This window comes from Dipodomys merriami, unplaced genomic scaffold, assembly GCF_024711535.1.
Source record: "Dipodomys merriami isolate MVZ:Mamm:240054 unplaced genomic scaffold, mDipMer1.0.p SCAF_71, whole genome shotgun sequence".
Lineage (NCBI taxonomy): Eukaryota > Metazoa > Chordata > Mammalia > Rodentia > Heteromyidae > Dipodomys > Dipodomys merriami.
In genome coordinates, this window is record NW_027206302.1 from 684,084 (window position 1) to 824,924 (window position 140,841).

At 47.3% G+C, this 140,841-nt stretch overlaps 4 protein-coding genes and 1 long non-coding RNA gene across 7 annotated transcripts; 3 read left to right on the plus strand and 2 right to left on the minus strand.

Annotated features, from left to right (window-relative positions):
- Positions 1-18,166: 18,166 nt before the first annotated feature.
- Positions 18,167-39,572, minus strand: Snrnp40 (small nuclear ribonucleoprotein U5 subunit 40). The gene is made up of 10 exons (XM_070009010.1): positions 39,354-39,572; positions 37,139-37,268; positions 35,581-35,674; positions 32,443-32,608; positions 30,501-30,623; positions 28,877-28,997; positions 26,017-26,099; positions 24,145-24,206; positions 19,453-19,556; positions 18,167-18,547 (listed from the first exon to the last, which is right to left on the minus strand). The coding sequence occupies exons 1-10, from the start codon at positions 39,495-39,497 to the stop codon at positions 18,498-18,500; spliced, it is 1,077 nt and encodes a 358-aa protein (XP_069865111.1). The 5' UTR covers positions 39,498-39,572; the 3' UTR covers positions 18,167-18,497.
- Positions 39,573-39,730: 158 nt separating this feature from the next.
- On the plus strand, positions 39,731-77,785 carry Zcchc17 (zinc finger CCHC-type containing 17). Its single transcript, XM_070008786.1, has 8 exons — positions 39,731-39,823; positions 41,356-41,476; positions 49,278-49,335; positions 53,532-53,632; positions 57,935-58,026; positions 63,250-63,350; positions 65,131-65,276; positions 77,020-77,785. Exons 2-8 carry the CDS (start codon positions 41,411-41,413, stop codon positions 77,179-77,181), a joined length of 726 nt encoding a protein of 241 aa, XP_069864887.1. The 5' UTR covers positions 39,731-39,823; positions 41,356-41,410; the 3' UTR covers positions 77,182-77,785.
- A 696-nt stretch (positions 77,786-78,481) lies between these two features.
- Positions 78,482-86,890, minus strand: Fabp3 (fatty acid binding protein 3). Its single transcript, XM_070008787.1, has 4 exons — positions 86,736-86,890; positions 81,772-81,944; positions 79,973-80,074; positions 78,482-78,792 (listed from the first exon to the last, which is right to left on the minus strand). Exons 1-4 carry the CDS (start codon positions 86,806-86,808, stop codon positions 78,739-78,741), a joined length of 402 nt encoding a protein of 133 aa, XP_069864888.1. The 5' UTR covers positions 86,809-86,890; the 3' UTR covers positions 78,482-78,738.
- Positions 86,891-89,960: 3,070 nt separating this feature from the next.
- On the plus strand, positions 89,961-94,573 carry LOC138818002 (uncharacterized). Its single transcript, XR_011368950.1, has 3 exons — positions 89,961-90,265; positions 91,524-91,636; positions 93,562-94,573. It is a non-coding gene; the product is annotated as an uncharacterized lncRNA (long non-coding RNA).
- Positions 94,574-114,310: 19,737 nt separating this feature from the next.
- Serinc2 (serine incorporator 2) lies at positions 114,311-132,291 on the plus strand. 3 transcript variants are annotated; one of them, XM_070008716.1, is made up of 10 exons: positions 114,311-114,440; positions 121,345-121,506; positions 122,071-122,261; positions 122,944-123,023; positions 123,350-123,487; positions 124,503-124,672; positions 126,835-126,925; positions 127,147-127,288; positions 130,156-130,368; positions 131,531-132,291. In XM_070008716.1, the coding sequence occupies exons 1-10, from the start codon at positions 114,402-114,404 to the stop codon at positions 131,664-131,666; spliced, it is 1,362 nt and encodes a 453-aa protein (XP_069864817.1). In that variant the 5' UTR covers positions 114,311-114,401; the 3' UTR covers positions 131,667-132,291. The 3 variants fall into 3 exon arrangements, with proteins under 3 accessions (XP_069864817.1, XP_069864816.1, XP_069864818.1); XM_070008715.1 differs by lacking the exon at positions 114,311-114,440 and adding an exon at positions 117,944-118,011; XM_070008717.1 differs by lacking the exon at positions 114,311-114,440 and adding an exon at positions 118,483-118,597.
- Positions 132,292-140,841: the final 8,550 nt, after the last annotated feature.

Here is a 140,841-nt window from a genome sequence, read left to right on the forward strand (position 1 = left end):
CAGTCTTAAAAATCAACTGGGCCCCAGCCTGCCAAGCCTATGTAATGTATCCTTAACCAGCCTTTGTAGAAATTTGCAGCCCAGCACTAGGTGTGACAGTCCCTTGGAGCCACTGAGAGACCCTGCTGCTGCTGCTGCTGCACACCTTAATGGGTAAAGTTCGCTGACAGCCTGACAGTCACCTGGAGGAAATCTATATTGTCACACAGACGATATAGATATCTAGAAACCCTCTCTATTCCCACAGTGGATATTGGGGGCAAGGATATCACTGGCTTGCTCACCTTATGCACTTCAGTGCATAATGACTAGAAATCCACTCTATAGTCACAGCCTAGTTTGGCTCTGGTATGGTAATAGCCTGAGTGTGTTATCAATGCAGGTGGTAACTTTGGGCCTTGTTTTCCTAATAAAAACTAGATTGGGGCCATACTCATTGTACACAGTACTTACGAATACTCTTCCGTGCATGTTTCTGACTCAGGAGTATGATATTCCCAAGATTGAGAATATGATCAAAACAGAGGGGGGAATGAGAGAACAAGAGTAACTACCTTGCTCAGGCGATGTTTCATGATTAACTTTATGCCTTTGTTCTAAGCCCTGCTGCCCAAGATGTTTCTGAAAAGTGTCATTGTATTGAGAGGTATTATTATGTTGAAATTGACCAGAACCTGCACAGATTACGGAAAGAGATTGGTTATACTGAAACCATCAGGCCCTAACTACCTCCCCACTCAGATGACCCATCCAGCTCTGTAACCCCCTGCTGATGCTAATCCTCCTGGATTGTTACTCCTAGCCCCGAGCCAATTCACATGCAATTCTGTTTGAACACCTGGATAATGTATCTTTTTGTCACCTTGTGGTTTTGCCTTTATAAACCCTGCTGAAATGTCCCTCGGGGTCTCCTCTGTCCCTCTGCTGTGTCAGAGTGTATGGGACGGGACAGGGCCCGAGCCTAGGCTTGTTCTGAATAAACCTTGTGTTTTGCAGTTGAGTGTCTGTCTCTGGTGGTCCCCGGTGGTATTTGAGGAGTGGGCACTTCAGTATAGGATTAAGGCTGGTTTGTTTGCTTGCTTGCTTTTTTCTTTCTTTCTTTCTTCCCTCCCTCCCTCCTTTCTTCCCTCCCTTCCTCCCTCCCTCCCTTCTTTCTCTCTCTTTCTTTCTTTCTTCCTTCCTTCCTTCCTTTCTCTCTCTCTCTCTCTCTCTCTCTCTCTCTCTCTCTCTCTCTCTCTCTCTCTCTCTCTCTCTCTCTCTCTCTCTCTCTTCTTTCTTTTCTTGTAGGTTTTGGCGCTTGTCTGGACCTGGGCGCTGTCCCTCAGCTCTTCACCACTTAAGCCACAGTGCCACTTCCAGTTTTCTGGTGGTTTATTGGAGATAAGAGTCTCACAGGTGCTCCTGTCCAGGCTAGCTTTGAACCGCAATCCTCAGATCTCAGCCTCCTGAGTTCAGGCATGAACCACTAGTGTTTGGCTCTCTTTCTTTCTTTCTTTCTTTCTTTCTTTCTTTCTTTCTTTCTTTCTTTCTTTCTTTCTTTCTTTCTTTCTTTCTTTCTTTCTTTCTTTCTTTCTTTCTTTCTTTCTGTTGTGGGTCTTAAACTCTGGTCCTGGGCTCTGTCCCTCAGCTCTTCAGCTCAAGGCTAGCGCTCTACCACTTGAGCCACAAAAACACTTCCAGCTTTTTCTACTTATGCTGTGCTGAGGAATCGAACCCAGGGCCTCAGGCATGCAAGGCAAGCACTCTACCACTGAGCCACCTTCCCAGCCCTGGATGAAGGCTTTCTAAGCTTTAGAATGAGGGTTCTCAAACATTCATCACACTCACCAGGAAGACTTGTCAAACTATAATTGTCCAAGTACTAAACATTTTCTCCCAAATTTGTCCCCACACTTCTCCTTCCTCCCCACCCCCTCTCTCCTCCTTTTGTGGTACTGGAGATCAAACCCAATGCCTTGTACATTAGATAAGTCCTCTGGTGTTGAACTATGCCCCAGGCTTCACTCCCTGTGCCAAGTGTCTGATTTAGTAGGTCTCTGGGCTCTGGAACTTGTAATAACAAGTTCTCAGGTAATACTGCTGCTGTTGTGTGAGGGGTCACACTCTGAGAACCACTGCCCGAAGGACTGGGAGTATAGCTCAGCCGTTAAAGCACTTGACACTCATGCATGAGGTCTTGAGTCTTATTCTCTGCACCAGGGGTAGGAAACCACTGTTGTAAAGAACGTTAACTAGCCGGGCGCTAGGAGGCTGAGATCTGAGGATCGCGGTTCAAAGCCAGCCAGGGCAGGAGAGACCGTGAGACTCCTATCTCCAATAAACCACCAGAAAACTGGAAGTGGCGCTGTAGCTCAAGTGGTAGAGCGCTCGCCTTGAGCTGAAGAGCTGAGGGACAGCGCCCAGGCCCAGAGTTCAAGCCCCACGACCGACAAAAAAAAAAAAAAAAAAAAAAAAAAAAAAGAAAGAAAGTTAACTAAAGAAAGTTTGTTGTTGTGCTGGGAAGGTGGCTCAGTGGTAGAGCACTTGCCTTGCATGCATGAGGCCCTGGGTTCGATTCCTCAGTACCACATAAGCAGAAAAAGCCAGAAGTGACGCTGTGGCTCAAGTGGTAGAGCGCTAGCCTTGAGCTGAAGAGCTGAGGGACAGTGCCCAGGCCCAGAGTTCAAGCCCATGACTGGACCGCCCCCCCCCCCAAAAAAAAGAAAGTTTGTTGTTGGTGTGGTGGTGGTCGTGGTGCTTGAACTCTGGGCTTGAGCACTGTCCTTCAGCTCTTCAGCTCAAAGCAAGTGCTCTACCACTTGAGCCACAGTGCCACTTCCAGTTTTTTTGGTGATTTATTGGAGATAAGAGATTCTTGGACTTTCCTGCATGGGCTGGCTTTGAACCAATCCTCAAGTCTTAGTCTCCTGAGTAGTTATGATTACAGGCATGAGACACCGGTGCCCGGCCGTCCCTGAGCTTCTTTTGCTCGAGGCTAGCACTCTACTGCTTGAGCCACAGCGCCACTTCTGGCTTTTTCTGTTTATGTGACACTGAGGAATCAAACCCAGGGCTTCATGCATGGAGGCCAGCACTCTACCGCTAAGCCACATTCCCAGCCCCAGGGTTTCTTGTTTTGTTTTGTTTGTTTTTAACAGCATGACCTTGACTTTTTGGAGAGCTAATTCTTTGTTTTAGCTCTAACCTCTACCCATTAGAGAACCCTCCCCAGCTATCTCCAAATATTGTCAAATGATCCTTAGGGGACTGTCTCTAAATTAAATGCAGGACTCTAGGTGGGTTGTAGAGTTATGCAAAAGAGAAGCTTGAAGCTTAGGAGTCCCGTGTAGCACAGGGCTTAATGGAGAAGCTGGGACCTAGGATTCTTTCAGAGAAGTCTTGACAGGTATTAGGTAGACATGGCTGACTAGAGGAGGTGAGTGGAGCCCACCAGGCTTCACTGGGTCCCACAGGAACTGGGGCTACCATGTTAACCTGGAGTCCTCCCCTTTGCCGGAGATATTAGCTGTCAAGGTCAAAAGCTCTTGATTTGGTTTTGGTGTCAGAAATGGCATCCAGGGTCTAGTACATGTTAAGCACACTACCACCGAGTTACAGATCCAGTGCCCCATCCAAAATCTTCAAAGAAGCAATGAAAATGGCCAGACAACTAGGGCTCAACTGCCCACAGCCCCAAATCACTGTGTGTGTGTGTGTGTGTGTGTGTGTGTGTGTGTGTGTGTGTGTGTGTAACTGGGACTTGAACTCAGCACCTGCACTTGCTTGACTGCTCTAGCACTTGAGCCATGTCTCCAGTCAGCATTTTGCTGGTTATGTTGGAGATGTAGTCTCATAGACTTTTCTGCCTGGGCTGGCTTGTAACTGCAGTTCTCCAGGTCTCAGACACCTGAGTAGCTAGGATTACAGGCATCCAACTACTCACAGATATCTCCTACCTCAGTTTCCCTACTCTTACCTGGAGTAGATACTCATCAAGCAGGAAACTCTAAGTCCATCAGTGAGAAGCAAAAACTGACAAGTGCCCTGGCCTATTCTAGCTAGCCCAGGCCTCTGGGAACCAGTTCTGCCTGCTGTCTGCTCACTTGCAACAGTGGACAAGTGGCTTTTCCTCTACAGGACTCACCCTTGCCTTTTTCTATGAGGCCCACTGAGGTCTCTACAGGGTCTCTTCTCCTACCTGGAAAGGGGTCAGTTGTCCTTGTACAAGCATGAGTAGGTGAGCGAAGGCAGAATCAATCTTTGCTCTGAAGAGCCAGTTTGAAAATCAATTTTAGATTTAGGACTAGGAGTGGCACTACTGGTTGGAACAAAACAATTACACCAGATAAATAGAAAAAAATTGGGAAAAATGACCTGTAAGCTTGACAGTTTGACCCACAAAAAGCCATCTAGCAAATGAGAAATCTGGTTCTTTGTTCAGGTGTCAGTGACTCATGCCTATAATCTTAGTTACTCAGGAGACAGAGATTAGAAGCATCATGGTTTGAGGCTAGCTCAGGGAAGAAAGTTCTGGAGACCTAATCTCAACCAATAGCTACTTGATGATGCATATATGTTGCTCCATCTATGGTAGAAAGCATAACTAGAAGGATCTCAGTCCAGGCCAGAGATTTTGTCTCAAAATAATCTGAGTTACCAGCTACCACTGGTGGTTCATGCCTGTAATCCTAACTACTCAATTGGCTGAGATATGAGGATCATGGTTCAAAGCCAGCCTGAGGAGAAAAGTCTATGAGACTTCTGATGTCCAATTAACCACCAAAAAGCTGGAAATAGAGCTGTGGCTCAAGTGGCAGGGCACGCACCTTGAGCAAAAAACCTCAGTGACAATGTCCAGGCCCAGAGTTCAAGCCCCAGGACTGGCACACATGCACACAAAATAAACAGAAACCGGACTAGAAGGATGGCTCAAGTGGTAGAGTTCAAACTCCAGTATTGCCCTCCCTCCAAAAAGAAAGAGAGAAAGAAAATTTGCTCTTTCAGTGCCAACAATATTAATTGAGACTAGAAGTCATAAAGGGAAATTAACTGAAAACCAAGATGGCATTACTCATCCAGGAGCAATCTGTCTCTTCCAAAGGCAATGCATATCCTCAGGGGACATTTTATGCTCTTCTTCTTCTTCTTCTTCTTCTTCTTCTTCTTCTTCTTCTTCTTCTTCTTCTTCTTCTTCTTCCTCCTCCTCCTCCTCCTCCTCCTCCTCCTCCTCCTCCTCCTCCTCCTCCTCCCCTCCTTCCTCCTCCTCCTCCTCCTCCTCCCCTCCTTCCTCCTCCTCCTCCTCCTTCTCCTTCTTCTTCTTCCTCCTCCTCCTCCTCCTCCTCCTTCCTCCTCCTCCTCCTCCTCCTCCTCCTCCTCCTCCTCCTCCTCCTCCTTCTTCTTCTTCTTCTTCTTCTTCTTCTCCTTCTTCTCCTCCTTCTCCTCCTTCTCCTCCTTCTTCTGTCATAGGGCTTGAACTATGGGCCTGGGCACTCTACCCCTTGAGTCATAGCGCCACTTCTGGCTTTTTTTTCTACTTATGTGGTGCTGAGGAATCGAACTCAGGGCCTCGTGCATGCAAGGCAAGCACTCTACCACTGAGCCATCTTCCTAGTCCCTCCTAGCTTCTTCTTCTTTTTTATTGTAAAGATGCTGTACAGAGGGGTTACCGTTACATGAGTAAGGTAATGAGCACATTTCTTGTCCAGCATTGTTAGCCCCTCCTTTTTTTCCCTCCTACTATGTCTTCCCTACCCCACCTCCCTCACTCTTCCCCCCACCTCTGAAAGTTGTAAAGTTCATTTCTAACATAGTGTCTTGTGAGTATCATTGTTGCAATGGGTCATCCTGTGTCCTTGTTTCAGCATTTTGTTCTTTATTCCCCTTTCCCCTCCCCAAATTAGATAAATGTATATACAAGATTCAGGGTATCAAAATCAAATTAAAGAAGGCACCTGGGATGCCTGAAGAGGCTGAGGTTAGAGGAACGCCCTGACATCTGCAGGGTCTCTGGCCTTCCAGTCCTCATCTGCTTATCAAGGGATTGGTGATAAGGGTCCTTGATCAAAGGAATGAGACTGATACAAAGTGAAAGTCAAGCAAAGCTTTATTTCTGCCAAGCATGGAGAATCAAACTGACCGGTCAGGGTCAGGGCCGTCTCTATGGAGAGAGTGACTCCACCTAGTCTCACAGGCTAGCTTTTATAGGGCAAAAGCCCAAAGCACACACTAACTGTAAGCATGTAGCTAATTTTACTCTCATTGATTGAAACAGAAGGGTTACATATGTGCTTTTACTGATTGGACGCCTCCACACCTGTCCCAACCTTGTTTTTCAGGCTTTGTTTCTGGGAACTGGCCGTTTTGGAAATTGTTTTTCTTTCTTTCTTTTGGGTTCTCCTACAGACAGACAGGGTCACCTTGCCCTTACTGCACAAACTGGTGCGGGCAAGTTCAACTCTTAATAATACTTTACAAATCAAATGGCTGCCTGGACAAAATGGAGTTACTTTGGCTAAACTGGTCCCAACATTTCCCCCTTATCTTTGAAGCTGAGTCAGTTCCTTGACTCTTTAGCCAATTCTATGTCCTTCTGTTGTAAGGGGTTATGTTGAGCCTGTAGTACTAACATTTTTACCGCTCCAATTCTTTTTTGTACGAATGACATTAGGGCATTTATAATGTAAGGGCCAAAAAGCAACATTAGTAACAGTAGGACCAAGGGCCCTGCTATTTCTGCTATTAGGGGTGTCATCCATGGGAACCAACCGAATATGCTTTTATACCATCCTTGAGAGTTTTTGAGTTGTTTGCGTTTATCTAGTCTTTCTGACGGCTGCCAGACTGTTTTTGATGACTCCTGTATGATTTACTCAAAAACAACATTCCTCTCCCAATGCTACACAGAGCCCCCCCCCTTTTAAGATATAATATATCAAGCCCTCTTTTATTTTGTAGTACTACTTCAGCTAATAAGCTCAAAGAATCATTTAGCTTGTCTATATTTTTATGTATGTGGCGCAGGTTGGCATCTACCTGGGATCCAAGGGCCTCACAATCGCCCCTTTTCTTTTTTTTGGGGGGGGGTCCAGTTGTGGGGCCTGAACTCTGGGCCTGGGCACTGTCCCTCAGCTCTTCAGCTCAAGGCTAGTGCTCTACCACTTGAGCCACAGCGCCACTTCTGGCTTTTTTCGTTTTGCTTATGTGGTGCTGAGGAATCGAACCCAGGGCCTCATGCATGCAAGGCAAGTGCTCTACCACTGAGCCATCTTCCCAGCCTGACCCTTTTCTTTATTAAGGCTGCAGTTCCTACTGCTGTGGACCCTGCTATCCCTGACGCAGCTAATGCTGGAATTAGGATGGGAATCGCCTGTTCTGTCCATCCTATCCCTGCAGTAAGATGTTGGAATCCCTTGGGTCCTCCATAGTAATCTACTTGGGGAAGAATGTGGGTAGTTATACAGAGTTTATTTTAGTAAGAGTTTTTAAATAAAATAAGATTAAGGCATGGTGTAATTCCCAAGCTGCAAGCAAACCAAGTTCCTGTGGGGGCCTTAAGGAAGTTAGTAGAAACAGTAGGAACTATTATGGTGTGACACAGGTCTCGATATGGGGAAGCTCGTTTTCCGTCTGTGTTGTCAGGCAGAGTCCTTTTCCTTTCAGGTCCCCTAAGATTAGCCTGGGCACCTTTTTTTTATTTACATGACTCATAAGAACTCTCATTTTTAATTTGGCCTTTTAAAGTCCCTATGGTTAGGTTAGCTCCTATTTTAATATAATATGGAAGCTGAGGATTTAAGCATAGCCAACAGTCTCAAGTAATGCCATGGTCTGAAACATTTAAAAAGCTAAACATTGACTTTACCAGTGGAAGTAGAACTTTGGTGGCGTGATTATTATCGCCGATCCTGGACTTATCTGGGGCAAAGGTGGTGTGAGCCCATGTTGGTTCTGATGACCTTGGGGAACTTAGGACTGAATTTGGCCTTATAGGCTGGGGCGTTTTTTTTTTTTTTTTTTTTCTTTTGGGTCTGGTCGTGGGGCCTGAACTCTGGGCCTGGGCGCTGTCCCTCAGCTCTTCAGCTCAAGGCTAGCACTCTACCACTTGAGCCACAGCGTCACTTCCAGCTTTTTTCTTTTTGCTTATGTGCTGCTGAGGAATCGAACCCAGGGCCTCATGCATGCAAGGCAAGCACTCTACCACTGAGCCACTTTCTCAGCCCAATGGGCGTTTTTTTTAGTTTTGACTTTTGGATTGTGAACATCCCACCTCTGTTTCCACCATCTTGATAGTATCTGAGACCCCAGGTTCTGCCATATTCCCAAAGTGGATCCCTGAGATTTGTTATTACAATGTTAGTTTAGTACAGAGGTGTCCAGCCTCACCATCCAAGCAGAAGTTTGGCATGGCCCTTTGGTTATCCTAATATGGGGGTCAACGCAGGGGTCCAGCTAGTGGCTATTGTTTTACAACCCCAGTGAGCACAGTAAAATTGACCTGGAGTATTACAAGATGGGGCTGCAATGCTTGGACACATATAAAAGTGATGGGGCATGGTGACTTATAATTAACACAGGGGACTATGGAGACTAGCTGGCACAGAGACACATTAAACTGTACAGTTTGGTATTATTTTTCAGAATCAGCTTTCCTGATTCTGTTTGTCTAATCTCCCATCTGCATCTTTCTGTCCCATGAGGTGACTCAGAAGCTCCCATACCATTAGGCAAAGACAAAGGCAACAGTAACAACAGCAACACAGTCATCGTCTAGGGGTCTGTCCGCAGGGGCTTTCATCTCTGGGAGGCATCTTTGTCCTCAGCTTGTTTGACATGCATGGATCCAGGTCCTGATGTCTTTTACTTTTACTGCCGTGGGGGTGGTCAAGATGACATTGAAAGGTCCCTTCCAGTGAGGCTCCGGATTTCCTGCCTGGTGGTGGCGGTATATCCAGACCACGTCCCTGGGTCGATGGCGTGTGGCTTTCCCTCTGTCTCAGGGTAGCCCCTGTGTGGGCTTTTCTTAAGACAGATTGTAGCGCCTGTAGCGACTGGTCAGACATTTCTGCCAACACAACCTCCTGTAGTTGTGGGCAGAGTGGAGGGGGTCTCCCAAACATGATCTCAAATGGGGTAACCTTGTTTAAGTAGGATGAGCATTGGGCCCTAAGGAGGGCGAAGGGAAGATTTACCCATCCACCCCCAGTCTTCAGAATTCACTTTGTCAAGATCTCGTTAAGAGTCTGGTTTATTCTCTCTACTTGTCCAGAGCTCTGGGGACAGTAGGCACAGGTGTAGTTTCCAATTAGTGTCCACGATCTTGGTCAATTCCTGTGAGACTGAACTCACAAATGCAGGGCTGTTATCTGACCTGATCACAAGACGCAACCCAAACCTAGGAATTACCTCTTCTAGTAGCTTTTTGGCCACAATCCCTGCCATCTCATGCTTGGTGGGGAAAGCTTCTACCTAGCCTGAAAAGGTATCCACGAAAACTAACATATACTTGTGTCCATACTTTTCTTGTTTTACTTCTGTGGAACCTACTTCCCAATAAATTCCTGGTTCCCTACTCTCTCTCTCTTTCCTCTTCCCATTCTGGTTCCTCCTGCATTTACTGCCTGACATTGAGCACATCTGTCTACCATATCCTGAGCCATATGTCCTAGCTTAGGAACATGAAACTGTCTACCTACAAGTTTATTTTAAGCTTGTGTGTGTCTGGATGAGTGCTCTGATGTATCTGGCCCACAAACTTTTTTCCTAGCCTTCGGGGAAGGTCCAACTTTCCTGTCCTGATTTTGGTCCACTCCCCTTCCCACTCTAGTTTGCCCCACTTTTGTAAATACCTTAAATCCTCTTCTGAATAGTCTGGCCTTTTAGGTAGGGCTGGAGCCGGGAATGCAACTAGATCTTGGGCTGCTTGCTTCGTGGCTCAGTCTGCTAATTGGTTTCTTTTTGAAACCAGATCAATCTCCTGTTGGTATCCTGGGCAATGCATAATGGGCACCTCTTTTGGAGGTGATCCAATATTTCCTCTCTGTTTTTAATTCCTTTTCCTTTTGCTGTTAGCGGGTCCCTCTCCTTATAGATAGCCCCACGTATATGGAGGGTAGCAAAGGCATACCTGCTGTCCGTGTAGATGTTGACAGTCTTACCCTTGTAGCGCCTTGGTAAGTGCAATCAGCTCGACCTTTTGTGCTGAAGTTCCATGTGGCAGGGCCACCTTCCAGAGTTTCTGCTCAGGAGAAACCACTTCAGCCCCCATATAACTTTTTTTTTCTTTTTTGGGGGGGGGGTCCGGTTGTGGGGCCTGAACTCTGGGCCTGGGTGCTGTCCCTCAGCTCTTCAGCTCAAGGCTAACACTCTACCACTTGAGCCACAGCGCCACTTCCGGCTTTTTTCTTATGTGGTGCTGAGGAATCGAACCCAGGGCCTCAGGTATGCTAGGCAAGTGCTCTACCACTGAGCCACCTTCCCAGCCCTGTATACCTTTTTTTTAAAAAAATCAACCACGTAGCTACTCCCATCCATGAACAGTCATTTCTGCATCCCACAGAGGAGAGTCTCTGAGATCCGGCCTTACTCCTGTGATCTGAGTCAGGACCTCTCCGCAGTCATATGGGTCATTGGTCATTGGTCAAGTCCTCTGGCAGCAGAATGGCTGGATTTAGCACTGCTGGGGGTCCGAAAGTCACTTTGGGTTTGTTGAGGAGGAGGACTTGGTATCCTGTTACTCGGGTGTTTGTCATCCACCGGTCTGGTGGGGTCTGGAGGAGGCCCTCGATAGCATGAGTGGTGGTCAGGATGAGATTTTTTTTTTTTGGTGGGTCGTGGGGCTTGAACTCTAGGCTTGGCCACTGTCCTGGTGCTCTTTAGCTCAAGGCGAGCGCTCTACCACTTGAGCCACAGCACTACTTTTGGTTTTCTAGTGGTTTATTGGAGATAAGAGTCTCACAGACTTTCCTGCCAGGGCTGGTTTTGAACCGTGATCCTCAGATCTCAGCCTCCCAAGTAGCTAGGATTACAGGTGTGAGCTACCGGCACCCAGCAGGGATGAGATTTTGTCCCAGAATCAATTTACTTGTGTCCTTGACCAAGAGGGCTGTAGCAGCAATTATGCGGAGGCAAGGGGGAAACCCAGCTGCTACCGGATCTTTTGGCTGAGATAGGCCACTGGCCTTTGTCATGTCCCAGAGTCTGAGTTAAAACTCCTTTAGCCACCCCTGGCTTTTTATCCGTACAAGTGGAAGGGCTTAGTAACATCTGGCGAGGCTAATGCTGGAGCACTCAGTAAGGCTGTTTGTAATTCCCAATATGTCCCTTCTGCCTCATGGTCCACTCTATTGTAGTGAGTCCCCCTCTAGTCAGCTTGTAGAGGGGACAGGCAATCTCCGTGAACCGGGGTATCCACAACTGCAGTAGCCCATCATCCCAAAAAACTGCCTCACTTATTGGGGTGTGGCGGGGTGGGGGCATCGGGTGATCACCTGTTTTCTGGACTGAGCGCACTCCCTCGTGGAGGTCAAAACCTAAATATGTGGTGGCGTGGCTGGGACAAAGCTGTGCTTTCTTTGCTGACACCCCATACCCTTTTTTCTGTAGGGTCTGTAAAAGAGCTTTTATCCCCCCCTCCCCCAAGCATGACTTATAGTCTTTAGCAGCTATAAGCAAGTCATCAACATACTGTAACAGAGGCACTCCTGGGTTGGAGGTTCTGTACTCACACAAATCTTCATGTAGCCTCGTGGAAGATAAGATGAGGGGCTGAGACTCCTTTGTCAAAGGAATGAAGAAAAATGCATCCCTGAGATCTAGGAGGGTATACACAGTTCTTTTGGGGCCCAGGGAGGAGAGTAGGGTATAGGGGTTAGGCACCGATGGGTGGATGTCTTTAACTTGTTGGTTAACTTCCTGAAAGTCCTGAACTGTCAGTCATGGGGCCTGAACTCTGGGCTTGGGCGCTGTCCCTCAGCTTGTCAGCTCAAGGCTAGCGTTCTACCATTTGAGCCATAGTACCACTTCTGGCTTTTTCTGCTTATGTGGTGCTGAGGAATCAAACCCAGGGCCTCATGCCATGCATGCAAGGCAAGCACTCTACCACTGAGCCACTTTCCCAGCCCCCTAACATTCTTTTTTTTTTTTTTTTTTGTCTGTCTTGGGGCTTGAACTCTGGGCTTAGGCGCTGTCCCTCAGCAATTCAGCTCAAGGTAAGCGCTCTACCACTTCAGCCACAGCCACTCTTCCTCAGCCTTTTGGACAACAGCAAGGGTGTGTTCCTTGGGGACTTGCAAGGAACTAGGATCCCGTCTCCTTGGAGGTGGTTAATATGTTTTCTGATCCCTTCCTTTGCTTCCCAGGGGAGGGAGTACAGCCGAAACTGTTGCTTTTAGCTGTACCACTATGGAGGGCATCCCTTGGCCAGGCCCGGAGGCTTCCCTTCTACCCAGACTTGGGGAAACTTGTCCTGTAGGGTTTGGAGAAGCCTTCCCTCCCCTGTCTCCCGACAAGCACTTGTACAGTGGGTTGTCCCAAAGTTACAGTCATGTCTCCTTCTGAGAACTGAATGCCATCCCTCAGCTTGTGGAGATCTCTGCCCATCAGGTTATACAGAGCATTTGGGAGGACCAGGAATCAATGTTTGACTAATGTCTTTCTGTGTCATTTGCCCCTTGTACCCAGATTTTTTTCCAGATAGTTTTTTCATAGGCTTTAGTAACGATGAAAATTGGACTCCTGTGTCCACCAAAAAGTCATCTGACTTCCCCTCCACCTCAATTTTAACCCGAGGTTCAGGGAGGGGCTCCGAAGCACGGCCCCCTCAGTCTTTGGTGGCCAGCACTGTCGTTCTCTCTTTAGAACACTCTCTGGCCTAGTATCCTTTTTTCTTGCAGTAAGCACACTGATCTGAATCTAAGTCCTCCCACTTGTTTTCCTCACTCTTAGGCTTTTCTCTCCACTGACCATCTCCTTCTTGCCTTTTCCTTTTTAATTGGCCTCTTTTCCCGTCTCTTTCCTGCCTCATGTAATGCCAAAACCTTAACAATCCTTTTAGTCTGCCTCTCTTCCTCTTTTTTTTTTTTTTTGCGGTTGTGGGGCTTGAACTCTGGGCCTGGGCACTGTCCCTCAGCTCTTCAGCTCAAGGCGGGCGCTCTACTACTTGAGCTACAGCACCACTTCCAGTTTTCTAGTGGTTTATTGGAGATAGGAATCTCACGGTCTCTCCTGCCCGGGCTGGCTTTGAACCGTGATCCTCAGATCTCAGCCTCCTGAGTAGCTAGGATTACAGGCGTGAGCCACCAGTGCCCGGCTTGCCTCTCTGCCTCTTGTACATCCCTGTTGTGGAATACATTTTCTGCTATGCTCATTAACTCAATTAAGTTTTTCCCTTCAAGCCCTTCAATCTTCTGGAGTTTTTTTTTTTCTTATATCTGGGGCTGACTGGCTAGCAAAGGCAAGGTTAATTGTTCTTAGCTTTTCAGGTACCTCGGGTCCACTGGGCTATACATTTTATAGGCCTCCATGAGCCTTTTCAGAAAAGCCCCCAGGGACTTATTCTTACCTTGATCACCGCACTAATCTTAGTAAATTATGGGCCTCCAAGCAGCCTCACGAGTCCCTCCAACAGAGTCCGGCGGTAGACTTGGAGGCTCTCCTTACCTTCATTGGTGTTTGGGTCCCAGTCAGGGGGCTCTCTTGGGCAGTAGTCTTTCATTCGCTGGGGGACTCATCCCAACCTCTCAGTTATCACCTTATGTGTTTTTCTCATAATGCAATCCCTTTCCTCCACATTAAAGAGGGCCATAAGAAGCTGTTAGATGTCCACCCAGGTGGGCTGGTGGGTAAGGAAGACAGTTTCCAAGAGACTAATCACGTCCTGGGGGTGGGCAGAGAGCTTTCCAATTATAGATGTCAGAAGAGAAAGGAATATAGGTTAGGTGGGAGCGCCCTCTCCCGTCCGGTGGAGCAACATCTCCAAGAGGCAGCAACGGGAGAGGGTGGCAGAAGAGGGAGGGAGAAGGGGAAGGGCCTGGGTGTGGTGTAGGAAAAGGAGAGGATGAGGGGCTGGGGTGAGGGGAATTCTTGAGATCAGCCGCCAAATATGCAGATCCTGACTGAGTGTGGGTGGGCTAGTAAGAGGAGTGTGGGGTCTAGAGGAGGAATAAGTGTGTGTGGGGGGGTCTAGATCTTCCATGTCCACCGGGGCAGAACGGTCTTTTTAGATTTTTCCTCCTCTTCCTTTTCTGATTCTGGAGATCTGACCTGCCTCAGAGGGAGAGAAACGGTTCTACTAGCAGGGGGAAGGTGAGGCTTTAACCACGATGGCAGTTCTTCCACAAGGTATTGCCAGGCCACAATGTCTGGTGTCTGGTCCCGATGGAAGTAAAAAACTTTACTCTGGGTAGAGTAGATTTGGGCCAAGGCAAATGTTCCTTCCAGTGGCCATTCTGTAAAGTGGGCCACTCCAACTGGGAGAGTGTTTTTAGTTTTTCTGGATATACTCTGTCAACCAACTGGGTGGCTTTTCCTTGAAATGCTAGAGAACAAGATTTAGGGGTGTCACAGATTCCTCACTCCCTGCTTGTCCCATTTCTTCATACACAACAAACAGGACAGACAACAGAAAGACAAACAGAGACAAAGGACAAAGACAACGGCAGACCCAGCGGCTCCTCCTAGACAAGATGTTAAATCTAAAGACAGACAGGATGTAATCCCAACTCAAAAAAATGCAAGCTGAGGGCTGGGAAGGTGGCTCAGTGGTACAGCACTTGCCTTGCATGCATGAGGCCCTGGGTTCGATTCCTCAGCAGCACATAAGCAAAAAGAAAAAAGCCGGAAGTGGCGCTGTGGCTCAAGTGGTAGAGCGCTAGCCTTGAGCTGAAGAGCTGAGGGACAGTGCCCAGGCCGGGAGTTCAGGCCCCATGACCAGACACCCCAGCCCCCCCCCCAAAAAAAAAGCAAGCTGCCGCTGGTGGGGATCTCCCTGATCCCCTGACCGCCTTGGGGGACTCAAACCCCCTCCTAGCAATCTACACACTGAGGGAATGGGGTGTCCCCACATCCTCTCCTGCATCCAATTTCTCCCTCTGGTGGGGGAAGGGAGGGGGCTGGAGCTCCACAAACCCAGAAACAGCAGGATCTCGCAGAACAGAATCTCAAGATCTTACCTCCGGAGGCTTTTCCCAGAAATTCTGATGCTGGCTCAGTCCTCGTTTGAGGCCCCATCTGATAAGGGTGCTTGATTAAAGGAACTAGACTGATAAAAAGTGAAAGTCAAGCAAAGCTTTATTTCGAGCCAAGCATTGAGAATCAAACTGACTAGTGAGGGCTGTGTCTATGGAGAGTGACTCCACCAAGTCTCACAGGCTAGCTTTTATAGGGCAAAACCCCAAAGCACACACTAACTGTAAGCATGTAGCTAATTTACTCTCATTGGTTGAAATAGAAGGGTTACATATGTGCTTTTACTGATAGTACACCTCCACATGGCCTGTCCCGACCTTGTTCTTCAGGCTTTGTTTCTGGGAACTGGCCATTTGGGAAATTGTTTTTCTTTGTTTGCCTACAGACAGACAGGGTCACCTTGCCATTACTGCACAAACAACAGGTGCAGGCAAGATTAGCTCTTAATAATACTTTACAAACCAATTGGCTGCCTGGACAAAATGGAGTTACTTTGGCTAAACTGGTCCCAACAATTGGGAGCATCTTAAAAGTGTAGGGCCAGTCAGGTTGGGTGGCTCATGCCTATAATCCTCACTCTTCACAAGGGTGAGATTTAAGGATTGCTGTTTTGAAGCCAGCCATGGCAGGAAAACCCATGAGACTCTAATCTCCCAAGTGGAGCTGTGGTAGAGCACTAGCCTTAAGCAAAGGTGTGTGTTGGGGGGGAGGAGGGCAGGGGAGAGAAGAAAGCTCAGAGACAGTGCCCATGCCATGAGATCAAGGCCCAGGATCTAGGGCAAGACCCAGGACTCACACAAAAAGCAAAAGAAGAAAAAAGAACCCAAAGCTAAAGCTCTCCAGTCAAGCCCCACAACAATAAATAAATAAAGCCTACAACTTTGGTGTCTGCTGTTCCCTATTCTTTTTTTTTTTTTTTTTTTTTTTTTTGTTGGTCGTGGGGCTTGAACTCTGGGCCTGGGTGCTGTCCCTCAGCTCTTCAGCTCAAGGCTAGTGCTCTACCACGTGAGCCACAGCACTACTTGTTCTCTAATTCTAATCACATTCAAGCTGTTCAGCTCAGGCAGTTTGCCACACCTTAAAGCTTGTACCTGCTGTTTCTTAGAGTGCCCAAGTTTTTGTCCACCTGGAAAGCCCTATTCATTCTCCTTCTCCCCAGCAAAGCATTAACACATCATCAGTGACACTTTCTTCTCTCAGTACCATAAATCACTTCCTCCTGTTTGCAGTGTACTTTATTCAAACTTCACTCTATTAAAAGCAATTGGTTTGAGAGCTTTCTCATTCTGATGGTTCCTTTTTTTAAGGAGTTAAATCTCTGCTATGTATACACACAAAAGTAATTTAAACAATCTTTTCTACTGGTTTGTGCATTTCAAGATGGCAAAGACAGTATCTCTTGTTTTCAGCAATAGCTATCATGCCTGCCACATAACAGGAGTTAGTGTTTACTGAACAACTATGGCCCAAACTCTCTTTTAGTTCACACAGAGCTGGGTGTTGTGGTATACAACTGTCATCCCAGCTGTGAGTGAGCAGTGCAGAATTGCAGTCCAGGGGGGCTGGGAAGTTGGCTCAGTGGTAGAGGGCTTGCCTTGCATGCCTGAGGCCCTAGGTTTGATTCCTCAGCATCACATAAGTAAAAAGAAAAAAGCTGGAAGTGGCGCTGTGGCTCAAGTGGTAGAGTGCTAGCCTTGAGCTGAAGAGCTGAGGGACAGCGCCCAGGCCCAGAGTTCAGGCCCCATGACCGGACCCCCCAAAAAAAAAAAAAAAAGAATTGCAGTCCAGGCAGGGTAGGCTGAGCAAAAAGCAAGACCCTATCTGAAACTAATCAGAGCTAAGAGGCTGGAGGCGTGCTTCAAATGGTAGAATGTCTGTCTACCAAGTGTGAAGCCCTAAAATCAAAGTCAATTAGTACCCAGCCCCCCCCAAAAAACCCCGAAAAGATAAATATATATGATTCAAGTGTGAGATGCAAACAGCTCAGAATAGGCTAGAGATGTGATAATCTCTGAGATGATTCAGGAAAAGTATCCAGTGCCAGAGACATTCCTTAGGGCCTATCTTGTGTGGTGGGCACAGATACCCAAGATCCAGACTTTCACTACCTGCCTTAGTATATAGAAGGCTTGAACTCATGGCCTGGGCACTGTCCCTGAGCTTTTTCACTCAAGGTTAATGCTTTATCACTTTGAGCCACAGTGCCACTTCCAAATAACCATTTTCTTAACGTCCTTGTCTGCATAGGGAAGGGTGGACTAAAGCCTCAGAACATGTCACGGTCAAGTTCCACCAAATAGCCTCATACTCCGTTTGATTGTGGTGTGGAACTGAGCGTGTCATTTCTGCCAGCTGGGATGAGGGCAACTCTCTCCACCAGAGGAGCTCCTGGTAGAGTGACTGCTGCTCAGGAAAGTGCGGTGGGCAGAAGGCAGAGCTCACACAGGCCGGTCCATTAGAGACAAGTACATCACAGCCGATTCTTTTTTTTTCAGTCCTGGCACTTGAACTCAAGGGCTGAAGACTGTCCCTGAGCTAGCAGCACTCTACCACTTAAGGCACAGAACCACTTCTAGCTTTCGTTTATGTGGTATTAAGGAACTGAACCCAGGGCTTCATGATGTTAGGCAAGCACTCTACCACTAAGCCACATTGCTAGCCCAGACAGTCAGGTTCTTTCAGATCACCTTTATCTCCTCTTGGTGCTCTGCTTCTAGGAGAAAAATATTTACTACTACAAAACAATCCATTTTCATAGGAGCAAGGAAACATAAAAAAATCAAACCCAAACAAAACACCAGAGAATGTGTGTGTGGGAATCCCCAGAAAATAGCCTCTTGGGAGTTAAAGGGATTGTATCCCCTGGACATATCATGCCTACTCTGATTTGTAACTACCAATCCTCAAAGAAAAGATAGCAATAAATCTAATCCACAAGGCTCTTGTAAAAAGGCATCTATTTGGCTCTTAGTACAAAATGACTCAGAGAAACATAGAAAGAAAATATCATACAAGCCAGTTACTGAATTAAAAACAAACAAAAAGAAAAATGAACCCCCAAACCCAACAAATTGCATTTGTCCTTCTGAAAAAACTTATTATTATATATTTTTTTTTTAAAAAGGGAGAAAACAGTCCCTGAAAGCTGGCAGGTGGCACTGGAGGTCCCTGGGGCTTGTCTCAATCATCCTGCTCAAACAACTGCTGCAATACAGCCGCACTTCTGCTGCTTGCTGGTAACGACCACTGAAGGGAGGAGCTCAGTCAGGGTGCTACTGGACGCCCGTCGATTAAGCAGCTGGGGGCCTCCAGGTCAAGCAGTCTTCCATCCACCTTCACTGGATCTCTCCCATGTACAGTCTCTTGTCACTGGATGCTGAGAGAACTGAGGCGAAAGAGTAGAGAAGAGGATTGGAAATGATCGATAAAGGCTCTGAGAGCCCGGGCGCGCAAGGGCTCTTGTGTCAAGTGCCAATTTTGGTATTTGAGAACAAGTGGGCTGAGCTTGGATTTCCCCCTAAACACCATCCATAGGACACTAGCCTGGCTTTTTAATCTAAGTCCTCAATGTACATCATCAGGCTCTAATTCCTGATGTCCTTTGTTAGTCAAATTTCCAAGAGATCTTCCCAATCACTCCAGAAGAATCGATGTCAGTGCCGGTCACCTTTATAAATGTTATATGTTATATTTAGTGTGGAGAAAGTTATGTTTTCTTTTTAAATTTAAGGCCCATTATTTGGTTTCACTAGCTAATACAAGGTGAGCCATGATTTGTAAGAACATCGTTTTTATCTGTAGTCCCAGCTACTCTGGGGGCTGAGGCAGGCGGTTCACCTGAGCTCCAGAGTTCACGGCAAGCCTGGGACACATGGAAAGACCATGTTCAAAACCAGACAAGAAGCAAACAAAAAGCAACAACAACCCCTAAACAACCATGTATCTATTGAAGCATAAACTTGAGGCAAGGAAACACAAAAGGATGAGACATGGTCTAGCCAACCTTTATTCCTTTCCTTCCTGGTAAGGACACCAACAGCAAGGCTATCATAGCTACCTACGAAGATTATTTGCATAGAAATTCATAGAAACAGATGCCTGTTCCTATTTCAGTATTCACAAGGCCTCACTTTGTTTTGTTTTGTTTTGTTTTTTGGTACTGGGGATCGAACCCAGGACGTTGCACTTGCTAGGCAAGTGCTTTGCCACTGAGCTACATCCCAGCCCTCACAAGGCCTCACTTTGGAGATTGCCCCAGATCCTCTTTCCCAATAGACAGGACAGACTTACTGATGGGCTCGTCCGGGTGGAAGGCTACTTCATTGATAGAGCCAGCATGGCCAGGCAGCTTATACAGGATTCTCCTGCTGGTGGTGTCCCACACATACACAAACCTGCAAAGTACCATAAGAACACTGGTAAGGCCCCAAGGGTAGGGTTAGGGCAGAGGGATGGCTTGCTAACCGATATGAAAAGTAGCTGTTTATTCACCCCATATTTACTGAACTGCACACATATTTAGTGATTTTTTAGAAACCAGGAACAGAGTTTGAGTAAAAAACTAGGAATAGCTGCATATAGAAGCATTCCTGGCATTTTCAAACCCAGCTTCTGGATGGCAAAGACTGAAAAGATAAAAAATCAAGTTCCCCTGGAACCCCACACAACCACCACCTCAAAAACCACCGGGGGGGGGGGAAGTGGCGCTGTGGCTCAAGTGGTAGAGCACTCGCCTTGAGCTGAAGAGCTGAGGGACAGTGCCCAGGCCCAGAGTTCAAGCCCCACGACAGACAAAAAAAAAAAAAAAAAAAAAAAACCACCAGGGATAATTAAGCAACAATCAACATTATAACTAACTAGAAAGTCTTAAAGGTAACTGAACCATTGCAGAGGTGGAGAGGTTTAGATCTAACTGAGCTCCTACTGTATTCGAACCACTGTACTGAAGTGCAACTTTAAACCCCAGTGCCATCCTATGTCCCCCAACAAAAAACAACCCACAAAGTAAAACACTGCATGATAGTGCTCTACTTAATTTGTAGTATTGTATTCTAGCAAAGCCCAAGAAAGGTCAAGAAATTTGTTATAAAAACATAACCTAAGGCCAGGCACCAGTGGCTCAGGCCTGTAACCCTCACTACTCAGAAGGCTAAGATCTGAGGATCCCAGTTCAAAGCCAGCCCAGGCAGAAAAGTCCATGAGACTATTTTTGTTGTTGGTGGTGGTGGGGCTTTAACTCTGGGCCTACTGCCCCTCAGCTCTTTAGCTCAAAGCTAGTGCTCTACCACTTACGCCACAGTGCCACTTCCCATTTTCTGGTAGTTTATTGGAGATTAGAGTCTCACAGACTTTCTTGTCCGGGCTAGCTTTGAACCTTGATCCTCAGATCTCACTCAGCCTCCTGAGTAGCTAGGATTACAGGTTTGAGCCACTGGCACCTGGTGTCCATGAGACTCTTATCCCCAATTAACCATCAGAGAACTAGAAGTGGCACTGTGGCTCAAGTGGTAGAGTGCTTGCTTTGAGTTGAAGAGCTCAGGGACAGCGCCCAGGCCCAGAGTTCAAGCCACAGGACTGAAAACAAACAGACAAAATAACAAATATTCACTTAAACTAAACTTTACAAAGAATTCAGGGACAGAAAATACTGAAATTCAGGCTGGGAAGGTGGCTCAGTTGTGGAGTGCTTGCCTTGCATGCATGAGGCCCTGGGTTCGATTCCTCAGCACTACATAAGCAAAAAGAAAAAAGCCAGAAGTGGTGCTGTGGCTCAAGTGGTAGAGCTCTAGCCTTGAGCTGAAGAGCTGAGGGACAGCGCCCAGACACAGAGTTCAGGCCCCACGACCGGACGCCCCCCCCCCCCAAAAAAAATACTGAAATTCTAGAATGAAAGAGGCCAACAGAAACCAGTCTAAGCCCCTCATGTTTATAGATATAAAATTACAGTAAAGTGACTTTTCCAAGTTGACACAGTTTATTCGTGACAGAAAGAAAACTACTACTCTTAATATAATCTAGTGTTCTCCTCTCTTACTTTCTTTCTCTTGTGGAGAAAAACCAATGGCCCTTTGACCTTCAACCTGAGCTGAGGCCAAAATATGTATATATTCATAAAATTATGCAAAAGCAATCTGCTGGCAAATCAAAGGGGCTATTGTTTTTAAGTTAAGTATTAGTAGGACTTACAACATACTTGTTAAATCAAAATCACTAGTATTTGATTATCAGATACCTTTTCCTGGGGCTGGGAATGTGGCTTAGTGCAGAGCACATGTTTACCATGCATGATACCACGGGTGCTGATTAAAACAGTCCGCACCCCAGGTAACTCCATTACATAAAGCAGCAGCATGCTTTATTCTGAGTGCAGTGCTAAGGCAGAATAGCATGGTTACCTGTTTGAGCAAGAAGATAAGCACCCAGTGTTGGACACAGAACTTATAAACAGGCAGATGTACAACTATGAGGCATAGACAGAAAATTCTTTATCACCTACACACCTATCTAATTAAATCAGTAACAAAAGGACACATAGGCTTATGTATCAAAACTGCATCAGAGAAACCAGGCTCATGTGTCAAACACACCAGATCAGAATGATGCAACTCCCTCACCAGGACAATATAAAGGAAGGGCACACAAGTAGCTGTCCCCTCCAATCTAAGGGCAGTGTGGCACAGTGAAAAAATGTAAGCACAGAAGTCTGAAAGACCCATGCTCAAAAGTCTCAGTGTAACTATCTAGTACTTAAGTAAACACAACTAATTATGTAATTTCTCTGAGCACAGTGGATGGCACACAGAATGATGCTAGTAATTATGAACACATTTACTGAGGTTGGAGATGTGGCTCAGTTGATAGAGCACTAGCCAATTAGCAAAAGCATCAGATACCAAGTTTGAGTCCTGGTCTTAGGCAAAAAAAAAAAAAAAAAAAAAAAAAAAAAGCATATTTACTATGAACCCAGAATTGCATGTAGCTCAGACTGGCCAGTCTCCCTATATCCTAATAGAGCTGTTGAGGGTATTAAGTTTGAACACGACCAGGTGATCTGCAAGTAGAAAGGAGAGATTTGTCAAACCCAGGCTCAGCTGAAACACAATTTTCTGAGAAGGAAGGATAGATATTTCCCAGCAAGCAGAACCCAGACATCCAAGGGTTTCCTTCAAGGCCTCACTTCTGATGGCTGCCTGTTAGATGCTAAATTTAGGGGAATTCCTTGTCGTCCTCACTCTGGCATGGCAGCAGTCAGTAGAAACTAGGTTCCTTATGTAACAGCTGCTTGCTGACTGGGGGCTACTGGTAAAGGGACTGTGAAATCTAGCCCAGACCAGCAGGAACAGGGCAGGTTTTCCTTAGACCGCAACTATGCCTCCACATGTAAAGGAATAGTGGAGACAAAAAGAGGAAGAGAGGACAAGTCAAAAAGGGCCAATGTTAAGAGGAAGAGAAGACAAGTCAAAAAGGGCCAATGTTAGCTGGACGCCGGTGGCTCACGCCTGTAATCCTAGCTAATCAGGAAGCTGGCAGTTCAAAGCCAGCCCGGGCAGGAAAGACCGTGAGACTCCTATTTCCAATAAACCACCAGAAAACCAGAAGTGGCACTGTAGCTCAAGTGGTAGAGCAGTCGCCTTGAGCTGAAGAGCTGAGGGACAGTGCCCAGGCCCAGAGTTCAAACCCCATGACTGACCAAAAAAAAAAAAAGAAGAATAAAAAAGGGGCCAATGCAAAACACAAACTATTTATCTGGGAAAACTTTATGCAAAGATAAATTAAGGGCTTAATCATATAGGAAAGACACACCATCCCCGCTAAAAATTGTATAAACACATTTAGAATGGCTCTGGTCTGTTTCTTTTCTTTCTTTTTGCCAGTCCTGGGGCTTGAACTCAGGGCCTAGGAACTGTCCTTGAGCTTCTTTTGCTCAAGGCTAGCATTACTTCCGACTTTTTCTGTTTATGTGGTACTGAGGAATGGAATCCAAGGCTTCATGCATGCTAGGTAAGCACTCTACCACTGAGCCACATTCCCAGTCCCTCTGGTTTGTTTCTTCAGGTCTTCTTTAGTTACCTACTGAAAATCTCTTAAGATTCCCTTAAGCAGCTCTCTACCCCACCCAGACTCAAATTCAAATAATCACCATGGCACTGTTTCACCTAGACCCCATGCTTACACCACACAAAACAAAACCCACCAATGTCCATTTTTCCTGGCATTAAACCTGTTAGGAAGGTCAGAGAGGAAGAAAAAGCAGACTCGGATTTTCCCATGTACATGCACAACTAGGTGTTGACAAACCTCCAGATCACAGTGAAGCTTCTCCATCTGGTGCTGGCTCTCCAAAAGAAAACCCTAGAATCTACTGAATGCCTGGAAAGCTCGGGTAGGCTTCCCACTTATTGGACAGTGATTATTTCAGTAGGAGACAAGGACAGGATCAAACCAAAAAAGGCCGAGACATCTCTGATGGACACCGAAGCCAGAGCTTGCCATTAGAAGGTCTCCTTGTACATTTGTAACCCATCAGCCTTCGTATGTGGACATCTTGATTCAATCTCTAATTCCTGCCAAGTACAGATCGACATAGATACACCTAACACAGCAGCACGCGATGGACAAATTCTCTCCCTTAGGTTTCTTTCTTATCACATAATGTCTTTAACCAGTTTAAATTCACACTGAAGAAGCCTTGGTCTATATCACGGCATTCTTACTGAGCGCAGATCTGCCTCTGAATGACCCTCAGTACTGGTAGCTATTACCTAGTGCTGAGTTGATATGAAGGGCAGAAGTTGAAATGATATGCCTGGTCAACATGGTGTTTAAACCCTTTGTGCTGCACATGGCTTCAGCTCTGAATACAGCTATAACTCTAGGTCTGTTCTGGTCTGTATGGCTGTTTCATGTTGGATGTTTCAGGTATTAAACATGAGGAAACCTGCAGAGTGCCATCATCCTTTATCTCACATCAGTAATCCTTACCTGTCTGCTGAGCCAGCTGCTATTTTGCTTCCATCAGGTGACCAAGAACATCTCAGGAGATTCTATGATGAATAAGCAGGAACCCATTGAACAGTAATGAACCAAACTCCTCCCTGCTAGACTACAATATCACCAACTTTAAATTTCCTAATTAGACTTTTTATTATTCTCCCCAGAAAGATGATCAGCAATTTTGAAGCCCAAAACAGAACACTTTTGTTATTTTATACCACATAAAAACTGTAGAAAATGCTTAATGTAGCCAGGCGCTGGTGGCTCACGCCTATAATCCTACCTACTCAGAAGGCTGAGATCTGAGATCACAGTTCAAAGCCAGCCCAGGCCAGAAAGTTCATGAGACTCATCTCCAATTAACCACCAGAAAACCTGAAGTGGTGCTGTGGCTCAAGTGATAGATCACTCACTTTGAGCTGAAGAGCGCAGGGACAGTGCCCAAGCCCAGAATTCAAGCACTACAACCGACCAAAAAAAAAAAAAAAGAAAGAAAAGAAAAAAGAAAAAGAAAATGCTTAATTTATAGTTATTAAGATTAGACCTGGCAACAAAAATTTTTTCTACCTATAAATGGAGGCTTCTGTTTGCTCCATTTATTGTGATTCTCATTCAATTGTTTTTATTGTTGTGCTTAAATTTTTCCTGTTTAAGAAAAATAAAACCAAACCCATCAAAAAAAATTGATTTATGCCAGGCGCTGGTGGCTCACGCCTGTAATCCTAGCTACTCAGGAGGCTGAGATCTGAGGATCGCGGTTCAAAGCCAGCCCGGGCAGGAGAGACTGTGAGACTCCTATCTCCAATAAACCACCAGAAAACCGGAAGTGGTGCTGTAGCTCAAGTGGTAGAGCGCTCGCCTTGAGCTGAAGAGCTGAAGGACGGTGCCCAGGCCCAGAGTTCAAGCCCCAGGACTGACAAAAAAAAAAAAAAAAAAAAAAATTGATTTATAAAATAAAACAATCTCAATGAACTCTCAAAAGAAAAATATTCCTCTCTTAACACAGCTGACATAGGAACTTAAGGGTCTGAGACACATTTCTGTCTCTCAGAACTTAGGGTCCAGAGTGATTACTAAGGGGATGGAAGTATTCTCAGGGTTCTAACTGCTGATTATTGGGAGAAAGAGGGAGACCATTTGATTAACAACACTGTGAGTCTGGATCTCATACAGAATGTAGATCTAACATGGTTGAGGTTCACTAGGAATAAAAGGCTAAGAGTGTTCTGTGGAGTGTGGACTGTAGTCAGCAGGCCTCAGTCTGAGTGCTGGTCCACTTCTAGCTAGCTATGTGACTGCCTTTTAAAAATGTCTCTATTAGCTTTATTTTTGGCAAGAACAGTTCTGAACTATGCATGGTGGCACATACCTATAATCACAGCACATAAGAAACTGGATTAGATTAGACTAGATTAGATTAGATTGCCAGTTCCAGGCCATTTTTAGGCTACATAGGAGAAGTCTCAAAACAGAGAAAGAGTAGATTTGATGAAGAATTACTAGAATCTAGCCTATTCTTAGCAGAGCAATCACTATCTGTCATTAGCATTATCTTGTATGTTGCTCTGAATCAAATGGACAGTAAAACCTATGCTATGCAGCACAGTGCTGTAATCCTAGTGACTCAGGAAGCTAAGATTTGAAGATCACAGGTCAGTTAGCCTGGGCAGTAAAGGCTATGAGACTCTTAGCTCCAATTAACCACCAAAAAAGATGGCAATGAAGCTGTCGTTTAAATAGTACAATGATATCCTTGAGCAGAAAAGCTCAGAGACAGTGCCCAGACCCTGAGTTCAAGACTCATTATTGGTATAAAAAAAAACAAAAAACCCAAAACCCCCTTTGTCATGCAGCACTCACCTTTTCAAAGTTGTGTACATTTCCTTGAAATATCTTCACACACCTCTCTTTTGGGGCAAAGGGCCGCACATCCCAGACACGCACTGAAAAGCAAATCCATAACAATCAACTCACTGAAACATTTAGTAGGCAGAGGCCTCTTGAAAACTAAAAACAGTATCATGTCAATGACAAATGCTAATTTTTGTGTAGTGGAGGTCCAGCTTTACTTTTTCTAGTAGTAAAGACCTGTTAACTGGGGCTAAGAAAACAAAGGAAAGCTGAGGGAGTAGGAAGGAGAAATTAAAAATGTATCATTGTGGGCTGGGAAGGTGGCTCAGTGGTAGAGTGCTTGCCTTGCATGCATGAGGCCCTGAGTTCGATTCCTCAGCACCACATAAGCAAAAAGCAAAAAGCCGGAAGTGACGCTGTGGCTCAAGTGGTAGAGCGCTAGCCTTGAGCTGAGGAGCTGAGGGACAGCGCCCAGGCCCAGAGTTCAGGCCCCATTACCGGACCAAAAAAAAAAAAAAAAAAAAATGTATCATTGTGAGTTTCCAACACAATAAATATGGATGTAACACTGATTTTTTAAAAAGTGGCTAGGCACTTATGATAGGCTCACATCTGTAATCTGAGCTACTTAGGAGGCTGAGATCTGAGGACTGTGGTTTGAAGCAAGCCCAGGCAGGAAAGATTGTGAGATTCTTTTTTTTTTTTTTTTTGTCGGTCGTGGGGCTTGAACTCTGGGCCTGGGCGCTGTCTCTCAGCTCTTCAGCTCAAGGCAAGCGCTCTACCACTTGAGCTACAGCGCCACTTCCGGTTTTCTGGTGGTTTATTGGAGATAGGAGTCTCATGGTCTCTCCTGCCCGGGCTGGTTTTGAACCGCAATCCTCAGATCTCAGCCTCCTGAGTAGCTAGGATTACAGGCGTGAGCCACCAGCGCCCAGCTGTGAGATCCTTATCTCCAATTAACCACCAGAAAACTGGAAGTAGTACTGTGGCAGATTCTTATCTCCAATTAACCACCAGAAAACTGGAAGTAGTACTGTGGCTCAAAGTGGTGGAGAGCTATCCTTGAGCAAAAGAGTTCAGGGATAAGGCCTTGAGTTTGAGCCCCAGGATCAACACTCCACCTCCACCTCCCCTCTCTGCCCCCCCAAAAAAAAAAACAAACAAAAAAAGTGCCAGGCCTATACCTGTAATCCTACCTACTTGGGAGGCTGGGAATTGGAAGGATCATGGTTCTAGGTCAATCACAGATAAGAGGTAAGAGTTAACAAGATCCCAGTCCAACAAATAAAGCACTGGGCATGGTGGTGTGCACCCGATCCCACTTACTCTGGAAACAAATGGAGGATAGCAGTCCAGGCATAAAAGCAAGACTCTACTCAAAAATAATGAAAGCAAAAAGGACCAGGAGCACAATTCAAGTGGAAGAAAATATACCTAGAAAGCCCATGGTCCTGAGTTCCAGTGTCAGTACTGCCCAAAACAAAAAGAACAAACAAAACTCCTAAATCCAACTTCTCCCCAAAAGCATGATGTCTCTTGCCAACTCAGTCAAATCTAGCGAAGTTTCCACATCATAATCTAACTACCAGTGACTGATGAAATCTATTAAGTAATACTGACTATTCCTTATATGGACAGCGTAAACTTGAATGAGGTAAAACAGAGCAAAACACTATTATACCAAGAATCAGGAAACATAAACTTTGATGTCCTGACATCCTCATTATCACCTGTTGGGCACTTAGGGCCTTACCCATTTCTAGGCAAGTGCTCTTCTACTGAGCTACATCCTCAGTCTCAGAAAATATGAACTTGGAACCTAATTTTAGCTCTGTTGTATATAGATACAGGTAAACATTGAGATTTTATCTTGGTTTCTGGCTCTGTAAAATTAAGTTAAAAATCATATTTAATAAAATCTTATTTAAAGTATGACTATAGGAGCCGGGCGCTGGTGGCTCACGCCTGTAATCATAGGTACTCAGGAAGCTGAGATCTGAGGATCACGGTTCAAATCCAGCCCAGGCAGGAAAGTCTGTGAGACTCTTATCTCCAATAAAGCACTCAGAAAGCTGGAAGTGGTGCTGTGGCTCAAGTGGTAGAGCACTAGCCTTGAGCTGAAGAGCTGAGGGACATCACCCAGGCCCAGAGTTCAAGCCCCGCAACCAACAATAAAATAAAATAAAGTATGACTAGAGGATGCAAAGAAGTGACTCAAAATAGTAGAGCATCTACCTTGAGCAAAAAAGTTAAGCAACAGCATAAGGTCCTGAGTTTAAGCCCTAGCTTAAACTAGCCCTAGCACAGTACTGGCACCAAAAACAAACAAACAAAAAACCTTGATAATAAAGTATATAACTATAATAAGTTCTTATTATACTTTAATAGCTATTGAGGGTGTCTCATTGTTTCTCATTAAAGACTGCTAGAATTAGTCAATAGTAAATGCACTGAGCTGAAATGGACCTTAATGGTAAAGTCCAGTCTGCTATAATTTTATTCATGCAGAAACTGATGCCCAGAGAGAAATACTGTGTTCAGTTGTTCAAGGACTCCATACCAGTTTTCGGACTAGAGTCCTAGATTCTAGATCATCTTGTCCAGCCCTTTTACCATTACATGTCCTAATTGTCAGGTAGAAGCTATGAAGCTGTGAGCCATCTCTGGCCCTTTCCTTGACTTTCATTTATCCCAATATATTTCCCCCTCTTCTTTTTGTGGTTCTGGGGATGGAACCCAGTGCTACCTGCATGCTGGGCAAACTATCTAACACTGGGATACCTCCAGTCCCCAGCAGACATATTTAATAACAAATGCCCACTTTCCTCAGAGACTGGGCACCAGGACAGCTGTGTTCTCCACTGTTTACCTGTATTGTCCATGGCATTGGACAAGAGGTAAGAACCTTCAGAACTTAAACTCAGGCCAGTCACTGAATCTGCATGGCCTCTCATGGTATAGGTTAGCTTGTTCTGACGTAGGTCCCAGACCTGTAAAACAGAAGTATGCTTAGAAATTAAATTGAGAACAGAGAAAAAGAATTCTCCACTCTGTTGCCTGCAGAAACTGGAAGCCCCCCCACCCCTTTTTTGCTGGTCCTGGGGCTTGAACTCAGGGCCTGGGCACTGTTCCTGAGCTTCTTTTGCTTAAAGCTAGCACTTCTACCACTTGAGCTATAGTGCCACTTCCAGCCTTTTCAGTGTATATGGTACTGGGGAATTGAACCCAGGGCTTCATGCATGCTAGGCAAACATTCTATCACTAAGCCACAGTCCCAGTCCTGGATCAAATATTACCTTACCACAGAATACAGGATTTCTGTGAAAAGGACAAAGTTCTTTGCTTTCTGAAAAGGTTGTCAAAATGACCATATTTGATTAGACCAATAAATATCAAATACTAATTAAAGTATAACAAAAAAATTATAGAGTATTTCAAGTCAGAACAAAATGCATTAATTAGGCCACTTAAGATAAAATAATTAACATTTAAAGGGTTTAAACTGTGATTCTTGGTCTCAGTGGTAGAGTGCTTGCCTTGCATGCATGAGGCCCTGGGTTCAATTCCTCAGCACCCCATATGCAGAAAATGCCAGAAGTGGCGCTGTAGCTCAAGTGGTAGGGCGCTAGCCTTGAGCTGGAGAGCTGAGGGACAGCACCCAGGCCCAGAGTTCAGGCCCCATGATGGGCAAAAACAAATAAGTGGGCTGGGAAGGTGGCTCAGTGGTAGAGCACTTGCCTTGCATGCCTGAGGCCCTGGGTTCAATTCCTCAGCACCACATAAGCAAAAAGAAAAAAAAAAAGCCAGAAGTGGCGCTGTGGCCCAAGTGGTAGAATGCTAGCCTTGAGTTGAAGAGCTGAGGGACAGCGCCCAGGCCCAGATTTCAGGCCCCACATCCGGACCCAAAAAATAAAAAATACTAACTGGTTAGCCCTTGATGGCATTTATATGGGCTGCAATGTAACCTTGGATGAGGAAGTCAATTGGAACAGGAGTAAAAGAAAGTTAAGTTTCAAGTTACTATAATCTACTACAATGTCACACGTTAAAGATTAATTTTTTTTTTTTGTAGGTCTTGGGGCCTGAACTCTAGGCCTGGGTGCTGTCCCTGAGCTCTTCAGCTCAAGGCTAGAGGTCTACCACTTGAGCCACAGTGCCACTTCTTGCCTTTCCTGTTTATGTGGTGCTGAGGAATTGAATCCAGGGCCTCATGCATGCAAGGGCAGCACTGTACTGCTGAGCCACCTTCCCAGCCCCAACATTGTAACTTTTTTTTTTGTCAGTCATAAGGCTTGAACTCAGGGTCTGGGCACTGTCCCTGATCTTCTTTTGCTCAAGGCTAGCACTCTACCACTTGAGCCACAGTGCCACTTCCTCATTTTTTTTTTGTAGTGGTGGCCCTGTCTCCTCCCTGCATCTCTCATCTCACCTAAAGATTCACTTTTGTGAACATACACAGGTGAAAGGGAATACAATATAAATGCCAACTGTACCTTAATATCATTGTCTATTCCTCCAGAGATAATCTGATCACTTGTGTCATTGAAGGTCACTGCTAACACCTGGTATGTGTTCTGAAATGTCTGGATAGCTGCTTTCTTCCGGATGTCCCAAAGCTGAAACAGAAGAACAGGTAATCTATCAGTAACATCACTTTAAGAATATATCCCTACATTTATGGACTTTGTGGACACATCCAAAACTTTTTGGATATCCCAGTAAAACATGGTAGGAGGTGACTACAACTCAATCAATGTATTTGCAGCTTGGTGAAAAAAATAATTTTAGCACTTTTTTTTTTTTTTTTAAGTACTGGGATTTGACTAAGGGTTCTGTGCTTGCTAGGCAGGTGCTCTTCTGAGTTGCTTATCTTTTTTTTTTTTTAAAGTTTGTCAGTCATGGGGCTTAAACTCAAGGCCTGGGTGCTGTCCCTGAGCTCTTTCACTCAAGGCTACTGCTTTACCACTTTGAGCCACAGCACCACTTCTGGTTTTCGAGTGGTTAACTGAGAGCTAAGAGTCTCATGGAAACTTTTCTGCCCCAGTTGGCTTTGAATCCTGATCCTTAAATCTCAGCCTCCTGAGTAGCTAGGACTACAGGCATAAGCCAGAGGCATCTGGCTTCATTTCTTTATTTTTATGCATACATATTAAGCAATCTGACCATATCCATCCTCATTCACCCACTTAATGCTTTCTTCTAAGAGTCAATTTTATTCTCCAGTCTTTTTTTTTTTTTTTTTGCCAGTCCTGGGACTTGAACTCAGGGCCTGAGCACTGTCCCTGGGCTTCTTTTGCTCAAGGCTAACACTCTACCACCTGAGCCACAGTGCCATTTCCAGCTGTTTATGTGGTAATGAGGAATCAAACCCAGGGCTTCATGCATACTAGGCAAGCACTCTACAACTAAGCCATATTCCCATCCCTCCCACCCCCATTTTTAAACCATAATGCTATGCAGACCAGCTGCCCTTGAACTCAGTAGTAGGATGTTACTACTTCAGTTTCTTAAGTTTGAGGGCTGGTATAGGCATTTGTCACTACAATCTGTACTTCAGTATTCTCAATAGGTTTTTCAGGTGGGTCTCTATATAGACAGGTTGGAAAATGCGGGACTAAATGCTCTTTTATGTTCCCATCTTGGGTTACTGAACCCATTTACTGAGTATTTTTCTATCTTGTGAGACATTTATATCAGTTCTAAGATTAAGAAATGAAAGGTCAGAAAAGTTAACTGCCAGGCGCTGGTAGCTCATGTCTGTAATCCTAGCTACTAAGCAGGGTGAGATCTGAGGATCACAGTTCAAAGCCAGCCCGAGCAGGAAAGTCTGTGAGACTCTTATCTCCAATTAACCACAGAAAACCAAAAGTGGCACTGTGGCTCAAGTGGTAGAGCACTAGCCTTGAGATGAAAGAGCTGAGGGACAGTGTCCAGGTGCAGAGTTCAAGCCCCATGACAGACCAAAAAAAAAAAAAAAATTAACTGCTCAAGCCCATACGCTAAAAGCTAAGCCAAGAATTAAGCCTATTTATCCCAAGCAGCAATTTATTCTACAGTGGTAGTATTATTTTATTTTATTTTTTGGGTCCAGTTGTGGGGCCTGAACTCTGGGCCTGGGCGCTGTCCCTCAGCTCTTCAGCTCAAGGCTAGCGCTCTACCACTTGAGCCACAGCACCACTTCCAGCTTTTTTCTTTTTGTTTATGTGGTGCTGAGGAATCGAACCCAGGGCCTCTGGCATGCATGGCAAGCACTCTACCACTGAGCCACCTTCCCAGCCCCAACAGTGGTGGTATTATTTTAAGTGGGGAAAAATCTTCAAGTTTTGGAAACAACTACTGAAACTAAGCTGTAAGAAGAGGAGGTACCAGCAGAGGTGGAAGAGCAAGGCCAGGGTCCCATCCTGTCACCTCCACTGCAACCCAGGTGACACCTACCTTCACTGTACCATCGTCACTGCCAGTGCAGACAAGCTGGGGGCCCCTCCTGGCTGGGTAACAGGAATTCACAAAGGAAGTGTGTCCCTTCAGCCTTTTGACCCTCTCGCCTGTTTCACTGTCCCACACTGCCACAGTTTTATCTGTGGATGCTGAGAAGAGCATACTGGAAGGTAAGAGGAACAACACAAAAGACGTAAGTGAATATCAACTGAAACAATCTATCTTTTCCACTTGCCACACTGTGCCAAGTTCTTCCAGATCACTCAATACTATGCTCTGCCAGTTTAGCACCTGGCGCTGGAATGTCTCAGCCTACCTATGGAAATCCTACCCACATTCTAGATCGGGGGGTACGGTTGAGTGACCCATTTCCATGACATCACATATGTAAGTACATCCTCTCACTTGGTAATGTTTAAACACCCCCTGCTGTGGTAGAAGTGAGACAAGACTGGGACCATTATGGATCAATAAACTAACTCCAGTACTAATAAACTAATATACAATACACTAATCTAGTACACTAATTCCAATCCTTTGTCTAAACACAAAAGTTTTGCTTCATGTCAAAGAATGGTTTTTCTTTTTTTTTTTGAGGTATAGAGGTCTGAACTCAGGGCTTTACACTTGCTAGCCAGGTATTCTACCACTTGAACCAAGTTCCCAGGTAGGATCTCTTGGTTTTGCTTAAGCCAGTTTGGAACTCCATCCTCTATCATGCTTACCCCCCCCCCCCCCCCCCCCCCGGGGCTTGATTTCAGGGACTGGGCACTGTCCCTGAGCTTCAAGGCTAGCACTCTACCACTTGAGCTACAGAGCCACTTGCAGCTTTTTCTGAGTAATTTATTGGTGATAAGAGTCTCACAACTTTTCTGCCCCATCTGGCTTCAAATTGCGATTCTCAGATCACAGCCTCCTGAGTAGCTAGAATTAGAGGTGTGAGCCACTGGCACCTGGTTCCATCTTTTTTGAGATGGGGATCTTGTCAACTTTTGGTCTGGGCTGACCTCAAACAGATTCTTCCAATCTTTTCCTTCCAAGAAGCTGAGATTACAGGAGTGAGCCACTGTTCCTAGCCTCTGAGAATAACTTCTAAGTTACAACTTATTTTATAATGCTTTTTTTCCCCTTGACACAGGGTCTCACTATGTAATTAGGGATAGCCTCAAACTTCTCACCTTACTCCATCATCCTCCCATGAGCTAGATTATACAGGCGTGTATGACCATGCCAGCTATACATGCTTTCTTTTTTTGTGTGACAGTCCTGGGGCTTGAACTCAGGGTGTGAGCTTCTACCACTTGAACCACAGCGCCACTCCTAGCCTTTTCTGAGTAGTTTTATGGGAGGTCAGAATCTTACGAACTTTCCTGCCTGGGCTGGCTTAGAACTGTGATCCTCAGATCTCAGCCTCTTGAATAGTTAGGATTACAGGCATGAGCCACTAGCACCCAGCTTTCCTTTTCCTTTTCCTTTCCTTCCTTTCTTCCTTCTTTCCTTCTTTCTTCCTCATCCTTTTTTTTCCAGCTCGGGGCTTCAACTCAAGGCCTGGGCACTGTTCCTGACTTCTTTTGCTCAAGACTAGCACTCTACCACTGGAGCCACAGAGCCACTTCTGACCTTTTCTGTGTATGTGGTACTGATGAATCAAACCCAGGGCTTCATGCATGCTAGGTAAGCACTCTACACTAAGCCACATTCCCAGCCCTAAATGCTTTCTTTACTTAAAATGTAAATAATGCTATCTTCTTTTGATGGAGCACCATAAGATTTTAGAGGTCAGAAATATAAATCTGAAACCAGACATGATATGCATACCTGTGATCCCAGCACTCCAGGAGCTGAGGCAGTAGGACTGAAAAGTCAAGGATAGTTTGGGCAATTTAGCCAGCCCCTGTTTCAAAAAAAATCAAAAAATGTCAGGCATTTGTGGCTTATGCCTATAATCTTAGCTACTCAGGAGGCTGAGATCTAGAGAATCAAGGTTTAAAGCCAATCTGAGCAGAAAAGTCCATAAGACTCCATCTTCAAGATAACTAGCAAAAAACCAGGCGGGAGGTGTGGCTCAAATGGTAGAGCACCGGCAGAGCAAGTAAACAGGTCAAGATTCTAAGTTCAAAAGCCATTTCAGGGGGGAAAAAAAAAGGATTGGCTCAATGATAGATTACGTACCTGGTATTTCCAAGGCCTTAGGGTTTAATCTCCAGTATTCAAAGTAAAACAAAACAGGTGAGGTGGCTCATACTTGTAATCCTAGCTACTTGGGAGATGGTAATAGAAAATCTTGACTCAAGGCCAGCTCAGGTAGAAGATTATCAAGACCCCATCGAATCAACATCAGACATAGTCATAATATATGCATGTGATTTCAGCTATGAGGGAGGTTATAGGTAGAAAGATCATGGTCTAAGACTGACCCAGGGCAAAGCTGTAACCCCTCCACCAGAAAAACAAAGCATATAAAAGCTGGGGGAGGGCTGGGAAGGTGGCTGAGTGGTAGAGCGCTTGCCTTGCATGCCTGAGGCCCTGGGTTCGATTCCTTAGCACCACATAAGCAAAAAGAAAAAAGCCGTAAGTGGCACTGTGGCTCAAGTGGTAGAGCGCTAGCCTTGAGCTGAAGAGCTGAGGGACAGTGCCCAGGCCCAGAGTTCAGGCCCCCTAACCAGACCCTCCCCCCCCCCCCAAAAAAAAGAGCTGGGGGAATGGCTTATTTGGTGGAGTAGCTGCCTAACAAGAACATGATTCTGAAAAAAAAAAAAAAGAACATGATTCTGAGTTCAAATCTCAGTGCCAAAAAGAATACAACAACCAAAAAGAATAACAACACAGAAAGATGAAATGAAATAATGCTGAGTCTGGGCACTGGTGGCTTACACCTGTAATCCTAGCTACCCAGGAGGCTGAGATCTGAGGATCAAAGCCAGCCCAGGCAGGAAAGGCTGTGAGACTCTTTATATCCAATTAACCAGAAAACCAGAAGTGGTGCTGTGGCTCAAGTCATATAGTGCTCACCTTGAGCTGAAGAGCTGAGGGAGTGGCCAGGCCCAGAGTTCAAGCCTCATGACCGACCAAAAAAAAAAAAGAGAAAGAATGCAAAGAATTAGCATGGTAAATATTGTCATGTACAATGCTCACCTGCCATCCGTGTTATAATGTAGCTCCATCACAGCTCCACTGTGGCCCTTTAATGTGGCATAGTTATCACAGTCACCATAGACATTCCACAACACTGTTAAGGAGACAGGATTGAGCATTATTAGAAAAGCACAGCGCTGGCCATGGAAAGGTTACCTATAAATTACCAGAATAGTAGGGTCATAGGGGAGATCTATCTTTAGGTTTTTTTTTTTTGTTTGTTTGTTTTTTGGGTCTGGGCCTGGGCGCTGTCCCTCAGCTCTTCAGCTCAAGGCTAGTGCTCTACCACTTGAGCCACAGTGCCACTTCTGGCTTTTTCTGCTTATGTGGTGCTGAGGAATTGAACCCAGGGCCTCAGGCATGCAAGGCAAGTGTTCTACCACTGAGCTATCTTCCCAGCCCCCTTTTTTTTTCTTTTTTGGGTCGGGTCGTGGGGCCTAAACTCTGGGCCTGGGCGCTGTCCCTTGACTCTTTAGCTCAAGGATAGCGCTCTATCATTTGAGCCACAGTGCCACTTCTGGTTTTTTTTTTTTGCTTATGTGGTGCTGAGGAATCAAACCCAGGGCCTCAGGCATGCAAGGCAAGCACTCTACCACTGAGCCACCTTCCCAGCCCTGTATCTTTAGTTTTTTGAGGAAACATCAGACTACATTCCAGAGTGTACGTTGTACTAGGTCCTTTTTCCTTACACTAGGTTCCTTTTTCCTTACCCTATATCCCTGCCAACATTTATTGTTGCTTGAATTCTTTTTTTTTTTTTTTGCCGGTCATGGGGCCTGAACTCTGGGCCTGAGCACTGTTCCTCAGCTCTTCAGCTCAAGGCTACCACTTGAGCCACAGTGCCACTTCTAGCTTTTTCTGCTTATGTGGTGCTGAGGAACCGAACCCAGGGCCTCATGCATGCAAGGGAAGCGCTCTACCACTGAGCCACCTTCCCAGCCCCTAATTCGTAATTTTTTAAAAGGTGGATATAATCTGATATTTAAATTTTTACCTTGTAATTTAAAAAATGCTGGTGTTTACTACTATATATGTTCTTTCCTGAGTTCCTAAGCAGACTGCAAAATGATAGATTTATGGAAAACCTAGGTCACACCTTAAAGGTCACATGGTAGTCATTTTGTTCTTATTCTGTAAGTACCTTCGACATGTGAAGTACTGGAGTAAATGAGTGAACATAGCTATTGGCCTCACTGAGTTTATTTTCCAAATATCAGTATTCCTAATTAGCTGAGAATCTGGTAATGATGTTCAGGTAGGTTATCAAAGTGAGTTGCTGATTTAGGATTCTCCTCCCTTCTCTTGTGCTAGGTGGTGTGGATCAAGAAGAGTGCCTCATATCTTTGGAAATGTAAACGTTCTCTTTGTTCTCATTATTCCCATTAATCTGTTAAACTTACTGCTTGTTATAAATCAGCTCAACATTTGCTTCCATGAAGAACACATACATAGCAATTTCCAAGTAGCAAAATAATTCTGTATTTACCATATCAAGTTCTATATCCAAGTGATTATTTAGGCAGATAACAATTATGCAGATTCAAAAACTGTGTCTTACATATAAGACGGTCAAATCCTGCAGAAGCTAAGGTGGATCCATTGGGGTGAAACTTGCAACAGTAAACTTCTCCTTCATGTCCTGAGAGCAGCATGATAGGGGCTTGAAGGGAGGAACACCTTGGAGGGCCCTAAACAGAAGAGAAATACGAAGTAGACTATAGGTAAAGGAGACTGAAAAGATAGGGTGGGGAGTACAGTGAGAAGATGTGGCAAATGATGACAGAGTGAATGTCCTGTGAGTTACAGAAGGACAGTTCTGCTCATATACCCTAGTCCTTCATATGACCATCTCCTGGATGTTCCATTATCTGCAAGTTGTGCTAACTTCTCCTTCCTCTCAGTCAGCTCTTGTTCCACAGCCAACTTTTCACTGCTCATTTCTACTTCTGGATCTTTCTTCTTCAGAGAGTCTTAAGCACTCAATTTCATGTAATATGAAACTTCTTACTATTACCTCCACTGGATTTCTTCACAGAACTTAGCATTATCTGAAATTATCTTCCTGTGTAATTGTTCACATATTTTTTCTGCTCCTCCAGAGAAATGAAGGTCTCTGAATGCAGGGACCTTGCTGTGCCATTCCTTACTCTCACTTTTCTTAGTCTTTGGTTCATTTAATGAATGAATTGGGCTTCCCAACAACTATGTAGAATACTGATCATTTGGCAAAGCAGTTTACTTTTTCAAGACAGGATCTCATCTTGGTAACTCTGGTTTTTTGTTTGTTTGTTTTGGTTAGTTGTGGGGCTTGAACTCTGGCCCTAGGCCCTGTCCCTGAGCAATTCAGCTCAAGGCTAGTGCTCTACCACTTGAGCTACAGTGCCACTTTCATCATCTTTTTTTTTTTTTTTTTTTTTTTTTTGTCGGTCGTGGGGCTTGAACTCTGGGCCTGGGCGCTGTCCCTCAGCTCTTCAGCTCAAGGCGAGCGCTCTACCACTTGAGCTACAGCGCCACTTCCGGTTTTCTGGTGGTTTATTGGAGATAGGAGTCTTACGGTCTCTCCTGCCCGGGCTGGCTTTGAACCGCGATCCTCAGATCTCAGCCTCCTGAGTAGCTAGGATTACAGGCGTGAGCCACCAGCGCCCGGCTCACTTTCATCATCTTGGTAACTATGGTTGGCCTCAAACTTGTGATCCTCCTGCCTCAGCATCTTAAGTACTGGTATTACAGGCAGGAACCACTCTGCTCATTTTAGCATATAGTTTTGAATACTAAACCCAGGCTTGGTAATTCACCTAAACCTGGACTGATATTCTTACTTTCCTCATCAAACAGAGTCTTACTTCAGGCTGACCTAAAAAAATGTTCTGTACTCACCCTCTTGATAACTGGAAATTTAAGCGTCAGTAGAGTCTCCCTATGTTAACCAGGATGGCCTCAAACTCAAGTCTACCTTCTGCGTTAAGACTGTAAAGTAGCAAGGCCTAGAGGTAACTGAGGAAGATGCCAGTAAGACTCACTGATAGGCAGATTAAGGAGTTGAGACAGAGAGCACACATATTTCCTTCTTTGAGTCTTAACAGCCTTAGAAGAAGATGTGTGATTGCTTAGGCTGTTAGGGACATGCATGGAGATTTCACATATACAAGAGTCAATGAAGGTTAGTTGCTGTTAAGATAAATGTAGGGAGAAATAACAGGAAAAGCAACTTGTCCACATGCCCAAGGTAAGCCAGTATCATTAATTTCCGGTCTTGCTTCGCCACCTCTCTCCCTCATTCATTCAAATTGTTAATATTTGTTTTACGCTGGATCCCATGAAAATTTAGGATTTTTTTTTCATTACTAGCTGTAAGTAGTGGTACAAAAAGTTACCATTCGCCATGTCAGTTTTTAAGTACAAGGCCTCTCGATCAATGTCAGCTCTTTCATCATTCTGCAACATCCCTCCTATGCCCACCCCTCCCTTCAATTCTCTTGGTTTCACAGGCTATGTATTGAACCTTATGACTGCATTCTCCCCGAGGTCCTGATACTGAACCCAAGATTTTAAAATAATTCTAATGCTACCTCACAGGGCAATCGAAGACTGAAAATGGGCGTTAAACAAGGACACGTAAGAAACAATAGACACTGGAGACTTTCACAGTGCACCTGTTTTAATTTTAGGTACACTTCCGTTCTGTCTCCGCAGTGCAGGATCGGGACCACTCCGACCAGCGCTCAGAACAGACCCACGAGCGGAGGGCGAGGGCCACAGGCCTCTTTACTCACCGCTTGCAGCAAAGCCCCAGGCGTCGCCTGCTGCTGTCCGGCTCCGGGGCCCGACCCCGCCGCTCCCAAAAGCAACTCATGCCGTGGCCGCTTGATCGGGACCAGCGGCAACTCCGGGCCTTTACGCTTCTGCTGTTCTATCATGGCGGTAACCAGGTCTCCTCGACGCCGCCAGTGACCGCGCCGACGGCCACCGGCTCCACGCGATTGGCTACAACTCAATCCTTCCAAGAGAATTTCCGGCTCAAACCAACCAATGGGCTATTTAAAATCCCCCTGCAACGCCCATCTGGATAATCTCGTAGTATTGGTCAGTTATTTCTGACGTCACGAGAGAGCGGTTCCGCGATTGGTGGCTGGAGTTGGCGTCCCTCCTAGGCGCGCTGTGTCTTGTGGGTGGGAAAGAGCCGAGTGGGCTTGGCGTTCCGAGCTGCTTCACGACTCCAGGGCTTGGAGCGGTCGCTGAGTCAGTGAGTGAGGGGGAAAGCGCGGCGGGGAGGTGGGTGCTCGGACGTGGCTGCGACGGCTCCGTGGTGTAGCCCGAGCCTGTCGTTCTCAGGCCCTGTAGTTCTTCTCAGGCACTGTTCTGAAGGCCGGGACAGCAAGGAGCGGGAGACCGGCCCCTTCGCTTCCAGCTCGGCCCGCGGGCCGGAAGAGAGTTTCGGGGGTCTCCGACCCCGCGGCTGCTGGCCCTTGCGGGACCGGTGCCTCTCTTCAGCAGCCGCCCTCCATACCCAGTCCGGTGCCTGGCGTTCGCAGGGAGACAAGCCTGCCCCCTCCCCCCAGCCCCCCCGCCAGCCCCTTTAGGTGCTGCGTTTAGTTGAAGAGGCCCGCCGGATTCTGTCCCCTAATTCTGCTTTCTGCTATCTTTTATTAGGGCCTCATCTGTCCTCCCCCACCGTCCCAGAGAAACAGTGATAGAGCAGAATGATTGGCTGATCCAGGGCATAGTTTGGCTGAGAAATTGGAGGCTTATACTTGTGTACCAAGCCTTCACTCTTCCAGTCTTCCACCTACTATTTATTGTGCAGAGTGAAGAGGGGACCTGTTGGGAACCCCTACCTCCATCTCAGCGGATTCGTGGTTGGTCATGGGCCTGGGGGCTGTCCCTCAGCTCTTCAGCTCAAGGCTAGCACTCTACCACTTGAGCCACAAGGCCACTCCTGGCTTTTTCTGCTTATGTGGTGCTGAGGAATCGAACCCAGGGCCTCATGCATGCAAGGCAAGCACTCTACCACTGAGCCACCTTCCCAGCCCATCGTGACAATTTTGATAATTAAATGAGTTATTGAATGTCTGTTGTTTAGCATAGTAGCTACACATAGTAAGTGTAAATGTTAATTCTTAGTATATTGTTTGAGATCCAGGCACACATACTCCCCACACTTCCAGAAGTGTATCCCTGGTAAAAGAGTAGCAACAGCAGCAATATAAAGAACCAAAAACTAGCCAGGAGTGGTAGCACATGCTTGTAGTACCAGCTATTTACCCAGGAAGCTGAGGCAGAAGGATTGTTTGAGCCCATTAATTAGTGGAAGAGCAGGGCCAGCGAGGGCAGTGTAGTTAGATCCATCTCAAAAAACAAAACATAACAAAACAACAACAAAAAACCCCAATAGTCTAATAGCTTTGAATCAGTAACAAATTGAAAAGAAATGAGATCAAGGTATCTAAAACTGGGTTGGGAGTATGTTCAAGTGGTAACAGCATCCTGAGTTCATACTCCAGTAACAACAAAGGTTTCCAAAAGTCCCTAGGATTAGAATGACAAAAGGGATTTTGATGAAAGTAAGAGATAGTCAATCTAATGGTATAATTTTGTAGAACTTAACTGTAGACTGTTTTCCTTTTGTGTGTGTGTGTGTGTGGTTATGGGGCTTACCTTAGGGCTTTAGGCAGCATGCTAGGCTAGGGCTCAGTCTCTGAGCTACTTCCAAAATCCCATTCATTTCTTCTCTAGTACAGATGTCTCTCTAATTGTTGCTTATGTTTTTTGTGGCAGGACACTAATATTAGCTTTTGCAGAAGAGAAATGGAGGAGCCATAGAACCTTAAGGATGAATTCAGGGAGACCTGAGACCATGGAAAACTTGCCTGCACTCTACACGATTTTCCAAGGAGAGGTATATTATTTTGGTCTTTGAAAACATCTTATTTATAGGCTATTAAGAATAGGTAGAAGGTAAAGGAAAAGAAAAAGGGAAGAAAAGAAAAAAGAATAGATTGAGAGTACAAAGCATCTGGGTTTAATCCTGCTGTCCAATCTGAGACTTGAGCATTATAGTGTAAATTGCATGGACCAGCAGAGCCTCTATCTGATGATGCACTAAGCTGTAGACATCTAACTGCATACTTGTCATCTTCATTTGTCTGTTTCATAGCATCTCTAACTTAACTTTGAAACTGATTTCTTAAATGTTTTCACTAGTCATTTCTACTTTAGCAATTGGAACTTTTGTCCTTGATTCAAGTACCCAAGCTAGAAATCTGTGCCTTTTTTTTTTTTTTTTTGCCAGTCCTGAGTCTTGACCTCAGGCTGGGCATTTTCCTTGAGCTTTGTGCTGAAAGCTAGTGCTTTTATTTCAACCTCCTGAATAGCTAGGATGACAGGTGTGAGCCACTAGGATGACAGGTGTGAGCCACTGGTGCTCTGATGGTTTTGATTCTTAATACTATTGTTCATCCATCCATCCATAAAATTGATTGGCACCCTCTTTGTCTCAGCTCTTCATACTCTCATTTTACTTGAATACAAACTCTTTTTTTTTTTTCTTTTGGTCGGTCATGGGGCCTTGAGCTCTGGGCCTGAACGCTGTCCCTCAGCTCTTCAGCTCAAGGTTAGTGTTCTACCACTTGAGCCACTGTACCACTTCTGGTTTTCTGAGTGGTTTATTGGGGATAAGAGTCTGATGGACTTTCCTGCCCGGGCTGGCTTTGAACCACAATCCTCAGATCTCAGCCTCCTGAATAGCTAGGATTACAGGCATGAGCCATTGGCCCCTGGCTTACAAACTCATTTTCATGACCCTTCCCTTATTTTACCTCTACTTACTTTTACAGTTCTTTTTCTACCTTGCTCATGCTCCAGACATGCTAGCTTCTTTAGAACTCTACACATTCCAGGTTGGCTTTTTTTTTTTCCCCCTAGGACCTTTGGATATTCTGTTTGGCTTAGTCCATTTATGCTATATAACAAAATTTCTAGATTGGGTAGATTATAAGAACAAAACCTTATGTCTCATACTTTGGAGGCTGGGAAGTCCAGAACCAAGATGCTAACAGATTTGGTATGTGGTAGGGGCTGCTCTCTGCTTCCCTGACTTGCCTATTGCTACATCTTCTAGATAAACGCTGGGTCCTCACTTGGCAGAGGGATGAATTTGCCTCCCCAAGCCCTTAATAAGGCACTGATTAATTCACATGGGCAGAGTCTCATGATCCTGTGGCCTCCTATTGTGGTTGATAGCTGAAATGTCCCCTAAAAGCTTCTGTGTTGAGGCTTGATTCCCAGGGCATCAATATTCAAGGCAGGGCTTTAGGAAGTGATGGGTTCATAATTTGATGAGTTAGAAACTTAGGAGGTGGGACCCAGCTGAAAGGAATGGTTCCTTTGGGGGATGCCCTTGAGAACTATATATTGCCCCTGGCCCCTTTCTTTCTGTCTTTGCTTCCCAGCTCTATGAGGTAAACAGCTATGTATTACCACATGCTCCTGCCAAGATGCTGGCCCTGCCAAATGTTCAAAGTGAACTGGCCAAATAACCATGGAAACAGGAAAAAGAATTTTTTTTTCTTCCTTTAAGTTGCTTATCTCAGGTGTTTTGTTCAGGCAGTGGGAAGCTAACTGAATACATCTCCTAAAGGCCCTTCCTCTTAAATCTGTTGATTAAGGACTAAGTTTCAGTGGAAATTTGGGAGTACAGCCATCCTACCTACCTTGTAAATGAGATCACTGTCTTAAAAAGGGAGTCAGGGAGTTGCCTGGCCCATCTCTCCCTTTTACCTAGTGAGGATATGACATTCCTTCATTCTGAAAGATGCAGCAACAAGGAGCCATTTTGGAAGCAGAATGTGGGTACCCTTATCAGACTTGATCGGAAATTTCCTAGCCTCCAAAAATGGGAGAAAAATATTTCTCTCTCTTTTTTTGTCCCTTTCTGTCTCTGTCTCTTTTTGGTTAGTACTTGGATTTGAACTCATGTTTTTATGTTTGCTAGGTAGGTCACTTTTGTTTTTCTAGTACTGTGTCACATTTATTTGTGGGGTAGCCTGGACCACAATTCTCCTGTTTATTTTTTTCCCACATAGTTGGTAAAATAGGCACACACCACTGTACTAGACTTTGATTGGTTGAGATGAGGTCTTTTGAACTTTTTGCCTGGACTGGCCTTGGACCACAATCCTCGTGATCCTTGCCTTGTTTGTAGCTACGATTTCAGAGTAAGCAACCATATCCAGTGAGAAATAAATTTCTATGATAAATTATCTAGATTTTTTAAAATAGGGATAGGAATCAACTAAGGCACTTGTTCCCTCTAGTCACCAGAAAGTGAGGACCAGAAACATGAAAAAGTGAGGATCAAAGAAGTTGATTGTGTCAGGTGCCAGGTGCCAGTGGCTCATGCCTATACTCCTAGCTGCTCAGGAGGCTGAGATCTGAGGATTGCTGTTCAAAGCCAGCCTGGGCAGGAAAGTCTGTGAGACTCTTATCTCCAATAAACCACTAGAAAACCGGAAGTGGTGCTGTGGCTCAAGCGGTAGAGTGCTCGCCTTGAGCTGAAGAGCACAGGGACAGCACCCAAGCCCAGAGTTCAGGTGCCATGACTGACCAAAAAAAAAAAAAAAAAGTTGATTGCATTCAGATATGAGTGAATATATGAACTTACAGTTGGTGCTCTAGTGGCTGATGCATATAATCCAAGCTATTCTGGAGGCTTGAGATCTGAAAATCTTGGTCTGGAGCCAATCTGGGCAGATAAATCCAAGAGTCTCTTCTCTCTGATTGACCCAGCAAAAAGTGGTAGTGTGTCAACCATGAGTGAAAAAAGCAAGCAAGAATATAAGATACTGAGTTCAGGCCCCAGTACCATCAGGAAAAAAGAAAGTTTCTGCCCTATGCCTGGCTATACCGCTTTCTTTTTTATTCTCTCTCTCTGTCTGTCTACCTATCTACTTATCTATCTCATGAGGTAGGGTCCCACTATGTAGTCCTGTCTGGCCTTAAGTTTAGGATCCTTCTGTCTCAGCCTCCTGAGTACTGAGATTATGGATGTGTACTATCATGTCTAGTCTCTGGCTGTGCTACTTTCTAACTTTGTGACAGATAACTCTCAGCCTCAAATTCATCATTTATATTATGGAGAGAACAAGTTTCAAGGCCAGTGCCAACTCTAATCTGTAGATAAGAAATTAATTTTACCTGAGGCCTGAATTCAGTTGACATAATTACTAAATTTCCCCTCCCTGAGCCATTTGAGTAATTACCCTTGGGACACCAGACAGACTGTGTGAGCACCTAAGGTAGATGCCATCCTTTTAGTTTTACTCTGACTGCACCCTGGGAGACATAGCAATAGAAACACTTGGTACTGGGAGAAGCAATGGAGCCCATCTCTTCTGAAGCACCTTAACCTTTCCTTTTGGGAGAGACCAAATTAAGGTCTGTTATTACCCCTGAAGACTGAGATGTGACTCTGGAGCTTCAAGATTGAAAAGTGAGGTTGTCTTAATTTACAGCAGCAAGGTGATTTGGGCTCTTTAACTTCCAGCTGCTACTGTTAAGTGTGGTAGATAATTACACTTCTTAATAATGTTATACAACATGAGACTTCTTAGCCCTTTTTCTAGAATCATGAAGCAAAACCAGTTAGAGTGCCTTTGGCATGTGCCAAAGACTTTTAAGTTCTTCACCTTGGGCCCATTTTCATACAGAATAGATTGTTCAGTAAACTTGTGTAAGCACTTTGTGTTTGTATACTCCTCATTTGAAAAATGATAGGATTGGAGGAGCTAATCTCTAAAGTCCTTCCTCCGGCTCTCCCTTGCCTACATAGTAACTATCAGCATAATTGTGCTGTGTTGTGTCCTCTGCACTATCTGGTCCTTACATCAGCACAGCTTGTTTCTTGTGGGAAACAGGAGTTTAGAGCTTTTTGGGTTATAACTTGTTCTTTATACTGTGTCTTGGAATCAGTTTGTATTCTCTAACCCAGTATCTCCATTAAAATAGGGATTAGGGAATAGCTCAAATAGTAGAGTACCAGCTATGAGCAAAAAAGCTGAATAAGCACTAGGTCTTTTTCTTTTCTTTTCATTTCGTTTTGTTTTTTTGTCGGTCATGGGGCTTGAACTCTGGACCTGGGCGCTGTCCCTCAGCTCTGCAGTTCAAGGTGAGCACTCTACCACTTGAGCCACAGCACCACTTCTGGTTTTCTAGTGGTTTATTGGAGATTAGAGTCGCACGGACTTTCCTGCCTGGGCTGGCTTTGAACCACAATCCTCAGATCTCAGCCTCCTGAGTAGCTAGGATTACAGGCATGAGCCACTGGCACCTGGCTAAAAAATCTGAATAAGCATTAGGTCTTGAGTTCAAGTCCTAATACTGGCAAAAACAAGCAAACAAAATAAAAATGAGGAAAATGAAAGTGCTTTCTTTGTGTTTTGGAGCTGGAGTTGGAACTCAGGGCCATGCATTTGGCAGAGAGCCATTTGAGACATACTTCCAATCCAGAGAATGAAAGTTTTTTTTTGTTTTTTTAAAAAATTTGTTTTCCTGGTCCTGGGGCTTGAACTCAGGAGCTGTCTCTGAGCTTTTTTGCTCAAGGCTAGGGCTCCACCCCTTGAGCCACAACTCCACTCTAGCTGGTGATTAATTAGAAATAAAAGAGTCTGTAGAGAGCTGGATGCTAGTGGCTCACACCTGTAATCCTAGCTACTCAGGAGGGTGAGATCTGAGGATCCTGGGTTGAAGCCAGCCCAGGCAGAAAAGTCTGAGATTCTTTTTTTTTGTTGTTGTTAATTTGTCTTTATTGGGGTTTAGGACATGGGATGAGAAAGGTCACCTTGGGGCATGCCCTTCCCCAGTCTGCAATTCTTACCTACAATTAACCACCCCAAAACTGTGTCCCAGAGTGGTAGAGCACAAAAGCTCAAGACACAGCACCTAAGTTCAAGCCCCATGACTGACAAAAAAAAGTCTCAAGGACTTTCTTGCCTGGGTGGCTTCAAACTGATCCTCAGATCTCAGGCTCCTGAATAGCTAGGAATACAGGTGTGAGCCACTGATACCCCACTGAAAGGTTTTGTTTTTGTTTTTGTTGTTGTTTTTTAATTTAGTTTCCATCTTTTCCTGAAATGAATATTATTGGTATTTGGTGAAATGAGAACTTTGAGGACCCAGGTTGTGTCCCTAACTTTTATCTAAAGTTGTGTCCTTTTCTACCACTTGCTAATCTTTTTGTGATTTAGTATTTTAGACTGTAAGTTATTATGTGGATATAAATAAATGTATGTATATCATGTGCCATATATCAGTTTGTATGTATCTTTTGTTATCTGTGGCAGCAAAATAAACATAAATGGGACCTTGGGCCTTGAAAGGCAAGTTGTGTCCAATATCTCACAGGTAGGAAATGGCATAGCAAGGAGCCACATCTTTCACTCCAAAGCCTGTGCTCTTCCTACACATAAACTATTCGCCTCATCTGCAACACACACGGTCCTGTCATGTATTTTTGTGATCTCATTCTAGATTGTTGTCAGGAGGAGACCAGTTATCAAATGCTACATTGCTTCAGCCATTAGAATTTTGTCTTTAAAGAGAATCTAAAGCCAGGTGCCAGTGGCTCATGCCTGTAATCATGGCTACTCAGGAGGTTGAGATCTTAGGGTCATGGTTCGAAGCCAGACTGGGCAAGAAAGTCCGTGAGATTCTTAGCTCAAAAAAAAATAAGAAAACCGGAAGTGGTGCTATGGCTCAAGTGGTAGAATGCTAGCCTTGAGCAGAAGCTCAGGGACAGCCCCATGACCACCACCACCACCAACAAAAAAGGAACCCAAAGAGCGGCTCTAATATAGGACTTGTAATTCAAATTCTAGTTCTGTTACCTACTAGCTTTGGCTTTCAGTAAAATTATTTCATTTCTCCACCCATCAGTTATTATCTGTTGAGTACAATTCATAGTTCCAACTTATACAATCATAAGGATTTAAATAGTGTTTTTTATATAGTGACTATGATTCATGTTAGCTGTACAGCAGGGATTATCTTAGTTTTAGTTATGTGTTATTGTATACAGTTATTGTTTTAGTTATGTGAAGCTAACACAATAATTGCTCAAGATCAAGCAACTAAAAGCACTGAAAGGAATGAAGGGGTTTTTTGTTGTTGTTGTTGTTGGTCATGAGGCTTGAACTCAGGGACTAAGTGCTGTCCCTGAGCTCTTTTGCTCAAGGCTAGCACTCTACCACTTTGAGCCATAGCTCCACTTATTTTTTTTTTTTTGGTGCTTAAATTGAAGATGAGTCTCACCAAGACTTTCCTGCCCAGGCTGGCTTTGAACCATGGTCCTCAGATCTCAGCCCCTCCTGAGTAGCTAGGATTACAAGCATGAGCCACCAGCACCCAGCAGGAATAAAGTTTTTTTTTTTTTTTTTTTTTTTGGTTGGCTGTGGGGCTTGAACTCTGGGCCTGGGTGCTGTTCCTCAGCTCTTCAGCTCAGGGCGAGCGCTCTACCGCTTGAGCCACAGTGCCACTTTCGTTTTCTAGTGGTTTATTGGAGATAAGAGTCTCATGGAGTTTCCTGCCCAGGCTGGCTTTGAACCTCGATTCTCAGATCTCAGCCTCCTGAGTAGCTAAGATTACAGGCGTGAGCCACCGGCACCCGCAGGAATAAAGTTTTAATGCATAGGTTGTATTGACTATTTTTTACTTTATTTATTTTTTTTGCGGGGGGGGGGGGGGTCTGGTCGTGGGGCCTTAACTCTGGGCCTGGGCGCTGTCCCTCAGCTCTTCAGCTCAAGGCTAGTGCTCTACCACGAGCCACAGTGCCACTTTTGGCTTTTTCTTTTTTCTTATGTGGTGCTGAGGAATGGAACCCAGGGCCTCAGGCATGCAAGGCAAGCACTCTCCCTCTGAGCCACCTTCCCAGCCCCTGTATTGAATATTTTTATAAGTAATAATGAATTTAGTGATAAATACAGTATGGAATGATAAAATGAATCCAGTCCACATGGTGGTGGACTAGAAGATTGAGAGGAGAAAAAAAATCTGGGATAATCATTTGTCTTGCAGTGGTTCTGGGCCTTTCCTTACAAACATTTATTGGTTGTTCATTACACAAATCCACTCAGTCAGCTCCACAAAGGACCTAAGGACAACTCCTTTTCTTTCTCATTACATCTCTTTAAGTTCTGCCAGATTGTCTGTGTATTGACTTCTTCTCTAATTATACTGATAAACCCCACAGCTCAGATTTGGGTTGAAGTACAACAGTTGTGAAGTTTAAGAAAAATGGCTAATCTTCTTGGTCCATCCCAGGCTGTTAGAGTTCTCTGTATTGAGGTTTGAGGCTTCAGTCTCAGTAGATATAAAGTCAATTTATCTAAACCTGTTGTTTGTTGTTTGCTCCTTTTGTTTATGAGACTCTTGGTGATTTCAGTACACATAAGATTTGGGCAACCCTAGGTTCCTATTATACCTATACTGTGATAACTTTCCTAATTCCTCCAGTGTTTTTAATGTGTATGCACATATACTTATCAGTCTAAAATTTAACAAGAACAGAAAGAATGTTTAACAGATAACTTTCAGGCAGTTTTGTAGCAGTGGTCAGAACCAAATAGAAATTCAGAGAAACTAGCTTAAATGGTTTAGAAGAAAAATATTAACTTGTATGACATAGATTTTTTTTTCAATCTTTGTAGGTTGCTATGGTGACAGACTATGGAGCCTTTATCAAAATCCCAGGATGTCGGAAGCAAGGTAGAAATTCAGCCCTCCCATTTTACTCTCCATACTCTTCATACAGTTTTGTCTTATTTTCTAGTTGCTGTTTTGTTTTTTAGTGTAGTGGTTTAAATACAAAAAAAGTGTCAACAGTTCATTTTTTTAAAATTATTTTTAATTGTTATTATAAAGGTGATATATGGGAGGGCTACAGCTACGTAAGTCAGGTAATGAGTACATTTCTTTTTGGACAATGTCATCCCTTCCCTTGTACTCTCCCAGTTTTTCCAAATTGTTTAATTCATTTTCAGCATAGTGTCTAGTGAGTACCACTGCTGCATTTGTTCACTGTGTGTCCCTCTATTTCTGTGTCCCTGCTTACCCTCCCAAAGACAGATAAGACACACAAACAAGACAAAAAGAAAACAAAAACAGCAACCAGACAGTTCATTTTTAGTAGGCCCTTTATGTGTGTATGCTGGGGTAGATCCCAGGGCTTTTGCATACTCAGCCCATGCTCTGTGGCTGAGCTACATCCCTATCCCATTTAGCAGGTCTTATCTCAGAAGAATGACACTCTTATTTTGTTGGTTTGTTTTGTTTTGTTGGCAGTGCTAAGTATTAAATCCCAAGGCCTTGCACATGCTAGGCAAGTACTCTACTACTGAGCTACATTCCCGGAGAGGATGGTGCTTTCTGGCTTGGAGAGTTCAAGCCCCATGACCGACAAAAAAAAAAAAAAAACTAACTAAAAAACTCATCTGATAATGCCTCTGATTGTGGCTGACAGCTTATAGGTAAATCTGTCAGCCTGACAGCTATGCCGAGACAAGCCTTAAAGGGAGAGAGTTGAGCTTAGGGATGCAGGTAGTTAGGTAGGACATGTGAATTCTAATCATGGCATCTTTCATAGGTTTTTTTTGGACAATAATTTGAACTTCCTTACAGTGTATCTTAGCTTTTCTGAATGGAAAGATCATATTTTTACCTAGGAAGGATTGAGCAATAAAATAACTGTCCTCTGATCAGAACATAACATCTTTGATTCAGGACGGTAGATTTGAATTTGAATTAGTTTCCCAAACCTCTTTTCCTTTAAAAATTTATTTTTATTGTAAAGGTGATGTATAGAGTGGTTATAGTTACATAAGTCAGGTAATGAGTACATTTCTTTTTGAAGTGTCACCTCTTCCCTCATTCCACATACTTCCTTATCTCAAATTTTATTTTAGTGCTGTATAAACTAATAGTCGACATACCATTTCTTTTCCTGGGTTCTAGTAGCAAAGCCAGACTGGTTTTTCCCTTCCAACCTCCTTCCCCCACAAATTGTATAGCTCACTTTCAACATAGTGTCTAGTGAGTATCACTGCTGCATTAGTTCACTCTTCATTCCACCACTTCTGTATTCCCCTCACCCTTCCCAACCAAACTTCTATTATCATAATTTTTTAACCACTACTGAGCTGAAGACTCCTTACTAGTATTCAAATCTAAATTAGGTTTTCTTTCCTTTCTCATAGTGTTTCCTTCCACATTTATTAGCCTCGGTTGTACAGGGGATTTCATTTGGACATATCCATAGGTGCATATAAATTATTTTTCATACCTTGGTACTGGTGACTCATGCATATAATCCCAGCTACTAGGGAGGCTGAGATCAGAGCATTGTACTTCAAAGCCAGACCAGGCAGGAAAAGTCCATAAAACTCTATAATCTCCAATTAACCAACCCCAAATTGGAAGTGGAGCTCAAAGTAGTAAAGTGCTAGCCTTGAAAAAAAAAGGCTCAGGGACAGGCCTAGGCCCTGTGTCAAGCCCCATGACTGACCAAAAAAAAAAAAAAAAAAAAAAAAATTAAATACTTCTCATGCAGAATTTTCTGTGATGATCTACATGTTCTATATCTCTTCTGATTTATTTTCTGACATTAGCTAATCCTCCCCCCCTCCCTCCCTCCCTTACTTTCTGCCAGTACTAGGATTTGAACTTAGCACCTTGCTAGGCAGGTACTCTACAGCTTCAGCCACATCTCCAGCCCTTTTCTCTTTAGTTATGTTTGAGATAAGGTATTGAGTTTTGCATTGGCTGGCCACTGGTACTGGTGCCTAGCCCTCTTCCTTTATGATTTTCTTCACATAGTTGTATAAAGTGTTTTGGTTTAACATGTTCATTTATGTGTGCAGGCATCTTGATCAGTGTCACCACTCCAGTATATCCCACCCTTTACCCGTCTTCTCATTTCCTAGTTTCATTTTCATGTATGTATAAATATGAATTTTTTTTTTTGTCAGTTATGGGGCTTGAATTCTGGGCCTGGGAGCTGTCCCTCAGCTCTTCAGCTCAACCACTTGAGCCACAGTGCCACTTTGTGGTTTTCTAGTGTTTTTTTTTGGAGATAAGAGTTTCACAGGCTTTGCTGCCCAGGCTGCCTTTGAACCATGATCCTCAGATCTCAGCCTCCTGAGTAGCTTGGATTACGGGCATGCGCCACCAGCGCCAGGCTAAATACGAAGTTTTAATAGCAGATATTATTCATTGTAGCATTTAGCCTTCCTTGCTTATGATGGAAGATCGGATTTAGTAGTGAATTCAGTTTAGTAAAAAATTACTGAGCTCCTTCTTCTGGTTTCCTTTTCAAATTGGAATTGAAATTTCAAATTGAAATTCAGAAATAAAAAGTCAAGCAAGGAGCTGGTGACTCCTGCCTGTGATCCTAGCTACTCAGGGGGCTGAGATCTGAGGATCAAGGTTTAATGCCAGCCTGGGCAGGAAAGTCTGTGAGACTCTAATCTCCAGTAAACCAAAAGTGGCACAATGGCTCAAATTGGTAGAGCACTAGCCTTGAGCAAAAATGCTTAGGATAGTGCCCAGGCCCTGAATTCAAGCCCCAACACTGACAAATAAGTAACTTGTCCAAGTCAAGATATTAAATGTCAAGTCTGAGACTAGATTCATTTATTTGCTAAGCATGATTTATTTTATTTTTCTGGTGGTGGAAATTCACACAAATGCTTGAAAGTGCTCTGTTGCTAAGCTATAGTTCTGAATCTAGCCTTTTCTTTTTCTTTTTCTTTTTCACAGTATGGGGTTGGAACTTGCTAAGCACTTTCTCTACTTCTGAATCATGCCTCCAAACCTTTTTTGCACTGATTATTTTGTAGAGTCTTGCTTTCTGTGTAGGTGTATGTCCGAACTATAGACTGTGAACCACCATGCTTAGCTACTTCGATTGAGACAGTCTTGCCCAGGATGGCCTGAAACTATTCTTAGCCTCTCTTGGCCTCTAGAGTGACAGACACATACTTCTGTGCCCAGCAATGGATTGAGAAGGGATCTTATGGACTTTTCTGCACAAGCTGGCCTTAAACTATGATGTTCTTGTTCTCAGCCTCCTAAGTAGCTAAAATTATTGATGTGAACCACCAACACCTAATTAGACGTGTCATTCTTGATAGTCATTGCTAAGTGATTTCCAAAAGTTTAATATTAGAAGTATTTATTATGTTACTGTGCTTTTGCAGCATTAATTAGTTATTTTTACACATTTTACTAATTTAGCATATTTTAAATAGTACATCATGCAGGATGCTGGTGGTTCATGCCTATAATCATAGCTATTCAGGATGTTGAGATATGAGGATTGAAGTTTGGAGCCAAGCTAAGCAGGACAAGTCTGTGAGATTTTTATCTCCAGTTAACCAGCAAAAAGCTAGAAGTGGAACTATAGCTCAGGTGGTAGAGTGCCAGCCATAAGCAAAAATGTTAAGGAGCAGTATCTAGGCCCTGAGTTCAAGCCTCAGTACCAGCACCAAAAGAAAACAAAAATTGCTGGGCACCAGTGGCTCATGCCTGTAATCCTAGCTACTCAGGAGGCTGAGATCTGCAGATTGTGGTTCAAAGCCAACCTGTGCAGGAAAGTCTGTGAGATTTATCTCCAATAAACCATCTGAAAACTGGAAGTGGTGCTGTGGCTCAAGTGGTAGAGTGCTTGCCTTGAGCTGAAGAGCTGAGGGACAGCACCCAGGCCCAGAGTTTAAGCCCCACAGCTGACCAAAAAAACAAAAAACAAAAACAAAAAAAACCACCAAAACTTCTGTTTGTAGTTTTAAATTAATTATATTTTTAAGTGAAAATTTTCCTTTTGTCTTGCATGTCTTTTCCTAGCCCAATCATTTAGTGTACGTGTACCAGAAATGACCTCTGTTTTATTGTTTTTTTTCTGTGCTCAGGTCTGGTTCATCGAACTCACATGTCATCCTGTCGGGTTGATAAGCCCTCTGAGATAGTAGATGTTGGAGATAAAGTGTGGGTGAAGCTTATTGGCCGAGAGGTAAAATTCTATACAATTTCATAGGGTTAGAAAAGATTAGGAGGCTAGGAATGTGGATTAGTGGTAGAGTGCTGCCTAGCATGCATGAAGCCCCAGGTTTGATTCCTCAGTACCACATAAACAGAAAAGGCTGGGAGTGGAGCTGTAGCTTAAGTGGTAGAATGCTAGCCTTGAGCAAAAGTAGCTCATGGACAGTACCCAGGCCCTGAGTTCAAGCCCCAGGACTGGCTGGGGGCAGGAAAAAAGATAGGGAAAGATGAGCCTTTCTTGGAATTTTATGATATGTTGTTAATTCTAGCTGATTATTTTTAAATCCGTCACAATCATCTGTCTTAAATTTAAATCTTCTAGTCAGGTGCAATGGCTCACACTGTGATCCTACATAGTAAAGAAGTGGAGATCAGAAGGATCATGGTCCAAGAGAAGTTCAGACAAAAAAATTGTGTCACCCAGTCTCAGCCAATTAAAAAGTTGGGTATACAAAGCAATTTTAGGCACACATACAAAGAAAGCAGTGCTGGTAGTATCACAATCCTAGACCTCAGGCTTTACTACAGAGCTATAGTAACAAAAACAATTTGGTACTTGCACAAAAACAGGCCTGCAGATCAATGGAATAGACTAAAACCCAGAAATAAAGCCGTATACATATAATTATCTGATACTTGACAAGGGAGCCAAAAATGTACAGTAGAAAAAAGATAGCTTCTTCAATAATCGGTGTTGGGCAAACTGGATATCCATATGTAGAAAACTAAAAGTGGATCCCTGTTTGTCACCATGCACCAATATTACCTCAAAGTGGATTAGAGACCTCAATGTCAGACCTGAACTTTTGAAACTATTGTTAAAATGGAGTAGGAGGAACATGAGAACTTATAGGCATAGACAGGAATTTTTTGAAGAGTCCCAGGGCACAACACAGTAAAGGACATAGTTACTAAACTAGAAAGATGGCCAACAGACTGGGAGAAGATCTTTACCAGCAATACATCTAATAAAGGCCTAATAGTCAAAATATACAAGGAGCTCAAGAAACTAACCCCCGCCTCAAAACTAATAAACCAATCAAGAAAGGTGCTAAAGAGAGACTTCTCAGAAGAAGTAAGAATGGCAAACACATGAGGAAATGTTCAACATCCCTAGCCATAAAGGAAATGCAAATCAAAACAACTTTAAGATTCCATCTTACCCCAGTTAGACTGGCCAGCATTAAGAATTCAAACAACAATAAATGTTGCAGGGATGTAGGGAAAAAGGAACCTAGTACAACCACTCTCGAAGGTGGTCTGGTGGTTCCTCAAAAAACTAAAGATAGCTGGGCGCTGGTGGCTCACGCCTGTAATCCTAGCTACTCAGGAGGCTGAGATCTGAGGATCACGGTTCAAAGCCAGCCCGGGCAGGAGAGAGACCGTGAGACTCCTATCTTCAATAAACCACGAGAAAACTGGAAGTGGTGCTGTAGCTCAAGTGGTAGAGCGCTGGCCTTGAGCTGAAGAGCTGAGGGACAACGCCCAGGCCCAGAGTTCAAGCCCCACGACCGACAAAAAAAAAAAAAAAAACCTAAAGATAAATCTCCCCTGTGACCCTACTCTACTCCCCTATGACCCACTCTTGGGATTCTACCCAGAACATTACAAGTCAGGATACAGTAAAGACACTTATGCATCCATGTTTTTTGCTGCACTATTCACAATAACTCAACAATAGATGAGTAGGTTAAAAAAAAAGTGACACCTAAGCACAATGGAATTACACACACACACACACCAGAATCAAAAATAGCTGAAGGTATGGCTCAAATGGTATCTGCCTAGCAAGTACAATTCCCTGAGTTCAAAGCGCAGTACCACCAAAAATAAAAAAATAGTAATAAAAAATATCTGGCCATCTGGCTGATGGCTTATTTTGTAATCCTCGCTAGTCTAGGGCTCAGAGTGTGGTAGAGTACTTGCTTAGCATGCATGAAGCCCTCAGTATCACATACACAGAAAAAGCCAGAAGTAGTGCTTTGGCTCAAGTGGTAGATGCTAGCCTTGACCGAAAGAAGCTCAGGGACAGTGCCCAGGCTCTGAGTTCAAGCCCCAGGACTGGCAAAAAAAAACGAAGATCAGTCTGAGTAAAAAGGCCAAATGAGAGTGTGAGGCCATGAATTTAAGCCTAAGGACCAGCATGAATGAGTGAATAAATGAGCAACTGAATGAGTGAAAAACAAGAAAAACATCTCTGGTTGTCATGCAGTCAGAAGGAATGACATGAACTGTGAAAGTGGTGCAGTAAGTGCTTGTTTGTAAAGCTCTCTTCCATGCAGCTTATCTCATGAGTTGAATAAGAAGAGTAGAAAAAAAACAACCAAAAGGAGTTATAACCAAGAAGATTATAGGGCTCATACCTATACTCCTAGCTCTTCAGAAATCTGAGACATGAGTTCAAATCCCACAGTTGTGCGCGCGCCCGCGCATGCGCGCGCACACACACACACACACACACACACACACACACACACACACACACACACACACACACACACACACACACACACACACACACACACACACACACACACACACACACACACACACACACACACACACACACACACACACACACAGAAGAAAAGAGAAAGAAAGAAAGGATGAAAGAAAGAGAGAAAGGAAAAAGGCAAAAAATAACCAGAATGAGAGAAGGATAATCTGTAGGATAAGTCTTTTTATCATAAACTTTATGTATGTATGTATGTATGTATGTATGTATGTGTGTATGTATTTATTTATTTATTGGGTCTAGTCATGGGCCTGAACTCTGGGCCTGGGCGCTGTCCCTCAGCTCTTCAGCTCAAGGCTAGTGCTCTACCACTTGAGCCACAGTGCCACTTCAGCTTTTTTTTTTCTGCTTATGCGGTGCTGAGGAATTGAACCTAGGGCCTCATGCATGCAAGGCAAGAGCTCTACCATTGAGCCACCTTCCCAGCCTCATAAACTTTAAAGGGTACCTGTCAGGTATATTTCATTTTTGGCCAGAACAAAAAAAAAGCACAGAGAATCTGTAGTGGTTTCTCCTAATATCTATCATGTACTTCTACCATGGTAGAAGTGAGAACAATATGAATTGCAACTCAGATGAAGGTTATAGGGCTGTGAGTGTACAGACCACAGGAGGCATGCAAGCCTGCATTCATCCTGTTCTTCCACCTGGAAGGTCTGGGAGGGACCTGAAAGCTATTCAATGGAGAATGAGTATGTAGTATATGCTTGGTTTGGGGGAGCCAAGAAAGGACCAGGTGCCGAGCACACACCTGTAATCCTAACACGTGGGAGATCAAGGTATGATCTTGAGTGCTAGACTAGCCTAGTTACATAGTAAGATGTCTCACAAAACAAAAAATGTAGCTGGGTGCCGGTGGCTCATGCCTGTAATCCTAGCTACTCAGAAGGCTGAGATCTGAGGATCGAGGTTCAAAGCCAGCCCAGGCAGGAAACTCTATGAGACTCTTATCTCCAATAAAGCACTAGAAAACCGGAAGTGGTGCTGTGGCTCAATCGGTAGAGTTCTCGCCTTGAGCTGAAGAGCACAAGGACAGTGCCCAAGCCCAGAGTTCAAGCCCCACGACCTACAAAAAAAAAAAAAAATATGAGCTAGGTATGTATGTCCCAGCCACTATGGAGCGTAGATATAAGTGGAGGAGACACACTATTTTTGAAAGTAAACGTGTGTATGTGTGTGTAAAACAATTGCAGTCTGTTCAAACTTTATTGTCGATTTAGATAGTCATCAGGGGGCTCTCAGAGGAGATGAGACCCAAAGGAAAAGTACTTAGTCATATGAAGAGTTGGGATAAGAATGTTTTAGGTCAAGAGAACAGCTGATGCAGACTCTGAAGTGAAGAAGGGCTTCCTATGTCCCAGGAAGCAGAAGAAGACCAAGGTGAGTAGCAAGTGTCATCTTGTTTAAAGATGTTCTAGACCAAGTCAAGAAGGAGATCTACTCTTCAGGATATTTGAAGATCTATTCAGGGTTTATGATCTCTGAAGTTTTTATTTTCTGCCTGATTCTCCTGGTGGGCCTTGGATTTCTGAGCAGAGGACAAGGATGAGATACAGATCATTTCCTACATTTCTGCCATTAGGTCTGCCTGTTAGGTTTCTTTGTACTCCCATGGTTCCTAGCGTAGCACTTTGTCCAGTACAAGAGCCCAGCGTTGTAGGATGATGAGAACTCCGATCCCTAGTTAGAAAATTGTATGTTAGCAGTCTCAATTATATACTTATAATATTTGATGACTCTGCTTTTTTTCCCCCCCAGATGAAAAATGATAGGATAAAAGTATCCCTCTCCATGAAAGTTGTCAACCAAGGAACTGGGAAAGACCTTGATCCCAACAACGTTATCATTGAGTAGGTAAAGGGTTTGGAAAGGCTTCAGTCCCACTCAGGCTGACCTGGAACTTCCACCATTTGTTGATTTAGTTGTTGATGAGTTACGCAACTTTTGTGATCTTTAGTTTTTATGGATATGAAGTATATATAACATGACTATGGAATTATTTCTTTTTTTGTGTGTGTGCCAGTCCTGGGGCTTGAACTCAGGGCCTAGGTGCTGTTTCTGAGCTTTTTTGCTCAAGGCTAATACTTTGCCACTTGAGCTACAATTCTACTTCTGGCTTTTTGATGGTTACTTTGGAGACAAGAATCTCTCAGACTATCCTGATCGGGCTGGCTTTGATCCTTGATCCTCAAATCTCAGCCTCCTGAGTAGCTATGATTACAGACATGAGCTACTGGTCTCTGGCTTAGAGTTTTTTCTTTTCTTTCTTTCTTTTTTTTTTTTTTTTTTTTTAGGTCCGGCCGTGGGGCCTGAACTCTGGGCCTGGGCGCTGTCCCTCAGCTCTTCAGCTCAAGGCTAGCGCTCTACCACTTGAGCCACAGCACCACTTCTGGCTTTTTTCTTTTTGCTTATGTGGTGCTGAGGAATCGAACCCAGGACATCAGGTGTGCAAGGCAAGCCCTCTACCACTGAGCCACCTTCCCGGCTCAGTTTTTTCTTTTTGGCTCTTTTCTTTTATCAGTTGTGGGGCTTGAACTCACATCCTGGGTGCTGTCCTTGAGCCACATCTCAACTTCTGGTTTTCTGGTGGTAATTGGAGGTAAGAGTCTCATGGACTTTCCTACCCAGGCTAGCTTCAAACCAACTATGATCCTCATCTCAGCCTCCTGAGTCACTGGGTTTATAGGAAGCATGAGCCACTGGCTCCTGATTAGTTGTTTCTTGATGTTGAATTTTTTGTTTTATTTTGTTTTGCCAGGCCTGGGGCTTGAACTCAGGGCCTAGGCACTGTCCCTGAGCTTCTTTTTGCTCAAGGCTAGCCCTCTGCCCTTTGAGCCACAGCACCACTGCCAGCTTTTTTCTGTGTATATGGTACTGAGGATTCGAACCCAGGGCTTCATGCATGCTAGGCAAGCATTCTACCACTAAGCCACACTCCCAGCCCCTGAATTTTTTTTTTTTTTTGGTAGTGTCTCCCTATACAGTCCACATCTTCCTGCCTCAGTCTCTGAGTGCTGTGGGCATGTGCCACCAGGCCTGACTTAGCAGGTTCTAAGATGAAATACTAAGATGAAAATCTCTTTGCATAGTAGGGCTCTATTACTGTTTTATTTCCTTCTCTGTCTTTTTCTGCTTTTATTCTTTAATCTGTTAACCAGCAAGCATTCATGAAATACTACTGCTTGCCCTATCCTAGTGTTCTCTGAAGCCACATAGAGAGCGTGTGGGAGAATGGGGTAGTCTTGGAGCAATTCCAGTGGTGTTTAGATTCTCACATCTTCTGAATACACCACCTTTCTTTCATTGGCTTTTTTGAAAAGGGTTGAAGGTTTTTCTTTGAACTATGATAATGGCACAGAAAATGTTCTGTTTCAAATACTTCCTAAAATTTTAATCAGTGGTTCTTGAATCCCTGAGATCCTTTGAGAAATCTTTAGCAGTATAGGACTTTATGCTTACTAGGTAGGAGTTCTCCTACTGAGCCTGCATGCAGCCATTGAGGAAACTTGAGGGGCTTAATAATTGTTTTCTGTTATTTCAATAAGCCAAGTTGCTCTTTGGCTAAGTGGTACAGGACTAGCCTTGATCACAAAGAGATTCAGGGATAGTGCCCAGGACCAGCAAAAAAAAGAATCCCAGAAAGCCAATAAAAAAAATCATACACTAATTCTTAGGTTAATTGTGATATTATTTGTTGCCTTAAATAGTGAAATATATTATTCTTTTATGCTAATTGATGCTCTCTGTGGAAGTTAGGTCATTAATTTTTTTTATTTATTTTTATTTTTTTTTTGGTTGGCTGTGGGGCTTGAACTCTGGGCCTGGGCACTGTCCCTCAGCTCTTCAGCTCAAGGTAACCACTCTACCACTTGAGCCACAGTGCCACTTCTGGTTTTCTGGTGGTTAATTTTTTTTTTTTTTTTTTTTTGGGTCCGGTTGTGGGGCCTGAGCTCTGGGCCTAAGCGCTGTCCCTCAGCTCTTCAGCTCAAGGCCAGGGCTCTACCACTTGAGCCACAGTGCCACTTCTGGCTTTTTTTCTTTTTTGCTTATGTGGTGCTGGGGAATCGAACCCAGGGCCTCAGGCATGCAAGGCAAGTGCTCTACCACTGAGCCACCTTCCCAGCCATCTGGTGGTTAATTTTGGAGATAAGAGTCTTGTAGACTTTCCTGCCTGGGCTGGCTTTGAACTTTGATCCTCAGACCTCAGCCACTTGAGTAGCTAGGATTACAGGCACAAGTTACCAGTGCCCGGCAATTAATAAAAAATTTTGAAAAGCTGGATCTGGCGACATATGCCTGTAATCCCAGGATTTAGGAGGCTGAAGTAGTAGGTGAGTTTGAGTCTATATTGTGCTACATAGTAAGACCCAGACTCATAAACAAGCAACAACCATGAAAACAAAAAAGTAATAAATGACATTTGAGTGAGATCATGTTTGAAGAAGTTTTTTTGGGGGGTGGGTCATGTGGCTTGAACTCAGGGCATGGGTACTGTCTTGAGCTTTTTTGCAAGGCTAGCTCTCTACCACTTTGGGTTGCAATGCCACTTCTGGTTTTCTGGTGGTTGTATGGAGGTAAGAGTCTCATGGACTTAACCGGCCTAGGCTGGTTTTGAACTGCGATACTCAGATGTCAGCCTCCCGAGTTGCTAGAATTACAGGTGTGAGCCACTGGTACCCAGCTCAAAAAGTGTCAGATCTTTTATATTCCTGAGCAAAATCACTTTGGATATGAAGGATTTTTTTTCTGAAAGAAAAAGATGTGTTATTTATCAAAAAAATGTACAGTGCCTGGCATTATTCAAGGTAATTCACATACCTTAATAAATGCAGTTCTCATGGGTGGGTGTGATTTCCATTTTACTTTGTATTTCTATTTTCTAGCATTGCTTGATGATAAGTAACTAGCCTGTGTTTACGTAGGGAATCTAGTGTTAAAGTTAAGCCCTTATTGTCACTAAATGCTTCTAACTATTGCATGTGACTTAAAGTTTTTCATATTCTGTAGTACCTTAGTCTCTAAATATTGACATTTGTAGGGCCGATTGTTATCAAAACACTTTCAGTGATAGTGGAAATCTTTTACAACTCATAATTCAGAGAGGTTATTTAGGTCTGACACTAAACTGATGACATTATAATAAATTGCTTTTGTTCCAAAGAATTCTGTTTGCTTTAGACTAATTCAAAAAGCAGTGAAATTTCCCAGAACCATGCTTAACAATGATAAAATATGAAACAAGATAATGAACTAATTGGTTTTCAGAAATAGGGTAGGGAGAGGGAAAGGCTTCTGGTTTGAGAAGTGACCAGGTGTGTGGGCTGCTTCTAGTTACAGCAATGTGACTGAAGCAGTGACTTTTGTCATAAACTGTGGCAGTAGGTGCATTCAGGAAAGCATTACAACATAATGAAATGAATGCAGGTTTTAGAGTAAGACTTAATTACAAAGAATCCTAGTTCTGTTCCAAGTTAGTACATGACCCCCAGCTTCTGCAGAAAAATCACAAGTTTGATACTAGTCTGGGCTATATAGTGAGACCCTGTTCATAAGCAAGCAAGGAAGGAAGGAGAAAGGGGAGGAGGAAGAAGAAATGGAGAATAAAAAAGAGGAAAAAGAGGAGGTAGAAAAGAAGGAGAAGAGGAAGACCTAGAAGAGGTGTTAGAGGTGAACTTTAAAGAAGTTCCAAGATCAGTGGTTGGGGCAGAATGTGGAAGATCTTTGTCCTCTCCATTTGAGCCCACAGCACATGAAACTGTTGCCCAAAATATGTGAACTAATTACCTATGATCTCCTTTGATATAGCTGTCTTGCATTTCTCTGGGTAATATTTCTCTATTTTTACTGAATTATAAAGACCTAGTAAGGCCAAGCATGGTGGCTTACGCCTATAATCCTAGCAACTCAGGAGGCTGAAATTTGAGGATCACAGTTCGAAGCCAGCCTGGGCAGGAAAGTCTGTGAGACTCTTATCTCCAGTAAACCACCAGAAGACGAGAAGTGGTGCTGTGGCTCAAGTGGTAGAGCGCTGGCCTTGAGCTGAAGAGCTGAGGGACAGTGCCCAGACCCAGAGTTCAAGCCCCATGACCGACCAAAAAAAAAAAAAAAAAAAAGACCTAGTAAGTAAAGGGTTTGAAAATCTTAGGTGAAGCTAGAGTCCAACATTAGATATTCATGTGAAAAAAGATATCTGGAGGATAGCAGAGTGGCTCAAGTGGAAGGGTACCTGCCTAGGAAGTAGGAAAGGCCTGAGTTAAATCCTAGTCATGCACACAAACACACAGACACACACACAAGAATATTTTTTGACTATGGATATAAATTATAGATATAGAACATGATGTTCGACCATGTTTGGGTTTGATTCTTAGCACCAGAGAGAGAGAAAGAGAGAGAGAGAGAGAGAGAGAGAGAGAGAGAGAGAGAGAGAGAGAGAGAGAGAGAGAGAAGGGAAGGGAATGGAATGCAATGGAACGGAATGGAATGAGGGAGAAAAAAATGTTTTGAACCTTGGGTTAAGGTGGGGAATGAACAGTTAAGATATTGTAACCCAAACAGCTCACCATTCAGATCTAGGCATAATAACACTTGAAAAGCTGAGGCTGGCAGATGACAAGTTCAAAGCCAGCCTAGGCTATACATTGAGACTGTGTCTTAAAAACATAAGTAAAAACATCATCCAAAGAAGAAACATAAATATATGAACCAGTAAATAAAAACTACAAAGTGTGCCAGGATTAAGGTATGTGTAAGTTAGAGTTTAGAAAAAGGAAGTAATCTAGGATGATGTTCTTCATATTAACTACTTGAGTACCTTAGTTGCAGGTACTATGTGTTTTTTTATGTTTTATTACAATAGTAAATGTAAAAAAAATAAAATCTCTTGACATGGGGAACATTTAGACTCAATTGATTTTTCAGCCTCGCTCATTTTACCCAATACATTGAACAGAGCAGGAAGAAAAATGAACAGAGCAGGACAGAAAACCTAAAAAACCCAGCATACAGCATTACCTTGTAGTATCTGGCCACATCCCTTAAGAGGGTCAGCAGTCATGTTTTCTTCATTACAGGCAAGAAGAGAGGCGGAGGCGGTCCTTCCAGGATTACACAGGGCAGAAGATCACCCTCGAGGCTGTCCTGAACACTACCTGCAAGAAGTGTGGCTGTAAAGGTAAGGACAGGCCTGCCATTTCTGTATTTCCCTCCCCATAGATGGACCCTGCCTCATAGAAGAGATAGCTCAGGGTTAGGCTGTCTCACTCTTTAGTCAATTGACAGTGGCGCCTGCTGGTGCTGTTATATATCAGAGAGTGATATGAAGCTGTTTTCTGTTTTCTTTCCTTAACGCTGGCCCTGCAAGATTCCTGAGCGACGTCATTGTCTCCCCCACATGCCTGCACCCTGCTTTCTGTACTTACCCTGACTGGGTAAGGTTCCTGTGTCCTATGCCACAGAGGGAAGAGTGTTAGATTATGATTTACACTCTAATTTTATTTTTATGTTTGGTCAGTAGTGGGGCTGGAACTCATGGCCTGGACACCATCCCTGAGCTTTTTCACTTCAGTCACACCTCCACTTCCTATACTCTAAATTTTATCGCAAGGGACAATTATTGTTCTGTAAAAATTAAGTGACTTGGACTTATATTCCTTGAGGATCCAAGTTGAGCTCTGTCTTCCATATCTTTTTCTAACTTCAAACCTCTGGGTACACAAAAGCCTGTTACTAACAACAATACAGGCTAGTGACTTCCTTATAGCTTGATTTCCTCAGGTTTCTTCTAGTCTTTCAAATATTAAAAAGCTCTGTCAGCCTGACTTCCCTTGTTGGAGCCATAAGAGGAGTTGACAGCTTCTCATTTTCAGAGTGACCTTAATTTGTCACCTCTTTCCCCCTAGCCTTCCATCTGTCCTGCTCTGTTCATTTTTCTGCAGTGACTTGTGGCAGATTTGTGGCCCTGGCTGACGTTATGGGATTTTAAGAACCTATTTATTATTAACATAGAGGGAGAAGGGAAAAGTAAAACTGAAAGAAAGAATATCTCCTGGGAAGGTTGGGTGCATACCAGGTATTTGGAGAACTCTGAGGTGTCCTCCTGGAGCCATTCAGCTTCTAGACTCAGGTGCAAAGTAGCTTGCACATAGCTCTCTAGTTATGTAGTTATATCTGCTCTTGAGATGGGATCTGTGGGAAGCTGTGTAGGGGATGCCATCTGTTAAAGGGGCCTCCCATGGCACTATATGAGATGGAGAGGAATATAGAAAATAATAAAGAGGAAAGTAATCATTTGTTCCAGTCAACAAAGGTTGAGCCAAAGGTAGTTGGTTTTGGTGCAGCTAAAAAGCCCAGAACAGGGAGGCATGAAATCTGCCATGAGTAGCTCTGTTTCTGTATATGACTTTGAGGTATTTCCTTTGAATCCTCTGCAATTGCATGATATTGGATCTCATGATTCCTCAGGCTCTTGCCAAACCTGACAATCTGTGAATGTTCATTGCCCCTCGGTGACTGTGCCTGTCTCTCTATGTTGGCTTGGCTGTGAGTGCCCACTTCCTGCCAGCTATCTTCCTTTAGGATTTGACCTGCCACTCAGTTCCCCTTGCCTAAGTATTCTGCTCTCTGGAGCAGCTTTTCACTGTCAGGAATGAGTTCCAGAATAGACCTCGAAAAATTAATAAATCCCATTGCTAATGGAGGACAACACAGTCTGCATTCTCCTTCTCTGCCATTTCTAAAGCAATACCAGTATCTCCACCAGCTCTAAGACCATCTGCTCCCCGGCCTCTGCTGAGTGAGTAGTGCCATCTTGAGGTGGCAGAAAATCTGTTCTGAATAGACTTAGTAATATTTTCTGAGCCACTTGGCCATGTCAGGAGCCTCTGAGGAAGACCCGCCTGCTGAAAGGAGGGACTGCTTACTCCTTTCCTACCCTTTCTGCCTCTCTTCTGCAGGCCACTTTGCAAAGGATTGTTTCATGCAGCCAGGTGGGACCAAATATGCTCTCATCCCCGATGAAGAAGAGGAGAAAGAAGAAGCAAAGTCAGCAGAATTTGAGAAGCCTGATCCCACAAAGAATTCCTCCAGAAAAAGAAAGAAGGTAAGTTCCATTATAAAAATAATTTTTTTTTGTTTTAAAATGAAAATGTGCATTTTGCAGAAATGCTGTCATTGAGCAAAAAAAATCTCACATATAGTGCCCAGGCCTACATTCAAGCCCCAGGACTAGCTCACCAAAATAATAATAATAATAATAATAATATTCAGTAATAGGAAAGTAAGTTAATGATCCTTTAGCCATAGATATTTCATTGAAGAACATAAAAGGGTATAAGAAAAATTAATATATCATACCTAGAATGACCATAATCTTATATAGAGAGCTGTAGATGTCTGTTTATTATTACCTAGGAAAAAGATTAGAATATGAATACTGATTTAAAAAAATCTCTCTTAGTGAAAAGATTATAAGGGATCTTGATTTTCTTCTTTGTTTTTCAATGTCTGGACCCTGGCTCAACCTACATTTTTGGGCATTTCATTACTATTTTCTTTAGATAAATAAGACTGTGTTTGTAATCCTAGCTACTCAGAAGACTCAGATATGAGGACTGTGGTTTGAAACCAGTCTGAGCATAATAGTTCATGAGACTCTTATCTCCAACTAACCAATAAAAAGACAGAAGTGGAGATGTGGCTTAAGTGATAGAATGCTAATCTTGAGCATAAAAGCTCAAGGACAGTGCCCAGGCCCTGAGTTCAAGCCCCAGGCCAAAAAAAAAAAAAAAAAAAAGACTACTACATTAATCCTTTAAGGCTGCTAGCCAGGTATGATGTGCACATTTGTAATCCCAGCCACCTGCAAGGTAGAGGCAGGAGGATCATAGGATCCTAGCTGAAGGCTAGTCTGGGCTACGTAGATTGTCTCTTTTTGTTGTTGTTGTTGTTGGTTGTGGGGCCTGAACTCTGGGCCTGAGTGCTGTCCCCCAGCTCTTCAGCTGTAGACCAGTTCTCTACCAGCCTCAGCCCCACTTCCAGCTTTTTCTGCTTATGTGGTGCTAAGGAATTGAACCGAGGGCCTCATGCATGCAAGGCAAGCACTCTACCACTGAGCCACCTTCCCAGCACCCATAGATTGTCTCTAAAGAAGGAAAAAGAAAACCTTTGATTTATTTTGTCAGTTGTAGGGGCCTGGGCTCAGTCCCTGAGCTCTTCTGCTCAAGGCTAGTACCTTGAGCACATCACCACTTCCGGTTTTCTGGTGGTTATGCATATGTCTCAAGGACTTTTCTGCCCAGTCTGGCTTTGAACTTCGATCCTCAGATCTCAGCTTCCTGGGTGGCAAGGATTACGGGTGTGAGCCCAACTTCGTTTTATTTTTAAATATTTGGCAAACTTTCATTGACTGGTCATTTGTGCCAGGTACTACAAACTCTAGGGATACAAGGCTGAGATCCTTTCCCCATAAATGAAGAATTCATTTTGTAGGAAAGGGAAAGAGCCATTATGCCATTATAAAAATTAGCCAAGTATTTAGATGACTTTTTTTGGGGGGGGCTCTGGTCGAGGGGCCTGAACTCTGGGCCTGGGCACTGTCCCTCAGCTCTTCAGCTCAAGGCTAGCACTCTACCACTTGAGCCACAGCATCACTTCCGGCTTTTTTCTTTTTGCTTATGTGGTGCTGAGGAATCAAACCCAGGACCTCATGCATGCAAGGCAAAGCGCTCTACCACTGAGCCACCTTCCCAGCCCCTTGGATGATTTTTTTTATGTGTGTATTCTCTTCCTGGGTAGTCATGTCACTCCTAGGACTTTACCTGCCTGATAACTTCCACTCCCTAACTAGTGCCTCCTAGTTCCCATAGAGTTGATTCAAGTCTGCAGACCTAGAATTGAGGCTCTTGTGTGTGAATTCAAGCTAACTTCAGTTTGTTAGTTTGCTAAGTAGGATTGGGTTTTTTATTTGTTTGTTTTGTTGTTCTTGTTTTTGTAGGTTGTAAGGCTTGAATTCAGGGCCTGGGTGCTGTCTCTGAGCTTTTTCACTCAAGACTAGCAATCTACCATTTTGAGCCACAGCTCAACTTCCAGATTTCTGGTGGTTATTTGGAGATAAGAGTCTCGTGAACTTTCTTACCCAAGCTGGCTTTGAACCAGGATTGTCACATCTCCGCCTCCTGAGTAGCTAGGGTTACAGACATGAGCCACTGTTGCCTTGCCTTGTTCTTTGATGACAGTGACTTGCAGACGGATGCTCAGCTCCTCAAAATAAGTAGAGAACACTTGATAAGTAAGTTCCTAATTAAATACTGTCATGATCACCACAATCTTTTTTTCTCCCAAATATACACATACCACATCATATCATCATCACCACAACCACAACTCTTGTTTCTACCCTTCTGTTTTATATTATATGTTTTAGTGGCAACTATATCTTTGATTGCCCAAGAAAGCAGTTGATACATTATTTACTTTTCTCTGCTTTACATTTCACATTCACTAAACCACCAGGTCCTGTGTGTGTATACTACACAGGCTTGAAACTCACAGAGTGTCTGAGGGCGGCCTCAAACTCTCGATGCTCCCACATCAGTATCCTGAGTGCTGGAGAATTACCTGCATGTTCCACCAGGTCCAGAAAGGAGCATATTTCTAAATTTTGTTACTCTCACTACATTTGTACAGTTTGTCTTCTCACATCTCTTAAATTCAGACTATTGAATTAACCTTAGGAGTTTTTGGTTTTGTTTGGTGTTGGTATTTTTTTTTCTTTGTGTGTGTGTGCCAGTCCTGGGGCTTGAACTCAGCCTGAGCATTGTCCCTGAGCTTCTTTTGCTCAAGGCTAGCACTTCTACCACTTGAGCCACAGCACCACTTCTGGCTTTTTGTGTTTATGTGGTACTGAGGAATCAAACCCAGGGCTTCATGCATGCTAGGCAAGCACTCTACCACTAAGCTACATTCCCAGCCCTGTTTTTTTGTTTGTTTGTTTTTTAGTCAATCATGGGGCCTGAACTCTGGGGCTGGTTACTGTCCCTCAGCTCTTCAGCTCAAGGCGAGTGCTCTACCACTTAAGCCACAGCGCCACTTCTGGCTTTTTCTGCTTATGTGATTCTGAAGACTGAAACCCAGGACCTCATGCGTGCAAGGCAAGCACTCTATCACTGAGCCACCTTCCCAGCCCTGGGGCTTGAACTCAGGGCCTGGGCGCTGTCCCTGAGTCTCTGTGCTCAAGGCTATCAATCTATCACTTGAGCCACAGCACTACTTCTGGCCTTTTCTGAGTAGTTCATTGGAGATAAGGGTCTCATGGAGTTTCCTGCCTGGGCTGGCTTTGAACTGCAATCCTCAGAGCTCAGCTTCCTGACTAGCTAGGATTACAGGTGTGAGCTACCAGCACTTGGCTAGCCTTAGGAGCTATTTTTTGTTTCATTGTTTGTTTTTTGTCATGGTGGGGCTTGAACTCTGGGCCTGGGTGCTGTCCCTCAGCTCTTTCAGCTCAAGGCTAGTGCTCTGTCACTTGAACCACAGTGCCACTTCCAGTTTTCTGGTGGTTACTTGGAGATAAGAGTCTCACGGACTTTTCTTTTTCTTTTCCTTTTTTTTGTCGGCCATGGGGCTTGGGCACTATCCTTCAGCTCTTCAGCTCAGGGCAAGCACTCTACCACTTGAGCCACAGCACCACTTTCGGTTTTCTAGTGGTTTATTAGAGATAAGAGTCTCATGGACTTTCCTGCCTGGACTGGCTTTGAACTGTGATCCTCAGATCTCAGCCTCCTGAATATCTAGGATTACAGGTGTGAGCCATGGCGCCCGGCTTAGCCTTAGAAGTTTAAAAAAATACATATTTGCTTATAGAATCTAAGTCTGGACATCAGATATTTTTTCTTTTTTCTCTTTTTTTCTTTTTTTAGGTCTATAGGACTAGAAATTAGTACCTGCCACTAGTGCTCTTTCAAACTGAGCCACACCTCTAACCCCTACAGTTGGTTCTTTTTTTTTTTTTCAGATATTTTTAAAATCATCATTTATTTATTTACTTTCAGATGAGGTTTCACTATATAGCCCAGCTAACTCTCCTTCTGACCCTCCTGGGGCCTCAGCTTCCCTGCCAAAATATATGCTGGCTTTGAACTTTGACTCTCCTAGAGGTAGTAGCTCCTAGATAGGGGCTCTTACAGCCTCCACTTTCTGAGTACTGGGATTATGCATTCCACACTATGTCTTTTCAGATTTTTCCTTCCCTCCCTCCTTCCTTCCCTCCCTCCCTTCCTTCCTCCCTCTTTCCCTCCCTCCTTCTCTCCCACCCTCTCTCTTTCCCTCCCTCCCTCCCTTCCATCTGTCTTGCTACTAGGATTTTGAACTCAGGCCCAGTGCTTGCTAGGCAGTTACTGTACCATTTGAGTTATACCTTCAGTCCACCTGTTTTGCTGGTTAACTGGAGCCACTTTGAACCTGTATTTCATTTCACCAAACAGTTGTTAAGGATCTGCTAGGTATGAGGCTTTTAATAGTCTGCTTAGTCAACCCATATCCAAATCTCCATTGCCCTTTGTTAGTATATGAATGGTTTTATGCCTTTTTATTTTCCTCAACCATTGTTTTTATTAATTGGCTTTATAGGCTAAAGTGCATACTAAAGGCAAAAAATAAAATGCAGGGGCTGGGAAGGTGGCTCAGTGGTAGAGCGCTTAACTTGCATGCATGAGGCCCTGGGTTTGATTCCTCAGCACCACATAAGCAAAAAGAAAAAAGCCGGAAGTGGCGCTGTGATTCAAGTGGTAGAGTGCTAGCCTTGAGCTGAAGAGCTGAGGGACAGCGCCCAGGCCCAGAGTTCAGGCCCCACGACCGGATCCAAAAAATAAAAAAATAAAATGCATACATAGGGAAGGGCTTGTTTGTGCCCAACATTACAAAGGACCTAAGTTGCCTAAGTGTCTGTTCTAGCAAACCCTGGGAAAGGGATGCACTGGCCTGCTACTGGCTTTTGGTTGGGGCCTACAGAAGCATATGCCTTATTTTTAAAGTATCTTTGTGTTAGCTGGGTGCTGGTGGCTCACACCTATAATCCTAACTACTCAGGAGGCTGAGATCTGAGGATCATGGTTCAAAGCCAGCCCGGGCAGGAAACTCCATGAGACTCTTATCTCCAATAAACCTCTAGAAAACCGGAAGTGGCACTGTGGCTCAAGTGGTAGAGCACTTACCTTGAGCTGAAGAGCACAGGGAAAACGTCCAAGCCCAGAGTTCAAGCCCCACAACCAACCAAAAAAAAAAAAAATCTTTGTGTGTATCAACTTGTAACTTACTAGTTGGATTACAATTGTTGTAGGCTTCAAGATGAAGCTCATTGGAAACATGGTTAGCATACATGTTGTTACTAGCTACTCAGGCAGCTGAGATCTGAGAATTGAGGTTCACAGCCTGCCTAAGCAGAAAAGTCCATGAGACGCTTATCTACAATTAACCAGCAAAATACCAGAAGTATAGGCGTGGTTCAAGTGATAGAGCACCATCTTGAGAAGAAAAATCCAAGAGAAAGCTCAGGGCCCTATGTTAAAGCCCCAGTACTGGCACAAAAAGAAATTTGTTTTCCTGATGGCCTAAGCAACACTATATATAACTGTGGCTCTCTAATGTGCTTCCTAGGTTCTAAATCGTTGATTGATAGACCTTTTTCTTCTGCTTTTTCCTTTCCAAGGAAATAAACTGGTACCTTATAGGCAATTTCTAGCCAGGATTTGTCTTCTTTACTACTTCCCAAAAGTTTATTCTATAAAATCAGTTTAAGAATCAAATCATCTCTTGACAGTCATTTCCTAAGAACCAGCATTTGCTTGACTTCTCTCTAAATCAGTTCCAAAGGATTTAGGTGTTAACATGGCATTGTCAGGCTAAAAGAACATCTGCTTTGGGTCCTAGCCAGAGTTGAACTAGGTCCTACCACATGGGCAAGTCACTTCATCTTAGTCACCCTCTTTGAAATCAACTTTCTTTACTAAAAAGTTTGTCCATTTATTGATGAAAGTTAGGTGAGATACATGTGCACAGCCCCAGCCCCACATCTGGATTACTAAACACTGAATTAGTTGCATATCGCTGTAATTCTCTCTTCTCAAGTTTTGCTTTTACTTTTGTTTTTCCCTTGCATTTGGCTATTGAGAATCTGTTTCAGAGCCCTGGAAAGCATGCTCTAGCAAAGGATATCTGCTTTTTCTAGAGTCTTAGAAACATTCAAGCTTCTTTTCAGTGCCTCCCTTCATTTATCTTAGGTTCACACCCTGGGTCTTTTTTTTTTTTTTTTGCCCTTTATCTTTTTCCTTTTCCTACTTGAATGTAGTCTAGGGATCAGAAACTAATGACTCTGCCTTCCCTACACAACTCCCAACTTTCCTGTTGACTTTCTGAAGTAACTGTTCTTATGTGTTCTAACTCAGAGCTAGACCCAGCACACATGCTGCCACCTGCTTGAGTGTGAGTTGTGTTCCTTCAGATTGCATGAGGACTTTTGCGTCCAAACTGAGTGTTAGTTAGAAGGCCTCTTTTCAGTCCTCAGTTGCCAGAGTCCACGCCCTAGTGCACCAGGATTCTCTAGCATTTTGTTCTTCTCCTGAGCCAGCATGTTTGAGAGCAAAGTTGAAAAAGTGCCAAACTCAGGAAACATGGCATTCTTAGCCTTTCTCAACTTGCTTTTTTTCTCTGAGTTACAGGCTTCCATCTGAAATCTGGGAATAATAATCAGCGAATTTTAGCTGGTACAGGGGTACATATCTATAATCTCAGGTACTTGGGAATGTGAGACAGGAGAATTGCCAGTTTTAGGGTCACTCTGGGCTATCTAGTGAGAATCCATCTCAGCAAAAATAATGAATTTTGGTTTTGACAGATTGTCTTTTTAAATTAGTATTCATTAGTTGTACAAAGGGGTTTCATTGTGATATTTCCATACATGTATACAATGTATCCTAATCAACCTCACTCCCTCCATCACTCTTCCAATCTCATTTCCCCTCTTACTGACCATATTCATCCTCATTCACACACTCCCTCTGTACCCCGCAATCCCCATCCAAGCCTGTTACTTTCCCCAACAAATTATTGAGAAACTGTGATGTGTTTCTTAGATGTAAGGCAGCATTATTCTTCCTATTTCTTACTCAGGCTAGGCTAGGCTTGGAGGGAATCGGTACCTGGCTATCCATTTGCTTATTTACTTTCCTAGGACCCTGCCCTATGTAAAAGAGCAGAGCCTAGTAAAGCTCCCAAGCCCAAAATATCCCCTGATGGGGGATATATCCCATAGCCTTGCCATAGAGAGATGTACTATGCCTCAGGCTGGGCCATGTGTTTCCCTGCTCTCAGCTCCTGGCCATAGTTACTTTGTTCCCACTCAATCTCTGTCCCATTGGAGATGCCAAGAAAGGATTTTGGTTTAAACTTAAAATTTAAAATTTAGGTTCATCTGCTGTAGCTATTTAGCCACACTTGTAAGAGCATCCTGGGAGTTCTCTGAAATAAGAGAAAAATACTTCTTGTGGGCTGAGGGTGTAGCTTCATGGTAGAGTGCTTGCTGAGCATGCTCAGAGCCCTGGGCTCAATCCCTGGCACCAGGAAAAACACACAAAACCTACCATAGCTATCTCCCACTGAGTGTCTGTAAAATATCAGCCACTACAGTTAGGACCCACTGAATTCCCACAATACCCTCTGAAGTATGTTCTTGTAAAAATTTCCCTTTTACTGAAAAGTGAGCTTCAAAAATGTTAAATCCCTAGCCAAGTGCCAATGGCTCACACCTATAATCCTAGCTACTCAGGAGGCTGAGATCTGAGGATTACAGTTCAAAGCCAGCTCAGGCAAGAAAGACTCTGTGAGACTCTTATTGCCACCCCTTCCCCCTTCCCAACCCCCCCTCCCCCGCAAAAAAAAAAAAGCCAGAAGTAGACCTTTGGCTCAAGGGGTAGAGTGCTAGCCTTGTGTGAAATATCCAAGCCCCGAAATTCAAACCCTAGTACCAGCAAAAAAAAGTGAAATATTTTCTTCCAAGTCACATAGAAAGTTAAGTAGCAGAGCTTGAATTTGAGTTTAATTTTATCTTATTGCAAGATTATTGTTCTGACCACCTTACATCTCTCTCTGGGAAGAGAAGCCTTGTACTATATAGAATAACTCCGAAGATTTCCATTCACATCTGTGTGTGTGTGTGTGTGTGTGTGTGTGTGTGTGTGTGTGTGTGTGTGTGTGTGTGTGTGTGTGTGTGTGTGTGTGTGTGTGTGTGTGTGTGTGTGTGTGTGTACATGTGTATGTGCATGTGTGTGCGCACTAGTACTAGGACATGAATTCAGGACCTGCATGCTGTCCCTGAGCTGCTTTTTGCTCAAGGTTAGCACTCTGTCACTTGAGCCACACCTTCACTTCCACTTTTGGGGGGTTTTTGTCAGTCGATTGTGGAGCTTGAACTCAGGGCCTGGGCGCTGTCCCTGAGCTTTTTTGTTCAAGGCTAGTGCTCTACCACATTGAGCCCACAATTCCACTTCTGGCCTTCTGGTGTTTAATGGAAGATCAGAGTGTCACAGACTTTCTTACCCAGGTAGGCTTCAAATAGATTCTCAGATCTAGCCTCCTGAGTAGCAACTAGGGTTAGCCACTAGTGCCTGGCTGACTTCCGGTTTTTTGATGGCTAGTTGGAGATGAGTTTTTATGGACTTTGCTGCCTGGGCTGGCTTACCATAATCCTCAGATCTCAACTTCCTGGGTAGCTAGGATTACAGGTGTGAGCCACCAGTGCCAGGGTCCATTCACATTATCTACATTCAGATCCCATGCAGCAGTTGGAAGCAGCTTGCCCCAGATCAGAGAGGCAGATCTGGGGCAAGCAACTTCACCCTCTGCAGACCATAAATACTATGTCATTAAATCACAGCCATGTGACATAGGTGCTATTTTTATCTGGTTTTTATTTGAGGAGGCTGGGACTCAGTGGGGTGGGGTGGTTGGCCAAGGTTACAGTCATAAGAACAAGCAGATGGAGGGCTGTCTAACAGCTGTTCTTTCTACCCTGTCACTGCTGCCTTCTGACAGCCAGCTCCCAGTTGGAAACCTATAGGAAGAGCAGTAGCATTGTGCTTTGTTCTTTCCTTTTCTCTTCCCTCTATTCTTCCTCATTCAGAAACCTTACTGAGGCAATACAGATATTTGAAATTCAAGGAAAGTGCTTAAAAACTGCCTTGACAGTGTCACGGGAACCTGCCTCCTATGTTTCTGTAGGCTGTTCTGTTACTCTGGCAGCATGGTATTTGGGGGTCTAGTTTTTAGAAAGTTCTTAAATTTGTTCTTTTTGTTTTGTTTTTGTTTTTGAGACAGGGTGTCACTATGTGGCACTGACTGACTTGGAGCTCACCATGTAGTCCTCAATGGCCTCAAGCTTGGGATTTTCTGTCTCTGCCTCCCTAGTGCTGAGATTATACACGTGTGTCACCACTCCTGGCCTAAGCTTTGTTCTTTTTTTGGGGGTGGGGGGTGCTTGAACTCAGGGCCTTTGTGCTATCCCTGAGCTCTTCAGCTCAATGTGGGCACTCTACCACTTGAGCCATAGCGCCACTGCCAGTTTTCTGGTGGTTAATTGGAGATAAGAGTCTCACAGCCTTAGAGGCTGGGAAGGTGGCTCAGTGGTAGAGTGCTTGCCTTGCATGCATGAGGCCCTGGGTTTGATTCCTCAGCACCACATAAGCAAAAAGAAAAAAGCCGGAAGTGGTGCTGTGGCTCCAGTGGTAGAGCGCTAGCCTTGAGCTGAAGAGCTGAGGGACAGCACCCAGGCCCAGAGTTCAGGCCCCACGACCGGACCCAAAAAAAAAAAAAACAAACAAAAAAAGAAACAAAAAGAGTCTCACAGCTTTTCCTGTCCGGGCTGGCATGGAACCATGATCCTCCTGAGTAGCTAGGTATGAGTCACCAGCGCCTGGCTCCAAGCTTTTTTCTTTATCAGTATACTTTTGTGATGTTGTGAATGTTAGAGATGATAAATATTCAAGAGTAGTTGATGGTATGACTGCCAGACTGGGAGTTATAAATCCTAAATCTTTTTCATTCTTTTGTCCCCAAGAATTGGTGATTGGACCCATAGCCTCAAGCTTGATAGGCAAGTGCTCTACCCATTGAGCCATGCTCCAGTGGAAATCTGCTTTCATCTTGTGCTGTGTGTGTGTGTGTATTCTGATGCTCAAACTTGGGGCTTCTCAATCTTACTATTTTGCTTAAGGCTGGGGCTCTATCACTTACAGCTGTTTTTTGCTGGTTAACTGGAGATAAGACTCACAGATCAGATTTTCTTGCCCTGATGGCATCGAACTGTAATCCTCAGATCACAGCCTCCTGAATAGCTAGGATAATATGTATGACCCACCAGCATCCAACTGTTCTGAGTCACTGTCTTTAGATAGAGACTGGATAACCTGTAGGGACCTTTTCTGAAAGCTTTAATATTTTTCACTTTCAGAAGCTAAAGCAGTAGATAGATGCTGTTTCTTTGGGGGGGGGGGGGCGGAAAGGGAAGTCAAATTGGACAGATTTTGTTTGTTTTTGTTTTGTCAGTCTTGGGGCCTGAACTCAGTGGTCTGGGCACTGTCTCTGAGCTGCTTTTGCTCAAGGCTAGCACCATATCACTTGAGCCACAGTGCTGCTTCCAGGTTTTTCTGATTATGTGGTACTGAAGAATCTAACCCAGGGCTTCATGCATGTTAGGCAAGCACTGTACCACTAAGGCACATTCCCAGCCCAAATTGGACAGAGTTATATGAAGTAAAATGTTAAAAACTTCTCTCCTTCTCTACCATTCTTGTTTCCAAGATAACACTTGATACCCGTTAATTGTGTCCTTTCCAATGTATTAAATATATGCAAGTATACTGGGCATAGTGACACACAAGCCTGTAATTCAAGCACTCAGGAGACAGAAGCAGGAAGATTATGAGTTTCAGACCAGCCTGGGCTACATAGTGAGTCCCTGTCTCGAAAGATAATACAGCAATAGAAATATATACATAATCCCCATTATGCATGCATATATATATGTATATATATTATGCATGCATATATGTGTGTATATATGTATATGTATATATATGTATACACACACACACACACACACACACACACACACACACACACACACGTGCGTGTTTTTTATGTACACTGGAATTCCCTCAGCATGGCTTTAGTGTCCTAGAATCCATCAAACATGGTCTAGGCTCTTTTACTTGTTTTAGCTGTCAGTACTTAAAGGTTTACTTGTTTTTAATTCTCTAATTTATTTAGTCTCCTACTGATTACCTGCTATATTTTTTTCAGTTGTGGGGCTTGAACTCAGGGCCTAGGTGCTGTCCCTGAACTCTTTTGCTCAAGGCTAGGGCTCTACCACTTTGAGCCACAATGCCACTTCCGGTTTTTAAGTGGTTAATTGGAGATAGTCTCAAAGGGACTTCTGCCCGGGCTGGCTTCTAACCATGATCCTCAGATCTCAGCCCCCTGAGTAGCTAGGATTACAGTTGTGAGCCACCAGTGCCCAGATCCTGCTGTAATTGTTTTTGTTCTTGCCAGTCTTGGAGCTTGAACTCAGGGCCTGGGCTCTGTCCCTCAGCCTTTCTGGGCTCAAGGCTAGCACTCAACCACTTGAGCCACAGTGCCACTTCTGGCCTTTTCTGTTTATGTGGTACTTAGGAATCAAACCCAGGATTTCACACATGCTAGATGAACACTCTACCACTGAGCCACATTCCCAGCCTCCTGCTGTATTTTTTAAAGCAGGTAATTAGGCACACTGTTGAATTTTTTAACTTTCTTTTCAGGAAAAGAAGAAAAAGAAGCATCGAGACAGGAAGTCATCTGACTCTGATAACTCAGACTCGGACAGTGATACTGGCAAGAGGGCAAGGCATGCCTCAAAAGACAGCAAGGCATCAAGGAAGAAGAAGAAGAAGAAGAAGCACAAGAAGAAGCACAAGGAGTGAGCAGAGAACAAGTGGGGGTGAGGGGAGAATGAGGGCCAGGAGCTCTGTGCTTGAAGCGCTGGTTCCTGGAAAGACTCAGTAGTGAGAAGGTGGCCTCCCACCCCATTGACTTTTCTCCCAGAAATGGCTTCTTCATGCAGCAGGCAGATTTGGGAGCTAGAGGCCAAAAGCAGCTGCCTGAATTGAGTTTTCTATTGTTCCTGATTCCTTTGCAAGTGACCCCTGCAGCCCACCCACTCATTCACCTAGCTTCTTTCACACAGCTGCCACTGCCAGAGCTGGCTTCCTTTGCAGTCCAGTCTTGAGCCACAGGCAGTGCTATAGAGGTGAGCCTGGCTGTTGCTGGGGATGTGATGGCCCCCTTCCTGTTGGTCTGTATTGGCCAGTTTGTAGGTAGTCTCTGCTGCCTCATCCAGGGTGGGAGCAGGAGGCAGGAGGCCGGCAGCAGGTGGGAGAACACGGGAAGGAGTGGCATTCACTCTTTCCATTCCCTCAACATGGTTCCCCTGAGCTAGAAGTGACAACCAGAAAACAGTCATTTGCAGTGTGACTTATCTTGTGTATGACATTCCAGCAGACCACTAAACCAGACATCGGAAGTCAAGATCATTGCTCTATTTTCTATTTATTACTATTTGAATCTAATTGTACTTCAGGCCTCTGCTTAAATTCCTGGCACTAAATGGAAGTGTTTGGTTTTAAATTTGCCAAAAGCCCTTATTCTTATTATCCTTGTCCCTGAGTAACTTAACTGACTTAAAAGTCATTGAATGTGCACTAGCTGACAGAATAGCATTTGGTATGTTACCTAAGTCCTTGGAGAAGGTCCCAGCTGAAGTACAGAGGAGAGGAGCTAGCAGGTCACTGCCTTCTTGGGAGCTCACTTTTAAGCCCTTCCTTCAACACTGATCAGATGACTTTTTACCCCAGAATCTTCTTTACCAATCAGATGACCTTTTCCCCAGAGTCCTTTAGAGAACAAGGAAGTTTGGAACCTCGGGTATTGGTTCTTAGGCAGTAATGATCTCCCACCAGAGTGGCACAAGCCTGGATCCTGTGTCCCTAGAGAGCTGGACCCAAGGTTATTAGAACAGAACCAGCTTGGGGAAGCTGCAGCACTGAGGGAACTAGCTCATTTAAGATGACATCTAGGTGGAGCTATTCCATTATTGAATGTGTAAGACAGTCTGACTTGCTGGCCCTGAGACATTAGTCCATTTCAGCTTCTCATCCAGGGCTTCTTCCAGAGAGCCTTCAGGCAGCCAGCCACACAGGGGAAATGATTCTCAGAGCCATGTCATGAACAGCAAATGGTGCTGGGGTGGCCTTCGTTCTGCTTTATTGACCTCAGAGTACCCTTTGGTACTTTGGATATCATTTAGAAAACAAAAAAACCACATACACAGTGGGAGGAGGAACTCGATCTAGACTGGTACCACTTGACCCCAAAGAATTCCCCAACCAAAGTAGATTTATATAAAATGCCAGAGGAAAAATATGAGGCAATGTGGTGCTGAGCCAGTTGGCAGTGGGGCAGTCCATGATGGTGTGGGCAGGTCACGCCTCCTTCTCGTAGGTTCGAACGCTCACTGCACTGCCATGGGTGAGTGTCTGGAAGGAAAGACAGAATCAGATGGGGAGGAGCAAGGAGGGCCTTGCATCCCCTCTCCCCTTATCCAGTGATCATCACCTGAGGTCCTGCTGTGTGCAAGGCACCTGACATATGTGTTTGTTCTGATGTAAGTCTTTTAAAAATATGCATCATAATCCTGTTTTAGAGGTGTGGAAAATGAACCTAGAAAGAGGCATTCCTCTTCTTCTACCATTCAGCTTCCTTCAAGCTTAGCATGGAAGATAGTGCCTGGCATATAGTACACAGAGATGAAGGAAGTGTCCAAAGAGGGTTGGAGACTTGGCTCAATGGTAGAGAACCCTCCTAGCAGGTTCAGCCTCACAAAAGAAAGAGTCAGAGACACTTGAGAAGCAACTGTGCTAAGTAAGGTGCCAACTCTCCCTTCCCCTAAACTCGGGGCAGTATCAGGACCCAGGCCCTGAGCCCTCATTTCAGTCTGGCATATAGAGCCAAGTGCATGATCTCACTGTAGAGTGACCAACGAGTATTTGGTCCTGTATTTTATATCCTCACAAAGCTGGACCCCTCACTCCCAACGCTTTGAGGACCCCAGCTTCATATGGGTGCCAGAAGGCAATCAGCACATTCTGCTGACCCAAGGATGTCAGCAGTGCAGAGGCCCACCAAGTGGTTGCTCCTGGGTCCAAGTACAGTCTCCAAACAGATTTGTGGTCCCCGACATCAACCACACACTGAGAGGTGGGCCTGGGATAGAGAGGGGCTCCTGCCAGTCAGTGCCTTCCTGGATCACCAGCCTGCCCTGCACGTGATCATGTAGGGATGCTGGGATGGGAAGAGGGAGCTGCTTCTAGAGAGCCCTGCTTTCTGCCTGGAGGGGGTGAGGCAGCAACAGGAGGGAGAAATTAAGGCTGTGGGTCACCTCTGTTCCTCCCACCTCCCTGATGCTTTCTGCTATGAACACACGATCTCTTCCAGAGTTCTCTGCAGCTTGCAAAGGTTGCTTTGGTGATTGATTGCTCATTTTACACTCTCACGAAAAGTGAGGCTTGAATCTTAGCCCATTGTGACGCCAAAGTCATGACCCTGCCTCTCCTATCCCATCTCCCTTTCAGGGAGGCTTTGACTTTGTAGAACAGGCTTTGCTGAAGGGGCAGTGTAGTGACTAAGCAGCAGAGGCTCCCAACTTGCCCATCTTACCAGGATGAGTTTCCCGTCCCTTAGTTCCCGCACAAGCGTTGTCTCTTGCCCATCCCACTTCTGCACATGGATAAGTTTGCCTCCATCCAGCCTCACAATGGACTGTGGAAAGAGGGTTGAGGCGTGAGCAGTGATCTTAAGCCAGGATTGAGGGGCGGGGTGGGTTCAGGGCCACAGAAGACAACCTCTGACCCCAACTCTAGTGACAGTGCCAGGAGCAGAGCTCAGGCAGCCCGCCTCCATCCTAGCCAAAGTTGGATGTTCAGGTTGCCCTCAGCCTCTGGTCCACAGTTGACTGACAAGGGGAGGGGCCTAAGATAGGGAATACATAGAGAATACATAGAGGCAGTATGGCAGAGCAAGAGCGCCCCACCCAGAAGTACTATGATCCCGGTTGTGGGACTTGAACTCTGGGCCTGGGTGCTATCCCTCAGCTCTTCAGCTCAAGACAAGTGCTCTACCACTTGAGCCATAGCACCACTTCCAAATGTCTAAATTCCTTAGAAGATTCTTCTAAAGGACTTCCACTTCTGGTCATGTCCTCCCTTCAGCGGGCAAGGTCTCAGAACTGTGTCCTTGGAGTGTTCCTCAGCCCTGGCTCAAAAGCACTTAGCCCTCTGGGAGCTGCCAGCATGCATCAGCTGGTTCCCATTGGCAGCTCTCCCAGGTCTCCTCTAGGAATTTAGGGGGGATAGGCCAGTCTCAGGAGCCTTGACTTAACAGGGTTCACTAGGAGACTGGGAAGGTTGTGAATATGTTGGGGTCACTCATTTCTTGCTGTCCTATCTGTATACCACTTTACCCCTGGTTCTCATTCCCCTGTGTTTTTGCCACTCAGATTAGATTGGCCAATAGAAGGCCATAGTGTTTTATTGGGGTTCTTGTCCCTCTGTGGTTGGCAGCCACTTTCATCCTAGGGAAGCTACCATCTCTGGGCACTATCTCAGCTCTACTGCCAACCTGCTGTGTGATCCCAGGCTGGACTATAGCTCTTCTTTCTTTGTAAGCAGACCAGCCCCTACCCTGTTTCTGGAGGCAACTGAGAGGAAGAGGAAACAGTGAGGAGCTGAATTTCAGGGTCATGGGGTAGAGGATGCTGCTGTAGGGCTGCCCTGTCAAAGCAAGGCTCCTGGTTTTCTCTCCCCTGCCAGTCCCAGTGCTGGATGCCTGAGGCAAGCTGCCAAGACAGGCGCCATGGGCTGACCGCTGAAACTGGAGGTATGTGCCTCCCATCCACCCCTGGGAAAGGGAGCAGATACCCAGGACCACATGAATACCCATTCTAGGGCATAGCTCTGCCTATCTTCACCACTGGCAAAACCTGGGAGCTTCAGCTTGCAGAAGAGGAGGCACCTGAGTAGGGCTCAGCCTCTTGTTGCCAGGTGCCATCTTTGTTGCCAGAGGCCTGGATGACCTCTCTCAGGAAAGGGCCCTGGCTTCTGGGCATCGTTCCTAAAGCACTTGAGGTCACAGCCATGACCACATAACTCCTCCATCTATGGAAGAGGAAAGCAAGCCAGGGCTGCGTACCTTGCACAAGGTCACCCAGCTGGGGCCTCAGAGACACTGAGGTTAGAAGAACATCCTGGCTCCGGGTGCTGCCCACTCCGCAGCAGCCAGCAGGGCTTCCCAAAAAGGGAGAGGGCCCTGGGGCACCCCGGCACTGAGCAGCTTTGTGACCTTGTTTTACTTAAACCCTCAGTGTTCAGCATCAAGGAAGCTAGCAGCCAGCCAGCCAGTCAGTCCCTTCAGGGTCTCAGCACCCTCTTCCTCCCTGTCCCCTCATTCCCCTCACTCACCTTGACCTTCCTGTCATCAGCTGTGGTCTCGTCAAACTCCACCTCCAGCTGAAAGCTGACCTCCAGGTTCTTGAAGGTGCTGTGAGTCTTTATGGTGATAATGTCTCCATTCTTCTCAATGATTGTGGTAGGTTTGGTCATACATGCCACCTGCCTAGTAGCAAAGCCCACACCTGAGGGTGGGGAAAGGGAAGGTTAGGAGTATAGGAGCTTGGGCAGGGAGGCACTGTACAAAAACTCCAAGAGTAACTGCTGTCAGGAAACAAGTATTTATTGGGCTGGGAAGGTGGCTCAGTGGTAGAGCGCTTGCCTTGCATGCATGAAGCCCTGGGTTCGATTCCTCAGCACCACATAAGCAAAGAAAAGCTGGAAGTGGCACTGTGGCTCAAGTGGTAGAGTGCTAGCCTTGAGCTGAAGAGCTGAGGGACCGCGCCCAGGCCCAGAGTTCAGGCCCCATGACCCCCCCCCCCCCCCCACACACACACAAAGTATTTATTTTTGGCAGGAGTTTGAACTCAAGTTGAGGCTCATGCTTGCTAGGCAGGCTCTCTGCTACTTGAGCCACACTTTTTTGCTTTAGTCATTTTTCAGATACAGGCTTAAGTTTTCTCCCGTCAGCCTCAGACTCTGATCCTCCTGCCTTTGCATCCCAATAGCTGGGATCATAGAAGTGAACTACCTCACCTAGCTTATTTGTTGAGATGGAATCTTACATTTTGTCTAGGCTGATCTGAACCTGAGCCTCCCTCCCCACAGTCTCTGCCTCCTGAGTGGCTGGGGTTACAGGTATGGGCATCCAGCTCCACTCTCAGAGCCTTTGGCTATTTTATTCAGTCTCCCTCCAAGAGTAACTGCTGTCAGGAAAAAAGTATTTATTGGGCTGGGAAGGTGGCTCAGTGGTAGAGTGCTTGCCTTGCATGCATGAGGCCCTGGGTTCGATTCCTCAGCACCACATAAGCAAAAAAAAAAAAAAAGCTGGAAGTGGCACTGTGGCTCAAGTGGTAGAGTGCTAGCCTTGAGCTGAAGAGCTGAGGGACAGCTCCGTGTGCCTAGTAGACAGATGGGAAACAGGCCTGCCACATCAAGTTAGTAAAATTGCAAAGATGAGAATAAGGTACTGACTACTTTGGATGGTAAGACTCCAAAATATGCTACCTGGCTCAGACCTTCCTGTCCCCTTGAAGGGTTGATATTTTATTTCCATTTTGTAGATGTAAATACTGAGCTGGATATAAGCTCTTACAAATAAGACTGAAGCCCTGGGCTCTTTTGGCTCCAGAGCCCTTTTAACTGCCCAGCCGCACCATGACCTGAGGCAGAGCACCAGGCACCTGGACAGTTCTACCTGTGGGCTGGAGCGAGGCTAAGCAGTGTGCTTAGCTCCATTCCTCGGCTGAGGTGAGGCCAGTATGTGAAGTGGCGTGTCAGCTCTCTGAAGGTGCCAATCACAGTGCTTGCTGGAAGGTGCACTATATACGCTCCCCATAGTGTTGCACTTAGTGCTGAGACAAACCCTGAGAGTAGGCTTTATGATTCAGTTTACAAATGATGCTCAATAAGCAAGGTGTCTGGTCTGAGATAGGAGTAATTAACCTAGATTTTCAGTGTCCACCTATTCCTACTGTCTTGCTCTGCACAGCCTGCATTCAGTCCAAGCACCAAGGTCCCCAGATGTGTCTGTGACCTCTGGTAAAGCTGGGCCTCTAGCAGAGGCTGAGAAACCTGGGTTTATGGCCAGAGGGGCTTCTACTGCCCCAGTGCTGATGCAGCCCACCGGCCTTTCGGCTGGGAGCCTTGACTTGGCTTTGCCTCATGTAGCAGAGTGAGTTGCGCCAGCCACATAGTCTAGCACAAAGCAGGGCTTTGTCACTGAACCAGGAACTGTCTTCCTAGAGCCTACTTCGAGGTGGGAGTATTTTAGGAAGAAAACACTTATGCTGTCCTAAGAGAAACTAAGCAAACTGGCTGACAGAATTTAGACTTAAAAGAGGTGGGTTTCAATTAGGAATGAAGCCAAAGCTATTTACTGAGAGCTGTGTGGGCTTTTCGCTTTAGTGGGCCTTAACCTTTCCATTTGTGTGGTAAGGAAAGCTGGCTGGCTGGAATTTCGGCTTCCTAACCTAAGCTGCTCTGGGCTAGATGTACTTTCAGTAAGCACATAGGAGAGCATGTGCTTAGCATGCTCGATACTGGCTTCAGACCCCCACAGTGCATAGATACACAAAAGCTGTGCAAACATAGTGGGGCTTCTGGAGACCTATTCTCTAGTCCATATTAGATCAGCATAAGGTAACAAGGCTGATATGGCTGCCACGACTCAGGTGTTTGACCTGTGTTCTCTTTGAGAACAAAACCTTGTCAGTCCAGTTTCCCTAGCAGTTGCCTAGGAATTCTTAAAAATGGTTGTCTTAGCCGGGTGCTGGTGGCTCACACCTGTAGTCCTAGCTACTCAGGAGGCTGAGATCTGAGGATCCCAGTTCAAAGCCAACCCGGGCAGGAAAGTCTGTGAGAGTCTCATCTCCAATTAACCACCAGAAAACTGGAAGTGGCGCTGTGGCTCAAGTGGTAGAGCGCTCGCCTTGAGCTAAGAGCTGAGGACAGTGCCCAGGCCCAGAGTTCGAGAACCACAACCAGAAAAAAAAAAAAAAAAAAGAATGGTTGTCTTATGGCTGGAGGCATGGCTCAAGTAGTAGAGTGCCAGTCGAGTCTCTGATTTCAAACCATGATACTGCCAATACAACAACAACAACAAAATTGCCCTAGCTGGGTGCTAATATTTCACTCTTGTAATCTTAGCTACTCAGGAGACTGGGATCTGGAGAACTTTGTTAGGAGGCCAACCTGGATCTCGGAGACACTACATATACAAAATAACCAACACAAAAGTTGGGCTGGAGGTGTGGCTGAAGTGACAGCACTAGCTGAGCAAGTACAAGTTCCTGAGTTCAAATCCCAGTATAAGCCTAGCACTGATGGCTCATGCCTATAATCCTAGCTACTCCAGGGGCTGAGATCTGAGGACTGAGGTTTGAAACCTACCTGGAGAGAAAAGTTCATGAGACCCTCCAAATAACCAGCAGAAAGTGGGAAGTGGAACTGTGTGGCTCAAATTGGTAGAGTGCCAGCCCTGTATAGAAAAGCTAAAGGGTAGTGACTAGACCCTGAGTTGAAGCCCCAGTACTGGCACAAAACAAATCCTGGTAAAAGTTCAAACCCTAGTACCATCAAGAAGAAGAAGGAGAATGGAAGAATTGCTGCCTTACTGTTGCTCAGTGAAATCCTAGAAGGGATCATTTGTTTGAGGCCAGCCCAGGCAGTAACCAATAAAGAATAGGTATGGTGGTACATACCTTTCATCCCAGCTAGGCTAGAAGAATAAAGATTTCAGTCTCCTGGATTAATTAATAGAGCACCTTGCAAGGCTCTGAGTTCAAACCCCCCAATATTGCCCCCCCCCAAATGGCTGCCTCCCTAGAACCACTGGGCACCATGCCCCAGGATGAGGTAGGTTCCACTGAGAGCTAGGGCCTCCACAGCTACACTAAGCCTTGTCCAGGATAGGACCAGAAGTGGAGGGGAGACCGATCCTTAGACACACTTTTCCTATCTTCTGTGATCCAGGCCTGTTTCCTTTGGAGGAAGTCCTGCGACCTAGCACAACAGTGACTACCAGTCCTGCCCAGTCTTCACTCTCCAGGGCTGGTGAACTAGGACAGTGCAGCCAGGAATGTTAGGGAAAGGATGCCATCATCCTGTCCCAAACCAGGAGAGCAGCTCAGCCAGCCTCTGGGTAAGCAATTCATACCACCCCTCCCTCTCCTGGGGCCTACAGTATAGCCCGAAGGGCTGTGGGCTGTAGCTCTAGATCCTGTTTTCATCTTAGTTCTGCTGTGGGATTTTTTTTTTGGGGGGTGGGGGGGAGTTGGTCATGGGTCTTGAGCTCTAGGCCTGGGTGCTGTCCCTCAGCTCTTCAGTTTAAGGTGAGCGCTCTACCACTTGAACCACAGCACCACTTCCGGTTTTCTGGTGGTTTATTGGAGAGTCTCACAGACTTTCCTGCCCTGGCTGGCTTTGAACTGCGATCCTCAGATCTCAGCCTCATGAATAGCTAGGATTACAGGGGTGAGCCATGGTCACCTGGCTTGGAATTTTTTTTTTTAATGACAATTTTCCATCCTTGGGCCTTTTACTGTTCAATAGTCCAGGTATGAGAGCTCCAAGGTCCTTTACTTATAAGATTCTTAGAAACTGTTCTCCATGCCAACACCAACCACACTGCTTTCTACCTCCTCCTAGGCTAGTGACCCTTTAACAGGTCTAGGCTTTACTCTGGGAACCTCTGCTGCACCCCAGACGTCCAGTGGCTGTTCTACACTGAACAGGCCCGCAGGGAAAAGCCTGGGTGGGGGTGGGCATCTAGCCACACCCTATCACTAGACTCCTGGGCAGCCAGTAAGTCTTGGTTACTTACGGGAGGGGGGAGGGAATGGGCGGGGAGACAAGGTCAGCGTGGTGAGAAGGAGGGCACCTTCCCTAACCCTGGTCTCTTCACCCACAATCTATTCACCTGTTCTTACTGAACCTCCTGTTTGGGGGGATAGCACACTCCCTGTCTACCCCATTCCCTTTCCAGACTCAGCCGCGGGCCCCCACCCCCATCCCCACTCCCAATTTCCCGGCCACCCGTGTCTCGGTTAATTTTCTTCCCCAGCCTCCTGCGCGCTCGCGCGCTGGATCCATCAACCTCCTCCCAGTCCAGATCCTGTACCCCGCTTCCTAGAAAGCACGGGGGCACCCAGCACCAGCGCACAGCGGCCTCCTCCCCGCACATCCCTGCCCGGGTGGGTGTCCTTCCCACGCGCCCGCCCCGGGACGCAGGAAGCAGGCGCGGAGCCCGCAGGCGGGGGCGCGGGGCGCACGACCACCCGGCCCCGCGCCCTGAGCCCCGCGGCTGGCCGGCTCACCCAGAGACTTGAGGTACTCATCAAAATTCTTGCTGTCCGTTAGCTTCCAGGTGCCCACGAAGGCGTCCACCATGGTGAGCTGGGCTGCGTTGACAAGGCACTGGGGGCGAGTGGGATGGAGAGCAGGGAGTCCTGGGCCAGCGGCTCCGGGCCACAGCGGGTGGCTTTAAATAGCCCTGCCATCACGTGACGAACCATGGCCCACCCGCCCCACCCCCTCCTCCCCCACCCCGGGCTCCCGAAATAGGAAGCCCTGGGCGAGCGCTGCCCCGAGGGGCTGGCGGGGGGCGGGGGGAGGCGCCCCGGCCCCGCCGGTGCCCCCCCGCGCCAGCGCGCGTGCACACGCACGGGCAGGACCAGCCTCCTCCCCAGGCTTCCGCAAGGGAAGCTCGAGGCACGGCCGGGCGCACGCCGGCCGCCGGCTTCCTCCCTCGAGCCGTGCCTCCCCGAGACGGGGCTGGAGGAGAATGGAAACCCGTGCTGGGCACTGCCGGATGCTGGTGACACTGACACCGCTGTCCTCACGACGCGTGGACAGCCCGAGGCTGGGGGGGGGGGGGACTGTCAAGGTCACGCTTAGTAGGTGAGCCGGATCCCAGACCAAGTCTGGGTTCACTGTCTCCAAAGCCCCAGCCCGCTCCCGCCCGCCGCGGGCACCGGGCACCGGGCACCGGGCACCGGGCACCGCGGTGGCTGAGAGCCGCCCTCGTGTCCTCACCTGCTCTGGGAGGAAGCGTGACCCTTCCCACGTGCCTGCCCCACGCGTGCTTGCCCCTCCCTGCGGAATGTTTCCCGCTGGTGCCCCCTCCCCTCCTCCCTCCCCTCTTCCCTCCCCCCTCCCCTCCTCCCTCCCCTCTTCCCTCCCCCCTCCCCTCCTCCCTCCCCTCCTCCCTCCCCCGCCCCTGCGCAGGTATTCCCGCGCTTCTCCAAGCCCTGGGCTCAGGTCTTTCCCCCTCTCCCTCGCCATCTGGAAATGCTGGACCTTCAGATGGTTCCTCCAGGCGCTGACAGCAAGTCCGCAGCCGGCACAGACTGCTCCCTTTCTTAGTCTACTGTGCAATTGTTTGACACTTTAAATAACATTAAGGCTCACCTTGCTTTGACTTTTATACCTGGCCACACGAAGCTTTTAAAACAAAATCCATGAACTAGGTGTTGGGGTATTTTCCTTTCAACCTTATAGGCGTTCCTTTTATAGGAAGTTGCACAAAAGCCGATTCATTAATTCATCACTTTTACATCCTCCCCCCCTCTTTCCCCTCTCCTCCCCTCCCTCTTCTCCCCTCTCCCCTCTCTTCTCTACTTTCCTCTGTATAGCTCAGGCTATCCTCAAACATGCCACCCAGGTCTGGGGGTGGGGCTCAAGTGGTAGAGTGCTTGCCTAGCAAACAAGATGCCCTGTAAACATTGTGCCCACCTTTAATCCTCAGCTCCACCCAGACATGCTGGCCCCTTTCTCTCTCTTCCCAGACCCACCTGATTTCCCCTCTATCTCACTTCCTATCCCCAGACCCTGCTGCTACCTAAATAGTGGAGGCCTCCATGTGCTTTTTCTTCCAGAGACATATGGCGCCTCTAATAAACCTTGTAATAATCTTTCTCCTGTGCCCACCTCTGCATAGTCTCCTGGCATGGGTGTAGCAGATCCTTTCATGGATCCTTTCATGCCCTAAGTTCAATTCAGCAAGGAGGGAGGGATGAGGAAAAGATCCTTCCGTCTGCATTTCATGTGTGCAGGGATCATAGACCTGTACCACACCTGGCTTAATTCAGCGGTCATCAAAGCACTCAGCACTGGAGACTATAAGGTGGAAGGATGGAGGGAGAGATGATGGTTGTCTGAGTAAGATCCTGACTCAAAGTAAATAAGTAGACAAAGCAAATGAAGCACCTGTGTCGTGCCCACCTTGCTATGGAGAGAGACAACAGGGAACAGGATACCCACTCAAGTAGCTCCCCTCCAGATGTGACTGGAGTTCTATGCCAGAGCCTCCAGGGGTCCCAGCATGTCACTACAAAGAAAGTAAACAAAAGAAATGAAAAGAAATGAATGAAAATTGCTTAATCAAAATGACAGTTTTTTGTTTGTTTGTTTCCAGTCATGGGGCTTGAACTCAGGGCCTGGGCACTGTCCTTTTGCTCCTTTGTTCAAGGCTAGTGCTCTACTTTAAGCCACAGCTCCACTTCCAGTTTTCTGGTGGTTTCCCAGGTTGGCATTGAACTGCAACCCTCAGATCGCAGCCTCCTAAGTAGCTAGGATTACAGGCGGGAGCCACTGGCACCCGGCTCAAAATGACAGTTTGGGGAAGACAGAAAAATAAGTGTTTTAGCTCACCGTGGGGGTACTGCCATGCACTTTAGATTTAAATGGAGGAACACCCAGAGAAGGAGGTGAGAGGTCTGCATAATTCAGCAGTCTTGGTCAAACTGTGGACTGGTTGATCTCTATCTCAGTTCTAGTTCAGCAAGGTGGTGGAAGAAGTCCCTAGTGCTGGAGGTGACAGTGCAGTTCCATGCAATGACTGTCCTTGTTTGGGGGTGGCCTCATCATGAGGTGATGTGTCTGAAAGCTCTTCTGTTCCTGGAATCCAAGGTGACTTTCAGGTACCTCTTAGGGATCTGTGAAAGCAGATAGGAAGAGGCCTCAGTCATTCTGATCTGTATGCCTTCTGCCTTTAAAGGGATGAGATGGGTTAGGTGCCGCTAGCTGATAGTAACATGTGCATGTACACAGCTAAGCAGGAGTCTGACCCAAAGTTGTAAGACAAAGGAGACAGGAAATGAGGGCAGGAATGCCAGGTTTTTCTCCTGCCTTTACTTACCTTGTGGGCCCAAGTCAGGAGTCTGTGCTTTTCAGCAAAAGCATTTTCTAAGTACCCATTAGACAGGGAACATTCCTCGTGTGACAATTCTGGGAAGCCCATTCTGAATTGGGGACTCAGAGGAAGAGGAGTTTAAATGAACTCCTGACCATAGGAAGGCCCTGAGCATGAGAGCGTGGTGTGAACTGTACATCAGCCAGCAGAAGGTGTCCAGGGTAGATACAGAGCAGTCAGCGCTGGTGCCAGGCCAGCTCTGCCACATGCCTGTAGTATGTGTGTGGCAAACCTTCCTTCCTGGACCTCTGTTTGTTCTGCACGCCTCCCTTCCTCTGTTCCTGGAAGAAGGCAAGTGAGGAAGAGTCCTCTGTCTCACACACCCCTACCTAAGGCTTTGATTCCTTTGAATAGTCCAGTTGCCAGAATTGAGAAGTTCATTTCTGCCAGAGTTACAGGGACAGGCCTCAGGGCTGGGCATGGAGCCCCAATAACCTCACTACCTGAGCAGATGCCATGGAGGGGAGAGTTTCTAATTCAAGGTCATAGCCTTTAGAGTGTGAACAGGGTCTCCTTTCCTGACAACTGAGTGGCCAGGCACTCAGGAGTGTCTCTACATAGCCCTTCTATTGCAGGCGTGGGAAGCTGTGGACAGACTGGCAGGTACTACCCTGAAGATCTGTGTTCCGGTCCTGATTCCACTGGATACTAGTGGTATGGCCTGAGTCTTGATTTAAGCCACTCTCATCTTTGAAAATGGGGGTGTTTAGGGAGCAAGGGCAAGAATACACTTAAAGTCCAGAGCATGGCTCGCTCAAATACTCGCTGCTGCTCATACTGCCGTCATGTCATCAATTATTGTCTGTTTTGTTTTTGAGAAAGTGTCTGTTACGTACCCCAGGCTGGCCTCAGACTTGAGATCCTCCTGTTTCAAGTACTGGGATTGCAAGCCTGAGTGGCCACGACCAGCAGATGTGAGTCTTGAGGCATCCCAGACCAATTACCCTGCTGCAGGGACCACTCTAATCCACTCATCAAAGCTGACTCCTTCCTTTATGGTTTCCATCCTCCCTTCTAAGTATGAACTTTTCTCTGCCTCCCTGGATGCATCCTCCTTGCTCAATTACTACTCTGGGAGAGGAGGATCGCCTTGTCTCTCTTCCTGCTCTCCTTTTGCCTTCGGTAGAACTAGATGAGCCTGAAACATGTGGCAAGCAGCAGAACACCAGTGCTTGTCAAGAGCAGCATTTCCCCAGCCCTGGCCCTTTGGGGATGTCACTGTTCTGTTTCCATGGAAACTGTGGGCTGGGAAGATGGAGAAGAAGAGAGATGAGTAACTAGGAGAGAGCCAATGAGATGGGGCAGCTCCACCGGATGATGCATGGGGCCATGGAGAGGGGAGCAGAAGGAGGTCTGCTCAGCATGTTCAGCTGTTTCCTGGGCCCTCCCTGCCATCTGGATGCCTCCATCAGAAATGTGCTTCTAGCATGGGAGAGAGCCTAGAGGCAAAGGCCAAAGCAGCTGAGTGGGGCTTTTCTGAACTAGGAACACAGAGACCTCATTTTACCCCTCTCCCCACCATCCATAATACTCCTCATCACATCCCTAATACCTACATCGGGGAGTTTTTCTCTTCTCCAGTATGGGTAGTGGGGCCATGGACTCAGCAGGTCCCCAGCTTCTGAACCACTCCCCTGGTGCATAGCATGTTCGGTTGGGAAAGAGGCCTGACTCTACATCCCAGGCCTGACACTTACTAGCTATGACCTCTGAGTCATCTTTCCCTTCAGTGGATTACAGGGTTCTCAGAGTTGTCTTAAGGATTACAGGAGAGAATAAATGGGGTTGGGGTATGAGCTCTTGGGTAGTATGTATGAGGTCCTGGGTTCAATCCCCAGCATCAATGAAAAAGAGAATAACTAATAAGCTAATATTTAGTGAGTGGTAATTCCCTCCTCTTTCTCCCTTCCAGGCTTCCTTTCCAGGACAGTCAAATGACCAAGTCACTGTGAAACCCTGAGTCAATAAGATAGGGTCTGTGGCCAACTTCTCCTGAGGCCATGGAGCTGCTTTCAGATATTACAGGTAAGTGTTATCCTCTCTTCCTTATTCCTCTTTCAACAATTGGTCCAGCAGGGAGCTGGTGACTCATGCCTATAATCCTAACTACTCAGGAGGCTGAGATTTGAGGACTATAGTTCAAAACCAGCCAGAGGAGGAAAATCTATGAGACTTTCAATAAACTACTCAGAAAAAGCCGGAAGTGGTGCTATGACTCAAGTGGTAGAGCACTAGTCTTGAGCACAGAGAGGCTTGGGAACAGAGCCCAGGCCCTGAGTTGAAGCCCCAGGATCAGCAAAAACAAAAAACCGGAAGTGGAGCTCTGGCTCATGGAGTAGGGCACCAGCCTTCAGCATAACAGCTTAAGGATAGTGGCTAGGCCCTGAATTCAAGGCCCCTCCCCCTCACACACACACACACACACACAAAAAGAATAGTCTGTCCAGCCTACTATAATGGTCATCTCCTATGGCCAGGCACTGTGCTTGGCTCAGTAGTAACCCAAAGGAGACAGGAGAGCACAGCACAGCACAGCAGAAGGGAACTGCCGCCACAGCAGAGTGTTCCTTCTGTGGTAAGAAACCTGCTTCCCTGTTTCCCAAGAGTTTGGGAGACTGTGGGTCCGAGAGGACAAATGGGGGCAACCGGTACAGGTGTACTCAACACTAATTTACTTCTGGGAAACTGCTGCCTATGGCCACCGCTCTCCCAGAAACAGAGCAGTGCCCTTCCCTGCCCCGGGAACAGTGGCAGCCAAGGAGAAGGGTCCTCTTCCTTCCCAGAAACCAACCCTTCTCTCTCGGTGACTAACCGAAGGGAGCCCAAACTCCTTGGCCTGCTCTCCTCAGTTTCATTGATCTAATCTATTACCAAATATCCTGCTCTGAGAAGCAAGCCTGGAAGGTGGTAGAGAGTTCAGTATCTCAAATGAATGAGTCAGGAGTGAGTGAACTAGCTCCACTAACTTTAAGGGCTCTGGACTTGAGTTCTAGTTCTGCCTCTCTTGCTTATATACCAGCCAGTGACCTCTGGTGCATCTTGATCTCTTTAGGTCTGTTTATCCATGTGTAAAACAAACAAACAAACTAACCCATCAGGATCTGTACTTAGCTGGCCTCCCAAGGACTCAAGAGTCTGAGACAGTGTACATGGGTGGGAATGCAGGGCAAAGGTCATCTCTCTTCCAGCCTCTTTCCCTGGCTGTATCTCTCTTGCACAAGTTCTGTTTCATGTCATGGCCCAGTGCCCTAGCACCTGCTGCTTCTCCTGCACCCACTTCCCTTTTGCCAGGCCACCAGGCTCATCTTCCGCTGCTTGCCTCCAATGCTCTTTCTGCCTAGCCCCTACTATCTTTTATTTCTTTCTTTGTTTATTCCTTTGTTTTTATTTATTTAGTACCAGTACTGGGGCTTGAACTCAAGGCCTTGTGCTTTCACTTAGCTTTCTTTGCTCAAGGCTGGTGGTCTATCACTTGAACAACTTTTCTACTTTGGGGTTTTTTTTTGCTGGTTACCTGGAATTAAGAGTCTTACAGATGTATCTGCCTGAGCTAGCTTTGAACTGAGATCCTCAGATCTCAGCCTCCTCAGTAGCTAGGATTACAAACCTGAACCACCGGTGCCTGGCCCCTACCATCTTTTAAACACTATGAAGCTTTCAGCTTCACTGTCCAGTCTCTGGGGAGCCCAGTATCCCCCATCATGGCCCAGACCCTGCTCTGATGTAATCTACTGACCTCTGAGTCTCTCGGAGGTCAGTACCAGAGGCTCTCTAGGGTTGAACAGGCCTGTGTTGCCCTCTTCTATGCGTGGTGCCTGGCAAGTGTTTGGGTAATTGCTTAACATTAGTTTCTCCAGAGCAAAGAGAGCCACTGGTCCACTCCAGTGTTCTCTTTGCTTGAAAATTCTGTTCCTTCTCAACTTTCTTCCTGTCCTCTTTTCTCCCTGCAGCACCCATGGGTGGATGTAGAAGGGACTGAGTTCTCCAGACAAGACTCACCCTTCTGGTTGTTCCTGGTAGCCTGGATCTCAAAGACAACTTTCTTTGAAGACAGGGCTATTCCTACGAAGTAATGAAACAAAGTCCCAGCCTTGGGGTTGACTCTGCTTCCTCCTCCCATCCCCCTTCAAACTACAGTTTCCTCCTTAAATGAAGAAGTTACCCTGCCAAAATCTAAAATAATCTCTAATTAGATTGGGTAGTATGCTTTCCAGATTGGTATCTACCCTCCCTGTGGCCTGGCCTCTATCCCCTAATTTTCTGTCCCTTCTCCTGGCCTTAATGGCACAATGGTCATACCTCAGAGTGCACTCTGTTCAGGAACAGTCTGCCCAAGATTCTAGAAAGATCCAGGAAGTTCCAGGAGGCTTGATGAACCCAGTTGGTGAGGAAATGTGACCACTGTATGTTCTGGAATGAGGAGAGCTGGCAGAGGGTGGATGTTGGCCTTGGGAATCCAGGGCCAGGCAAGTTCCAGGAAGCAGGTAGAGAGCCAAGGCCATAGCCTGGCTCCCGCTTTTCTGCGGACCTGTGATTGTCAGGGGCTTGCCTGGAGGTCTAGGGGAACAGCCTGTGTGGACTCCATAGTAAACAAGGATACTAGGTGAGCAGAAAAAGTCCACCTGTAGAAGGACTGGAGCCCCTGGAGAGATTGTGTCATTGTGCTAGCTAAAATCTATGGATCCCTTGCCTTGTGCCAGTGCTAGACTCAGTGGTGGTTGTCTTTCATCTCCATCCTGGTGTGGAGCACATGGGCAGCAAAGATGGCGCTGAGAGGGGGTTGAGTGGGCAGAGCCTAATTTACTATAGAGCACATGGGCAGCCAAGATGGCGCTGGGAGAGAGTAGAGTGGGCAGAGCCCAATTGACCTGCTGATCAGTGCCTAACCAGCCCGTGAAGGCTCAGGTGAATGATAGGGTGTGACCTTGACAGTGATTGGTTCCTCTTCCTCCCTTATCATGCCACCCACCCTTTTTGTCTTTAAAAGGGGTTGCTCTCTGATAATAAATGAGTTTTCTACCTGCTGGATTTGGCTCCCCGCTGTGTCTGATTGTCTCCCGGGCTGAGGGAGGCTGGGGAATGGGCGAGCGCCGCACTTACCTTTCCTCGGACCCTGTCTGTCTTTCGTGGGACGGATGAAGACCCAACATCCTGGTAACAATGCAGGAACTGTGTGTGAGTCCTCTCCCAGATTTCAGAGGAAAGCCAGGACCTGAACTCAACAGACCAACTCTTCACTGCTATTCTGCCCTTTTCCTATAATGTCTACCTCCTGCACTTCTTCCTACATTGTGACCTTGGACCTTGCTCTTCCCTTCAGTGTCCCAGCTCCATGGGGGAGGAGAGGGAGAGTCAAGCTTCCAATCTCTTCATCCTTCAAGCACTGATGATCCATGGCTCACAAAAGTAATTTCCAAGTGGGGAAGAGGGTGACCGAGCAGAGAGAGGACAATTTTTTCCGGTGTCCTGTCTTAGAATTGGCCCTTCATCAGGCTGGCAGGTTCCCCTTTGCCCTACAAGTGAGGCCAAGGGAGCAGGTGATGCTCAGCCCTAGCCCAAAATACTCACTGGTCATTGAGGGTCACTGAAGTCTGAGTGTCAGCAGTTAGCCAAAGTCCATCTACTTTGGCTAACACACCCAGAGGGCTGGTGATCCAGGCAACAGGGCCACAGCCTGCCTGAACCAGTGTCTACCCACCCATGGCTGAGTCTCACCCTCACCCTGTACCCCTTCATGTGGGCATTAGGCCTGGTTTGGGATTATTTCTAGATATTCTCACTGTCTACTTGGCCTGGGCCTTCAGCCAAGCCAGCTCATTCATGTACATATACACATTCTCTCTCTCTCTCTCTCTCATTTACCTACTCACTCGCTTGCTCAGGCTCTCCTTGCTGAACTCAACTCTCCTCTGGCTTGATGCTTGGCCTCACACTGGGTACAATAACCAACAGATGGCCTAGACTTGGTCCCCACCCCCAGGAAGATTAGAAAGATGACTCCATCTTCAGGTGGCAACAAGACTGAGAGGCAGAGGCTCTAGAGAACTGTAGGTATGACATGGAAGCAGAGGAGAAAGCCACTCACTCTGCTGAGATGGTCAGGAGCAGCTCCACACAGGAGATACTCTTTGGTTTAGGTCTTCAAGGATATATAGGTGTCTTCTGGAAATGGAGAGAGAAATTAGGAGTGCAGAGAAGGAAAGACTAGGACGAACTTTTCCTGATGACTGGCATGGGGTGAGGGCAGAGTATAAGACCAGATTGTTTAGAGCTAGACCGGAACAGATCTTCCCATTATGGAAGTCTGGCCTTTCTGCCAAAGGCAAGCAAAAGAAGCTCCATGATCTGCTGTGGCAGCCATGTGAATTGTGTGGTCCACTTTCACACCCACATGAGCTGGAGAGAAGGGGACATACCCCTTCTAGCTAAAGGCTGGCAGCCAAGTACATCTCTCTTGACCATGAAGTAGCCACATATTTTCATCTAGCCACAAGAGAGGTTGGGGAATGACAGCCATTATTCTATGCAGCTTTTTAGAAAAAAAGGAGAGCCGGGTGCTGGTGGCTCATACCTGTAATCCTTGCTACTCAGGAGGCTGAGATCTGAGGATTATGGTTCAAAACCAGCTCAGGCAGGAAAGTCTGTGAGGCTCTTATCTCCAATAAACCACTAGAAAACCAGAAGTGGTGCTGTGGCGCAAGTGGTAGAGCGCTCGCCTTGAGCTGAAGAGCTTAGGGACAGGGCCCAGGCCCAGAGTTCAAGCCCCATGACCGCCAAAAAAGAAAAAAAGAAAAGAAAAAAAGGAGAGTGTGGAGGTCACAGGACTGGAGGCTCAGACACAGTGGTTCAAAGTCTTTGCCTGACATCACTTTTACTGAGTTGAAGTCAGTCCTGCCTTACCATTTACCAACGGGGCAGGTAGGTCACTACCTATACCCTCAGCTGTGCCTTATGTGCCTCATTTGAGGGTACAGTGAGGTAACACACGCAGGGGCTTAGTGAGCAGTCTAGGACACAGTGAGGAAGGGGCTCCTGGGGACAGTGGTGTTTGAGTCTCCAAGTAGAGCTGATGGAGTGGACATTAGATTAGGGCCACCAGGATTCAGAACTGTGCCTTTAAACCCCTTCCCTCCTACCCACAGTTTGGTTGCATGGATGCATAGAAGTCCTGGGAACAGACAGGAAGATTGATTAGGGAGAGGGGGGAGGGTATTGGTTCAAGCATGAGTGGTCTAAGAACTGATGCTTCAGGATCCAGTAGGTTCTAAGAGCAGCCCTCCCAGGACCTGGGGCAGCAGGTGAACAGAGCTGAGGCCACTGGTTGGGGGTCGGGGCAATTGAAGTAGAACTCACGCTGCTGTGAAACTCTAGGCTATCATCCACCACCACTCTTTTCAGGACCCTGGTCTTCTCATCTGGAAACTGGGGATTGATTGCTTATCCTTTATCTCATTACATGTGAGTCTTGTTTCTAGAGTTGAGTTGCACCTTGGAAGGGGTGCCAGCAGTCACAGACAGTGTGCCCCCTCTTGGAAAGGAGAAGCATCACAGTTTGGTCCTTCTGAGCTGCCCCCTGCTGGACTCCCTTGGCCCAAACACCTTCCCCAGGCTATTGTTTATAAAATGGAGTGAGAGAAGAATAAAGGGCTGTACCCCTCGCTATTCGGGTGGATGAGATCTGAGGATCTCAGTTTGAAGCCAGCCTGGGCAGGAAAGTCCATGAAACTCTTATTTCTAATTAACCTCCAAAAAGCCAAAAGTGGGGGTATGGCTCAAATGATTGAATGTTAGTGTTTAGTGAAAAAGCCAATTGAGAGCACAGGGTCCTGAGTTCAAGCCCCAGTATCTGCCCTGCCACCCCCACCCCCTGCCTCCGGAGAGTAATGGGAGAGGGATGGAAGATGATCCAGGGAAGTTCCTGTAAGAGGAAAGTGAAGAGAGAACAATGGTTTCCAGGAAAAGTCAAGTGATGAGACTGAAGGTACATGGGGGGGAAAGGTTGGGGGGATACACAAATTGTGTGAAAAGCTAAAGGTGAAGGAGTTCTATGAAGAAGCTATATTCTATATTAAAGATTGCAGCCAGGTGCCACATGGCTCATGTCTGTCATCCTAGCTACTCTGAAGGCTGAGATCTGGAGGATTGCAGTTTTAAGCGAGCCTGGGCAGAAGTCTGCCAGATTCTATCTTCTAGGAAGAGAGATTTGATGCTCCTTCCCTTGCCACTGGTAAGTATGTTGATTTATGACTTTTTGTTTGCTGTATCCTGCCTACCTGGAGATTCCACCTATATATTTTATAAAGACATTGATTCATGACTTCATCTCTGTGACTGTGGAAGTATATATTGTTAGCATTCTCCTCACCTCAGGTCCTCAGCTTCACCCAGACCTGAGCAACTCCCTGCCTAGAGCTCCCACCATGATAGCTGGCCACTCCCACTCTCCGCCCAGACCTACCTGCCCATGCAGAGTACCCTCCACTAGCCCCAGAGCTACCACCTGGATGGGGCAGATGCCACATTGCTCCCCGGGGGGGGTGAAGACAAGGGGTGAAGGGATATGGCCCCTCTAATAAACCTTATAATAATCTTTCTCTTGTATGTGCCTACCTTCACATGGTCCCCTGGGTGGCCAGGATGGATACTTTCACATTTTATCTGCCCTGACATTCAGGCTAACTGTAGTAACTCAATTTGCCTGAGATAATAAACTTTCCTTAAAGCAGAGTTGGTATTTTTCTGTTCAACAGTCAAATAATGGACAATCCACATAGTGGCCTGTTACCTGGTGCAGAGGACTTTCTCATGACTGGAAGGAAGGAAACTCACTTATGACCTAGATTAAAATCACAGACCTTCCTAAGCTGACTCAGCCAGGCCCCACCCTCCTTCCTCAGGACATACCCACCCGCTAAACGTGGTCCCACTTCAGCATCATGACTATAACCCATTGGTTCAGGAATACCTACCTGATTCAAACAGGCCAATCAGACTCTTCAAATTGGCTTATATGCAGATTTAAGGACTTTTTATTACCAAGTGCTCAACAGACATGCCTGACCTTTGCCTCAGCTGATTCATTACGGTCATTAGTTTCCTGTATTCACGCTAGGTACGAGGAGGAGCAGTCCTACTGTTCCTTAGGTTTTACTATCCCTACCACAGTTTGCTTATCTGCTTTCCCACCAGGAGGTAGGACTTTCACTAGGATCTACAGGCACTTTTATTTGTAAAAGAATTCAGTACCTGGGGCTGGGAAGGTGGCTCAGTGATAGAGGGCTTGCCTTGCATGCATGAGGCCCTAGATTCAATTCTATAGCACCACATGAGCAGAAAAAGCCAGAAGTGGTGCTGTGGCTCCAGTGGTAGAGTGCTAGCCTTGAGCTGAAGAACTGAGGGACAGGGCCCAGGCCCAGAGTTCAGGCCCCACAACCAACAACAACAACAAAGAATACAGTACCTATTAGTTCTTTCATTCCTTAAAACCTGCTCATCATCCTGATACCTCACCTCCCAGCATGGCTGATGTATACATATCCTGCTGGGACTTGTTCAGACTAGGCTGTAAATATTTGTGGACTACCTGAGCTGGGTTGTCAGTTTTTGTTTTTCTCAAGGGCAAGGACTTTGTTTTTTGCCAGTTGTGGGGCTTGAACTCAGGGCCTGGGCACTGTCCCTGAGGTTCTTTTGCCCAAGGCTAGCAAGGCTAGTGCTTGATCCATAGCATCACTTCTGGCTTTTGTTATTGTTGTTATTTATGTGGTACTGAGGAATTGAACCCAAGGCTTCATGCATGCTAGGCAAGCACTCTACCACTAAGCCACAATCCCAGCCCTGTGTTTGTTTTTTCCGTGTGTGTGTGTGCGCGCGCGTTTGCGCACGCGTGCGTGCGCTGGTACTGGGGCTTCAACTCAGGGCCTGGTGCTCACCTTTAGCTTTTCCTGCTCAAGACTGATGTTCTACCACTTAAGCCACAGCTCTACTTCTGGCTTTTGGTGATTAATCAGATAGCAGAGTCGAATGGACTTTTTTTTTTTTTTCCTGCTTCCACTTAGATTCCTGAATAGAGGAGTCCTGAGGCCATCTGCCCTCCATCTTCTACAGATGGGGAAATCGAGGCCCAGTGAAAGGGCAGGGGAAGGCCTAAGCTCACACCGTTTAGTCAATTTTTTAAAAATGAAGTCTTTTAGTCATGCTGGTGATAGAACTCAGGACTTGGAGCATGCTGGGCCGCACCCAGCCTCCTGGGCTCTTTCCATGAATCCCTTCTAAGAGGCAGGGAAGTGGCTGCAAATCCACCTGGCCCACCTATGTCCTTCTCGGGACCCTTCCCCTCTCTTTAGGGCCTGGAAAGGAGGCCTGTGGGCACTCCATTCACGCGTCCAGGGCCACGGGTCAGCATCTGAGGGGCCATCGCTGGCGTCCTCTCCTGGGATCCGACAGAGGCGTCGTCACCGATTTGTCCACCAGGGGGCAATAGAGACCCGGCTAGGCGAGCGCGGGCTCTGCGCGCCCCTGAGCTCTGATTGGTCCGCACCTGAGCTGGGCAAGAAAAGCGTGATCGCTGGAGCCGCGGGAGCTGGAGGCGGAGCTGGCACTGGAGCCCGGCGCCCTGGCACCAGCCGGGGCGGCGAAGGTGCCGCTGTCACCTCCGGGCCGAGGATTCTCTCCTAAGAGGTTCCTGGGCCACCAAAGCCCGGAATTGTATCTCCCCCGGGGACCCTGGGCAGTGAGGAGCCCCCCCCCCCCCCCCCCCCGCCTCATCCGGCTCTGCCCCCCATACCAGCCCCGGCCCCCGGCCACGCACAGCCAAGAGGGTTAGGTTAGAAAAACCTGGGGGTACAGTCACCAGCTTTGTAACTTCAGATCTCCGTTTCCTTACCCAGGAAGCAGAGCCAACAGCGGGTGGTGGTTAAGTGTGACGTGCAGCAGCACACCCAGCCTCTGGGAACTGTCTGATCAGTTCAAGGCTGTCACCCTCAGCTCTCCAGGAGGCTGAGTCCGCAGCCAGCCAGGGCTTTGTGAGACTCTTGTCTCCAATTTACCAGCAAAACACCGTAAATGGAGCTGTGGCTCAAGTGGTAGAATACCGCTGCGCAAAGACGCTCAGGGACAGTACTCAGGCCCTGAGTTCAAGACCTAGTACAAAAAGGAGGAGGGAGAGAGAGGAGAAGTTAAAAAAAGCCTGCAGCCAGGCTTGAAGACCTGGAGTCCTTGGGTGTTCCCAGTTCTAGGTAGCCATGAGCGGTTAGCTGGTGGTTGCTTGTTTCAGTGTTTTATAATGCTTGTTCCATGTGCTCCCCCCCCCCCCAGTGTGATCTTGTTCATTCAACCATATGATCAGGGTGTCCTGGGGGCAGTGAGCAGTAAAACAGGAAAAATCTTTTCTTTTCTATTTTCTTGAACTGGGGCTTGAACTCAGGGCTCTGGTGAAAAGATAGGATGGACGAGAGCAGTGAGGCCCAGATTGAAATCTGCCTATATCTGATGCTGCTGTTGCAGGTCACAGTGATGCAAGTGTCCTTCCTGGCAATACTTCTGTGCTGCCTAGTTACACTGCATTGATGGTACTTCATGATTTCTACAGCTATGCTGTGCTTGTGTATGAGCAAGTGTATCAGAAGATAAGCATGCTTAGGGAATGGGGCATGGTTCAAGGAGTAGAGCATCTGACCGCAAGTGTGAGGTCTCAAGTTCACAGAGAGAGAGAGAGAGAGAGAGAGAGAGAGAGAGAGAGAGAGAGAGAGAGAGAGAGAGAGAGAGAGAGAGAGAGAGAGAGAGAGAGAGATTGCTGATAGTATGGTGGCGCTTGCCTGTAATCCCAACACCCAGGAGGCTGAGGCGGGCAAGTTTCAATTTGAGATTTGAGTCCAACCTGGACTACTTAATGAGATTCTACCTCAAAAAAAAAAGTAAATAAATACAAAATGAAATTGCTTATCAGTACCATATACATTTAGCATTAGGAATGGTGCTGTACCAAATACCCACAGATTTCCATGTGAATAATTGGCAGAATGACAACTTTTTCTGATGACTCAGTACACACAATTACAGGAAATGATAAACTTATACCAGGACCTTCAGGCTCAATGTATTACTTGTATATGAAGGTAAATTGTGTTTTAGATTTCTGGTCCACTTTCATGATATCTAAGTATGTATGCAAATACTCTTTTTTTTTTAATGTTGGTCATGGGGCTTGAACTCAGGGCCTGGGTGCTGTCCCTGAGCTCTTTTCACTCAAGGCTAGTGCTCTACCACAGCTACGCTTCCAATTTTCTGGTGGTTAACTGGAGATATGAGTTTCATAGACTTTTCTTTCCAGGCTGGCTTTGAACTTTGATCCTCAGATCTCAGCTTCTTGAGTAGCTAGCATTACAGGCATGAGCTACCGGCACCTGGCAAATATTCAGAAATTTAAAGAAGAAAGAAGCAACCCCAAATCTGTCACACTTTTGATCCCAGGCACCTTGGGTAGGGATAGTCAATCTGTACAGTCTTTCAAGGGTTTTGCAACCCATGGGGTCCTCTTCTTGGCTGTAAGCCCATAAACCCTTAGTCCTCTGGACACTGTCCCTTTTGGCAGCTGGACACTCACTGCTGGGCTGCTTTCCCCCCACCCCCACCCCTACCTCCACTGGTCCTGGGACACTGATGAGCATTCAGTTTGGGAGATGGGAATGCAGTATGTGATTTGAGCTGGGGGAGGGGTGGTGGGGAGCTGGCCTGCAGGTTCTGGGGCCCAGAGAATTCATATCAGCTGATGGGCACTTGGGGCATGACTGCTACCCCCAGGCCAGAGGCACATGGTAGCAAAGCCATTGATTGGGTCATTAAGATCACCAAGCCTGCATGGCCTGCCTCTGAGCGGAGCTCTCCCATTGGCTCCTTGACTTCCTGGCCTGACCTCTCACCACTCCCCAGTGAAGGAGAGGTCTGCTAGGGTACTAATTAGTCCTTGCTTTTGTGGATGCCAGGGCTTTCTCCTGAAGCCCACGCTGGACACAGCTCCTTCCAGAGGACAGCCACCACCCTTCCTCTTCTGCTTCCCCAGGTTCAGGGTTTAGTTGAGGCTGGTGAAGATGCTTTCCCAGAGTCCTGACTAAAGGGGGATTTGCACTTGTGGTGTTGTTGCCTGTGCTGATCCTTTGCTTGAAATGCCCTCCCAACTTTTCTTTTCTTTTCTTTTCTTTTTTCTTTTTGTTGTGAGACTGGGACTTGAACTCGGTACCTGACCTTTGTCCATTGGCTTGCACTCTACCAACCAAGCCTGCCTCCAACCCCTCAACTTTTTTTTCTCCAGTCCTGGGGCTTGAACTCAGGGCCTGGGCACTGTCCCTGAGCTTCCTTTGCTCAAGGCTAGCACTCTACCAGTCGAGCCACACCACCCCTTCTGGCTTTTTCTGTTTCTGTGGTTCTGAGTATCAAACCCAGGGCTTCATGTACGTGAGGCAAGCACTCTACCACTAAGCCACCTTCCCAGCCTCCCCGCCCCCTCCGAACTTAAACTCAAAATTTCTCTTACCCTAGTCTTCATTGTATAACAGGCTCTTGCCTTCTTTCCTCTCTTTTTCATTCATTCACTCATTCAAACATGCATTCCTAATACATTTTGGGTATTCATTCATGCATCCATCCATTTGTCCTCTGTAGGATGCTAGGGTACAGAAGGGGCTCAGATGACCCTAATATTAAGGAGTGCATCATGTTATGTGAGAGGCCCAAGGCACACAAGCACCCCAGGCTACCTAATTGGCAGATTCCAGTGCAGAATGAGAATGTGCTGCCCTTTAAAAATAAAATACAATTATGGATTTCAGGACAGGGACTGCAGAGCATGAAACCAATTCAGGGCCTTTCTGCAGAGGCCAGGCACCCTGCTGCTGGCCCTGCTGCCACATGTTCCCTGGGAGATGGCGGTAGGGCTGATCCTCAGGGTGATAGTGGTGTCAACCATTCAGGCCAGGAGAGAGGTTGCATGGCTATTTCTGGAAAGCAGGAAATTGTTCCAGACAATGTTGGGATACAGGGCCAAGAGCCGCTGGGGTCAGATGGTGGGGGACCAGTTAGGGATTTGAGTTTATTAAAAGGTGGGGTTGTTTCATTTTGTTTTCAGGGTCACTCTAGCACCAAATAAGAAATGTGTATGAAACAACTGGGTGTGGTGGTATATGCCTATAACCCCAGCACTTGGAAGGTGAGGCAAGACGATCTAGAGTTTGAGGCCAGCTGGGACTAATAGCAAAATCCTGTCTTTAAACAACAGCAAAAAGAGGGAGGGAAAATCCTGGGTGGGTGGATATGACTAATCAAGTTGCATTGTACACATAAATGGACATGTTAAATCAAAACCTGTTTGTACAGCTATTAGAAGATAGTTAAAAAGAAATATAAATAAGAAATATGAAAAATACAAATGATAACACATGAATAATACAAAAGTAAAATATGTATGAAAAGATCTCACCAGTAAGAAAGTTATATTAATAAGTAAGAAACCTAGCAAGCTGGGTGCCGGAGGGTCATGCCTATAATTCTAGCTACTCAGGAGGCTGAGGTTTTAAGATTGAGGTTGAAAGAAGAGAAAGAAAAGCAAGCAAGCAAGAAGGAAAGAGGAAAGAGGAAGACAAAGGAGGAGGAGACGGGGAGGAGGAGGGCAGGCAGGGAGGAAAGAAGGAGAAAAAGAGGGAAGGAAGGAAGGAAAGAAGCTGTAACAAACACAGAAAACTCTTTTTTTTTTTTCTTTGTCAGTCATGGGGCCTGAACTCTGGGCTTGGGCACTGTCCTTCAGCTCTTCAACTCAAGGCTAGCGCTCTACCACTTGAGCCACAGCGCCACTTTCAGCTTTTTCTGCTTATGTGGTGCTGAGGAATCAAACCCAGGGCCTCATGCATGCAAGGCAAGCTACTCTACCACTGAGCCACCTTCCCAGCCCCACAGAATACTCTTGACAAAAAGAAAAACAAGAGAGTAGCGTAGGCAGACAGGAATGGTAGGTGGAAACTTCCCCAGCAGCAGCAACTTACCAGTTGGTATAGTTTTTTGGTTTCTGTAGCTGGGAAGCCTGGCACATGAGTACTCTGAGATGTCCAGGGAGAGATCTGGAAGGACTGGGGGCCCTTGATGGCTACTGGGGAGAAGCATGAAGGCAAGGAGAGAAAAAGTTTGCTTTTCCCTGAACACCATTGTGTATATCATTATGGTGGGCGCTTGGATTTGAATGTGTATCCTGAGCTGAGGAACTCCATTCCCATGAACTATCTCTGAGGAGAGAATCATCAAAGCACATAAATCTGCACATGGCTGGTTATCACCATGGCATTTACAATGCTAAGACATTACAAACTACCTTAATCCACATCCATCAGGCTGCTTCTGCCCTCAGAGGTGCTGAGCAGTGTGGTGGCATGCTCCGAGCAACTTGGTAGACATGTTTCACATTCAAGGGGGTTTATTTTATTTTATTGTTGGTCATGGGACTTGAACTCTGGGTCTGGTGCTGTCCCTCAGCTCTTCAGCTCAAGGTGAGCGCTCTATCACTTGGTTTTCTAGAGTTGAATAAGTTTAGTGTAAATTATTCAAGGCACAAGAGGATGTGAGTGGGTGAATGAAAAACTCTTCAAAGTGGGATCCTTCCTGGAGCAACTGGCATTAGTAACATGCTACATAGTCTATTCATTCTTTTAGTGTGTGTTTTTGGTGGGGCAATGTGTGTGTGTATGTGTGTGTGTGTGAGAGAGAGAGAGAGAGAGACAGAGACAGAGACAGAGACAGAGACAGACAGAGAGACAGAGAGAGAGAGAGAGAGAGAGGAGAGAGAGAGAGAGAGAGAGAGAGAGAGAGAGAGAGAGAGAGAGAGAGAGAGAGAGAGAGAGAGAGAGAGCATTTTCTTGGAGATAAGAATCTCATGGGTTTTCCTGCCCAGGTTGGCTTCAAACTGTGATCCTTAGATCTAAGCCTCCTGAGTAGCTAGGATTACAGGTGTGAGCCACCAGCGCCCAGCTCATTTTTATTTTTGCTTATTTGCTTATTTATTCTTTTCTTTTCCCCCAAACATGTTGGTCTGAGGTTGGTTTAACCTAACAGTGCAAAACTAGAGATTTGTATTTTTTAGGTTTTTGTTTGTTTGTTTGTTTTTGGTTCTGGGGCTGAAACTCTAGGCTTGGGTGCTGTCCCTGACCTTGTTTTTGCTCAAAACTAGCACTTGAATCACTTCGGGCTTTTTTTTTTTTTTAATAGTTTATTGGAGATAAGAGTCTCATCGTCTTTCCTGGCCAGGCTGGCTTTGAATAGCGATCCTCAATCTCAGGATTGCAGGTGTAAGCCACTAGTGCCTGGCTATTTTTAGTTTTCTGAGAAACCTCTGTACTGTTGACCATCATTACTGCGTGGATTCACATTCCCACAGTGTGAAAGTTTCTTTAGAAAGGAGAGATCTTTTTCTAACTTTGTTGTCTGTCATCTTGGGAGTTACTATTATTATTTACCTTTGTTTTTTGTTTTTTGAGACAAAGTCTTGCCCTGCAGCCCAGGCTGGCCTCAAACTCACAAAAATCCTCTTACATCAGACCACCCAAGTACCAAGAAAACAGGTGTGAACTACCACACCCCACTTTGTCTTGTGTTTTTAAAATAACTCTCCAAGCCAGGCACCAGTGGCTCATGCCTATAATCCTAGCTACTCAGGAGGCTGAGATCTGAGGATTGCAGTCCAAAGCCAGCCCGGGCAGAAAAGTCTGAGAGACTCTTTTCTCCAATTAACCATCAGAAAACTGGAAGTGGTTCTGTGGCTCAAGGTGGTAGAACATTAGCCTTGAGCAAAAGAGCTCAGGGATAGCACCTAGGACCTGAGTGCAAGCCCTACAACTAATGAAAAATAATAAAGAAAAAACTCTCCATTTCTCTCTCCAGCCTCTGTAAACTCCATTCTAATTTGTGCCTTTATGACTGTGTCCTCACATATGTGGGGGCACCCAGTTTTTGGTGTTTGTATCTGGCTTATTTACTCAGCACTGTGCCTTCTAGGTTCATGTGTGTTGTCCCAGGTGTCAGAATTCCCTTCCTTCTTGAGGTGGAAGGACACCTCCTTGTGTGCACAGTGTCTTCAGTGGATAGGTTTGGACCTTTCTTCAGCTCTGAGGTTGTGAAGTTCTTAGAGACAGGGCTATTGTTCCTCAGGCTGCCATTAGCCTGGTGGGGTGATTGGGACCCTAGCTCCAGGCAGACTATCCTTCCTTGAGGAGGGCTGCCTGTCATGAAAGCCTTTGGCTAGCTATCTCCCTCCCTTTCCCAGGTGCTTGAACATCTGGGTCAGGGCCTGGGGCTAGAGCAGGGTGGAGGAACTAATGATGGACTGTAGAAGGTTGGCTTGTCCAGATGAGACGGGCCCAGCGCTGAGGCTGGCCTGATTATAGGGAGCCCTGTGCTTCTCCTGCTCCAGGCTCAGCCCAGCCCCTCCGCAGCTCCTGCCTTGCCCAGCTGTGCGGAGCAGCTGCAGAGGTGGGTGGGGCTGTAGGATTGATTTGGGTAGCAGCTGCCTAAATGCATTTGCTTTGGGATTCGGCACAGCAGACATAGCCAGTGGGTTCATTCAAGTTCTCTTCTCACGTAACTAGTAACAACAGTCACCCCTCTTTGAAGTTGTAGTACAGCCTCTGTGTATCAAGCACTGGACATCTATGATCTGGTTTGATTATGACATAGCTCTAAGAGTTGGTGGTGTTGGTCCATTCACAGATGAGCCGGCAGAGGCTGGCTCTGTGCTTCTAAGAAGTGGCACAGCTGGAGAAGGTTCTGGGTTGAAGGCTGCTCTTTTCCATGGCTTCTTCAGGGAATTTTCTTTGGGGAGGTGGAGTTCGATGGGACTTTCTCTTAGTGGTGGAGATTATTTAAATCGACAAACACAGCTCCCTCCATAGCTATTAAGGAGCTCTGCTTCAAAATTTATGAGAAAGCCGGGCACCGGTGGCTCACACCTGTCATCCTAGCTACTCAGGAGGCTGAGATCTGAGGATTGCAGTTCAGAGCCAGCCTGGGCAGAGAAGTCCGGGAGACTCATCTCTAATAAACCACCAGAAAACCAGAAGTGTCACTGTAGCTCAAGTGGTAGAGCACTCGCCTTGAGCTGAAGAGCTGAGGGACAGCACCCAGGCCCAGAGGTCAAGCCCCACAACCGACAAAAAAATTATGATAAAGCCAGCCAGGCACTGGTAGCTCACACCTGTAATCTTAGCTGCTCAGGAGACTGAGATCTGAGGATCACAGTTCAAAGCCAGCCTAGGCAGAAAAAGTCCATGAGACTCTTAGCTCCAATTAACAAACAAAAAGTTTGAAGTAGAGATGTAGCTCAAGTGTTAGAGTGCCAGCCTTGAGCAAAAAAGCTATGGAAGAGTGCCCAGGCCCTAAGCTCACACACACACACACACACACACACACACACACACACACACACACACACACACACACACACACGGGAAAGCCACAGTGGTGATTCAAGCTGTGTTCATTTTACAGATGAAGAAACTGTGATACAGATACAGAGAGGGCCATGGAGCTGTTTGGGCAGGGTGTGTGTGTGTGTGTGTGTGTGTGTGTGTGTCACTCTGATGGTCCATGGCAGGACTGGAGCTGTTTGGGCAGGGTGTGTGTGTGTGTGTGTGTGTGTGTGTGTGTGTGACTCTGATGGTCCATGGCAGGACTGGGAGTTGAACTGAGGTGCTGTCTCTCAGCCCTGTGCTGTTTATAGTGCCCACCTTGGCCTCCTGGATGCTGTGTGATGTGTACATGCAGCAAGGGATTCTGATCTCACCCCTGTGTCTGCTGGGCCTGGATCTTCCTCCTGCAAGCCCCTATCAGGCCCTGGATCAGTGCTGTTACTAACTTCCTTTGTGGTCCATTCTTTTCAGGCCTCAATTTCTCTATCTGTTCCATAAGACAGTGTGACAGCTTGGGCCCAAGACACTGAGCAGAGGAGAACACATGGTCCAGGCAGGAGATAGTGAATGTATGAGCAGGAAGAAAGGAGCCACTGGTTGGGCTCCAGGAAGGCTCTGGACACCCTGCCTTTGCCTCACCCCCTCCAGGAAATGCCTAAGATCCAGCCACCCACACTCCTACTTCCAGCCAGGGGACGCGGCTTGGCCCGAGCGTGTCCAAGCCTTAGATGACAGAGCTCCTGGTTCCAAGTGTCCCCTGGGGCTGGTGGCTGCTCATCCTTAGTAGAATGACAGCTCCCTCGGTCCAGCAATGGTGCTGGCTTCATGGGGGCCAGGAAAAGGCTAAGCTCTCCACGTGGGCCCTCACAGGGGATTGGCCCACCTGCCCACATGCACATTTCCAGCACAGGCACTGGGACAGACCACTGCCGTTTTCCGGGGCCTAAACAGGATGGTCACAATTACAGTATATTTTACATGTTTGTATTTAACAAGTTAAATTTCAAGCACACACACACACACACACACACATACACACACACACACACACACACACACATACACACAGAAACACAATTGAGAGACTCAAGATAATTATAGGAATTATTTTTTAAAGTTTGTGTTCACAGTGTTTTGAAGTCAAGTTTGACATTGTCTGACAAGTGTGCTGTTCTTTTGGTCTTGTCCATAGTTTTCTGGGACTAGATGTCCAACCCACCTTGAGTGTATACTCTACTACAAAAGCATTGTGTCAAACACTCATTGCCTAGAGCCTATAGTCAACATTGTACATATCACATATCCAGCCTTCCCTCAAGCCCTCCTTCCATCTCCATCCATCCACTTATACATCTCTCCATCCATCCATCCATCCACCCACCCATCCATCATCCACCCATGCATGCATCCATCCATCTATCCATCCTTCCCATCCATCCATCCAGCCACCCACTCACCCACCCACTTATCCATCATCCATATGCCATCCGTCCTTTTCTTCATCCATCCATCTATTCATTTTTGCCTTGTATTTTAGGGTTAAGAATATGTAATGACATTTTCTCTCTTCTCTCTCATAGTAACTGTCCCTGTTACATACTTGCGCATACCCAAACACACCTGCATGTAAAGCAATACATACAACACACACGTTACTCATGTCCCAATCCCACACATGCATGCTTCATACACAGAGCCACATGTGCACACATAGAGAACACCATCCACAATCCCTGTGCACCCACTACAACCCAGCTCTCTTTGCCCATGTGAGCATTCACAGCAGACCCTTGAGACCTGGGAGGGAAGCCCCAGAGACCTGGCAGCTCCACATGCCACATGCTGACCCTTTCCACCTTCACCACGCTTCTCCCCCAAGATCAGCCCCCCCCCAAGTGAATGAGAGTCCTTCTGGAGTGTGAGTGCTGGTGGTGAGCAAAGCCCACCAGACTGTCCTCATGTGGCAGGGACTGTCACCATGATCCTCAGGGCCAGCCCTTTGGAACTGTTGGTTGAAAAATACCCCCAGGAGGTTCAGCTAGATAGAGTGGAGAACGATGAAAGGAGTGACATTGATCAGGATGCGTTGTACACAGAAATTGGCGTGCTGAATTGGAACCCTTTTGTGCAACTACTTAAGGGTAGTAAAAAAAAGAAGAGACAAGAAACAAGGCCCCCAAGCAGCACAAAGGTGCATATGCAGGGCAGCCACAGGGACGCAGGGTAGCCTACACAGCATCCTGTGTGGGCCTGTGCACCTGTGAGCAGTCACCATTTCCACTGGAAGTGGGTCCTCTCCCAAGGCCTCATCACCTAAGACCATGTGGGCTCACCTGCTGCGCGCGAAGTTTTAGCCTGGCCTTGAGGAGCTGGGCAGCAGGGGTTAAAAGCATCAGTTCTGATATCCCATCCACTGGAGACATCCCGGATTCTACCTGGCTCTGTACATACAGTACCCACCCTATGCATGGCTTGGGTTTGAGTTGCTTAAGTTTTGAGGACATCAACCCCCTTATCTGCTAGGGGAAGAGTAGGTCCCGCCTTCCGTGCATCTTGTAGGAGATGCTTTGAGCAGGGGGCCCAGCATGGTGTAGGTGCTTATAGGTGGTTGTTGCTGCTGTTACTTTGGCTTCTGCCCCAAACTCCCATGTGCCCTTTGGGAGGAAGTGCAGCCTTAGCTCTGGGGTTTGTGTGATGAGAGGAGAAGGGGGGATGGCAACTATGTCACTAACTAGATGCTTCTCCAATGCAAAGCCCTCATTATCCTACATGCATATTCATAAAGGATGGCCTCAGCCCTATTCTGTAAATGGGTCAGAAGCAGGAAGTGGAGGCCAGTGCAAAGAGCAAGGCCCCGGGAACAGGAGGCTCACAGCAGCAGCACATCTGAGTCCTCATGGATGGGAGGATGGTGAGAGGGGACGGGGGGGGGGGGGAACGAAGGGGTTGGGAGAAGATGAGGGACTGGGCATGGTTAATTTCCTATATTGTCAATTTGAAGTAAGACCCAGTGAGATCAGAGTAGACAAGCCTTGGAGCACATTGTCCATGGAACCAGACCTCTTTTCACTGGGGATTGGGGAGCTGAGTCTAGGTGGGATGAAGGCACAGAGAAGATAAGCCAAGTGATCCTCGTGCGTTTCTCTCAATGCATATAGTTTATATGGCATTGAGGAGAGGATCTGAATCCTTGAATCTTAGTCTTTCAGTGAGGCTCAGAGAGGTTGTTGTGGTCACACAGCTGCGGATTGTGGTTCTGTCCTTGGTGGTATAAGAGACAGAGTTATTCTGGCCCTGTGCAGGAGGCTCCAGGACTGGAAGAAATGAGCTGGCCATTGCTGCTACGCAATGAAGCCTCTTCATCTATTTTCTCACATCCTCTCCTCAGTAGTCGCCGGATCAGCTACAGCAAAAACGATTATCTCCCTTTTACAGATGAGAAGCGTGAGGCTGAAGGAGGCAGAAGAGCCACCAGAACCACGCTACACAGTGAGTGGCGTACAGAGCAGCGGCCCTTCGTGCTGAGCGGTGGGGATGGGGCTGTGGGAGCTCAGCTGTCCTGGGTCTCTGGCAGGGATAAGGCCAGGACCACGGCAGCGCATGACCCTGGTGTCCTCTGAAAAATGACTACCTAAAACCAGAAGAAATTTCTCTCTTCTCAGTCCTTTTAGCCCTTCCCTCCTTTCTTAGGATGTGTTTGCTCACAATTGCTCTTTGAGATTGGAAGGAATAACCAGCCTTACTTCAGGGGAGGGGTGGAGGTAGGAGAGGGGCTGCATTCCCCAGGATGGCATAGGTTATGGGAGGAAGCGTGGAACAAGAAGCCCAGGTGTTGCCCCTCTGGGCATTTTTAAAATAACTTTTTAAATTGTTATTATAAAGGTGATGCACAAAAGGGTTACAGTTACATAAGTCAGGTAATGAGTGCATTTCCCTTTGGACAATGTCACCCCTTTCTACACTCTCTTCGTTTCCCTCCAATCTCCACCCACAATTTGTATAGTTCATTTTCTACATAGTATCTATTGAGTGCCACTGCTGCATTTGTCCTTCCTCTGTCCTCTGGGCATTTTTGTGACTGGACATGGATAGGGAAGGGCTGCTGGGTAGAGAACTCAGGGAAGTGATCAAAGGAGCTGGCCCAGGGATGGGGCTCTGGAGGGCTCACCTCAGCATGGGGGACTGATTGGCTAGCTGGTGGCCATGTGGAAGCTGTTTTCTCAACCATTATAGCAGAATCAGGAAACTGAGCTGGTGTACTGTCATGTAGACTGTAGAGCCTGAGCTATGTACAGGGCAGCGTAGGACAATAGGGCAACCAGCAGTAAAGCTGATGACCCATGGGCAACTCAAGTCTCCTAAGGACTGAAGAATTGCTGAGCAGAAAGAGAGAAGGCTGAAACTTATCACCTCCATTTTCCAAGAGGCTGTGAGGGATAGGCCTTGGGAGCTGAGGTCACAGCTACACTGGGTGGGGGGGGTAGGCATACAGTTCTGCCTCTGACTGCGTGGACTTGAGCAGTGATAAGAAATACTGTAATCACAGCCAGGGTTTGGTCAGTGTTCAGTTTACCCATAGGATGTCCTTTCTTTGAGACTTAGTTTCTTCATCTGTAGGTTAGGGTACAGAACTCACCTACTTCTCGGGGCAGTTGTAAGGCTTGGGTGGTGCCAAGAAAAAGGTGGTGACACTTTCTCAAGTTTGGTGGGAACTTGAGTTATTTATGAGGCCTCATAAAGCTCCTGTTGTTCTGGAGACAGAAGGAAAGCAAGAGGGGATCCATTCATTCCTCTGGCCAGAGGGACCAGGTAGTGACTGGTGGTGGTGGCTGTAGTTCTCTTCCTTGAAAACATATGTAACATAAGCAAGTTTTTGAAGGGATCGAAGGGGGATAAGGAGAAGGACCTTCATGAGCACAGCTTTATGTAGGCAAAGGTATGGGGGAGGGAAAGTATAGGTTGTGCTTGGGGAACAGTCCTGTCACAATTAATGGCCTAGGCTGGTGCCCCATGAATCATGGAAGGAAGCAGTCAGGCTGGATCTTTGGCTCCTAGGGCTAGCTGTGAGGCACCTAGATTCCTTCCCTCACATTATCCAGTCTAGAGTTGGAGGAGAGGGCTGGAGGCAGAACTAGAGTAATTACACAGCCCGGCTTCTCAGTCTCTCCCACCTATCTGGAGGGGTGAGGATCTGCTAGGAAACACTCTTCCCACCTCCCTTCCACCCCACTCCCCTTCATCCCAGCTTAGCTAAGGCCCAGAGTTTGGGACCAGGGAGTGAGGGGCCATGGAGCATGGCTGGGGGGAGCTTGTGGCCCAAGGCAGGCTGGTTGAAGTCATTAGAGTTTGAGCAGGTGGATGGAGGGGTAATGATTTGAAAGACTGTGAAGAAGTACAAGTCTTAGAAGGGACAGAGACCACGGTGGGGCCTAGATCAGGTGCTTAGATGCATCAAGTATCTAATTGGGGGTCTGGGTCAAGTGGTAGAGTGCTAGCCTTGTGCGTGGGTGTGTGTGCATGTGCGTGTGTGTGTGTGTGTGTGTGTATGTACTGGGGCTCACTCTTGCTTGACTTCTGCTCAAGGCTAGTCCTCTACCACTTGAGACACACTGTTACTTTTCTACTTCCAGCGTTTTTTATTTTTTACTAGTTAATTGGAGATCAAGAGTCTCAGCCTCCTGAGCAGCTAATATTATAGGCATGAGTCACTGGTGTTTGATTATAAGTAAGAAAGCTGAGGGAGAGCGCGAGGGCCCGAGCTCAAGAATCAGCAAGCACGTGCTGGCCCAGGAGCCTCAGTGAGGTAAGTACCCCAGCCTTGCCGCAGGAAAACGGAGGCTCAGACGGTGACCTACCCACGTTTCTTATCCAGTCGGCCATCATTCAACATGCTGTTGCGCAGAGGCTCTGTGTCAGGGGCCAACGAGTCAGCGGTGACCACTTCTTGGATTCTGCACCTAGGGACCACAGGGGTCACATGGTGATCTTGTGGGAGCCCAAGCCCAGGTCTATTTCCAAATTCCGGCTTTGGACCACTCTCTGAGCCGGACCAGGTTGGTCGGGACGGATCGAATACCGAGGCTCACCCTCCCTACGGTACCGCCCCGCCTACCTGCCCAGGTGGGTCTGGCAAGCCGGAAAGTCAAGGCCTGCACGGCTTGGCCAGGTGGGGGGCGTGTCCTGACAAGGGGCGTGGTCTGATCGGGGGCGTGTCCTGTGCGGGGAGGGCGTGGCTTTGTCGGGGCGGGGCGGGGCCGGGCCCTGGCAGCTCCAGCGCTGGCGGACAGGAATCCGGCGCCCGGCTCCCGGCTCCCGCGCCCGGCGCCCCGCACCCCGCGTCCCGCGCCGCCGCCATGGGCGCCTGCCTGGGCGCCTGCTCGCTGCTCAGCTGCGTGAGTCCGCACCTGCGACCCTGTCCCCGTTGCGGCCCCGCACTTTCCTCTGCTTTTTCTCCCAGTAGTTCCTTTCCCTGCCTCCGAACTTGACTTTCCGCGTCCGCACCCGCCTCCGCGTCCCCGGGACCCTTCTCCGCCCGGCGCCCCGCCGCCACCCCGCTCGCTCCGGGCGCGCGGCCGCCTGGACAGCTGGTGTCGCCGCTCGGGTTACCGCGGGGGAGGGTGTGGCGCCCGGGCCGGGCGGGCCGGGCCGCGGCGGGCGCCCCTCCTGGGAACCGGGGATCCGAGGCCTGGGGGCGGATCGGAGGGGCGCTGCGCCCGCGCCCCCGCCCGCCCGACTTGGAGGGGCTTCGGGGTGCGCCTCTCCTCTCTCTCCCGGACGCTCTGACTCTTTGTGTGCTGCCTTATCTCCGCCCTTGTCTGCTGCGTCCCTCTTTCTTCCCTGTCTGTCTGCCAGTCGGTCTGTCCCCATCCATCTGACTTAGTTTGACGATTCAGCTGGTGCCGTACTTGTCTCGGGGATCGGGGTCTGTCGGTCCGTCTGCCCATCGTCTCTCAGTCTCTGTGCAGGCTGCTTGGCGAAGTCGGACCAGGCGGACTCTTGGCCACTTAACTTCTCCAGCAAGCGCTGGACCCTTCCCTCTTCGCCCCTGGGCTGGGCTGGGCTGGGGTGCGGTTGTCAAAGACCACCTGGGCCAAACTTTAGGTTTGGAGATCCAGGAATCAGGACGGTTTTGGGGTGTGTGTGCCTGGTGTCCTGTGTTGGAGACATATCGGGGGGGACGCGGGGGGGGGGAGAGCCAGATCTGTTTTGGGGCAGCAGCCAGCATTGAGGAGCTCGAGCCAGACCCCGGCTGCGAGGCCCCCTTTCCTTTCCCTTTTCCCCTCATTAAATCTGAGGTTCATTCAGGCAGCTCCCTCCCCTCTCTGGCCCCACACAAAGAGGGGTGGGAGGAGCTGAGACGGGGCTCCCCCGTGTCTGCCATAGGAAAGCTTAGGACTTGCTTTCCTTTGTCCCGGATTTGTGTGTGGTGGGAGGGGGCTTGCAGGCCCGCCAGAGCAGGAGGGGGCTTGCCAGAGCTGAGGATCTAGAGTTTTTCTTTGTAGCCATTTTCTGAGAATGATCTCAGCCTAAGGGAGGCTGCAGAATGGGAGGGGGGAGGGGGTCCCGAGGGGGCCCCTGGGCACATTTCTGGTCCTCTCTGGATCTCTAGTCTGTGAATTATGTGTGGAAGAGGAGGAAGGAGGGAGGAAGAAAGAGGGAAGAAGGAAAAGGAGAAGGAGATGGAAAAAGGGGAGGAAGAGAGAGAAGAGGAGGAGATCATCTGGTGCCTGAACCCCCCTCCTTGCCCAGGTCCTGTTGTATGGCAGCAGAACTTCCCACAGTCCACCAGATTCCCATCTGGTCCTGCCTGGCCTGGAAGGGTGGGTGGGTGGTTCCTGATGGTGGGGTCTGAAGAAGGACCTACCAATGCCCTGTGGCTGTGGGCTCCCGCTCCTGCCCTAGTTGAGCGGTTTGCAGTGTCTTCCTGAAGATGCTGTAAGAAGATGTGCAAAGCGCTGGCCCGGCTCCTGCTGGCCTACATTGAGTGCTCTCTCTATGTGGGAGCTGCCATCCTGGAGAATTCCATCTGGAGAGTACAGAGCCCGGTGCTAAGTGTGGATCTCCCAGATCAGAGAGGCCTGGAAACTCTCCATGTACACAGAGGGAAACAGCCCGTGAACTTAGCTCACTTGCCTAAAGGTGGAGAGGAACTGCAAAGACAGGATTAGAATGAGATTTCCTCTTCCAGGCTGCTGCCCTCACCTTTTCTCCTTCTCCACATGTGTGTGTGTGTGTGGGGGGGGGGGAATGGAGGTGGGGTACTGGCCCAGGGTAGAACTAGAGGCACGTTCCTGAGCCTTTAGTATCTGCAAGGAGCCCATCTCCCCTTTTTGTACCCTCTCTTTGTAGTTCTGACCTCTGACATGTACAGGTCTGGCTCTGCCCCAGCCCTGTGATGTCATTGCCATTTTACAGATGACCACATCAACAACAATCATTGACTCTCTCCTTCCTATAGACCCAGCACTTAGAGCATTGAGCCCTTCTATGGGCCCAGTGCTGCTGTGAGCACTTTATACAGAGTCTTTTCATTTGATCCTCACAAAGACCTCAAGGAGGCAGTTCCTAGTAGCTAGGATTACAGGTGTGAGCCAGTAGTGCCTGGCTTTTTAGCCTTTTTTTTTTTTTTTTGGTCAGTCGTGGGGCTTGAACTCTGGGCTTGGGCACTGTCCCTGTGCTCTTCAGCTCAAGGCAAGAGCTCTACCACTTGAGCTACAGTGTCACTTCCAGTTTTCTAGTGGTTTATTGGAGATGAGAGTCTCACTGAGTTTCCTACCTGGGCTGGCTTTGAACCATGATCCTCAGATCTCAGCCTCCTGAGTGGTTAGGATTACAGGCGTGAGCCACGGCACCCGGCCTGTTTAGCCATTTTTAAGTATGTGGTTGAATGGCATTAAATACCTCACAGTGTTGTGCAAGCATCAGCTCCACCCTTCTAGTCCTGTGCCATCTTCCGTTACACAGTCACTCCCGGTCCCTCGTTACGCAGATCTCCCTTTCCTGCCAGGAGATTAGATAACTCAGGTTCAATCTGAAATGGTCTTTTCTGCTTGGTGAACGTCACTTAACATCATCACATCATGTCCTCAATGTTCCCGCATTTTATAAAACGTGTCAGAACTTCCTTCCTCTTTAAGAGTGAGTAACAGTCCATTGTATCTCTCAACCACATTTTGCATTTGCATCCACCAATGGTCTTAAGAGTTGTTTCTCTCTTTTGGCTCCTGTGAACAAAGCTGCTGCAAGCATGTATGTGTACGTATGTTTGTGTCTCTGCTTTCAATTCCTTTGGAGATATATATCAAAGTGAAGGCATACTTTGTTTTATTTTAAACACAACCAATGCAGTGGCCCAGCCCAGAGTTGCCTCTCTTACTTTACTCAGTGACTCAAGACAGGTTCTGAGAACCGGAGTCACTGGCTCAGAGATGGTCAGGAGAGGATGAATGACACAGTGACCCTGTTCACTGTGCCAAGCCCCTTGCTCAGCTTCAGACCGCCCAGTTTGCGAGGGGAGGTTGTCGCTGGCAGAGTACCAACAGCAGAGGATGGCAGGCAGCTTTCTGGGTGAATCTTCATTGCACAGAGATTGAATTGGTTAAATATTAAGAAATCTTGCAGCCCCCAAGCTCCCAGATCCAGGATTGCTTAAGTTCTGAGTTCTCCTTTGTGAGAATCTGGGCTGGCATGTAGGGTCAATAGCTGTTGATGTTCTGAACTTTTCCACTGCTGCCGCTCCTCTCTCAAGTGCTGGTGTAAAGGGGCTGGGGGCTGGGAGGAAGCTGGAAGGGGCTGGAATGCTCACATCCTGTTTGTGCTCTGTCTGGGGCTTTCTCACTGCCAAAAGTTCTGCCATCTCAGGACGTCTGTCCTGCTCACCTCTAACCACTCTCAGGAGTGAGAGGGCTTCCACTGCCCCCGGATGATGAAGATGAAGGTTATTTGCAGTTGCTACAGATTCCAGTAAGTTCACAAAACTTAGAGTTTTATGCCTATCTTAGTATTTTCCTTGCTATTTTTTTTTTTTTTGTAAAATCATCATCAAGCGAGAGTTAATTTAATAGATGTAGGTCCATGTATTTATGTGTTGTCTGTACTGGCACCGTGTGTGTGTGTGTGTGTGTGTGTGTGTGTGTGTGTGTGTGTGTGTGTGTGTGTGTGTGTGTGTGTGTGTGTGTGTATGCATGCATGCCAGAAAAGCCCCCATTGTAGGTACGACGATGCACAGATGGGCATTTAGCTTTCAGCACCCTGGCTATTTCCCATCATGCCTAGTGCCACGGGCACTTCCGTGTATTTGGGTGGCTCCCCTTCCCTCCCCTCCCCCTGGCTAGTGTGTGTGTGAGAGTGAAAAGTCGCAGGAGCTGTTCCAAGTGCATGAACTTTGCTCTGCCAGGAGCTTTTTTTCTTTCTTTTTAAAAAAATCTGCGCTGGTCTCTGGCTCCTGATTAGGCCCTGGGAGATCCCCAGGTTTCAGGTATCAGGAACACCTGCATTTGGATCCCTAAGAACCAGAGTGGATTGAAAAGGCTAAGCTCCCTGAATACAGGTCAGCGTTCTCATCTCAAATTGAAACAGTAACAAGCTAGAGTCAGGGCCTAACTAGGGTCAGTTTTCCTGTGGCCTCCAGGCTTTCTTCTGGCCTAGGAAGGATTTTCACCTGAGGTCTTTTTGTTTTTGTTTTTTTTGTTTGTGTCTGTAGGGCCTGAGCACTGTCTTTGAGGTCTTTTTGTTCAAGGCTAGAGCTCTATCACTTTGAGCCACCCTGCCACTTCTGGTTTTCTGGTAGTTAACTGGAGATGAGCGTCTCCGGGACTTTCCTGCCTGGGCTGGCTTTGGATTGTAATCCTCAGATCTCAGCCTCCTGAGATAGAATTACAGGTGTGAGCCACCAGCACTCAGTAGTTTAGTTTAGTTTTTGTTTTGTAATGAAAAAGACTGCTGTCAATGGGTTCTTGGCCTGGGAAGTGGTATAGCTCTGTGGACAGAGCCAGGTCCTCGCAGCTGGGATCCTGGCTCCTCAGCTTCTCATTCAACAATGCTCCTTTCCCCTTTAGAAGTCTGCTTTCCCATCAGTATGACACACATCAGAGTCAAGGTATAATTTGATATCGTTGGATATAGCTTATTACTTGAAGTTTACTGTTCTTTTTTTTTTGGTATGTGTATGTGTGCCACTACTTGGACTTGAACTCAGGGCCTTACACTTGCTCTGCTTGCTTGCTGGGCTGGGGCTCTACCACTTGAACCCTACCTCCAGCCGTGCCTTTTGCTGGTTAATTGGAGATGGAGTCTCTAGTCCTTCTCTGCCTAAGCTGCCTTTAAGCTGTGATCTTTCAGCTTTCAGCATCCAGATTAGCTGGGATCACAGGGTAACCACTTGCACCCAGCTCAGTCCTCCTGTTCTTGACTTGAGTGATTTTTTTTTTTTCTTTATGGAGATCTGAACCGAGTCTTGTGCTGGAGTGCTCAGCCATTTGAGTCACACCCTCAGCCCTCCCCTCCCTTTTTTTCCCTTTAGTTATTTTCCAGATAAGATCTGGTGCTTTTTGCTTGATTGGATTGGGAATTCCTACCATCCCCCTACCTGCACCTCCCAAATTGCTGGTGCGCTCCTGGTCGCATGTGGTCTGGCTCCCTCAGCTGGCCTCACCCCATCACTTGAAGCTCTCCTCCAGCTCATGAAGCCCCAGCCACCATGGCCCCCCTCCCCTTCTCCCAGTGCCCAGCTCCTGCCACCCAAAGTCCCCTCAGTGGGACCATTCTCTGCCTTGCTCTGGTGCTCTATGTCTCCCTCCAGGTCTCTTAAGTACCTAGGGGAGGACTGGGGCAGTTTGTGGTTGGTTTGTAAGGGCTGGGCTGTGGATGGGCCTGCAGAAGCGTGATTCGTGTTCCCCAGCCCCCACTGGCTGTGAATGGTGGGGCTTCTCCAGCGACTCACCTGTTTGACCACACCCTGTTCAGAGCTGAGGCAGAATGGGCCACCTACTGGAGAGGGGAAGTGCCTAGATCGCCACCTGCTGTCCAGAACTGGTATAACCCATGGGAAATGACCGCTCAGGTTTCTCACTCATTCAACGGATGTTTAATGAGCACTTGCTGATTTTTAAGGTCTTAACTTGCATCTGGTTCTATGACAGATTCTTCCATTCAACAGATAGCCCATGAGTCCCTACTGTGTACCAGGCACTCGGTTTCTGAGACTAGCACAGTGAGGAAAAAATAAGACAAAAATAGGGAATACAAAGCCTATCAAACAAGAGGAAAAAAAACCAAGCAGTGAAGGGACAAGCTCTGTCTCCATCTCAAAACTGCCCTATGAAGAGTAGGTACTTCAAGGGCCTCAGTTTTATAGAAGAGGAAATAGACTCAAGAGAGGTTGTGCAAATTGTATAATATTGTATAACGTTCAGTTTCAGAACTGGTCTCTAATTTTTTTTTTTGGTCAGTCATAGGCTTGAACTCAGGGCCTGGGTGCTGTCCCAGAGATATTTTGCTCAAGGCTAGCACTCTACCACTTTGAGCCACAGCACCACTTCCAGTTTTCTGGTGGTTAATTGGAGATAAGAGTCTCACAAACTTTCCTGCCCAGGGTTGGCTTTGAACCATGATCCTCAGCAATCAGCCCATGAGTAGCTAGGATTACAGGCATGAGCCACTGGAGCCTGGCTTCTTTTTAAACTCCTTCCTTCCCTCCTTCCTTCCCTCCCTCCCTCCCTTCCTCCGTCTCTCCTTCCCTTCCTCCCTCCCTCCCTCCCTCCTTCCTTCCTCCCTCCCTCCCTCCCTCCCTCCCTCCTTCCTTCCTTCCTTCCTTCCTTCCTTCCCTCCCTCCCTCCCTCCCTTCCCTCCCTCCCTCCCTCCCTCCCTCCCTTCTTCCTTCCCTCCCTCCCTCCCTCCTCCCTTCCTTCCTTCTTTCCTTCCTTCCTTCCTTCCTTCCTTCCTTCCTTCCTTCCTTCCTTCCTTCCTTCCTTCCTTTCTTCCTTCCTTCCTTCCTTCCTTCCTTCCTTCCTTCCCTCCCTCCCTCCCTCCCTCCCTTTCCTTCTCTGGTAGCATTTGGATCTGAACTCAGGGCCTTGTGCTTGCTACCACTTGAGCTATACCTCCAGCCTGAGTCTGTGTTCTGTCACTAGCTTGTGGTCTTATGTGACTCAGTTTCCCCCTCCAGCTTGAAAGGGACATGGGCATCATCTGGGGAAGACCGCTCTCACCAGCTCAGCCCAGGCTTGAGATGCTGCCCAGGCAGGGAGGGCTCGGCAGAGAGTGACCCCGGTGCTGCTGTCGCCCCATCCTCCACAGGCGTCCTGCCTCTGCGGCTCTGCCCCCTGCATCCTGTGCAGCTGCTGCCCCTCCAGCCGCAACTCCACCGTGAGCCGCCTCCTGTTCACCGGCTTCCTCTTCCTGGGCGTGCTGGTCTCCATCATCATGCTGAGCCCGGGGGTGGAGAGTCAGCTGTACAAGGTGAGCAGCCTGCTGTGGGCTTTTGGGCTTCGCTGCTCCAGACTGGAAGGTGGGGCCTAGCAGTCAGGGGGAGGTGGTGGGGGCCGAGGAGCCCAGGTTCCCCTAGGTCACAGCCTCCTTGGAGGATCCTCCGTTATCACTGCCTCCTGGATGCCAGCCAGGAGCTGCTTCCCCCCAGGAGTGGCCATATGGGGGTCCTGACTGTCCCCTTCATCCCAGTGTCTCCCCACCTGGCCCTGCCCCAGGGCATGCTTAGGGAGGCAGCCATGGGTGAGGTGAGGATCCCAGGAACCTGGCTTCATCCTAGACCCAGGTTCCAATGTGACTCCATTTTCCCCAAGTCCCCAGTGGCTTTGACACAGGCAGTGGGGCAGACACAACTCTAGGAAGCCATGCCAAACAGTCTACCAGGCCTGGGGTGACCCCAGGGATAGGTAGCTGGGAACCAGGCAGGTGGGCGGGAGGAGGCGGAGGGTGGAGATGAGCGGGGCTCAGCCCTGCGGAGAGCTGCTGCGGGGCTCTGGGTGGGGTGGGGGACCTCACGCAGCTCTGTTGTCTCCACAGCTCCCCTGGGTGTGCGAGGATGGGGCCCAGACCCCCCTTGTTCTGCAGGGGCCCCTGGACTGCGGCTCCCTGCTGGGCTTCCGCGCGGTCTACCACATGTGCTTTGCCACCGCAGCCTTCTTCTTCCTTTTCACCTTGCTCATGGTGTGCGTGCGCAGCAGCCGGGACCCCCGGGCCGCCATCCAGAATGGGTGAGGGGCCCTCCTCCTGCCTGGCGCCCTCCCCCAGTGGCTGTCCTCCCCTGCCTGTCTCCGGAGTTCCCTAGACCCTGCCCGTAGATGTGAGCTATGGAACCAGGGGCCTCTTCATAGAGGACTGTGCCCTCAGTTATGCCCATTACTCAGACTGGGAAAGAAAGCTCAGGCCAGCACCAGTGGCTCATGCCTGTAATCCTAGCTGCTCAGGAGGCTGAGATCTGAGGATTGTGGTTCAAATTCAGCCCAGGCAGGAACATCGGTGAGACTCTTACCTCCAGTCAGTTTCCAAAAAGTTGGAAGGGGAGCTGTGATTCAAGTGGTGGAGCACCAGCCTTGAGTGAGAAAGCTAAGGGACAGTTTTCAGCCCCTGACTTCAAGCCCAAGTGTACACACACATACACACCCTCAGAAAGGACACCACAGCACCACACAGAATCCAGTTGACATGGATGGGCCAGATGCTCACAACTGTGTTTGTGGCTAGTCCTTCCTTCCACTGCCCTGGGCTTGGGGATTTTTCTAAGGGTAGACAGACTGTGACCATTAGAGAGTCCCCGATCCCCTCCCTCCCAGGTCCTGCTTCTTGGGGCGGGGGTTCTGGGACAGGCCTGCTCTGGCTTCCGGTGTCCCTGCCCAGACTCAGCAACTTGCCACCCACTTCCCTCCCCTGCCATAGGTTTTGGTTCTTTAAGTTCCTGGTCCTCGTGGGCATCGCCGTGGGTGCCTTCTACATACCAGATGGCTCCTTCTCGAAGAGTAGGTGGCAAGGGGGAGCATGGAGGGACAGCGGGGGGATGGGACTGGGGTCTGGAGAAAAGGGGGCTGCTCTACCCTGAACCCCTGACCTAGGTACAGTCCTGGTCTTTGACCTTTCCACTCGAGACAGCACCTCAAGCCTGGAGGCCACTCAGGAGTTTGGGGAGCCGGTTTGGCCCCCCACCTCTGCTCTACCACACTGCCTGCATCTCGGGGTGGCATGGATAGAATGTGTATAGAATGTAGAATGCATATACATGGAGAGGGCAGAATGGCTGCCGCCCCATGGCCACACCCCTGCTCACCCCTTCCCTCCTCTCTCCCAGTCTGGTTCTACTTTGGCGTTGTGGGCTCCTTCCTCTTCATCCTCATCCAGCTCATCCTGTTGGTCGACTTTGCCCACTCCTGGAACCAGCGGTGGCTGGGCAAGGCCGAGGAGTGCGACTCCAGAGGCTGGTACGCAGGTCAGTGCCATCTGCTCCACACAGGGCCTCGAGCCGGGGGTGGGGGGGGGGAGTGGGCGGAGCATAGCCCATCAGTGAGATCCCCTTGGTGATGTTGGAGCTCCAAGGGCAGAGTGAGTCCCCAGTTCTCGCGAGTGAACTCAGTCACCAGACTCAACCCGGGGGGCTGCTCTACCTTCTCCACCTCTGGACACCCCCTCCCACCTCTCTCTACCCCAGCAGCCTCATCCACCTTTCCCAGCACTGTTTTGAATGCCTTGCATTTAGTTTTTAGTTTGTTATTACCTATTATTATTTTGATGCCAGCACAGGGCTTGAAGTCCTTGCACTCTTGCTTTATTCACACGCACGCGTGCATGTGTATGCATGTGTGTGTGCACACATACACATGCATGCATGCATGTGCTGGTCATGGGGCTTGAACTCAGGGCCTGGATGATGTCCCTGAGCTTCTGTGCTCAAGGCTAGTACTCTACTACTTGAGGCACAGCTCTGCTTTCTGCTTTTTAGGGTACTTAATTGATGCTAAATGTCTCACAGACTTTCCTGCCTGGGCTGCCTTTAAACTGTGATCTTCAGATCTCAGCCTTCTGAGTAGCTAGGATTACAGGCGTGAGCCACTGTGCCTGGCTCTTGCTGACACTCTTCCATGTGAGCCACACTTGCACTTCCAGCTTTTCTCTAGTTAATTGGAAATGAGCGTCTCAGTAGACTTTTCTGCCTAGGCTGGCCTCAAACCAAGACCTTCAGATCTCAGCCTCCTGAGTAGCTAAGATTAGAGGGGTGAGCTTCAGGACCAGGTGGTGGGGTGCCCAGTAAATACATAGATTTTCTGATGACAGGCACTGGTTGAATCATCTTGGGTAAAAATGTGGCTTAGGGGAGCCATAGATGTCACTCCTGAGATGGGGAAACAGGCTTGAGGCAGGGTAGCACTGCCTGGCACCCACCTCTTGGGGCAGGAGCTGCTGTGCTTCCTGCCTCCTGAGCCCACTGCTTGCTGCCTTCTGCCCAGGTCTCTTCTTCTTCACCTTCCTCTTCTATGCACTCTCTGTCGCGGCCATTGCCCTGATGTTCATCTACTACACGAAGCCGGGAACCTGCCATGAGGGCAAGATCTTTGTCAGCCTCAACCTCACCTTCTGCGTCTGTGTCTCCATCATCGCTGTCCTGCCCAAGGTCCAGGTGAGCCTGCCTGTAGCCCCAGCCCCTTGGGGAGTGGGGCTGCCCCTAGGATCTTGGGTTCTGTGGCATTGGGAACTGTCAGAGAGCTCCTGGTCCCCAGGAGTGGTGATAATACACTGTGTCTCGACCCAGAACATCCAAGACTCTGCCCGTGTCCCAGAGGAATCTTCTAAAAGTACCTCTGGATTACATTGAACATCCAGGCCTACTTCCCAGTTTGTATCTCAGCATGCCAGGGTGTTCACAGTTGGCAATACTGGTCTTTAGGGGGTCTCTGGCAGAAAGACTTTTTCTCAGAGCTTCCATGCCCCAGTGAGAAAGTCGAGGCCCAGAGAGGGTGATGCTTTGTCCCAGGCCACACAGCAATCAAGAGTTCATTCATCAAAACACTTCCTGAGCACCTATAGTGTGCCAAGCCCTATTCTAAGCGTGGAGATAATAGCCGTGAGGAAGGTGGCCATAAGTAGCATCTGTCATGTATATCACGTGATCCTACATCATCATCTTCCCCTTCACAGAGGAGCAAACAGTCATAAAGTACAGACTTGCTGGGCACTGGTGGCTCACGCCTGTAATTCTAACTACTCAAGAGGCTGAAATCTGATCATCGCGATTCAAAGCCCACCCTGGCAGGAAAGTCCATGAGAATTTTAGGTCCAATTAACCACAGAAAACCAGAAATGGAGCGGTGGCTCAAAGTGGTAGAGCACTAGCCTTGAGCAAAAAAACCCTCAGGGACAGTGCCCAGGCCCCACAACTGAGACATACAATAAAAGTACAGACTTGAACGGGTGCCAGTTGCTCATGCCTGTAATCCTAGCTACTTAGAAGACTGGGAATCAAAATTCCTGATTCCAAGTCAGCCTGGGCAGGAAAGTCTATGCAACTCTTCTCTCCAATCAACTGCCAAATTTGAGAAGTGGAGCTGTAACTCAAATAGTAAAGTGCCAGACTCGAGCAAAAAGGTTCTGGGACAGTGCCCAGACCCTGAGTTCAAGCCCTAGTACTACGCCTCCTCTTAAAAAATGCAGACGCCGGGCGCTGGTAATCCTAGCTACTCAGGAGGCTGAGATCTGAGGATCGCGGTTCAAAGCCAGCCCGGGCAGGAGAGACCGTGAGACTCCTATCTCCAATAAACCACCAGAAAACCGGAAGTGGCGCTGTAGCTCAAGTGGTAGAGCGCTCGCCTTGAGCTGAAGAGCTGAGGGACAGCGCCCAGGCCCAGAGTTCAAGTCCCACGACCGACCAAAAAAAAAAAAAAATGCAGACTTAGCCAAGGTCACCCAGCTAGTAAATGGTGGAGGTAGGACTCGAACCCAGGCAGGCTACTTCTAGAGCCTGCAGTTTCCACTCATTTCTTCTTCTTCCTCCTCCTCCTCCTCCTCTTCCTCCTCCTCCTCCTCCTCCTCCTCCTCCTCCTCCTCCTCCTCCTCTTCCTCCTCTTTTTGTTGGATGTGTGTTTTGAACTAGGGGCCTTAACACTGTCCCTGAACTCTTTTCACTCAAGGCTCTAGCCCTCTACCACTTTGAGCCACAGTTTTGTGGTGGTTAATTGGCGATTGTGAATCTCATGGACTTTCCTGCCTGGGCTGTCTTTGAACCACGATTCTCAGATCTCAGCCTCCTGAGTAGCTAGGATTACAGGCCTGAGCCACCAGTGCCCGGCTCCATTCATATTTTCAAGTGTGTGTGTGTATAGTGATGGGAAAGGACAGGCAATAAGAGATGAGGCCACAAAATGCAAGTCCGGAGGCTAGATGCTGAGAGTATGGCTAGAAGGTAGGGTCCAGTGGGGGTCTCCTCAGAAGTCCTTCATCTACCAAGGAGGTATCACAAATGTGTCAAGAAGGGGCAAAGCAAGTGCAAAGGCCCTGAGGTAGGCAAGGGTTCTGCAAGTTATGTCCACAGGGGAGGCCGCCGTGGTTGGAGTGTGGCCTGGTGGCAGATCAGAGGTGGAGGTAAAGACAGAACAAACTGAAAGGCTTCACCTTTTCAATGCTGCCCTTGAAGGGTTTGCTGGAGGGCAGGTGGGGGGGTAATCTGTAATCTGAGGGCTGAGGAGAGAAAGGGGATGTGGGTGGGGAGGGGTGGTGGCGGGCTTGGCTGGAGGGGGGAGGGCTCTGGGTGGGGCCAGGGTCTCACCAGGGAACATCTCTCACCAGGAGGCCCAGCCCAACTCAGGTCTGCTGCAGGCCTCCATTGTCACCCTGTACACTATGTTTGTCACCTGGTCAGCCCTGTCCAACGTCCCTGGTGAGTATGGACCTAGGCTTAAGGAGGCCTAGCCTGCTGAAGGGCTGGGGACCCTCCACAGGTGGCAGGGATGTCCCAGTTCAGCCCGTCTCAGACTCAGTCCTGGGGGGAGACAGGGGTGGTCATCTGCTCCTGGAGCTGTCTGTCCATCACCTGTAGGGCTCCCCGGCTCTACAGCCCTGGCTGGCACAGGCTGAGGGGAACTGTGCTCCTTCCCCTAGACCAGAAGTGCAACCCTCACCTGCCGGCCCCCCAGAGCAACAAGACGCTCCCCGAAGGCCCTGCGTACTACGAGACCCAATGGTGGGATGCCCCGAGCATCGTGGGCCTGGTCATCTTCATCCTGTGCACGCTCTTCATCGGGTACAGTGGGCTCTGGGCTCCGGGGAGGGAAGGACAAGGAGCTGGGACTCCTGACTGGACAGTGCCCTCGGCAGCCAGCCACTGCCTTGTGCTAGGGGGAAAGGGAGTCTCTCCAAGTTTGGTGGTGGGGGGTGCTTTGGTTCCCTTTGGTCCCTTCCTGAGCACTGGGCCTTCTGGTCTCCAGCTCCAGTGCAGGCTGCTTGGACTGAGGCTTCTGGGTCCAAGCTTTGTTTGTCACCTGCTGGGTGGCCTTGGGTAAGGGGCTTCACCTTTCTGTGCCTCCATTTGTTTCTCAGTAAAAGGAGCGGAATAGCTTCCGTGTTGGTGGAGGTGTATGGCTCCATGGCCTCCCTGAGCGAGGGCTTGTGTTGAAGATCACACCGTGACTTTTCAGTGGGGCGTCTGAGCAATACTCATTGCTGTAGACTTGAGCCGGACCTGCCTGTCCCTTTAGTGTGTGTGTTGGGGAGGGCTTGGGCTTGAACTCAGGGCCTGGGTGCTGTCTCGGAGTTTTTGTTTTTCTTTGTTTCTGCTTAAGGCTAGCCCTCTGTCATTTAAGCCACCATCCTACTTCTGGTTAGTTGAAGATAGTCTCATGGACTTTTCTCCTTTGGCTGGCTTTCAACCATGATCCTCAGATCTCAGCCTCCCGAGTAGGATTATAGGTATTAGCCACCAGCACCTGGCTTCTCTTTTTGTCTTCTGGGGTGTATTCAGGGCCTTGCACTCAGGAAAGAAAGGGAAGGGAGCTCTCCACTTGAGCCATGCCTACAGCCCTTTCTGCTATATTTACTTTTTGGGTTGGGTCTTACATTTCTGCCTGGGCCAGCCTGAACCAGAATTCTTCTGTGTTCACTTTCCCTTTAGCTAGGATGACAAGTACATGCCACCATGGCCAGATATCGGTTGAGATGGGGTTTGGCTAACATTCCTGGGCTTGCGTGATCTCTCCGCATGTCAGTTTCCTTAACTCTAGCGATAAAAATAGTTCCTACCTCACTGAATTGTTGGGGCAGGATGACTTACTGTGTCTGAAGCTCTTGAAGAGGGATTTGGCAAATACTAGGTGCTAAATAAGTGTTAGGTATAATCTCAGCTCTGTGAACACTTGCACAGTTGGTGGAAGTAAGGGCTGCTTCACAGGAGCCGCTGGACCTTGATATCTGGAACAGTTCTTGCTCACACTGGTCCCCGAGGCCAGCAGGCATCCATCCCCACCCTTGTGTCTTTCCTGGGCCCTGAGTGGGGTAGGGGTGAGGGAGAATCTCATCCGCTGCTCCAGGAGTGGTGCCTCACCTGGGCCAGGCCACCAGCCTCCTGGGCCAGAGTGCGCTGGGGATGTTCCACAGTTTGTTTTACTTTGCCCTTGTTCAGAATGTTTCTCCAAGTCCTAGCTGGGCAGTTCATGAAAGCTCTCGTCTTCCTCACATGTGATTCCTTTTCAACCTGGGAGGCACCCAATTACTTCCACTTTACTGAAGGGGAAAATGGGACCCAGAGGAACAGCTGTGAACTGAATACTCAGTGCCCTGTCGGGACATCCAGTTCCATCCCTCCCTCCCTCCCTCCCTCCCTCCCTCCCTCCCTCCCTCCCTCCCTCCCTCCCTTCCTTCCTTGCTTCCTTCCTTCCTTCCTTCCTTCCTCCCTTCCTCCCTCCCTCCCTCTCTCCCTCTCTCCCTCCCTCTCTCCCTCTCTCCCTCTCTCCCTCCTTCCCTTCCTTCCTTCCTCCCTTCCTTCCTTCCTTCCTCCCTCCCTCCCTCCCTCCCTTCCTTCTTTTTCTCCCTCTCTCTTTCCTTTCTTGTGGTACTGGGAATTGAACTCAGGGCCTTGTCCTCCCTAGGCAGGTACACTTCAGCCATACCCCAGACCTTTTTGGTTTCGTTAGCTTTTTTTGTTGTTGTTGGTCATGGGTCTTGAACTCTGGGCCTGGGCTGTCCCTCAGCTCTTCAGCTCAAGGTGAGTGCTCTACCACTTGAGCCACAGCACCACTTCCAGTTTTCTAGTGATTAATTGGAGATAAGAGTCTCATGGACTTTTCCTGTCCTGGCTGGCTTTGAGCTGCAATCCTCAGATCTCAGCCTCCTGAGTAGAATGAGCCACAGGTGTGAGCTACCGGCGCCCGGCTGTAGCTTTTGAACAGAATCTCACACTTTTGCCCAGGCTAGCCTGGACCACAATCCTCCTATTTGTTTTTCCTGTACAGCTGAAATGACAAGTACTCACTACCATGCTCAGTGACTGATTGAGATAGAGTCTTACTAACACTTTGCCTGAACAAGTCTAGAACCTCCTAATCTCTGGCTCCCAAGTAACACGGATTGTAGCCATGACCCATCATATCCAGCCTGCTCACCTTTTCAAAATACAAGTTGGGCTTTCTACAATTCTGTCTATCTCAGACTATTAACTTCTGTTTTTAAACATCAAGACCTTGTCATAGAAGAATGATGAACAATCATCGTTATGATGACTATTGTATTCTAGTGTCAGTATGACGTACTCAGCTCATGTTTGTGGGAGTGGCAGACCAAGAATGATGATGGTCATAGCGACGGTTTATTTAGCTAATACATTGTCCCGGGCATAACCAGAGTCTCTATATCATCGTTCTAATTAATCTTCCCCCAAACCCTAGGAGTGATTTTAGAGATGGTGGAGCAGAGGCTTACAGAGGTACGCCTTGCTGACGATCACCACAGGGAATTGGGGTAGGGTTGAGAGTCAAAATGGTTTAAGACCACTAGGACTGGCCCCTGCGGTTCTGAGACCATCTGCGGCCAGTGCCATGGCTCACAGGGTCACCTGCTGCTGTCCCTCTGGCCTCCTTGGCAGCAGTAGCTGTGACCCCCGCCCTCCTCCCCCCACAGCCTGCGCTCGTCCGACCACCGGCAGGTGAACAGCCTGATGCAGACAGAGGAGTGTCCGGAGGCCATGCAGCAGCAGCAGCGGCAGGTGGTGGCCTGCAAGGGCCAAGCCTTTGACAATGAGCAGGATGGTGTCACCTACAGCTACTCCTTCTTCCACTTCTGCCTGGTGCTGGCCTCCCTGCACGTCATGATGACGCTCACCAACTGGTACAGGTGCGGCAGCCCCGAGGGCAGGCGGGTGGGCGGGTGCCTGCTGCCTGTCTCCTTTCCTCCAGCCCCTCCCCCATGATCGGGTGCTTGCCTAAGGCCTGGCAGTGGGGTCTGTCTTAGACCACTGCAGAGCCTACCCCTGCCCTGCCTCAGTTTCCTGGCTGTGGCTCAGATCCACTGAGGTATCCCAGGGTCAGAGTTGGGATTCATGGTTGGAGGGTGAGGGTGTGGTGGTCACGATCCTGGCATCAAGGTTGGAAGCCATGAGGCCTGGGATGGAGGTGGTGTCTTGTAAAGCCTCAGCTTGTGTGGTTCCTCTGGGGTATTAGATGGCAATAGTTTAGCATGTGTGTGCATGTGTCTCTGTGTGTGTGCACCCAAGTACACACACACACACACACACAGAGGCTGGACTGTTTGGTTAAAAATAGGGGTTGGGAGGCTTAGAACCAGTACAGAAGTTGTAGGATAAAGGAGCTAAGACGAAGGGAGTGGTATCAAGTCAAGGGTCAGACTGGGTTATGGGATCAAAGATCCAAAGTTGAAGTTACAGGTCAGGACTAACGTCAGGAGCTCCAGGGCCCCAGGATTAAGGTCTAGAGGAGGTCAAAGAATTAGAATCACAAGGTTAGAGACTAGGAGTCAGGCCACTTTTGAGATTTAGAACTACTGACAAGGTGGTGATTGAAGTTGAGCACTCATGATTCACTTTTGTAATCCTAGCTACTCAGGAGTCTGGGATTTAGAGGATCCAAGTTCAAAGCCATCTGGGACAGAAAAGTCTTTGAGACTTTATTTCAAATTAACCAGGGAAAAGCAGAACTGGAAGTAAGGCTCAAGTGAGCAAAAGCAAGTTCCTGAGTTCAAACCTAGTATGGAGGGAAGGGAAGGGATAAGCAAAGGGAAGGGAAAAGGGAAGGGAAGGGGAAAAGGGAAGGAAAAGGAAAAAGGAAGGGAAGGGAAGGAGTTAGGATTCCAGGTCAGAATAAGCTCTGTGGTACTGGCCAAGGGCTGTGTGCAGGGTTACTAGGCCCAGTTTGTCAGCAGTGGCAGATACAGAGGCTTAGAGTTACTGACCTCAGGGGTCACCCTGAGTCACAAGGTTAGGAAACAGAATGGAGCTTAGGATGGCGGCCAGGCTGACAAGACAGATGATGTGTTCCAGCCCCAGTGAGACTCGAAAGATGATCAGCACATGGACGGCCGTGTGGGTGAAGATCTGTGCCAGCTGGGCAGGGCTGTGCCTCTACCTGTGGACTCTGGTGGCCCCCCTGCTCCTGCCCAACCGAGACTTCAGCTGAGGCAGTACCTGCGCCTCCCGCACAGCGGCCACCAGCCCACCCCCCTCCCCAGGTCAGCCAAGCTGAGCCCCCGTCCTCATCCAAGAAGTGCCCGGAGCTGGGCACCTTCATTCTTAGTGCCTTAGGGTGTCAGCAGCAGCTCATACCAGAGCCCCAACCTCTGCCACCCCCCAACCACAAGCTGCCTCCTCCTTCCCTGCCTCTGATCACCCACACAAGAGCCCCCTTATCTCAGTGTCCTGAGTAGGGACCAAAGAGATAACTGGTCAGAGCTGCTCAGAGGACAGCAACCATATGCAAGGGTCCCTGGCACTGAGGCAAGGCCTTTGGCTCTGGCCCTTTCCTGGACCGTGTGCCTTACTGACTCTCTAAGACTCTGCCCAATAAACAAACCTGTCTGTTTGCCTTCCCATGTCCTGTACCCTCAGCCTTGCTCCTGCAGCCGTGGAGGGGGGTGAGGGGAGCGGAAGGTCGGGGTTGAGGCCAATGCCTGGCCGGGCCTTGAGTCCTGGACAGCCTGGGAAGTGGGGGCCAGTGGAAAAGGAGGAGCAGAGATTCAAAGCCAGCCTGGGCAGGAAACCCTGTGAGACTCTTATCTCCAATAAACTACTCAAACAAGCCTGAATTGGTGCTGTGGCTCAAGTAGAGTGCTTGCCTTGAGCAGAAGAAACTCAGGGACAGCAGAGGGCTGTCAGAAACTCAGGGCCCAGAGTTCAACCCCAAGACTGGCAAAAAAAAAAAAAAAAAGCGAGAGCTGACTCCAAGCCCCAGTACTGGTGTGTATATGCACATGTGCATGCATACTCACACGCAGAGTCTGGCTTCTCACCCAAGCTACACACACACACACACACACAGTCAGTCTGGGCTTCTGACCCAAGCTACACACACACACACACACACACACACACACACACACACACACACACGGCTACACACACACACACACACAGTCTGGGCTTCTGACCCAAGCTACACACACACACACACACACACACACACACACACACACACACACACACACACGGCTACACACACACACACACACACACGGCTACACACACACACACACACACAGTCTGGGCTTCTGACCCAAGCTACACACACACACACACACACACACACACACACACACAGTCTGGGCTTCTGACCCAAGCTACACACACACACACACACACACACACACTGTGCTACACACACACAGAGTCTGGGCTTCTGACCCAAGCTACACACACACACATACACACACACACACAGAGGCTGGGCTTCTGACCCAAGCTATACACACACACACACACACACACACACACAGAGTCTAGGCTTCTGACCCAAGCTATACACACACACACACATGCACAGAGGCTGGGCTTCTGACCCAAGCTATACACACACACACACACACACACACACACACACACACACACACACACACAGAGTCTAGGCTTCTGACCCAAGCTATACACACACACACACATGCACAGAGTCTGGGCTTCTGACCCAAGCTACACACGTACACACACACACACACACACACACACACACACACACACACACACACACACACACTGGGCTACACACACACACAGTCTGGGCTTCTGACCCAAGCTACACACACACACACACACACACACACACACACAGAGGCTGGGCTTCTGACCCAAGCTATACACACACACACACACACAAAGAGTCTGGGCTTCTGACCCAAGCTATACACACACACACACACACACACACACACACACAGAGTCTAGGCTTCTGACCCAAGCTATACACACACACACACACACACACAGAGTCTGGGCTTCTAACCCAAGCTACACACACACACACACAAAGTCTGGGCTTCTGACCCAAGCTACACACACACACACACACACACACACACGTCTGGGCTTCTGACCCAAGCCCAGGGGAAGGACCTTGTCACCTTTCTCCGTCATGCTGCTAGGGTTGCTGGCCTCTGTCTTGAGTGAAGTACCATGGGAGAATGCAGAGACCCCTCCTCCCCCCCCAGCCCCAAGTCCCATGGGGCCTGGGGAGGATCACATGCTCCTGAGCCACCAAGCTTGCCTGACTCCACCACATGGGGGAGGTTCCAGGCTGGCTCCTCTGGGCCACCTGCTCCCAGGCAGTTGTGAAGAGCACAGAGAAGCCTGTGCAGTGACTGGAAAGTGAGCTCTCAGCACAGGCCCAGAGGCGTGGTTGCCCACCCTGGGGCCCAGAACCATGCTGTCACTGTGGTAACATTCCATAGGGGTGTGTGTGTGTGTGTGTGTGTGGCTGGGCAGGTTGGGCACTGGGGCTGGCTGGGGATAGGGTTCCATGACCAAGGAGGCACCCGATAGGGCTGATGATAAGATGGATGCCCTGGAGGCTGCAGGAGCCAGACTGGCCATGAGGAGGGAGGGCCCAGCCCGTGAGGACAAGGGGTCACTGAGATATGTGCTTGGCGGGTGTTCGGAGAGGGCGGGGTGAGCTGGGAGAGGAACAGACGCAATCCTGACGGTTCTGTGGGGACCCACAGGGCATGCTGGTGACACACAGTCCATTTCCCTGGTGGAGGTGGGGTGGTGGGGAGCAGGTCTGGCTGAGGGGGGCTGGCTTCCCCTCTCATTCTTGTACCTCTCAGCTAAGGAGACCCCTCTCCATAGGGCCTGTCTACCTTCTCCCCCGTGGCACATTTCATTTCCTTCCTTCTCTCCTTTGGAGGAAAATTCCAGGGCACTGTGTATGTGTGTGTGTGTGTGTACTGGAGCTTTAACTCAGGGCTTTTTCACTCAAGGCTGGCTCTCTACCGCTTGAACCACATCTCAACTTCTGGCTTAAAAAAGATTATTAGCTGGGTGCTGGTGGCTCATGCCTGTAATCCTAGGAGGATCGCAGTTCAAAGCCAGCCTGGCCAGGAAAGTCTGTGAGACTCTTATCTCCAATAAACAACTTAGAAAACTGGAAGTGGTGCTGTGGCTCAGGTGGTAGAGCACTAGCCTTGTGCTGAAGAGCTGAGGGACAGTGCCCAGGCCCAGAGGTCAAGCCCCATGACCCCCCCCCCCATGATTATTATTATAAAGGTGATGTATGGAGGGGTTGCATTACATAAATCAGTGATTTGGGGGACAATGTCACCCCTTCTGCTTAATTTTTTTTTAATTATAAAGGTGAAGTATAGAGAAGTTAGAGTTATATATGTCAAGTAATGAGTAATTTCTTTTTGGACAGTGTCACCTTCAGGCTTTTTGCTGGTTACCTGGGGATCACAGTCCCAAGGAATTCCCTGCCCAGGCTGGCTTTAACCCTTGATCCTTAGATCTCAGCCTCCTGAGTACCTAGAATTGCAGGTCTGAGCCACATGCACCAGCTACCAGTGTGCTTCTTCAGATGACCTTTTTTTTTTTTTTTTTTTTTTTTGGTCGGTCTGTGGCTTGAACTCTGGGCCTGGGCGCTGTCCCTCAGCTCTTCAGCTCAAGGTGAGCGCTCTACCACTTGAGCTACAGCGCCACTTCTGGTTTTCTGGTGATTTATTGGAGATTGGAGTCTCATAGTCTTTCCTGCCCGAGCTGGCTTTGAACCGAGATCCTCAGATCTCAGCCTCCTGAGTAACTAGGATTACAGGCGTGAGCCACCAGCACCCGGCTAGCTGACCTTTTTTATGCATTTGTATGACTGATTCTGTTGCTCATGTACACCAAAAGGCCCTGAGTGGAGTTATGTTCCAGGGCTGGGTTAGGGTAGATCTGCCGGGACAGGTAGGAGACGGGCAAACTAAGAGCCCAGCATGGGGGTCTCCACCTCTGCAAGCTGCCTAATCCCCGGGTGCAGGTTCTTTCTCTGTCTCCACCCTCCTACTTCCCTCCAGTGAGTTTCTGTCACACTCAAGCCCTAGCTGACACTGCCCAGGGCTGCAAAGCCTGGTCTGTGTCTCTCTTCTGTCACCCAGAAGTTGGCTTCCTCATGTCTTCTCCCCTTCTTCCCTGTCTCCCATCATTCCTCTTGTCTTCATGCTCTCCTGCTTTACCTCTCTCCCCTCACATCCTCTCTGTCACCTCCCCCGAGTCCTCTGGAGGAGAGGCCCCTAGGACCCCTGCTCTTCTGTCTGCCAGCCCCTGCCAGCCTGGCCTGCCCTGCTGGACTTGGAGGGGTGAGAGAACTTTCCTTGACTGTACCTGTCTCTGGGTACTTACTGTCCTGTCCCCAGGCCTGGGCTGGTGTGGCTGAAGGACCAATGGCAGTCCAAGTCCTGCGTGCCTGCCTGGAGCATCTTTGTGCACAGGTTTGTAGAGTGATAGCTGGGTAGAGAGAACAAAAAGCCTATGGATCAGGTGGGGAAATGGATGCAGGGTGTGTATCAAGAAGAGCTTTGACTGGGCACTGGTGGCTCATGTCCGTAATCCTAGCTACTCCGGAGGCTGAGATCTAAGGTTCAGAGCCATCCCAGGGAAGGAAAGGCTGAGATACTCTTATCTCCAATTAACCACCAGAAAACTGGAAGTAGTGCTGTGGCTCAAGTGGTAGAGCTCTTGCCTTGAGTGCAAAAACTCAGGACAGTGCCCAGGCTCTGAGTTCAAACCCCACAACCTGTGGGTGGGGGAAGGAGCTCTGGACTCTGCTAGTTCTATCTGCCTTCACCTTAGGTAATCAGTCAGTTGCTCTCTCTATGGATGAGCTGCAGTTTCCGTAAAAAGGTAACAGTAGCTCTTTGGTAAACTATAAAGCACTATGCACTGACGCGCAGACGTTGTGGTTGACAAGCAGACAAATGTAATCTCTCCCTTTCCTGCCTCCACCACAAGGTGGAAAAGAACCCATGGTCACTCTGCAGCTTCCCTGAGAATGGTAAGTGGGCACCTGACAGCATTCGGCCTCATTGCATCCAAGAGGAATTACAAAGAGGTATTTCTAGAAACTATCTGCTTGCTTATTACAAGACACTGCTGCTTCTCCCTTTTCCTATTTTAACACAGAACAATGCCTGGAGCTGCAGGATTTCCCTTGGGGACAATGAGGCAACAAACCTGAGGATGAGAAATCAACATGGGGATGGTGGTTCACAGTGCTGCTGTGTTTGCTTCTAGACTTGTGTTAGGTGAAAAAAGTAAATAAATAATAACAAAATCAAGGGGCTGGGAAGGTGGCTCCGTGGTAGAGCGCTTGCCTTGCATGCCTGAGGCCCTGGGTTCGATTCCTCAGCACCACATAAGCAAAAAGAAAAAAGCCAGAAGTGGCGCTGTGGCTCAAGTGGTAGAGTGCTAGCCTTGAGCTGAAGAGCTGAGGGACAGCGCCCAGGCCCAGAGTTCAGGCCCCACAACCGGACCCCCCCCCCAAAAAATAACAAAATCAAGTGGGGTGCTGGTGGCTTATGCCTGTAATCCTAACTACTCAGGAGGCTGAGATCTGAGGATTGCGGTTCAAAGCCAGCCGGGCAAGAAAGTCCTTAAGACTCTTACCCAATTAACCACCAGAAAACTGGAAGTAACACTGTGGCTCAAAGTGGTAGAGTGTTAGCTTTGAGCAAAAATTGCTCATGGACGGCTCCCAGGCTCTGAGTTAAAGCCCCATGACAAAACAAAACAAAATACCCAATGAATTTAATACATTCACTGCGTATTAAGCTCCTTGCAGCTGAATGCATTTTTAACTAAAGTGGCCATCATTTTAGTGATAATAAAACTTTATTGAGGAGAAACTTGTCTCTTGCTCAGGATTATTGAATGGCCACTTTGTGTGTTACACTATTGTGTAACATGCACACAAACCCATGGCTAGGTGTATGTTCACGCATCCTATGTGCTCATATAACATGCATGCATGATTACAAACAGGAGGGATTTGACAAGATCATTTTTTGAGGAAGTTTCTGGACCCCTTCACCTTGGAGGAGGTTTGCAGGCATTCCTGTGACATAGACTTCCTCTCCCACTTTGGCTTCCCCAGTGGCAGGGGGGAGAGGGGGAGGTGGGAGAGAAGGAGAGGGTTTGGGGGGGGTGACTGTTGAGTATTGATGGGGTGGCTGGGAGAGGAGAGCAGAGCTGACAGAAGTTGATTAAAAGACCGGGGTGGGGGCGGGAGGGGCGCAGGCAGAGAGGTTGTTCAGTCTCAGGTCCCAAAGTTGCCCTCAGTGGCTGCAGAAGAGGTCAAGGGCTAGTTCTCTGAGCAAGGGTGGATTACCTGCCCCTTGAGCTGGACAGCAAGCATGTCTTCAGGGGGCTGGAAACATTTTCCAGCCTGCCTAAGGTGTCCTGGACTCCTGGTGGCCCAGGAGCCTGTGATCTGCATGGGCTGTGGCAGTGGGTATTTTGGTAGTGAGCACCAGGCTTGGTGCCTAAGGAGTGCTCATTCATTCTGCCCTCCTCCTCATTGCTACCGAGAAGCTCAGACTGAAGCACTGTCCCTGTGGGGGCTGCATTGTGCCAGGGAGCATGATGAATCACGGCTGGGGGTCAATTTGCCACCAGCTTGGTGGGATGGGCTCCTCACAGGAAGAGAGCTGGGGTAGAGCAAGTGAACAGATGCTCCATTCTGGCACACCTGCCGGTTGAGCCTCACAGCCCACTTTATCAAAATTTGGATACAGTGTGTGTTTGTAGTAGTATGGAATGCACTTGTCTGCTTCAAGCAATAGCATAGGATTCTATTGAATGAATTAATATTCATCGCCTCTTTAAGGCTTGGCTGATGGGCATCTATATTGGTTTAACTGGGATTTTCTCTTTTTTTCTTTTTCTTTTTCTGTGCTGATGATTGAACACAAGCCATTATGTTTAGTGCTCCACTTTTTGAACCACCTGCCCTCCCCCCACTGCCCTAGAGAAGACATGCAACCCAGAATGGAGTCTGTTCTGAGCAGATAGCCCTTCCCTGTCCTCTGCCTAAGAAGTCAGGGTGTCACCCCCGCATCTCCCCCCAAAGCATTGTCAATGATGGCAACTCCCCCAGTTCTTGCTGTGCAGAGTGTTGACTGAGCCTCCATGATGGAAGCCTCATGTGAATGCCAATCTTAGTCTCCAGGTCAGCTGATAAACTCAAGCCTTAAGACCTCAACTCTAGGTCACATGGTTGGTCTTCCTACCGTGCATCACTTTGGCTGGCCCAAGACCTCTGGGCAAACAGATTACCTGCTAAGAGCTAGAACAAAGACCAGATTCCCTTTCTCTCCTTTTTCTCCCTTTTTTTGACAAGCTAATAGTCTTTCTTAAATCCAAAGTAAGCCTGGAAAATGATGTGATTTGCCCTATGCAGGAAGATTCTGGAGAAGCCCTCTTGCCACAAGGCTTACCTACAGCCAAGCAGAGTGGGGCTGGCTGAGGACACAAGGTAAACAGATCCCACACTTATCAAGGTATTGTTATGAGCCTTCTTCTGACTTAACCATTTCCATGCCTTTTCTTACCCAGCCTTCCCAGATGCTCCAGGAAGAGAACCATGTACAGCCCCCAGACTGTGTATGAGAAAACCCAAGGCATAAGAGATTCTTTTATTGAGGTCCAAGACCTGGAAGGAGCTGAGCCCAGGATAGAAAAACAAGTCTGAGTGGCCCCTAAGCCATGTTTTCTTCTGTGCTCTGTCTATATGCCAAGAGCCTAGTGGGTTTGCCTTCAAATACATTAGGTTCAAATTTTGGGGTCAACTGCTTCCAGACCACTTGATCTTCGTTGGATCAACAGTCTGGGAAGTAGTACATATTTTTTTCAAAAGACCAAACTTACAAATCAGGGATATAGAAAAAGGAGAAGAGATACAAACTAAATGAATTGAAAACCTGTTCAATAAAATAATAGAAGAAAACTTTCCAAATCTTGAAAAAGAGATAGTCATCCCTGTGGATAATTCAGATATCCAAGTTATGTATGTATCTGTGTTGAAAAATCTGTTGTTGTTTTTTCTAATTGCCTTGCCATTGTAAGTTACTTTTATCCTCTCTTTTGCAGTTTTCAATATTATTTCTTTATTCTGTATATTTAGCATTTTTACTGCAATGTGCCTAGGGCTGTTTATTCTCTGATCTTGTCTGTTTGGGATTCTGGAAATAGCCATCACACAGATTACATATTCATTCTCAAGGCTGGGTAACTTTCCTGCCACTATTTTGTGGACTAGGTTTTTAGTGCCTTTAGTTTTTATTTCTTCTTCCTTGTCCATCCCCATTATTTTGTAAGTTTGGTCTTGTAAGTCTTCCTTGGCATTTTCTAAGTGTTTTATTTGTTTGTTTGTTTGTTTTTAAATCTTCAGCCAGGTGCTGGTGGCTCACGTCTATCATCCACTCAGGAGGCTGAGATTTGAGGATCACACTTCAAAGCCAGCATGAGTAAGAAACTCTTATCCCCAATTAACCACAAAAAGCCAGAAATGTTGCTATAGCTCAAATAGCAGAGCATTAGCTTTGAGCAAAAAAAGCTCAAAGCCAGCTGCTATGACTCTCTCCTGTAATCCTAGTCACTCTAGAGGCTGAGGTCTGAGGATAGCTGTTTGGAACCAGCCCAGGCAGGAAATCCATGAAACCTTTTTTTTTAATTAGTCATGGGGCTTGAACTCTGGGCCTGGGTGATGTCCCTCAGTCCTTCAGGTCAAGGCTAGTGCTCTACCACTTGAGCCACAGTGCCACTTCTGGGTTTCTGTGGTTGTCATTGGAGATAAGAGTCTCAAAGACTTTCCTGCCCAGGCTGGCTATGAACTGTGATCCTCAGATCTTAGCCTCCTGAGTAGCATGAGTCACTGTCACCCAGCATTCCTTGAAACTCTAATCTCCAACTAACTACTCAGAAAAGGCTGAGTGGCTCTCAAGTGGTAGAGTGCCAGCTTTGAGCTGGCTCAGGGACAGTGCCCAGGCCTTGAGTCCAAGCCCCAGGACATGCAAAAAAAAAAAAAGTCTGACTTCTTGAACTAATTCCCCCTGCTTCATCATCAACCTTTGATGCAGTTTTCAATGTCTTCTGTTTTATTACCTAGACTTTCAATTAAGTTTATGTGAGCAATTGAGCTCTTTATTTCCAGGATTTCAATTTGATTTTTTTTCAAGGTTTCCATCTCTTTATCATATCCCTGTCTCATAATGCCTTCCTTAGTTCAGCCAGCCCTTTGTAGTCATTTGTTGTGATATCTCATGTTGTTTATTCAGTTTCATATTTGATTCATCTTTGAATTTGTCCAGATTTTTAAAAAACATTTGTTCCTGGGGCTG

Coding starts and splice junctions, on each gene's coding strand:
- Snrnp40 (XM_070009010.1), bottom strand. CDS start 39,497: ATGATAGAACAGCAGAAGCGTAAAGGCCCGGAGTTGCCGCTGGTCCCG. Junction 26,100..28,876: donor CAATGCCATGGACAATACAG/GTAAACAGTGGA, acceptor TTTGCTTTTCAG/TGCGTGTCTGGGATGTGCGG. Junction 18,548..19,452: donor CCACCCGGACGAGCCCATCA/GTAAGTCTGTCC, acceptor CTTTCGCCTCAG/TTCTCTCAGCATCCAGTGAC.
- Zcchc17 (XM_070008786.1), top strand. CDS start 41,411: ATGAATTCAGGGAGACCTGAGACCATGGAAAACTTGCCTGCACTCTAC. Junction 58,027..63,249: donor CCCAACAACGTTATCATTGA/GTAGGTAAAGGG, acceptor TCTTCATTACAG/GCAAGAAGAGAGGCGGAGGC. Junction 65,277..77,019: donor CCTCCAGAAAAAGAAAGAAG/GTAAGTTCCATT, acceptor CTTTCTTTTCAG/GAAAAGAAGAAAAAGAAGCA.
- Fabp3 (XM_070008787.1), bottom strand. CDS start 86,808: ATGGTGGACGCCTTCGTGGGCACCTGGAAGCTAACGGACAGCAAGAAT. Junction 81,945..86,735: donor TGAGTACCTCAAGTCTCTGG/GTGAGCCGGCCA, acceptor CCCCACCCTCAG/GTGTGGGCTTTGCTACTAGG. Junction 80,075..81,771: donor CTGATGACAGGAAGGTCAAG/GTGAGTGAGGGG, acceptor CTCTTTCCACAG/TCCATTGTGAGGCTGGATGG.
- Serinc2 (XM_070008716.1), top strand. CDS start 114,402: ATGGGCGCCTGCCTGGGCGCCTGCTCGCTGCTCAGCTGC. Junction 123,024..123,349: donor AGATGGCTCCTTCTCGAAGA/GTAGGTGGCAAG, acceptor CCTCTCTCCCAG/TCTGGTTCTACTTTGGCGTT. Junction 130,369..131,530: donor ACGCTCACCAACTGGTACAG/GTGCGGCAGCCC, acceptor GATGTGTTCCAG/CCCCAGTGAGACTCGAAAGA.